This window comes from Apis laboriosa, unplaced genomic scaffold (assembly GCF_014066325.1).
Source record: "Apis laboriosa isolate Shangri-la unplaced genomic scaffold, ASM1406632v1 scaffold19_cov150, whole genome shotgun sequence".
Lineage (NCBI taxonomy): Eukaryota > Metazoa > Arthropoda > Insecta > Hymenoptera > Apidae > Apis > Apis laboriosa.
Genome location: NW_025222278.1, coordinates 976476 through 1119108, shown reverse-complemented (window position 1 = coordinate 1119108; position 142633 = coordinate 976476). Strand labels below are relative to the sequence as shown.

General features: G+C 33.2%; 13 protein-coding genes and 1 long non-coding RNA gene across 35 annotated transcripts in view; 8 read left to right on the top strand and 6 right to left on the bottom strand.

Annotated features, from left to right (window-relative positions):
* The window catches only part of LOC122712118, a 53760-nt gene extending 42673 nt beyond the window's left edge, over positions 1-11087 (top strand). Inside the window, exons 2-5 of the mRNA XM_043931494.1 lie at positions 4113-4345; positions 7369-7529; positions 9987-10883; positions 11033-11087. Coding sequence (XP_043787429.1) covers positions 4113-4345; positions 7369-7529; positions 9987-10840 — 1248 coding nt within the window. The 3' untranslated portion in view covers positions 10841-10883; positions 11033-11087. The remainder of the gene's footprint in view (positions 1-4112; positions 4346-7368; positions 7530-9986; positions 10884-11032) is intronic.
* Positions 11088-23066: 11979 nt separating this feature from the next.
* LOC122712125 (arrestin domain-containing protein 17-like) lies at positions 23067-29618 on the top strand. Of its 2 annotated transcripts, none has more exons than XM_043931508.1 (8): positions 23067-23621; positions 23700-23815; positions 25617-25736; positions 25823-26037; positions 26367-26540; positions 26918-27091; positions 27850-28096; positions 28829-29618. In XM_043931508.1, exons 1-8 carry the CDS (start codon positions 23566-23568, stop codon positions 28984-28986), a joined length of 1260 nt encoding a protein of 419 aa, XP_043787443.1. In that variant the 5' UTR covers positions 23067-23565; the 3' UTR covers positions 28987-29618. The 2 variants fall into 2 exon arrangements, with proteins under 2 accessions (XP_043787443.1, XP_043787442.1); XM_043931507.1 differs by having other exon boundaries at positions 28826-29618.
* Positions 29619-38700: 9082 nt separating this feature from the next.
* Positions 38701-41966, top strand: LOC122712136 (rac GTPase-activating protein 1). 2 transcript variants are annotated; one of them, XM_043931537.1, is made up of 11 exons: positions 38705-38803; positions 38896-38998; positions 39412-39614; positions 39683-39837; positions 39919-40330; positions 40405-40574; positions 40685-40811; positions 40881-41113; positions 41185-41482; positions 41567-41742; positions 41818-41966. In XM_043931537.1, exons 2-11 carry the CDS (start codon positions 38914-38916, stop codon positions 41879-41881), a joined length of 1923 nt encoding a protein of 640 aa, XP_043787472.1. In that variant the 5' UTR covers positions 38705-38803; positions 38896-38913; the 3' UTR covers positions 41882-41966. The 2 variants fall into 2 exon arrangements, with proteins under 2 accessions (XP_043787471.1, XP_043787472.1); XM_043931536.1 differs by having other exon boundaries at positions 38701-38998.
* Positions 41967-42431: 465 nt separating this feature from the next.
* Positions 42432-53475, bottom strand: LOC122712129 (GATOR complex protein Iml1). 9 transcript variants are annotated; one of them, XM_043931523.1, is made up of 26 exons: positions 53316-53374; positions 52811-53219; positions 52608-52733; positions 52311-52542; positions 52071-52187; positions 51804-52000; positions 51447-51730; positions 51120-51349; positions 50813-51025; positions 50595-50741; positions 50377-50523; positions 49719-49727; positions 48553-48770; positions 48255-48460; positions 48019-48193; positions 47740-47940; positions 46938-47033; positions 46359-46432; positions 44655-44762; positions 44366-44573; positions 44180-44288; positions 43887-44108; positions 43638-43798; positions 43387-43555; positions 42969-43285; positions 42432-42909 (listed from the first exon to the last, which is right to left on the bottom strand). In XM_043931523.1, the coding sequence occupies exons 2-26, from the start codon at positions 53159-53161 to the stop codon at positions 42712-42714; spliced, it is 4515 nt and encodes a 1504-aa protein (XP_043787458.1). In that variant the 5' UTR covers positions 53162-53219; positions 53316-53374; the 3' UTR covers positions 42432-42711. The 9 variants fall into 9 exon arrangements, with proteins under 9 accessions (XP_043787458.1, XP_043787451.1, XP_043787450.1 ...); XM_043931516.1 differs by lacking the exon at positions 53316-53374 and adding an exon at positions 53462-53475 and having other exon boundaries at positions 52071-52542; positions 52811-53174; XM_043931515.1 differs by having other exon boundaries at positions 52071-52542.
* Positions 53476-54209: 734 nt separating this feature from the next.
* Positions 54210-55944, top strand: LOC122712160. Its single transcript, XM_043931571.1, has 4 exons — positions 54210-54618; positions 54719-55081; positions 55168-55471; positions 55565-55944. The coding sequence occupies exons 1-4, from the start codon at positions 54484-54486 to the stop codon at positions 55822-55824; spliced, it is 1062 nt and encodes a 353-aa protein (XP_043787506.1). The 5' UTR covers positions 54210-54483; the 3' UTR covers positions 55825-55944.
* A 127-nt stretch (positions 55945-56071) lies between these two features.
* LOC122712159 (inner centromere protein) lies at positions 56072-65149 on the top strand. 2 transcript variants are annotated; one of them, XM_043931569.1, is made up of 6 exons: positions 56072-57249; positions 57417-57835; positions 57909-58049; positions 58135-58263; positions 64852-64922; positions 65020-65149. In XM_043931569.1, exons 1-6 carry the CDS (start codon positions 56621-56623, stop codon positions 65032-65034), a joined length of 1404 nt encoding a protein of 467 aa, XP_043787504.1. In that variant the 5' UTR covers positions 56072-56620; the 3' UTR covers positions 65035-65149. The 2 variants fall into 2 exon arrangements, with proteins under 2 accessions (XP_043787504.1, XP_043787505.1); XM_043931570.1 differs by lacking the exons at positions 64852-64922; positions 65020-65149 and having other exon boundaries at positions 58135-59330.
* On the bottom strand, positions 59114-76060 carry LOC122712158. 9 transcript variants are annotated; one of them, XM_043931561.1, is made up of 21 exons: positions 74212-76060; positions 72194-72352; positions 71891-72100; positions 70340-70541; positions 67888-68048; positions 67677-67805; positions 67404-67583; positions 67056-67298; positions 66331-66873; positions 65009-65221; positions 64575-64738; positions 64124-64271; positions 63861-63975; positions 60816-60872; positions 60606-60733; positions 60403-60543; positions 60128-60332; positions 59825-59973; positions 59533-59748; positions 59327-59428; positions 59114-59253 (listed from the first exon to the last, which is right to left on the bottom strand). In XM_043931561.1, the coding sequence occupies exons 2-21, from the start codon at positions 72344-72346 to the stop codon at positions 59173-59175; spliced, it is 3540 nt and encodes a 1179-aa protein (XP_043787496.1). In that variant the 5' UTR covers positions 72347-72352; positions 74212-76060; the 3' UTR covers positions 59114-59172. The 9 variants fall into 9 exon arrangements, with proteins under 9 accessions (XP_043787496.1, XP_043787494.1, XP_043787495.1 ...); XM_043931559.1 differs by having other exon boundaries at positions 75770-76060; XM_043931560.1 differs by having other exon boundaries at positions 65009-65218; positions 75770-76060.
* Positions 76061-76396: 336 nt separating this feature from the next.
* LOC122712163 lies at positions 76397-77576 on the top strand. The gene is made up of 4 exons (XM_043931576.1): positions 76397-76703; positions 76788-76930; positions 77118-77243; positions 77328-77576. The coding sequence occupies exons 1-4, from the start codon at positions 76640-76642 to the stop codon at positions 77457-77459; spliced, it is 465 nt and encodes a 154-aa protein (XP_043787511.1). The 5' UTR covers positions 76397-76639; the 3' UTR covers positions 77460-77576.
* LOC122712162 (peptidoglycan-recognition protein SC2-like) lies at positions 77281-79898 on the bottom strand. Its single transcript, XM_043931575.1, has 5 exons — positions 79748-79898; positions 78570-78733; positions 78091-78253; positions 77421-77802; positions 77281-77328 (listed from the first exon to the last, which is right to left on the bottom strand). Exons 1-4 carry the CDS (start codon positions 79821-79823, stop codon positions 77621-77623), a joined length of 585 nt encoding a protein of 194 aa, XP_043787510.1. The 5' UTR covers positions 79824-79898; the 3' UTR covers positions 77281-77328; positions 77421-77620.
* A 1627-nt stretch (positions 79899-81525) lies between these two features.
* Positions 81526-83258, bottom strand: LOC122712161 (peptidoglycan-recognition protein LB-like). 2 transcript variants are annotated; one of them, XM_043931573.1, is made up of 3 exons: positions 83004-83258; positions 82164-82490; positions 81526-81789 (listed from the first exon to the last, which is right to left on the bottom strand). In XM_043931573.1, the coding sequence occupies exons 1-3, from the start codon at positions 83113-83115 to the stop codon at positions 81581-81583; spliced, it is 648 nt and encodes a 215-aa protein (XP_043787508.1). In that variant the 5' UTR covers positions 83116-83258; the 3' UTR covers positions 81526-81580. The 2 variants fall into 2 exon arrangements, with proteins under 2 accessions (XP_043787508.1, XP_043787509.1); XM_043931574.1 differs by having other exon boundaries at positions 82164-82538; positions 83004-83139.
* Positions 83259-83924: 666 nt separating this feature from the next.
* Positions 83925-85444, top strand: LOC122712194 (histidine protein methyltransferase 1 homolog). Of its 2 annotated transcripts, none has more exons than XM_043931633.1 (6): positions 83925-84072; positions 84375-84494; positions 84583-84743; positions 84816-85060; positions 85140-85255; positions 85318-85444. In XM_043931633.1, the coding sequence occupies exons 1-6, from the start codon at positions 84033-84035 to the stop codon at positions 85353-85355; spliced, it is 720 nt and encodes a 239-aa protein (XP_043787568.1). In that variant the 5' UTR covers positions 83925-84032; the 3' UTR covers positions 85356-85444. The 2 variants fall into 2 exon arrangements, with proteins under 2 accessions (XP_043787568.1, XP_043787567.1); XM_043931632.1 differs by having other exon boundaries at positions 84249-84494.
* On the bottom strand, positions 85361-87689 carry LOC122712197 (pyridoxine/pyridoxamine 5'-phosphate oxidase-like). Its single transcript, XM_043931635.1, has 6 exons — positions 87409-87689; positions 86467-86623; positions 86254-86353; positions 86144-86197; positions 85710-85909; positions 85361-85611 (listed from the first exon to the last, which is right to left on the bottom strand). The coding sequence occupies exons 1-6, from the start codon at positions 87455-87457 to the stop codon at positions 85446-85448; spliced, it is 726 nt and encodes a 241-aa protein (XP_043787570.1). The 5' UTR covers positions 87458-87689; the 3' UTR covers positions 85361-85445.
* An 879-nt stretch (positions 87690-88568) lies between these two features.
* On the top strand, positions 88569-90273 carry LOC122712198. The gene is made up of 3 exons (XR_006346280.1): positions 88569-88784; positions 89535-89743; positions 89837-90273. It is a non-coding gene; the product is annotated as an uncharacterized LOC122712198 (long non-coding RNA).
* On the bottom strand, positions 89111-90820 carry LOC122712195 (signal recognition particle receptor subunit beta). The gene is made up of 4 exons (XM_043931634.1): positions 90622-90820; positions 89799-89965; positions 89567-89706; positions 89111-89498 (listed from the first exon to the last, which is right to left on the bottom strand). Exons 1-4 carry the CDS (start codon positions 90713-90715, stop codon positions 89165-89167), a joined length of 735 nt encoding a protein of 244 aa, XP_043787569.1. The 5' UTR covers positions 90716-90820; the 3' UTR covers positions 89111-89164.
* Positions 90821-142633: the final 51813 nt, after the last annotated feature.

Genomic DNA, 142633 nt, shown 5'->3' with positions numbered 1-142633 from the left:
TACGAGGTAAAATATGCAAATAATGCTTATATAATGTATCAATATCAAGCATATTTTATCGGATTAATACTTAATTTGTTCAATAAATTGAATAATATTCTGATTATATTGGTGATTCGGTTAATAACTCTTTAGAATACGAAAATACATTTTCATAGCGCAATGTATTATTAAATTTATTCGGTAAATAAAATTTTAATACGACGAATGGATTTGTATCGATATCAAACGTAATTATTTATTCATCTATTTTCGGCTCGTTTCGTCCGATAATTCTATTATCATCTTTTCTTAAATTCATACTTTTCTTTAACAAAAATAATACAATAAACAGCGTTCACGAAAGATTATGAAAAATTAATCTTCTACGGGATAGAATTAACATTTTAATCACGATTTAAAATTCTATAACATTAAATCAAACTCTAATATCATAGAATAGAAAAATGAAAAGATACGAATATTTCAATCTCCTCTTCCTGTCTTTAATTCTTAATCTACGTCTATTATGTCGAACAGATCAGACTTAATCATCAAAATTTCGCTGATAATTCGTATCTCTCTAACGTGCATACAAAATGAATAGAATTATGTAATGCCTGACCTTGTTCCTTCGGCCAGAAGCTCATCCTGCACTGGCATGGTTGCTATTAATCTTGCCGATAAACCAATTACCATCGCGAAAACCGGTTGAACTATAAGCCGCTTAAATATGTACATGTTCGTACGTGGCACCGGAAGAGCTTCCGAAATATTAACGCCTCGTGTCCTCCATCGGCCAATATTAACGCGATTCTCATCGAATTGAAAGCGTTCGGTTTAAGCCTTTCGCATCGTGAGACATCTCGCGATTCGATATCAGTTACGCGATGTTGCCTGTATTTACGAGATATTTTGTATGCAAATAATTACAAATATAAAAAAAGAACAAAAAATATAATATGAATTTATTTTTTTCATAATAATTTTTATTATTATTACACTTTGTTATTCTATGCTTAATTCAATAACTGTTTGCAAGCTTTATTCGTTATAAAAATTTTGTTATACAATTCTTTGTCTATAACATAATAATGAAAATAAATTTAATCAATTTCGATTCAAAAGAAATTCAATAATCTCACCATTAAATTATCTATTTCTTGCAAAAATTCAATCTCCCCTACTAAGCAAAATTAGTAATAAAGCATATAAAAAGATTGTTAGCGATGAAAATTAAATTGAAATGAATACACGTTTCGTTCGTATTGTCGCGTAATCAATATCATGTCGCAGATTCGTTAAATACATGGTTATCCAACAGTCACACGCTCGTATCATGTGACGGGCTTGGGATAGAAAAAAAAAGAGAGGAGAGGAAGAATAAGAGGAAGACGAGCTGTCGAGTGTCCCGGGGCGGTTAGCAAACCGCGTAACCGTGACGAAAGAAATCGAGCCATTACGAGCGAGCCGTTCCGCAGATTTAAATTCTAATTCGAGGTCGGTAATGGTAGGGCTCGGTTAAGGTGGCCAGCCGAGGCGAACTAATGCCCCCCGCCACCGCGAACACCCCCAAGGAATTTGTAAATTCGACGCCGCAAGTTTTAATCGTCCATCAGGGAAGAAACGAGGGGCACGAACTTTTCGCATAATAATTCTTTCCTACCCTCGCCGCGACGCGTCCACTCTCGAAAAATCTCCACTCTCTCGTGGAAAATGAACGATTCTACGTAGCCGAATTAATATCCCTTCTTTTCAACTTGGCCTTGATGAAATAAACTTGGGAGATGCCGCTCTTTTCCTTCTTTTTTTTTTTTGGAATCGTGTCTTGTAACTGAGACGTTTATCAAGATCTTGGGATTTATTTATGGGCGCAGAAGAAAAAAGAGAATGAATGTTTTGGTGAATTATTTTTTAACATCGAAGATGAATGTTTTGGTGAATTATTTTTTAACATCGAAGATGTAGCACTTGTGTATATTTTATTTTTTAAAAGAAGAGAGAGAAGAATAAAAGTTAAGATGAGGAGATATACGAAGAATTGAAAATCTTGATCTGTTGAATGGTATTAAAGCTATTGATATATATATATATTTTAATTTTTAACGAGAAAGTATGGAGATGTTTGTTGTAAATACCTTTTTTCCTTTTTTTAAATAAAAGATACAATGATACTCGTGAGATGTATATAGGACTCAAAATTCAAAAGTTTCTTACGAAATCGTTGCTCTTTTCACTCTCTTGATTCCCTGAAGAATTTATAATGAAATATTTATTTGATCTGTGAATTATAAATGTTTCACGATCGAACAGAATAATTAATAACTTATGTAACGATTTTGTATGCAGGGATCTTTCGAAAAGCAGTAAAAGGTTTTTGTACGGGAATCCCAAGGGTCTGAAACAACTCTCAAAGTTGTGGAGGATATATTCCTAAGAGATACGAGGCGGTTTTAACTCTAAAATATAGCCGAGGAATATCATTACGTTTTATTATATTATAAGTTACAACTTTATCACTTAATATTCTTTTGTTAAAAATTATAAGCTTTTCCTAACGTTTCTGTATTTCCAGTACTTTTACATAATTTAATTACTCTTCTCGTTTAAAAAATTAGATTAATTTTTGTATAAAATTTCTCTTTGAATCGTATTTACTGTAACATTTAAATAATAATTAATTAGAAATATTTGACAACGCTAAAAAAGAATCTAAGAAATATCCAGATTTATAATTTTTTCAAATGAGAAATTTGGAGATTTAAATTAGTGGATAATAATTTCGAAATGAAATTATACGCGAAATATCACAACAGACGATAACAATTCGATAAAGATTTGAGTTATACAGTGATAAGGAAGCGTGAAACAAGCGGAAACTGGGAATAAATAAATATGCAACAATGATATCGAATTCCTAGTGAACCAAGTAAATTCTGCAAAGCGTATGTACATCTGTACTTGTTTCCAGATATTGTAAACTCACTTGGGAAATCAGACGTTTCTCCTTAGCTACTTGATAAACGCTATGTGGAAAGATCTCGACATAATTGTGTTACATCGATTCGGGGAAAAAAGTCTCTAAAATCGATAGGAGATATTTCTAGAAATTTTTTCAATTTAATTCTTTTATTTTTCAATCATTCACATTGTCATAAAATTGTTAAAACAAATTCTATTCTACTAATCCTATTAACAATATTAATTCAAATATCTTCAATTCAATATCTTTTTGTCCTAACACTTAGTGATATTATTCATCAATTTTCTACGCTAATTCTTTCATTTTTCAATCATTTCACATTGTCATAAAATTATAAAAACAAATTCTATACTACTAATCCTATTATACAATACAATATTAATTTAAATATTTTCAATTTAATATATTTTTTTCCTAATACTTAGTGATATTATTCATCTCTTTTTCTCCACTAATTCTTTCAATCATTCTCATTGTTAAAACAAATTCTATCCTACTAATTCTATTAACAATATTAATTCAAATATCTTCAATTCAATTTTTTTTTTCCTAGTACTTAGTGATATTATTCATCTCTTTTTCTCACTAATTCTTTCAATTATTCAATCATTCACATTATTATAAAATTGTGAAAACAAATTCTATCCTACTAATTCTATTAACAATATTAATTCAAATATCTTCAATTCAATTTTTTTTTTCCTAGTACTTAGTGATATTATTCATCTCTTTTTCTCACTAATTCTTTCAATTATTTAATCATTCACATTGTCATAAATTTGTAAAAACAAATTCTATCTTACTAATCCTATTAATAATATTAATTCAAATATCTTCAATTCAATATCTTTTTTTCCTAACACTTAATGATATTATTCATTAATTTTCTGCACTAATTCTTTCATTTTTCAATCATTCACATTGTTATAAAATTGTGAAAACAAATTCTATCCTACTAATCCTATTAACAATATTAATTCAAATATCTTTAATTCAATATTTTTCTTTTCTTTTTCCTAATTTTCCTAACTCTTTTAGTGATATTATTCATCAATTTTCTGTTCTAATTCAAATTAAAAAGCGAGAGCACCAGCAAACTCCACTAAACTTTAAGAAAATAAATTTAAACTGTGGAAAATGATTGTTCAAGGCAGTGTCCAGCATCGATCAAGAACAAGATCGCCAACAACGGCGTATATTTCACAAGACTTGCGCAATTCTAAGTCGCCACGCAAGTGTACGTTGTGTACCTAGGAAAGCTAGCTCGGGGTCCAGTTTTTACGAGGTGGATACATCTTCGCGACTCGTATCGCATCTTCGTGGAGTATTTGACTCTCGAGGTCGTGGGTTCAGTGGCCGGTTGCAGGATTCTCTTGGCCAGAAGTATTTCTCTCAAGATCGGGCAGTTCACTTTTTACGAGGAGCTTAGTTACAACCCACGATGCACCAACCGCGATATAATCGTCCAGATACATCCAACAGTGAAACTCGGTCTTGTTCGACCAGTAGTTATTTTATGGGATCCTGTCTCATTGCACTCTAATTGAGAAAATTTGCGGCGTTCACAGTGCTGATTTAACATACTAGAAGTGTGGGAATCTTTGATTCTATTTCCAAGAATTTTGTATTGGAGTAATAGCAAACACGCGAAATACTATTTTCTTAGACACAGGATTCTTATTCCTTCGATTTATCGAACAATTTTTAAAACAATTTACATTGAATGGAAGATCCAAAAGTTTCCAAAAGTTTTGCAATAACTTTTGCAATACTTTCTATATTCAAATTTATATTATCTCTGTTATAATAATTTCCATTCACGTATACATGTAATTTATATCATATTTATAGATACAAGTGAATCTAATATTAATCTATCTTAAATCTAAATGTAAAATTTCCACACTGGATCAATCTGTACAAGATTTTTTAATTTTTCTAAATGAATTATTCATATATATATCGAAAAAAATAAAATATATCCTGCGAAATAATTTGAAGTTAAAATCATTTCAAAAAGATGGTTCAACTTTTTCCTTCTTTTATTTCAATCATTCTTGATGACGTTCTAAATCGTTAACGAGAGCTACATATTTAAAGAGCGATAAAATTAAATTGAATTCGTTTACGATTCGTAAGGGAATAGACTTTTAAGACGTTCGTAAGCGCGGTGCATAGACTGGGGGCCATTGTGCACGTCTGCAATTAACGCTGATTATTATTCGAACGTCGCGCTGCCCTATCGAAATTCGCTCTGTAAAGCTTCTTGGCCGATAGGTTACCGCTTAAAATGCATAGCGTCTCCTGACCGAACGACACTGAAAGTGTTTCGGGAATGTACATTGCCGATACATCGAACATTCAATGTTATCGAAATGCAAATAGAAACTTGCCGCTCTGCCGTTTCCTTGTGTAAGCAAATTTGCTTATTTCGCTTTCTTATTTCATACGGGGAAAATTTGGAAAATTTTTCTACGCTTAATCCCGTCAAAGTTACGTACCTGCAATATAGTAATTTAATTAATAATGAGTGATTAATTATTTTTTGGGAGGGAAGGGGAAATAAACCTGAATTTTTAACAGGTTATATCTTTTTCTTTCTTTCTTTCTTTCTTTTTTTTTTTTATAAAAACATCGCGAGAAGATGTGTTTCTATGAGAATTTTGCTGTCATCGTTTAAAAAATTTGGCCCTAAGGGGTTAATATCCATTCTCTAAGTTAAATATATCGTAATCTTCTTTAATCTTTTTATACACGAAGACTTTTTTTTAATACAATTTTTAACACGTCTGCTCTTTATTTCCATGGGTGTAAAAAATTCATAGAAATTTTCATGAATAAAAGATATCATTAAATTTTAATAAAAAGAAGAAAATTAAAATTAAAATTAAAATTGTAACTAAAATTCCGAAAAACTCCATTTCAGGTTATATTGTATGGATTAATCCATGCAAGAGGCAAACTCCAAGAGGAGAAACTCGCTCGTTGAAAATTGAAAAATTGAGAATTAATTTTTTGTTTGAATAATTGATCTCTTACGATCGATAATTCAACTCCAATTACTCCATATTTATTAAATTAACCTCGAAATCGAAAAGATAATCGATGATAAAAATGAAGAGACAGATTAAATAAAAAATTCCGGTAGATCGTCAGATCCCCATTTGTTATTCCTTAATTTTTCGAACGAAGACACGTTGTTAAAGAAAAGACTCGCGATAATTTATATTGGTCGAAGTCAAAACAAAGTGCGATGAACACAAAGGGGACGGATGGATTAGAGGATACCGCCTTTTGACCGAGCGTTCGGCATCGATACTGACAAATGATCCTTCCCTTTGAAGTTTCCTAGCGCCGCTTCAGTTCGTCATTGGTAAGTGTCCCGAAAGCATCGTTAAAGTTTCGAGTGTCAAACAAGGCAACAAATACTCGCGATTTCTCCTTATTTTATTTATTTTCCATTATAAATAATGAGAATCAGCAAAGAGATCGACATGTGAGAATTCTCATTTTATTAATTATTATTATCGTCCTTTTGTTAAACATATTTCGATAAAATGTTCAGTGTTGTTCGCTCGATCGTTTCAATTTGAGTATATTTCGAATTTTTTCATTGTCATTCGATCATACGATGTGATTACGCGCGTGCAAATTATATCGTGGTGGTTTTTTTTAGTGTTTCGTATTGTTTTTTGTACGATTAATCGATAATTGACTGCGTACGTGGTACCGGTTCTTTGTCACGTGGTAATGGAGTCGATGACGTTCTAACGGATTTTTGCTCGAAAGTTTCCAGGACTTGTAACAACATCGATGCACGTGTTGAAAATCGATCGTGTCAACGAAGAAAATTATTTTCCTTTTTTTTTGATTTTAAATAAACTCTCGGATCTAGTGTTTGCTATTTATTTGTATTTTCTTGCACGATGAAAGTGTTATTGATGCGAAGTTTTCGAAGTGTCTTTCGTGACACTTTTTCTGGTTTTCTTTAATTTTTGTTAAATTCCTCAGCTTATTGCAAAATGTCATTATAGTACAATTTATTTGTAGCGTTTTTCCATTAATTTATAATGGAAACGAAGGAAATAATTGTCTTATTTCTCTTTTATTTTACTCGAAAATTCGATCTATTTTCCTTTATCTTTTGTGTCGTTTCGTGAAATTATGTTACACGTTCTGGAATTTTCTATGACAATTTTCCTATTTTCTTTTTTTTCTATCACCTATTTATCGTATCGTGTGAACTTCAAAAAATTGTATTTGTAAATTTCAAAAAATCCTATCCTCCGTGATTTACAATAAATTTCTTTTAAAATAACTTTTACTCAAATTGACGAATCAATTCTTTTCTCTCATCATTGCGAAATTCTTCGGATTTTCTGATGACAATTAATATGAAATTCCAGTTATCAAAACAGAGATGTTGTCTCGACACGAAAAGGACGTAACAAAAAAGAGAAGACGATGTACACTTGCAGTGGTTGCAAATACGAAAGCCCTCGACAATACAACGTGCAAAGGCACAACGAAAGGATTCATTTGAGGCAAAAATTAAACATTTGTTGCGGTAATTATACACTTGTCAAAATTATTCATCTCATTCTGTCACCTATATTAGAAGTGATATTCTAATTACTAAGAATTGTTTCAAAAGAATTGTTGTTGAAAACAGATTGATTTCATAAAAATTGATCTTGAGTTTGACTTTTAAAATATCCGAGACGAGTAATTTTTCATTAATTCGATTATGCTATAATATAATTCTCAATTTATAATTAATCATCTTATCTTCATTATTTTCATTATCATCATTATCTTCAATAATGTCAAAAGTTTAAATCAGTCACCTGTTCTGAATTCCTCATAATTTATTAACTGGATTAAAAAATTTATTTACCTCTCCTCTTATCAAATTTTCTTAATCTCAAAATGACTTCTATTATAAGTGTCACTAAATATTATACCATTGGTGATATCGCTATGGCTCAACACTCTATATAATCTTGTAAATACTAGAGAATACATTGTGCACGCGTAAAATAGCAAAAGTATCGAGCAGACGAAAGCTCGGTGGAAAGTCGAGAGAAGGGATCGTTTAATATACACAATCTTCGTCTCTTATTTCCAAGATCGGTTCTTATTATCTCGCTACGCTCTAAATAAACCGAACCTATCCTCGATCCTCGATCCGAAGACACCATATTGCCACGCGTTCTTTGTTGTTTGTCAGATAAACGCGCCACCCTTATATTTCTGGAGCACTCTCTAATAACAATCCGAATCTCCTGGTTTCAATTACGTTTTCACGATTTCTGGTTTTGGCCGTATTGGTGGCGGGCCTTTATTATCACCTACGACCTCACACAACGATGCACTGCACAAAAGTTGGCACGACAAAGAGTCGATACGCGAATTTATTTCGCCTACAGATAGTGTTTAGGGGTAGGAATTCGTTCATCTGCTCCTTTGTTGACTTTTAATTTTAAATCGATTCGAATTTCTTCGATCGGAATATAAATTTAATCGGATATCGGACTCCAAAAATATTATTTTTTTTAAAACATATCAATAGTAGTTGTTCTTCTTTTTCGAAAAAAAATTCTCTTTGAGAAAATAATCAATGTGGATACGACACAAGTCGGGATTATTTTGATCCATCGTTGGTGAAGATATTTAGAAAAATAGATAGAACCGATTCACTTCGATGTAAAGTATTTCTTACATTTCTATAAAAATATTTTGAAAAAAATTATATATTAAAACGTACATTGAGTCCATATTATTTTAAGTTTATCCCACCTTTATTTTAAATTTAAATATTTTTAAATAATGGCAGTTTGAATAATGAATCGAAACGATGCAGGTTGTACGAGAATTTTCTTTTTCAAAAAAATTTTAAAGACATATCACGGTTTGTTTCGAGTCACTCTATTCAATTTCCATAAATTATAAATTACCTTCGTGCCAGATAACGATTCTTCGTTCGAAAAAGAAATAAAATCCTTCACTTCCTGCTGCAACTTTAAATATACATACGTATATGTATATATATATATATATATATGTATATATATATTGACCAGGATTAAAATTACAAATATATCTTGCTAATTAAATAATTACTCCAATTTAATCTATTATTCAAAAACGAGGAATTTACAACTGCACGAGATTACAACTTATAACAACGCAAGATCGAACGATACACATTTTACATTTTATTCTTCCATTAATCATTTTATTTATAATTATTTTACACTTATTTGCCCTTCATTTAACAGGATCTTCAAACCCTTTAGGATCAAATTATAACAATTATAAAATTACATTTCATCCATACTTTTCAATTAAAGATTTATTAGGATTTTATCTAATTTTATTAATTTTTATATTAATTAACCTTCAATATCCATATTATTTAGGTGATCCGGATAACTTCAAAATTGCAAATCCTATAAATACTCCAACTCACATTAAACCTGAATGATATTTTTTATTTGCATATTCAATTTTACGAGCAATTCCAAATAAATTAGGAGGAGTAATTGGATTAGTAATATCAATTTTAATTTTATATATTACTATTCTTTATAAAAATAATTTAATAAACAATAAATTTAATCTATTAAATAAAATTTATTATTGATTTTTTTTTAATAACTTTATTATATTAACATGATTAGGAAAACAATTAATTGAATATCCATTTACAAATATTAACATAATTTTTACAACAACCTATTTTTTATATTTCTTCTTAATATTTTATTCAAGAAAAATATGAGATAATCTAATTTGAAATTCCTATAAATAAATACTCTAAATTTTAAAGTTAATGAACTTGAACAAGTATATATCTTGAAAATATATTATAGAAATCTAAATTTTCTATTAACTTACTAATTTAATATTAACTCTTTTATTAAATATAAATATATTATATATAATATAATTAATATTAATATTTCTGTTCAACATATATATATTAACGGTGAAGAAATTGATTGAAATCCCCTACTTACAGGCGAGACTTTCTTCACGAAAGGAGACTATTACGTCCACTGCGAGCTGTGCCATCCAGAGTCGCGAACTCACGCGATCACATCGAGGACCAAGTACAAAATCGTGAACAACGACGCGTTGCCGGCCGATCAACACTGTTCCAAGTGGCCGAGGCAAATAATGGGGAAATCGTACAACATGAGATTGAGATCGTCGAACAGTATCCGTAAGAACGATCACGTAGAGGAGTTGAGAACGAAAGTAAGCTACGAGTATTCGGTGAGTTGCAGAGAGTTCGATATAGAGAACATACCTTTGATAAGTTTCATCACCGATCCACGATTGAAGTCCCGATGGTTGGGGCGTTTGTCCACCGCCTCGAGCGCGATCGACAGAGCGATGCCCGAGAAGGGCGAGGCGAGTGAAACGGTGAAGATCGAGATCTCGTCCGAGCAAAACATCGAAAAGACCGTGTCCACGAACGAGGAAGAGAACGTGAAACGGACGAAAGTTTCCGACTCCACTGTTTCGTCCTTCTCGCTCGAGTTGCCCGCGAAGAAGCTTATATTGCACCGGTTCAGATCGAGCGTGCGCGAATTCGAGATACCTTTGCGAGAACAGAACAATAATAATAATAACGGTCAAAGGGAATTGGCGGAGAGAACGGTTAAAAGTGTCATCCCCTCCGCGCGGCAGAGAAGGGATAGGAGGTGCAAACGCGAGGGTAGCAATAAGGAGAATCTGTCGAATTTTTCCTTCAGTATGGAGCAACAGTTAAATATTAAGTTGGACACGGGGATCACGGTGCCGATGGCCACTCAAGCGCACAGAGATTTCCTGGCAGCCATCGATTTTGACAAATTTAAGATATTTTGAGAATTTTTTGAGAGGGGGGGATTGGAGAATGTAAAGACCAAAGGTAAATTTCTTTTTTTTTATATAAGATAATTTCGTTCGAAAATTAAGAATCTCTTTTCGAAAAATGGTGAATAATTTTCGAGGAAATTAAAAAAGGTTAAAAAGTTTTTTTTGGCGAATCTAAATCTATTCGTTCTATTTCTTTTTCAGATGTTTTCAAAAAACATATTTATTTTTATACCAAAGAGAATGAAGTAAGATTAGTATTGAAATGGATGTGATACAATTATGTATATCTAATAAACAATAATTAATAAGTTATATTATAAGATATAAATAATATAAATATAAGTAAATATATATATATATATATACATATATTTTTTTTTATAAGTCTCGTTCGAAGCAATAAATGGATGGATCTTTTTCAATGATAAATGTAATCTTTCAAATGGTTTCTATTCACGAATCACGTAACTCCGTTCTACGGAGTTATTATTTTAATAAAGTGCACTTTAAGACTGAAATTATGCAGCGAAACGCTTGTCTTGCATAAACCCACACTTGATATCTCCCTCCTCATCCTTGAACGTTCCCTGCCTTCAGGATAGTAGTACGTCACTTTCTCAACGCGTCAGCATTTTGTTTAATACCGGCCATTTTAAACTCTTTATAACCTTTCCCGGGCAAACGAAGTTTCGAAACTTCCCCTTTTGAACGCTCTCTTGAAGAAAAACGTTTCACCGTAATGCAGATTCATTTGCATGGTATATTTCATTTTTGCGATGTAGTTTAGGAATTCAGTTCACGGAGTGACCCGGAATTTTCTTGTTCAAGATGGCTCGCTCGTTCGGGTGAAATTAAACACGGAAAATAGAGATGTCGGGTATTTAAATATATCTCGAAGAAAATTGCTCGAGAAATATAAAATGCCAGGATAATAATATTCTTGGATATAATAATAATAATAGTAACAGCTCAGTTTAATTTTTAACAAATTGCACATTTCGTATCATTTATTCGATATAATTTACGTACTTTATGTACTGAATTCATTAAGGATTCGCAGAAAGTTCGAATCGAGCAGGTTAAAGAATTTTATCTCCTATTTAAAAACATTTTGAAATATTTAATCAATTGCTATATTATACACTAAGATACATTCGTTCTTCCAATTGTTACGAAACTTAATTTCTAAAAAGAAAAAAAAGATCAAGATGTTAAATGTGTTGTAATTTTATCTTCATTTAATCTTTAACCATTTAATCTTCATTTCTTTTAAAAAAAAGAAGAAAAAATTGTTAGAAATAATTGATAAGATAAATCGATAAATCGTTTTATAAATTTTATAAATTTATTTTACTTGCATCGAAAACGTGCCTGTATTATTTAAATATCGTTCAAAGGATAGTAAACAATTTCTCTCTAAAAATATACGTTTACCAATGAAATCAAACATCGTACTCTTGTAATCGAGCGATGAATCACGAAACAAACAAGGAAGTAATCCGTTGTTGCGCGGGGTATAATATATCTCAGACATGGCGTGATATGAAATTTTCCAAAACTTTGGAACTACTTTGGTGAATAGAGATAGTTTCATAAACAACACACTTTCCAATTCTGTATCGCGTGGATTCTCTACGGGGGTTACCCGTGGTGTACCCTGTGGGCGAAACAAGCGTTTCGCAAATGCCCCGGTCAGATTTTCATTAGACTTTCCAGAGGAATTTCACTGGAAATCGGATTAACCAATTTTAGTTTCGACGAGGAGATACAAGAGATTTTAATTAGCAATAGGGACAGATATGACGGATTACGAGTTTACGTATCTGAATCGTTCATTAGGGATTCGCAGAAAGTTCGAATCGAGCAGGTTCAAGAATTTTATCTCCTATTTAAAAACACTTTGAAATATTTAAACAATCGCTAGATTATACACTAAGATGCATTCGTTCTTCCAATTGTTACGAATTAATAATACCTTAATTTCTAAAAAAAAAAAAAAAAAAAGGCGAAGATCAAGATGGAACATTTTTAAAAAAAGAAGAAAAAATTGTTGCAAAGAGGTATTCTTCCCTCGTTTCGTATTTCCATTATACATTAAAAATTTGAAATGTGAAACAGAAAGAAATTTGTCTTTCCTTTAATTTTTTAAAGTTTAGAATAAAAAATTCTTATATCTATATATAAAATTATGAGTCAATTCTTAATTGAAGAAATTTCCTCATAATTAAAAAAAATACAATCTTAATAGAACATCACGATGTAACGAAATTACCGTTCGAAGGATAAATATTCGAAGAAGATGTATCCATTGTATATGGATATTACGTGGTTGTCGATGCTTTTGTTCATCGATGCAATAATAGTCGATAGCTTCGTTTTGAAAACAGTTTTTGAAAACTATATATTCACGTTGCCGTGAAATACGTAATATCGAAAGCGCGACGGGACAAAGAAACGCGAAGAATCGTTACGTTAAACGGAATTTGACAAAGGAGCGACGCAATGTCCAAAATCCAGTCGCGCGGGGGATCCGAAATGCACTTGCTAATTATTTGGTTGTTGAGTATCTAACGAACCGTGACTACTCATTGTCCGGTTCGTTAACACCCCAACCTCGCGTACACCCTTGCTCCTCGCTGGCACACGAACGGAACCAGATAATTACTCGGTCCAATTGTAACGTGCATGACATCCTACCTATTCTTCCGTTTGGAAAATAATACCGTTCCTCGATCCGTTTCACGACGTGTTGCTTTGTTGGAGAGGTGATGCGGACGAATCTGAGATCTGCGTACGATTAATTCGACATCTTCTTCGAATATTTATCCTTCGAACGGTAATTTCGTTATATCGTGATGTTCTATTAAGATTGTATTTTTTTTAATTATGAGGAAATTTCTTCAATTAAGAATTGACTCATAATTTTATATATAGATATAAGAATTTTTTATTCTAAACTTTAAAAAATTAAAGGAAAGACAAATTTCTTTCTGTTTTACATTTCAAATTTTTAATGTATAATTTGCCGGATTAAATACGTATTATTAATTTTCACATAAATTATGAATGAAATTTGAAAATTATTCTATATCAAAAGGATTGTGTTTCTTCAATTAAGAATGCAATTGACTCATAATTATATATAGATATAAGAATTTTTATTTCTACCTTAAACTTTAAAAAATTAAAGGAAAGACAAATTACTTTCTGTTTCACATTTCAAAATTTCGCGTATTTCTTCAATTAAGAATTATACAATTGACTCATAATCATATATAGATATAAGAATTTTTATTTCTACTTTAAACTTTAAAAAATTAAAGGAAAGACAAATTTCTTTCTGTTTCACGTTTCAAATTTTTAATGTATAATTTACCGGATTAAATTATTATTAATTTTCACATCAATTATGAATGAAATTTGAAAATTATTCTATATCAAAATTTCGTATTTCTTCAATTAAGAATGCAATTGACTCATAATTATATATAGATATAAGAATTCTTTATTCTATCTTAAATTTTAAAAAATTAAAGGAAAGACAAATTACTTTCTGTTTAACATTTCAAAATTTCGCATATTTCTTCAATTAAGAATTATACAATTGACTCATAATTATATATAGATATAAGAATTCTTTATTCTATCTTAAACTTTAAAAAATGAAAAGAAAGACAAATTTCTTTCTGTTTCACATTTCAAAATTTCGCGTATTTCTTCAATTAAGAATTATGCAATTAACTCATAATTATATATAGATATAAGAATTTTTATTTCTACTTTAAACTTTAAAAAATTAAAGGAAAGACAAATTTCTTTCTGTTTTACATTTTTCAAATTTTTAATGTATAATTTGCCGGATTAAATATGTATTATTAATTTTCACATCAATTATGAATGAAATTTGAAAATTATTCTATATCAAAATTTCGTATTTCTTCAATTAAGAATGCAATTGACTCATAATTATATATAGATATAAGAATTCTTTATTCTATCTTAAATTTTAAAAAATTAAAGGAAAGACAAATTACTTTCTGTTTAACATTTCAAAATTTCGCATATTTCTTCAATTAAGAATTATACAGTTGACTCATAATTATATATAGATATAAGAATTCTTTATTCTATCTTAAACTTTAAAAAATTAAAGGAAAGACAAATTTCTTTCTGTTTTACATTTCAAATTTTTAATGTATAATTTGCCGGATTAAATAATTATTAATTTTCACATCGAATTTTTATTACAATCTCGATAAGAAGTATGCTGCAAATTAAAATACTCTCAAATAAGAAAAACTCATCAACGACAGGTTCAAAAGAAACTCAATAAAATATAAAAAAAAAAACAAGCAAATCCAAGTATATATATATATATATCCTTGATCTAACCTATATCTATCCATCTACCATTTTTCACCTAGAAGATTCCTACGTCACGACGTAAAAAAAAAAGGAATCCACCATTTGTCTCTATTAATTCACGCTACATTTATCGCCCGAAAGCTTTATTATCGCGCGATAAACGCGTTCCGATTTTATTCCCCTAGAAGGATTCGAAAAAAAATTGTTCCATCGTGGAAGGATACCCCGACGAAAATTAAACGAAGCGGGCGATCAAGGCCGAAAAATGAAGAACGGGTGGTTGCGCGAAAACGCTGCCGTTGCGACTCTGTTGTGGATATTCGGGAGAGGGGGGGCGGGGGAGGAGGAGAATATTACGAGAAAGGGAGCAACGTGGAGGAACCTAAACGAGTCTAAAGTACCCACTTCTCTCCTACTCAAACTCGTTTCACAACGCGAGCGTAACCGAGTGTTTTCCTCGATGCTCCTTGACCGAGTTTCTGATGGTTTCGTTGTGGACACAGAGACACGTATATACACGGTGGATCCCCTAAACGCGACACGGTTTCACGGATACACGTAGAGTGTGAGCCCCTGTGAAGTAAGGAGGCCGCTGCAACTTTGTATCCCCTGCGAAATTTATTTGGTCGGCTGGCTTTTGTCAAATTTCGAACGCGACACGAATGCGCGAATTTGTCGGCTTGTTTGCTTTAATAATTTTGAGAAAATTATATATATATATATATATATCGAATATATCGATAGAAATATAGAGATACGATAAACTTTTTATCAATGTAAATGAAGAAACGAGGGAGAGGGGGGAACGAATTTATAAATTGATGAAAAGAAAAAAAAATATCTCGCGATATAAAGCGAAATATAAATAAATTTTCCCAATTGAAATAAAATAAAAATGGAAAATTTTTGAAAAGTAAGACGAATCATTTAATTTTATTATTCTTCCTAGCCATTCTATCTGAGGAGGGCACGGTATTGTATATGTAAAATTCGCGTCGCGTGGCTGAACGACGTATATTCGTACAGCTAACGTACGTTGTTACGGGACTCGTACTTCGATCTTTAGTTTAATCAGGTAATGCAGTTTGCCGGGGCAACCGATGCACCGTGGAATATTACTGACAGTCACCTCGCACACCCTTGCACGGGTGATGTATTATTAATTATGCCAACATGGAGCTATTAGACCAAGACAATAGCCTCTAATCTCCATGTACTGAGGTAATAGCACATTCAGAAACGTACGTAGGGTATTCTTCGCCGAACAATGATACCCACCGTGCGCCATTCAACGAGTTCATCGAACAATCTTAGCAAAAGAAAACCTGTTGAAATGTTCTCCGATTATCCTTCATCCACTCTCCTTTCAATGAGGATTGAACAATATTAAGGGAATGAAAATTTTCTTCGTTCCTCGCCCCCCATCTTCGTTGATTAATTTAATTAATTTAATTAATGAATTATATTTTGATCAATATATTATATAATACATATTGATCGATCGATCGAACAGATTGTACGTGCATATTTTACGGCAATTTGTAAAGTGCAGCAACGGAGCTTTATTAATTTATAAATTCACCCAATATGTATTCATTCGAGGTTACGACATGTTACGTTGCAGACAATGCTGCTGGAATATATTAATGAATAACGTTGTTGTTCTACGCACTATGTACTGTTCTACATGCTACTCTTTGTTTTCAACCTGGGTTTGCTTAACCTTTCTTGGCAGGGTTATATTTTACTTGCAAATTGTTTCATCCGTTAGAACTGTTATGTCAATTGGAAATTATTATTTAACGAATTGCTTTCAATATGAATTGAACGTATTATATTAATCGTAAAGAAATCAGAAATTCATAAATCCCGCGAAAAATACTCGCGGATAAATTTTTTTATTCCGTAAATTGTAGAGGCTAATTTTAAAATTGCTTACAAAAATTCAAATAATCACAAATATTTCCTAGATTTCGTTAAAATTATTTTGCGAATATTTTTTTTTTTTTGCAATTTTAATATTTAAAATATTAATTAATTCATCTATAACGCGATAATTACCGTATTCAATCTCGAGTATTCGAATCTGTTATTAATACGGAAATACGTTTCCCAACTGGTTGGCCCTTTATCTCAAGAATTCGACACACATTCGCCAATATATTTCCGCTCGTGAATTAACAAGGCGGCACAATTTCTGACGGACTCAGAAGTGGCACTTAGATGCAATTTCCAGACGATCGTTGCACTCGGCTGGTGCAACGCTTTATCTCCGTCTAACGAAGCTGTGGTCCGAGATTGCGGCACGTGGAACATCAGGAACTCGTTAGTGCGTGAAGCATCCAGGTATTCCGGAAACTAACTCCATTTACCACCGGTACCACGAGCCACGGTGCAGATCAGAGAGGCCTGACCGAATTAGAACGTTTCGTCCCTTCGAAACGTAATTTACGTTTCCACCGGAACGAATTGATTTGCTGCGCCGATTTAACCGTTAGGTATCCATAGGTGGAACCATTGGTCGTAAAATAATCGCGAGGAAATCTTCCGGGCTTGTTGAAATTCGTTCGTTTATTCGTTCGTTTCCTTCCCCTCTTTCTTTCTTTCTTTCTTTCTTTCTTTTTTTCATTTTGTCATTTTGCTCGTTTTCGTAAACAAGAGGTATCGATCGATCGACACGGTACAAAGTTTTCTTTGCAAATTAGTTTGCATCGATTTAAATTGGCTTTCATCGACGAGCGTGAAACGCACAGAGGCCCACGTTTGTTTTCTGGAACTCCGCTCGAGTAAATATGGCCGCTATTTGTACGGAAACTTTTGTAACAATAAATAAATCGCTCGAATTTACTTGTTTGCCCAACTAAAACTGTTGACCCTTCGTTCGTCACTCAGTTTTTTAATAAAATTTCTATTCGTTACACGGACGACGCTCGTTAAAAGTAAAGTATAAATGGTATCAATCCCTCTCGACCTCGTTTAATCCCTTCTTCGAGTATTTCAGCTAGAGAGCATTTTTAGATCTAGATGATTTTATATTAATACCTTTGTCCTTTGAGTCTGTTCTTAATTAAACGATCTGAAAGTTCTTTGAGAAATTCTATAAGATAGATAGAACTTCTGAGATAACGAAATTCGAAATAACAGCAATGACAATGACAATGTTTCAAATGACAATTTGCTTCAAAATATTTTATTCTACATATCAACATAAGAATTAACTTAGATTTTCCATTTTTGAAATAGTTGTAAAGACGTTAACCTATCATCTTAACTTAACCTCAAATATATTAACGTAACTTAACCTCAAATATGTTAACAATTTGTATTGAATTTCTGAAACAATTAAGAATTAGAAAATGTGAAATTTACTTCGTAAAACTTTCTTCATTCAGAAGTTTGGATGTTTCGAGGAGAGTGATGACAAAAATATTAAAATTTCCTAGAAATTATGCGTATTATAATTCCCTAGCTTCCTTTAAATCACTTTCAGTTCACTTCACAAGTCTGTACCAAAGTTCAAATCGAATCTATCCTTATCACACTTTAATAGAATCCATTCCATCTCCTCATCCGCGTCAAATATTCCAATATTCGAACCATTTATTTTTCTCTACATCGATCATTTGCTCCAGCAGAAGCATCGTCGTGGCGCAACGATCGCAAAGAGGACGAATATCTCTTTCGAGACACATCGGCTCGCGCAGGCAAAAATTATACAATGGTTGCGTCGGAGGGTAAGCTCGTAAGGGTTGGCAGAGAAAAGAGGGGTAAAGAGACGCGGTAATTATTATCATTGGAATTTATGGTGACACCGGGATTACCCTTTCTCCGTGTTCACTGCCGTGCAACTGCAAGAAACTATTATTACCCTCGCTCGTGTTTCTTGTTTTGCCATACCCCCTGTCCCGAAGGACACACTCGTCCTTAGGTAAAAGTCATAAATCAGCCTCTGCTGCCCTGGCTGCGCACGCTCGTCGTGTCCGGGTAGAATTCTGCCGCGATAAAAAGAAGAAAAAAAAAAAAAAAACGGGAATCGAACGATACAAGTGGACACGATAAGAGAATCGAAGTGTCCGCGATACGATCTAGATAAGATTTCGCTTTTACTTGTCTCCGTGAAAAATAGAATGGAACAAGGAAACATCGTTTCAAATCGAAATTCGATTGATAGGCATCGAAATGAATTGGTTTTATTCATTGATCGCGAGTAATGGATTATAATTAACGTGTATGACAACAAAAGATAGAAATTTTATAAATCAAAATTCCCTATCATACCGATAATTCAAAAAAGTAAATAAATAATTCGTTTTTAATTCGATATACAATATACAAGAAATTCCAAGTTTATCGGTACTTCAACCGTCATATTGGTATTAATAATATTAATAATATGGGTTTTATCTTCCGACTGAAATATCTGTTGCGACGGAGCTACGTATTATTAGCCAGGATTAACATCAACTTTCCCTATAACACCTGATAAGGGACATTTGAAAGGATTCGAATACAAAGCGAATATATAACGAACACTGACATCAAAGAGATTTTTGCCATCAGGGGAAAAAAGATACGATACCTTTCAACGAGTATTAGGATGAATAAAAGATATCGAAACATATATATATATACATAGACCATTAATCGTAAAATTCTATATTATTCTTTTCGAATATTATCTTTAAAAAAATAATCGTTTTAAATTATTTTGTGAATTATTTTTATTTATGTGAAACTGTATAGCTCAACACATTAATAGAAAATGGCGGATCTTTCAATAAATAACAAGAAACAGAAAAATCGTAAAAGAAAAATGCAACGAAATCCAAAATGCACACTTGTCTTCAAAAGAAAAATATTCGAGAAAATTCTCTTTTATTACTTGGAAAATCTTTATGACACACGCTATATAGAATCCTCTATAGAAATCTTTATGATATACGTAACTTACTTTCGCATCATTCGCATCAAGAGTTATATTAAGAGTTAATAACGCCAAACGAGATAACCTGTACAATGAATATCTTCTAAATTCGTGGTCGCGCGAATTAAATCACCGTGCGCCACGGCTGAAATATCCCTGGGTTGAAATTCGATACAGAATTCAAGGCTCGTTGAAGTGCATTCGTTCGCCACGAAGTTTCTTTAACGCTTGAGCCAGAGCGGAAAGTGGGAAGAATTATTGCGTTGTGTACGGATAGCGCCGTAGGGGGCGCTCCCACCGTAGCTCTTTACGATCCGTTCAGACGATAGGCGAAGGATCGATAGCCGAGCATTATTGTGAAATTTTCTTATTACGTGTAAAACGGGGAGCCGCGCGTGATTTACTATCTTTGAAAAGAACGGACAAGAACCAGATCGCTAATTAAAGTCGTCTGTATTACCATAGCTATACTACCGGTCTGGTGAGCGTGTGTAATTAATTCTCCGCAATATCTGGTTACCGTGCTACGCGGATACAAGAGTATAGATAAGTATAGGATGGAGTGGGCGCAAGAAGGAGCGCGATAGAGTTATACTCGATTATTCGTGGCGAATTTACGTCCTCTCTCGGAACGGTTGCTTCTTCTCCTTTTGCGATTCCTGATACGATTTTTACATTTCGTATATCCTTACTTCTGACACGATCGGAATTGCCACTTTAATAACGTTGCAATTGTGATATATCGTCGTAATGTGTATTATATATAACTCGAAGATTGCAATAAAAACTCGAAGGAAGGAAGGAAGATAGGAGAAGGGAAACAGAAGACGATCTCGTTTCCTCGAAAGCGAATGGGAAATCGTAATAAAGTTCTCTCGAGAAAGGAAATACGCGATTTTTGCTACCTTGTCTGAAAACTGAATATTAATTTTCATTCGATTTCGCAATTCTAATTATCTTTCTTTAAGATATATATATATATATATTTAAATATTATAATAATATTATATTATATATTTAAATATTATATTAATATATATATATATGGATTAAGAATTTACCAATAAATGTATCACAGAAATGATACAGTAAAAAAAATAGAACCGGAAGATTCGCGTTAAATTTGCATTGTGGCCGGGTTGGTCGTGATCCGTCTAACGTAAAACCGAGCTATAATTCGCGTAACAGGCGTCAGTTGGTAGCCGCAAAAAAAAAAAAAAAAAAAAAAAAGGGAAAAAAGGAAAAAAAAAGGAAATTTCACGCCGTAGAGCCGTTGTGAACACTGGTTCACCGCAAGTGTAAACCGATAATTATACAACGCGTACAGCGGGTCCATGCATGTCGCAATTAACAGCCCCACGACGTTTCGAACTCGCCGCTTAATTTCCTGTATAAAGTACACGGTCAATTATGTAAACGTCGCTCTCGTTACTTTCCCAGACGAAAGTGAACATCCGGTACGAGTGTGTTACGTCAAATCACGTTCGTTTAACGCGCGGCCGTGGACGTTCATTAGGGGAATTATTGGTAAAATGGATGTCACGCGAGTGTGTGAAATCCATCAATCATCGATATAGAAGGGAACCTTGTTGCGTTGATTGAATTGTCTCGCCTTTTATAAAAAAAATAAAGAACTATATTCGAAGTTCAATTTATAAAAAGGAATTCTATTGTGTCATTTAAGTATATTTTCAATTCTTTAAAAAAAAGTAAAAAGGAATTGCGATGTTTAAAGTCGGTCAAAATAATGAAAATTTTGTGATAAAATTTTATTACGAGTTTCAGAGATCGAAGGGATTTCTTCTTTTTTTTTTTTTTTGAAGAAAGTCCAATCATTATTCCGATCAAAATTGATCGTTCGTGATCTAATTTTTTGATAATTGAGTAATATTGGATTTATGTTATAATGGATAATAATGCGTGTAATATTACATTAGGAAAACGATCTTAAATCCCTTCAATGTTTCATGGAGACTCGTGTTTTTGGAAGAAAACGTTAGCGAAGATCTTTTGGCCAGTTTCTTGAATTTTGAATATGTCGCAGTTCAAATTCGCTGCATTCGGCATGCAGGTATGCACTGCGGTGCAGAGATGTTGCATACGTTTCTTAATACCACTCGAAATTCAGTAGTTTCAACGTGAAGTTAGTTTCGTGAATTCGTAATGGACTACTGATTTACTATTAGAAAGAGCGTGAAAGTCGAGAAAATTGTATAAATTGTATGTTGAAAAATCCGAATTAATAATACAATGATGAATTGAATTTTTCAAACGAGAAGGAAGAGGGAAATCTTTAACCTCGAAAATAGCAAACGGGTCACTATCATAAAATTCAGATCACGTCGCAATTCTTAACAAGATCCTTAAACATGTCTTTATCTTAACTTGCACACCATCCTTCAATATGCATATATGACCCGTTTAAAATCCCCAAACGTTGATTCTTTTTTTCTTTTTTTATTAATCCAAAATTTTTTAATCATTAAAGAATTAAGTGTATATGTACACTTAATATAGAGAGAAAAGAAAGAAAAGAAAAATAATACCCGTTCACAAAGCCTAATCCATCTAAATTTGTCAAAAGAGATCACGAGATGTTCACGACTCAGAGTTGGAAAGAATTAATCTCTCCCTCAAAGATATTTTCAAGGTGGGGATCGGCAATGGCGCATCAATGTGGCAGAAAAGTGGCAGCGATGCGGCAGAATTTAAACACTGCAAGTCACCCCGATTCTCAGGTGATCCTGAAAATGGTCGATACGGGTGCCCCTATTACGCGGCCCGCCCTTAATTCAGAGTTACGCCACTGCGGCGTGCATCTACCTGTGAGGAAGAGCTTCCACACCGATGAGAGTCCTTCGATTATCCGGGCCAGAGGAGGCGAAAGAGCAAAGGTTGTTCTCGCAGTACGCGACGGAATGTCGCCGTTATATTGGCGAGCCAAAAGACGCATGCGTCACCGTTCGAGGACTCGCCTGCTGCAATTTTGGAATCTTGTCAACAAACATCTCACTGCTGCCTTAACCGGTTACCTAGTCCAACCTTCCTCGCGTCCGCGCCTTTCGTTTCTTTTTCTTTTTTTTTTTCCCCACCGATCGAAGGTTGACAGTGTGGGCTCCAGCCGCGATATAGATCTCGTTCCGGAAACGTTTAACGTCGGCATTAATCGAAAGATTTATCGGTGTACATCACGCGGCGTATATATACAGCACGAAGAGGAATGTTATTCCATCCGATGAACAATTGGCCAAAGTGATTCTTTTTAAGGAGAAAAATCCTTTTTTCTTTTTTTTTTTTTTTTTTTGCGAACGGGAACATTTGTGATACAGTGAGAAAGTGTCTTTGAATATTGAATAAAAAAAAAAAAAGAAAGAAAGAAAGGAAAAAAAGATTGATGAGTTGAGAAAGGGGTCGAAAGGGGTTGTACACACGCACGTGTCAGAGAATGGAGGACGAGGAGACTGAGACCGATCGGTCGATCGCCGAGACTCTCTCCAAAAGGTAGAACAAAAAGATTAATTAACCATAGTGGAATGAGTTCTGTTATACTGAATCTGTTTCTCTATCTCTGTGGTGTAGTATCGGATTCCGGCGAATCGATATTGTCCTCGATCATCCTCAAAAGGTCTATTACAGCGGACATCGGATCTCGGGGAACGTCCACTTGGAGCTGGACGAGCCGACCAACGCTTTGGGTAGGTAAGCCTCGTCCTCGAGGGCAATTTAAAAAAAAAAAAAAAAAAAAAAAAAAAAAAAGAACGGGGAACAGAATTTAATCAAGAACTATCGCCTTTAAAAGAACGCCTCGAAAAATAAGAGAATTTCGATCAAGCTTGAGCTACGATGCTCAAAGTATCAAAGCAAAACGATTCGGGGCAAGCTTTCTCCACGGTGGATATCGGAGAAAGTTGTTTCTCGACGAGCGTTGTTTGTCAGACTGCGAACTGTTAAAATTTATCAGATATTCGTGAACGGAAAGTAGATAGACATCTCTTAGATATCTTTTTTTTCGAAGAGGACGTCGCAATTAATCTTTGAAAAATATGATGTGTCGCAAATAAATTTGTGTCGCGGAATAAGAGTTATTATAAGAGTTATATAGTTTCAAGCCTCTCTCTCTCTCTCTTTCTCTCTAGTTTTGATGAAAACTTTCTTTTCCATCTCGGAAATATGTCGAAAACGGGTTAGTATGGATAGGCGGAGGGAAGATATTCGATTGGCTGGTTGTAACGAGGCACGATCAACTTGATATTTATTCTCGTGATGTTTACCCGTGTTGTTCGCAATCAAAAAAAATTTTCTTCTCTGCCGGAGTCGAATGCGTGCCAAACGTGCCATCGATCGAGTTGCATAACGGGTGACCTAAAAGACTTTGCCACGCTGAATACGCGTCACCGGAGACGATGTACCACGTGATTCTGGTATTGCAGGAACGCTTTTAGAATGGATAGAGCGGAGAAAAGAGTCTTTGCTATACGTAGAGTATACATTCACGAGGTGAACCTTTTCTAAGTTTAGATGGATCGTTAAACAGTGTCTAATATGGTGTTGCTAGTTAAATATGTACATGCGTTTTGCACGTGCCCTTTGCTTACTAAGATCTCAGCCTTTCGAAATCTTGCTAAATCTAGATCTTGTTTTTCTCCTCACACTTGTCCAACATTTCAATAAATTTTTTTATTTGAATCTCCGTTTTTCAATTAGACGATAGAATTATATATATATCCGGTAAAGTTTATTAATAGATTAGAGATACGTTGTTTTTAATTAATCGTAATTCTTAAATTTTTTTCTATTCAATCTAGATTAGGTCTTAGCATAACATATTGCATCATGTTGCGTAAGATATGTTCTGGCATTTTCTAAACAAAAAATTATTTTTTAAACATTTTATATAAATTATAAACTATTCCACAAATTATATATCGATGTATTGAAGAATTATAATCGATATTTCAATGAAACGTAAAAATATCATTGTATAGAAAATACTTGTGCATATATGTGTATTCGAATAGAATATCTTAGTGCGAGTAGAAATCATATCACGAAAACGAAGTTTTAATTAATATCCAATTAAACGAAACTCCTGCCAATAGAATTTCTAAACGCGAATTCCTGTTATCCGAACGAAAAATCAGATATTGATGAACTCCATTTGTACAAACTGTTTCTCCTTTTAACGGATTCGGATAAATGGAGTTGTACTAGTAGAATAACTTTAACTTTACGCGGGCAACCTGAGTCATTTACATTACTTTTTTTCTTTCTTTTCTCAACGTTATTCAAGAACAAGAAAGATCTAAGAAAGTATCTTATCGAAGTATTCGAAGTTATACGATCGTTGTACGCGTTTTTGAAAAATTTATTTATTTTAATTTTCAACAAAAAGAAACTTTCACAAATGACCCAGATTGGCCAACGAGGGTTGAAGATAAACTATTTATTTATTTTTTTTTTTTCATAACACTCCTTCACCTTCACCTTTCCACGCAGGAATTAGGCTAAAATGCAAGGGGGAGGCTCAAGTGTATTTCACCGATCGATCAGCTGGCATTCGACGTAAGTTTTCAGCGTTCGAGAATTATCTCCACGTGGAAACGTATGTTGTCGGCGGTAAGTAAAAAGACAAGCGGATAGGCGAAGAACGAGATACACGAGACGGGAGATGTCGGATTCTAACAGATTCTCGTCACGAGTAGATGGTAAAGAAAAATCTGTGATAACTGGAGGCGTCTACCCGTTCAGCCTAACGCTCCCAGAGAAGTTGCCGTGCAGCTTCGAGGGCCGATACGGACGAGTACGATACTCGATTAGGGCATTGTTGGACGTAACGACCATTTATCGGTTTTCCACCAATATTATTCCATTCACGGTGGCTCCTATTCTTGACCTTAATCGAGATCCTCTCGCTCCCGTGAGTAGAAATCTAACAACCACTGATATTACCCTCGAGATGTGATTTCATTTCGTGGGATGCCAATGCTCTTTCGAATTAAACGCTCGATCATTGCGCTTTCTCAACTTTGTTTCTTTCTAAATTCTTCGATCTTTTGTTTTCTTTTCTTTTTTTTTTATCGCGATTTGTTTCGTACAAAATTTCTTTCCACGAAATCTCATTGAAAAAGAAAAAAATGAAAAGTCTTTAATTTATTCTAGTAATAATAATTTGATTAAATTGCGCAAAGATTGAACTGCAATCGATATTTAAATGATAACGAGAACAATGTGAAACGATCTTTTCAGTTGCCTATAAATATCAAACAATCGAAGATGTACATCGGCCAAACAGAATCCCTCACCGTGTCCATGTCTCTTCCGGTTCGAGGTTACGTCCCTGGCCAAGCTATACCGATCACGATACTCATGACGAACCTCTCTACAGTTGTGGTTACCAAAATTAGAATCGTTTTTAAAAAAGTAACCCTGTCTCCTCATAAGTATCTTATAATCATATATAAACAAATTATGAATATATAATTTGCTCTTTTTTGCTTTCTTTCTTTTTTTTTTATCGTATGCCGCGTAATCTTTTTCGTTTCTTTAGTCTATATTTTTAAAAATATATATTACAGTAGTAAAATAAATAAAAGTAGTCGTAACGTATATTACATTAACAGCTGTAGAAATGCACAGGAATTTATCTATCTGTAGATAGAATTTTGCTTGAGAACAGCACATTTCGACGCGGCGTACATTGCAGTAAAAGTTATCTGGGTCATGGCCCGTGATATATTTTCTTTTATTAGATATCCATCCCAGCATCAGGTTGTTCTAAACGGTGCATATTTTCATAGGTGGTGTCTTATCACTCGACGGAAAAGTCGCGTAAGCACAAAGAAATCATAGTAGAAGTAGAACAGCCCGTTAATAAAGACTCCGATACGTACGACGTCACGTTTGACGTTCCTGCAGTACCACCTACCGGGATGATCCACTGCAACATCATCGACGTTCTGTACACGCTTAAAGTGAGACCGCCTCGTATTTACCACGATAAAATCGGAATCAACCGATATTGCAACTTCTCCGGGAATCTAATTTACATATTAATTGCTATTTTGTGTCGCCGAGAGAAAGTAACAAATTATATAAGAATTGTCTCAAAAATTCTTTTTCCCTTTTTTTCACTTCTTTGCTCTTCTCGATTTTTCCACATTCCAGATCAATGATTTCTGGATTGATTATACTTGTATCTATACTCAGATCCCCATTCTATCTTGGAATATAATATAATATTCTATCTAGAATATTAATCTGACTAGATAAATTGAATATAAATTTTGCAAAAGATTTAATAAAAGAATTTTTGGAACAATCTAATATCTGTTATTAATTCCTAATTTAAATCCAACCTTTTCATATTATTCTCTTATTCTCTCAATAATTAATTAATCGAGTCATGCCACTTAAATTATCGTCCCAATTATTCATAGATATGATTAAAAATCGTGTAACATATATATATATATATTTTTTACATTTGGTTACGCGGCCCCTCGTTAACAAAAAACGTTAAACGACCATTGTCACTTTCCACGAGACATAAGATCTCAACGAATTGGACGAAGTAAAAAGAATTCTCGTTAAAATTAATCGGATCGTTAAACGTAGCTTGAATATATATATATATATATATATATATATATATATATACACACGCTTTCTGCCAATAGTAAAACGAATATCTTTCCTTTCTTCCTTCTTTCTTTCTCTTTTTCATCGAAAGGTCGAGGCCTGCGTAGACGTGAGCGAGTGGTACTACAGAATGTTTCAGAAGAACTTGAAACTGCGAACAAATATAGTGGTCGGCACTGTACCGCTTCAAAATTACGAGACCCCGCAAAAAACGACGGACGTGACGGAGGATTTTTCGCTTCATCCCCAATGTACCACGGCCACGGAAGAATACGCGGACGACACGCAGCCGTTGAAAAACTCAGAGAGGGTGGAGAGGGGGAGGTCGAGTTTGTCTCGTACGTATCCACTCTGCCACGCTATATATAACACGTACACACCTGCTACGTGTTAATTACAGGTATTTGCGGGAAACTACAGGTCCACGGTTTACATTATTCTCCTTTTCGAGAAGTGTAAATATTCGTGGACAGTCGGAAAGCTCCCACTTTGCACCGCTTAATTAAAAATTTCTCCGTGAAATTTCTATTGGAACTGTTGTGTTCAGCGCATCGAACTACAAATAATTATATTTTGTATTAGTAAAATTTGTTTGGAAATATTATTATGCGCGGAAGAAAAGAAAGGAGAAGAACGTGTTTTCCTTTTAACGTTTAAAATTAATTACAAATTTTTATTTGAGAACTTTATAACGCTTTGCATAATTATTAATTATGAATTGTGAAATCTTTAAAGAATCATCCTTATATTTTAAGACATATTAAATAAATAATATCATAAAAAAAAAAAATAAACTATTATTTAAATTAACGAAGAAGATGTTAAGATTATAGTTTAAAGAAAATTCTTTACCCTTTATATTTAACGAAAAAAATCTATCTCTATTTAATTTTCAAAATAGATATATTTCCATTCAAACAATATAGAATTCTATTCAACAAATATTTCAATCCAATGTCACTTAAATGAAACTAATTCATTGTTGGGTTCATCCCCGACAAACCCCGCCATTTACAAACTAATACTACCACCAGTAACAGGAAACCTAACCTCGATATTTCTTCCAGCAGCAGTACCGTTATACGAGAAAAGTCAAATATATCGATCCTCGAAACCGGACAAGGACGATCCCACGGGAGACGATGGTGACAGCGATGGAGAAGTCAAGCCGTATTCACCTATGTATCGCGTGTACAAATTCAAATCATCTCTGAAAAAAGCTCGTTAGACGCGTGCTTCGATACGCGTAGAGGAGAAAGAGAGACGGAGAGAGAAAGTGAGAGAGAGAGAGAAACACAGCATCGTTCGATTAATCGTTGAAATCGTTTCAACGTTTACAGTGTCCGCAACGGATATTCGCGAGAAGAGAAGAGAAGAGAAGAGAAGAGAAGAGAAGAGAAGAGAAGAGAGGAGAGGAGAAGAGAAGAATAAAAAATTGTGATGATTCATTGAAAGTAAAAGAGAATTGCCGTTTCCTGAAAAAAATTTTATACATTTTAAGAGTACGTGGAAAAATATGTACGCGAACGAATTTTACGTCCAATTTAACGCTGTATCGATCGACCGGTTGCCTTCGAATTCTTGCCTTTAGTTTCTTATTTTCTTAAAAAAGAGGGAAAAAGAAAATAGCGGGGGAAAGGATTATTAGAACGAGGAGAAGCACAGAGTGAGATATTAAAATCCGTTGGGACCAACCTGTGCAGCTAATTAAATTCCGTAATCACGCGAGCAACTCGCGAAAGCAAAGTTATTCTATAATAATTGTTCGAACCGTGCGAGCTCCCGATACCATCGAAACGAAGTTTATGAAAACACTTAACAACATGTATTGCTTTAAATGTTCAATAAAAATATTCTCGAGTTGAACGAATTTTTTCCTCTCCCCTTCTCCTGTTTGTTATTTATTCTCCCCTTCCCCTGATAATACAATTAAAAAAAAGGGTCAGTTATCAGGTTGTTCGTATCGATATCTGATACGATGTGTGGATACATATTTTATTGGACTCGATTAAGAAAGATAGTTGTTGTAAAAAAGAGATCGCGTTTATTATGGATTATATCGTTAAAAAAAAAAATAATACGTTAAATGAAAATTTAATACATGAAAATTTAATCAAAGCTCTTGAAATATGAATCAACCGTAAATAGCAATATGAATATTCATAATAATAGATTAATCAGTGGAAATATACGGTCAAGAATTAAAAATTAACAGACACGATAGGTAATACTTAATATTGATCAAAATGCAAATTTACTAATCCATTCCCATTAAAAAAAATATCATCCTTCAAAATGTTCACGAAAAAACGTATCTAAAGGTTTCTCTTTTTTTTAAAAACAACGATTATGCAAAAATTATTTGCATATATGTATATTAATTAATTATATCCAAGTACATTTTGTGATCTTTAAATCATTCTGATCCTCTGATGTAATCTCTATTGTTACATGATTATAAGAATTTGATATTATAAAAATGAAATTTAGATTTTGACATGAAACACTTCATCGAAATATTTTAATCGTATAATTCTAAACGATCCAAAAAAAAGAAGAAGATTAGATTAAAGATCGAAAAATACATTTCAATGTGTTATTCATATCGATCATTAAAAAACCTGTTCCAACTTGGCATTTCATAATTTTCTCAACGCGTGCACCAGGGAAATGTGCATCTCGTTCGTGTTGCACGTTTGAATTAATGATGTCGTTGATACGCGTATCGATCTCGTCTTGAAAACGCAATTACAGAGAATGACAGTCGAATCAAATGGCAGAGTAATCGGTGTACAAGAATCTATGAATGAAAAAGTCAAAAGAGAAGATTGGATCTGGTTACCGTGCCACGAGACTTCCGGTGATCGTAACCCACCATTCAATGGAAGAAATAAAAATGCGTTCGATACGGCGGAATTGTAAACTGCCATCGGTTATTTGGCAAACAGTGAACGTCACGAACAGTGTTTCCTGCCGCTTCTTTTTCATTCAATATTTTCCATTCAAACTTTTATATTTTGGATTTAAAATCACAGGGACATTCTCAAGCACCGAGAACAGCTTTGCTCGATTCAATCGATAATTCCACCATTTATATGGTCGTATACCGTGTAATTCCCTGTCCAAAGATAATATTTCGACGTTTGCCAATGTTTTAATCACCGTCGCGTCGAAATGCATCGAAATGCATATAAAGTTAAACGTCGCGCAATACTTGGCTTACTTTTACTTGGCTACTGTTTTTGACCCGACTTGAGATCGAATTCTTGATTTTGAGATCGGTAGCGGACGATGGAAAGCCGAGGAGGGTGGCTCCAACTTTGAAGGCTTTCGATATCGCAACGATGGATCTTTGATTACGGTAGCCGTCTAGCAAATGCTTCCTGTCCTCCTCTGTTCTCCTACGACGCCGTTACATCTTTCTCCAACCTTGCGTTTACATCTACTTTGAAAGACCACATCATAGGTGGCCGAGTTTGGAGGTTTGGCTTAATCACGACCCTGCACCAGGAGGTTATCCTAATTTCGTAGCGATTAAACGTTCCGGGGCTGGTAGCATCAACCAAGGGACGCAAAATTCACGAAAATTGAAACTTTCTTGCAAATCAACTGATCCTTACTCGAAATTTCTCTAAAATTAATCCTTATTGTAATAAGGTGTAGTCTTATTGTAATATTGAATTTCATTTTTTTTTTGTTGGATATAAATAAAAATTAACAAATTGTACTTTATAAGAATTCTTTCTTCTTATATACTTTAAACGTATTTTAAACATAATATTGAAAATAGCCAATACTATATTGTATAGCTTGCAAGAAGAAGTTAGAATTGTGCATTATTCGTGGCCGACACGCATCTAAATTCTATTCAGACAAACGAAGGAACGAGAGCTCGTTGTACGGCGACGAATCGATCTTTCACCGAGGTCAGGTCACTTCGATATACCTTTACGTCGAAGCCACGGCGTCAAAGTGTGCACCTAATTAAAAGTTCGTACTACTTTTGTGGAAACTGGTGCGGTTCGGTGTTACAAGCATCGGCTGTCAACCGAGAACGAGCTTCGACAAAGAAACTGTCGCTTGCATTTCGAATCTCTCTCGTATCGTAATTGAGAAAATTCTTCTCTTCTCTCCTTCTCGCAAACAGCGAACTTTTTCGTTGCGCTGATAAAACGTTTGATTAAACAAAAAAAAAAAAAAGAAAGAACAATGAAAAAATAAAGAGAAGAGTTAAAAATATTACGAGGACAAATAATTTTACCTTGCTCGATACAAATCTTTGAACTTTATTCGTATACGAGATTTTATACAATTCTGTCGTACACTCTCTTGTTTCATCCAATTATCCTGAATTGAATTATTTATAAATAACTTTTTCGTCATAATTTGCAATCTTGCGGAATTTTTAAAAATATCAATGCAACGAAAGATATCAATTTGAGTTCTTCAAGATCATATAGAATATATTTAAAGAATCCAAGTAAAATATTAATTCATGTTATTGCACGTACGCTGCAACATGGAAAATGTCATAGCTATTCTCATTGGTAACTACGTGCCGCGTGTGTACGTAACAAACTCTGATTGGAGCAAATCCACGTAAACTCGTCTCCTGCCAGGGGCGGTGCGGGAAATTCAGAGGAAACTTTATCCTTCGGTTGGCAAGTGCCAACATTGCACGCTACCTTGAAAGCACCTCATTGTATTGCAAACCCGATTTTCAGAGTCTACAGACCCGAAGAAAAGAGTAAGCAGTCGGTGGGGGGATTGAGTGCATTGGTTCCTTACCTCATAAAGTATTACCCTTCGATTTTTCCAAACAATAAGTACACTCTCCCCCACTCACCCCCGAGTCCGACTTTCGAATATCGAATTCGTTTATTTCTCGTATTATTTTAATTCGAAGAGCCCAACACGAACAAACGAAAAATTAATTCTTCTTAATATTCTTATAAATTCTTCTTATAAATTCTTATAAATATTTTAAATTCTTATAAATATCTTATAAATTCTTCTTCCCATATGATATTTAATATTTAAGATATTATATTTAATTAATCAATATTTAAGATTGTACATAACCTAACTTGTTCTGACTTACGCTCGAAAGCTTCGTTCGTTTCAAGACAAGATTAACTTTTTCGTACATTCGGTTGCAAATATTTGATTAAACATTGTCGATCAACCTATATAATAATCTATATATTTCTAGTTTTCGAGATTCAATTTTTCTCCGAATATAAAATTATATATCGTCATTAAATATCGTCGAACTTCCAGAATTAAAAGTTCTGGAAGAAGAACTTGAAATGAAAGTTGGTAATGCTCGCCAGGAACGACGCGAGGACTTGTACCCCCTCACCCTCGGGGATTTTCCTTTGAATTTCACCGGTCTCGATCCTTCGAGAATCGCAAACGTTTCCGCGAAGACCAAGTACCGCGACCGACGGTTTTTCATTTTCCTGTGGGAGAATCATCCGTTCACCACGTCGAATTTAAATCCCGTTCGTCCCTCCTATCTTTCTTCTCCTCTCCCTCCCCAAAAGGAATCGTCCTTTTATCCATAATATTCTCTGAAGACGCATGAAAACGCAGTAAGGGAAAACTCAGAAGCAAAAAGGAATCGCAGCGTGTGATTAAAACGTTTGTACTCACTGGCAACAATTGCCAAGCTAAATCACTTTCGACCTTATTATTACCCTTAGCATTTTCCATCATGAAGAAGGTACGAGATTGCTATCGTTTCTCGTCCTCTTGTTCAATTCCTCGACCTCGTTTCACAGTTATGCTACTACTTTGGCTTTGAGGAATCGATGGTTCCTTGCCACTCCTTCAAAGTATCTTCGCTTTTAAGCCGTTTCTAATGAACGTTAAATGCTGCCACTTAACTCGAACTACTTCGATATAGGGTATAATTTTGATATTTGAACCTGTGAACCATCTTTGTGAAATTTGTTTAATAAGAAGAACGTTCTTTCTCTATGTTTAATTCAACTAATTCGTTTGCTCGAAGTTCGAGATGCAAAAATGAAGAAGAAGGTATGTTCATCGGTAAAATTGAATTGTTGAAAATAATTTTTGAAAAAATGCAAATTTCTGTTACATCTTCTGTCATATGTAGAATTTAAGATAAATCTTAATCCTATAATTGATGAAAGATACTTTTAGAATTTGTTCGTTTTTAAATAAAATTATTCTATTCTTAATTCCTATTCAGTTTTCATTAGCTTCTTCGTTAGCAGTTGTATCTAATTTAAGGTAAATTATTTAATAGGTCAATTCAGAGTTGAATTTATTTTTTTTTTTTTTTTTTTTGCTCTCAAACATTTTCCAATTTTTATTCCCAAAATTGTCGAGTGTTATCGCTCGGTTCGTTAAAACCGTGATTGTGTCACGGCCTCCGTAGGTAAATCCAGGACTTATTGAGCCGCGTAGTTAAGTACGGACGGTTAAAACAATTAGCTGCCCTCGGCGCGGCTGCACTAGCCTCGGTGTAAACAGCCCTCCACCAGTAATTCTGTTATCGGCGCTGGGCGAGCATTCATAGGCTTAACGGGGCTTATTTCTACCTCTCTTCCTCTTCTGTCCACTTACTCCACTTTCTCTTTCCAACCTACCCTCGAGTAGGTTGAATTAATAGTCAACTTTATCATAGCCAGAGTGCATCAATTTCGAACGACATCGGCGATCAAGTCAGCTTTCGGACGCTCCAACTTCCTCGATAAAGAGGATTTATTATTGTTTCTCCGTTTGATTTATCAAAAATACGTAGTGACGATATAGTGCATATATCGTCATGTATTCTCCCTTTTTTTGTATTTTTGATTTCGACTTCTTTCAGACTTTGTTTTCAAAATCGACGACAATATGACGAGTTGCATGTAATTGCATGATTGTAATAATTAGAATCTAACAAATATTTCTCTTCGTATTGATAAATAGATTTTAAATATGTTTATTTTCTATACAATTAATATACATTGAATAATGTATATTAATTTATTATATATCGTTGTTGATAATAAATTGGAAGAATAAGAATCGTGATAAATTGAAAAATGTCATCCACGTATCAAAAGGTATATTTTATCGTTGGGCGATAAAAAGAAAATTAAAATAATCGTTGATATTCGCATATCATCGACAGGATTAAATTATCGAAATTATTTCCCGGATTCTCGATTTATTTCGCAAAGCAACGGTATCACTAGACTATAAAAATCATCCGATCTGGTATTCCAACGTTTTTCAGTTAGATTGTCTCAGATTTATAATTATAATAACACACGAATAAATGTCCCATTTATCGTTTCATCCTATCTGTATATTTTAGATTTCAAACGTTAATGGCAAAATAATCGTAATTCGTTTCATTATCATCCATGATCCTATCGATCAAAGATAACGAGAAAAAGGATGCATAAATCGTTTGAAACGATATATTGCAATGGACGAAAGGTGTTATACAATTTCACAGACGATCGTTTATTCATTCGCAAATGCACAAATCATTGTACATTCAATTCTGATATCTCTGTACACGCGTATTATACGATAGCTGGACGCTTTAGATAACGATAGACAATAGAATTTTGATATCTGAATAAGTGTATATATTCGATAAGTGTATATATTCTTGTATTAAAATTCTAAAATATTCTTTTCCAATTCTTATACAAGTTGGACAAAATTTATATACGAAATATCATGAAAAAAAAAAAAAAAGAAATATCGACGATGAAAATGTCGACAAATTTATAACGTCCAAATATACAATTGCCAATTGTATGGAACATTTTTCGAATGGCATGATGGACTATGGTTGTTAAAATAGATTAAAATAGAATGATTCGCGAATAGAGGTGAAAGCTCGAATTTAGAAAATTCGGGACATCGTGATAACCAAGGGAAATGAGGAGTCATGCTCGCGAAAATTACTTTAAAAATCGCGAAAATTAAAAGTCCACGATAAAACGTTCCACCATATTTTCAAACGTGGAACGGTAAAACGAAATGCAACGGCGTAAAATATTTTTATCGCTTAGTCTGGTACTACGGTTATATTCATCAGCGTGACGTTTTTTAGCGGATATGCTCGTAGATTAGAGGGAATCGACTTTTTTTTATCATGCAGATCTATTGTTAACGTAAAAATATACAATCATCCGTATCTACCATAGAATTGATTTTAGTACGAGAACTGCTATTAATTTTTCAACGTTGGTTTCAATTTCTTTTTCTTTTTTTTCTTTTTTTTTTACAGTTCTTTTTTAATTTTGTACTGAAGAAACTAAAAATAACTAACTAAAAAACCGGATACGAAAGAAATTTCTTGGAAGAAACGTCACAAAGATACAAAGGATAGTGATAACAATAGATTAGAATTCATTTCCGCAATACTATTCATGACAAGATTATAAGAGGTTATGTTTGATTTTAATTTTGTATTAAATAAAAAAATTATTATATTTTATAAAATTTAAGTTATAAAAATTATTAAATTATTAAGTTATTAAAAGAATTGTAAAGAAACTCATGTTGGAGATTCTAAATCTTATCATTATATAATTATTTTTTAAAATTCATCTATAAGTTTATTAAACTTCAGAGAAGATTGATAATTGATTTATAATTTTCCAAAAGATAGGTAAAATTTTTAAAAAATTATTAAAGTTTAGATAGATTTTGTTATATATATTGAATAAAATTATTCTAAAATAATAAAATAATATTCAAGAAAATTACTAAATATTACATTGTTTCATAAACTATTTATTTTCCTATGTTGTTTTAATAAAAACTTATATATATATAAGTTAAACTTATATAATAAAAAAAAGTATGACAATAAAATATGTAAAAGTAACATTATTATCATTTCCTGTCAATGAATAAAGCTTTCTGTATTTATTGGTAAGAATGACTGAGTTTCTCAAAATTCGGCGAAGTATAGCATTCAATATTCATGCATGGATAAAGAATCTTCTGACTACGCAATTTCTGCAAGCTTCCTCAATCCTATAAGTACCTCTCTTTTCTTCTCTTTCTTCTTCTCTCGTTTCGTCGGTATAAAATACATTCACGGATCATTGATTCGATTTTTCATGGAAATATTACATTGTAACTTTGTTTCGTTGCCACTTTTTAAACTTTTTTCTTCAATTTTTTAAAATTTGCATTTTTCTAACCTTGGTATTTTTAAACAATATTCAATCACGAAAATAAATAAATTATATTCAACTTTTGCACGTGATATATAAAAAAAAACCTTTCATATATAGTTCAAAATTGAATGTGTTACCTTCATCTCAGAATTCGAAGAGGCAAAAGCGGAAGAACGCAAAAGGTAAGCGCAATTTTAAAGTCATTCGTACGTTAAAAGATATAGTGTAAAGGCACGATGCTTTGAAAAAATCTAATTGATATTAATAATAATATTTAACTACTCACCCTCGCGATCTCTTGTTCTATGTTGTCTTGTTCTATGTTGTCTTGATTTAATTCCTCTGAGTCTTGATATCCTTGATGTCAGGATTTGTCTCGGGAATAATGAAGACAATTTGTATCGATTGAATGAGTAATTGAATGTTTGGATATGAATCTGAAATATTTTAAATATGAATGATTAATAATTTAGAAAAATAATATTTTATTACATAATTTATTCTAAATCTTTAATAAAAGAAAATCTTTAATAAAAGAAATAATGTTTTTTTTAATTTAACAAATTTCATTAAAATTATTGTTTGTATTTAATTATTTTGTTGTCATTTCTAATAATTATAAATAAAAAAAACTACACTAAATTAATAAAATTTGAATTGTAAAAAGTATATTTTAAAAAAATGAATATTCGACAAGGAAATAATTAAATTAAAATAATTAAAATTAGAAATAGTTTCATTTATATTTGACAAGGCTATAAGAATTAACATATATGGAATAATATTTCAGGAAGTCACTATTTCCTTATCAATGAAATAAATCTTTTGTGTAGGAAGTTTATCCTCTCATGTTATCTCTTTTTTTTTTCTCTAATTGATTGTCGAAAAACATTAATGATTATTGGATCATTTCTAATAATTAGATTTTAATTCATCTATTTGAATATATTCGATGAAAGTTTAATTAAATCTTTAAATCTGCCGAAAAGGAAATCGATATTATCGCGTTAAAAAAAAATAAAATGTTCGAAACCATAAAAAATTCAATTAATTTTCAAATAAATCTTACGAATTTCATATATTTTTCCATATTTATATTAACTCTTAATTTTTTACAAAAGCTTAAAGAATAATTCATATTCGTACAATAATTTTATTTAATAATATTTATTTAATTCATTATATTTAAAATTTAAATATACATATATAAGATTTCAGCATAAAAAATTGAAAAATATTTGCAAACCATATTTTATTTCTTTTTAAAACTTCTTGACTTGTTTTTTTTATAAGAAAAAAAATTTAAATGATACTATTTAAATCCTATTTCAAAAAAAAATGGACGATTCCATTTTCAATATTATAGTTTTCATAGAAAAGTTCAAGAGAAAAAAATTCTACTTATGAATTTATAAAATTTATCAAATATATGTATAACTCATGTTTGTGTGAAATAGTTATATTATATATGAATAGTTATACTTTTGTACTTACTTTTTTTGAAGTTATTTGTTGAAAATTTTACTTTAAATCACAAAAATATTAATTTTATAATAAATAAGATCGGAATGCACTACAACCATGTATAAACTGACTTCCCGCCGTGATGAAACTAGGTAGCCACCTGGCGGAAAACTAAAAAAGTAATCGAAGAAATATTTCTGTGATTGGTTGAATTTAAACCGCTGTAAAAAGCGGTTGTTGTGTGTTCAACGTATAATGTCAACGGCTTCGTGACACGGTAGTGGTATATATTCGTCGAAGAAATAATTTTTCGATAATATCAGTGAAAATCTGTGATAGAAATGTATAACATGCATCGTATTATCGGATTAATAATTAAAAATCTAATAAATTGATATTTATAACGATATAAGAATTGTAAGAACGAAATAATCGATAGAAAATCGTTACAAATTAAGCTGCGTGGTTTGTACACATATGACAAAATATCTTAATTTCTTTTAAACAAGTTCTACAACAATTTGAAGATGACTGCGTCGTTATCGTTGCTGGCAAGCCACGATGAAGTGGTTCGCTGTACAAATGTACTCGTAAATGGAGCTTGTGAAGAAGGTTTGATTTTCACATAGTTATTCTATATAATGTTTTACTAATTAATTTGTATTAATATCTCTTTTAATATTAAGTCATAATCATAATTTATTACTAATACTAATTTAATTATTAATTTATTTCTTTAAAATCATATAAAAATACTAGGAAATGCATATAAATAATATAAATATTATTATGTTTCATATATATGTTTTATATCAAATGTTTTATCATTCGTTATATGAAAATTTTTATCATTTTTAATTTATGTAATATTTTTTTATATTTGTATTTACGCTGTAATAAATTGAAGAAATTTTAATATGTAAATATATAAAATATGAATATAAGAAAATGTAATCGTCATTTTATTCCTGAAATATAATTTTAAGTAACATATTAAATTGAAAAAACATTTTATTTTCCTATAGAATTTTTAAAATTTGCTATAAATCAAGAAGAAATGAGACAAAAATGGTTAGCATCTATACAGGAATGTCAACGTCTTCATACAGCTTTAGAAAAAGCTCATCAAGAGGCAGCTGATTTAGATAGAAAATTAAGTCATGCTAGAAGACTTCTAGATGAAGAGAAAAAAAGAAGACGTACTGTTGAAGAACAAAGAAATTCATTGGTAAATATATTTAATTTATAATTTTCAAGCATTTAAAGAGAAATATTTTTTTAATCATATATATTTAGGAAAGACAAATTGCTATGGTTAGAGATCTTTTATTTAATGATGGTGGAAGAAATTTAAATGATGAAACTCGTGAAAAATTACAATTTTTAAATAATACTACATTAAATGGTCGACATAGTAATATACACATTAAAGATGTTCATCAAAATGAAAAGTGAGTTTCTTTTTATGAAAAATATATTTGATATTTAAATATTTGATTGATATTTTAAAATTCAATAATTATTATTTTCAGATTAAATACTATAGCGGAGCTGGACTCCACTGGCTCTATTTTAAGTGATTTAAGTTGTTTTTCAAAATCAGAAGATGATTTAGATATTAGTGCAATCATTCAACAAAATCAAAAGAAACGTGAATGGAAAGAACACAGACCTAGTGGTGAATATTCCGCAAAAAAGCGACGTAGCGGAACACAAAAAACCACAGAATTAACTTCATCTGATAGAATAGTAGCCACAACTACAGTAGTGATGCCAAAAGATGGCAATATCACTGCATCTTCTGTAATTGAAGCTATACCTGGAGATGAGAATCTAGATCCACAGGGTCCTTTACATAATTCACCTAAAAGACGTAAAAGTGGTGATCGTAGTAGATCAAAGTTAACACCTCTTAATACAAATGAAATACAAATTGATACTGCTGTAAATAATTTTATTTAAAAGAAATATTTTTTTCATATTTTTATTCTAATTTTAATATTAAAATTATATTATAGCCATCTGCACCAAAAATAGAAGCTCTTACATCAGGATCAGATTCTGAAGGTATCTTTAAACCTAGTCCAAATATTGGAGGATATACTTTAAATACAAAATCAGCTAGAGGACATAGTTTTATAGCAAAGACAGTAATTAAACCAGAAGTTTGTACACCCTGTGATAAAAGGTAAAATATGGAAGAATATTTATAAAAAGAGATAATAAAATAAAAATTATAAAAACAATTTTAATTAATTTAACATAGAAGTATTGTAAACATTACATTTAATATTTCAGGATTCGTTTTGGAAAAATAGCCTTGAAATGTAAAGATTGTAGAGCTACAGCTCATACAGAATGTAAAGATTTAGTGCCATTGCCATGTATACCTACTGGAAATACACCTACATTACGTGGTACATCAGTGAGTATTTTAAATTTAGAAAATATTTATTAATTTATTAATAATAAAATCGTAACAAATTATTTTTAGGGAACAATAGCAGATTATACACCTATGATTCCACCAATGGTACCATCATTAGTTGTTCATTGTATTAATGAGATAGAATTAAGAGGAATGAGTGAACAAGGATTATATAGAGTAAATGGTGGTTCAGCAGAAGTAAAATATCTAAAAGAAAAATTCCTTAAAGGCAAAGGTGCCCCTAATCTTTCCGACGTTGATATTCCTACCATATGTTCTACCCTTAAAGATTTTCTTAGGTACATTATTAAAATAATTCATAGAAAGAAAGAAATTAATCAACTTATAAAATTTCTTTTATTACTTTTAGATCATTACGGGAACCGTTAATTACTGTCGGATTATGGGCAGACTTTGTTCGTGCAACTACTATTACTGATAAACAAGATGCTGATGCTGCTTTATACCAAGCAATTTCAGAATTACCTCAACCTAATAGAGATACACTTGCCTTTTTAATTTTGCACTTACAAAGAGTATCAAGCAGCCCAGAGTGTAAAATGCCAATAAGTAATTTAGCTAAAGTTTTTGGACCTACTTTGGTGGGTTATAGTTCTCAGAAACCATCACCTACTTCTCTTCTTTCCGAGACGAATAATCAAGTTGCTGTTAGTATAAAAAATGAAAAATTGAAAATATTAATTAATGTTTAACTTGGTTTTTTAAAAATATAAGATTTTTATCTTTTATAGATCGTAGAAAGTTTATTGAAAATTCCCTCAGATTATTGGGCAAATTTCGTCAATCCTGAAAACATACATAATATTGGTACTCATAAAACTGGTGAATTACAACATACACCATCTCAGGAATCATTACTTAAACGTAGTATTTCCCGTGGTTTCTTTAATACTCCACTTGCTTCTAGGTTTGTATCTCCATTTTTTTTTCTTTTTTAACTTAACTATAATGAGATGATACTCATACTGAGATATTCTTACAGTCGATCATTTATGAGAAAAAATAAAAAATACTTTGGGACATCTCCCTCTAGAGTAGCCTTCTAATGGTATGTACTTACATATTATGTTTTCATCGACACATCAACACAGTACAAATAATTCGTAAATAATTATTTACTGTTTGATTAGTATTTTTTCATGTGCAACATGATATTTCTACAGTTTATTCAAAATTTTGTAATATTTTGATTAAAATATGTAATGTATGTAATGTATGGTATAGAATATTGTTAAAATATTGAAAAAGTACAATAATAGAGATTCGTAAAAATGAAATAATAATATATTATGTTAAGTATTTTCTATAATAATCTGAAATATATGAAAAATGTGCTGATATTGATATAGTTTCAACATTTTTCTAAATTGATTAATAGATTAATATAATATAAAAATGAAATGTTACGTATAGAAAAATAAATAAATGTCATATTTTTGTTAGTTTATATCATCTTTAAAAATGTAAAAATACGAATTTTTTTCTTTCTTTCTCAATGTGGCTTTACTTTCTTTTCTTATAAGTATATCAGTACACATATTAGTAACAAAAATTATAAATTTATTATCATCATTAATTTCGTAAACAAATATCTTATGCAAACTAAGTAAACTTGAAATATGTATTATAAACATTGCTTTTCAGTTCTTTTACATTGTTTTTTAAACACTAAAATATATTATTAATTTTTGTACATACTTTCGTTTTCATAAGAATAATCGTATCACAAGTACATAGTACAGTTTAAATTATTTCTTAACTATTTAAATGAGATACTTATTTTAATAGTAGTGAAATTAAATTCCTTAAATATTATAATTAAGATGTTAACTTATAAAACAATATATATGTTATATATTTGATATTACTTGATATTTTAGTTCGTTTTCGTACATGATTTTTCTTTTATTTCCCAACAAGATTCCCAAAATTGTTTTAATCTGTTGTCCCCATTTGAACAAAAATGTCTAAAGTCTTGAATAAGTTTTTTTTGAAATAATTCATCGCCGATTAATGTAGATGATGATCTCCATTTTCGACTAATCATATGATTCCATGACCAAAGAAATCCAATCTAAATAAACAAAAATTAATTTCTCTTACTACTAAAAAAAAGAAATTACAAACACTTACCCTTTTATCTTTATTATAATCATCTTTATTTTTCCCGCTAACATGTCTTGTAATATATGCTTCATGAGGACTAGGTTGATCAGAATGAATTGGATATCCTTTCTGTCCCGTATTTCGTCTTACAATATTGGTAGCAGTTCGAGGACGAGCTTTTGTGTTTATTGTAGAAGGAATTAATATAAATGCATTGCCAGTCATGTGAACATATTGATGATCATTTTCAGTACTTTCTATTAAACATGGAACAAAACCAAATCTTTGTATGATTGTTTCTTGAAACAGAAAGAATCTTTGTGCGTAAGTTTCTTCTCGAAATTCTGAAATCGATGATATGAATGCAATCTCTTTCATTTTTTATTGTATATTTAATTATATAAAATAAAATTTGTATTAATTCGTATTATTATCTAAATCAAACCTTCAAAAAGATGCCGTTTGTTTGCCATGAGACATTCAGTATTTAATGGTATAAAAATAGGTCCCCTTAAAGGATCACTTCTTAAAGTGAATGGTAATGCTAGCAAATCACTGGGAATAGGAACCATTTGAATTCCACATGTTTGAGCCTTACGTTGGCACACAAATATCTTTCCAAATTAAGATTCAAGTATAACAATTATATTTCAAAATATAATTTTGACTTATATAATATGAAGAAAATCTACTTACAAGATCAGCGACTATACTACCAGATGATGCAACCCATTGTACTACTAGTTCATAAGAATGATCCACTTTATATATAGATTGATATCTTAAATGTCCCCATTCAATCCTATCACTTTTATTGTTTATATCTATATCTAAATGAGTGTGTTTATATAATGGAACTAAAAAAAAATTCCCAATTAATATTATCATTTCTTTAGAATTAGTAAGAGATAACAAAAAAATAATATATTTAAAATATAAAAATACCTTGCCACTCTGCCTCATCTGCAATGTCTGATATGTCTAAATCATCTTTAAGAAATGATACTACATTTGATTCATCTACGGTATCGCAACTAGGTATAGTCATCGGAGGAAATGATCCTGTCGAGGGAGGTTCGCACCAACCTTTGGGTGCTTTTATTTCAACTTCTACCCATTCATTTTCAAAACTTTGCAAATCTCCTAGAGGTGAAAAATAGTCTCCAGCTTAAAAATAAAAATTATTAAAAAATAAATATCAAATTTTTATATAATTAATAAATATTAAATTATCTTACCTCTTTGATTTTCTTTATCTTGTACTATGTGGTATAAATAAAATCCTAGAATGAATGGTTTTGAAAAATCTCCAGATGCATGACATATTAACTTATCCTGTATCATACCCTAAATGAAAATATATCATTAAAATATGATCAGCATAATTTCTTTATATATATATAAAAAAAAAAAAATTAATTTACATTCATTATATTAATAGCATTCTCTACTGTCACTCCTCCTTCTATATGATTATTTAACCATTGTACTGCATCTGCACTGACAAATGTTTGGCTTGGAAGAGATGGATGTTGTGTAAGAAATCCCACTCCATTTTGCGAATGTTTCATTACCTCTAGAATTTCATTATTTGATGCAGTATTTTTTAACTTCGTCAATTCCATGCTTGAACTGTTGACGACATTCAAATATTAATAAGATATCGATAAAAGTTTATATGATATATAAACTTGATGAAATTATATATTTTACCTATCTTCATTAGAATCAAAATGATCTTGCTGTTGCTCAAGTGAAAGAGGTAACACAGCTTCACTAGCGGGTGAGATTCGTCCTCTATCCATCACTTTGGAACCTGATCTAACAAAGATAACTAAAATAATCAAGTAATACTTATAATGGAACATAGAAAAGAAACACAGAGCGATTGAAAAATTAAGCAATGTCTAAGATTGCAATATGGAAAGCAACAAAATTTATTTACATATGCATAATACCGTTTGCATCTTTTTTCATACGATAATATAATATAGAATATCTTCAATTAATATGTATGTATATAAAAAAATATAAAATTGATTTTTTAATATTCAATTATAAAGTATAAAAATAGTTTTATTATACTGTTTTCAAAATTATAACTATGTTACTAATTATAATTATATTTATTATTATTTAACTAATTATAATTAATTATAATTAATTATGTTTCAATAATAACATATAAGATATACATACATATCTTTCCTTAATTGGAAAATATTTATATTTAAAGTTGAATTGAAAAAAGAATAAAACCAACCTGTTTGGCACGTGGCGAGGAGTGTCGAGGCACGTGCGGGCAGCCGCAGCGGTATTCACTACATGCCTCTCCTGTACAGAGAACCCCGTCACTCCCTCACTCACTACCAATATTTTCTACCATACAGAGTATTTGTACAATTTTAATTTCTTGACAATTTTTTATAATATTTTATTATTAACTATATATAATATATGGTACAAATACTCTATATATTATTTTTACTAAATGATGTAAAGAAGGATGAAAGCAGCTGAAAAGTATAGAATGGGCAATATATACAAAGATTGTTCTTAAACATTTACAAATACAATCTTTTCTATTCTGCACGCCCTTTCCAGAAATAGAACACATTAAAAATATTCATCACCTTTAAATTCATCACCAGAGTAGAAGCATGTAATATTTTTAAGCAAATAACAAAATATTAATTGAATAATTTTGAATTTTAAACTGACTTCCTTTTTAATACTATATCATAATACCTAATACTTGTTGTATAAAGCATATATGCAAATCATTATTATTTTACTAATTTTATTTTATAAAACATGCAAATGTGCAGTCTATCAAGAGTTTTGTGCAATATTTTTTTTACTATGCATTCTTTCATTAAAAAAAATATCTGTTTATGAAGCTAAATAAATAAAGCTATATATATATTTGATATAAAATCAATATATTTAATATAATTTTTATGTTTTTTTATGTTCTATATTATAAATAATATTAAAAGTAATATTAAAAATAATATTAAAAATAATATTAAAAATAATATTAAAATAAATGATATATATATATATATATAATTATTATGTATAAGAAAAAAATACCTTCTAATTAATAAAATATAGATGTAAATAATATAGATGTATAAATATAGATGTTTCCTGAAAACATTTGTGCGTGATTTTTTTTCAATCAAAAATATATAGTTATTTGCATTAAATATTTCGAAAAAATATAAGCACAATTAAAAACTGTTCTATTTAGTAATTAAACATATGCAGTACAGAAGCAAACAAGCCAAATAAAAAACCATCAAACATCAAACTTCCGTGGACCCTTCACTGCAAGATGAATAGGTTGCAAGCTATACCATTACATTTGCTAAAGCAATAATGCCGAAATCATCAATCTAAGCTTGTTCAAACCTTGGTCTCGGTTTCTCTGGTAGACGATTGCTTCCGAGTCGCTCCCTGAAGGGAGAACTGCCGACTAGATTGGTCTGAAAAGCATGATGAAAAGTATGGGTAATTGTAAATGTATGAATAAGCTCATGATCATGAAGAAGTATATCTCTGGTTTGTTTAACTGTAATGTATTGTTAACATCGTATTCAGAGAGCATTATTACATCGATGAAAAGAAAAGAAGATAAATAAAACGTCTGCGTTTTGCATTACACAAAAGCTTGCTAAAAATTATGTGCGCATTCAAGGCAGATATCAAGCATAGTTGCATTCATTGTATAATACTGTGTAAGCTGTCTGAATGTTCTAACTAATTTTATTAATTATCTATTAATTAAATCTAATTATTTATTAAAATCTAATATTAATATTATCGAAAGTAATTGATGTACAATAAAGATTAAAAAAAGAACATCAAGATTTCATAGGTGGTTTTTATTGCCAAATGAGGCAAAATATATTGAAATTAATGGATTGACATGATAATGATTTCATCGACATCTGGATCATCATATCGAGGCTACAGGATACGAGGATATACCTGGTTAGTGAGGACAATCAGGCTCGTGCTGTGCCTGCGCCTGGTCAAGTGAGAGGCGGGATCTCTCTGGGAAACACCACCTAGAGTTGAAGGGTTCTGAAACATATCATGCTAAAATACCCTCTCCTAACATTCTACTGGCCTATTTCTATCTACAATTATGTGTATCTTTCATATAATTGTGTAATCTCGCCATTGATACTTGTAGCTACAATACTAATTTAAAGATGTTATTTGAAAATAATTAGTTTATATATATAAAAATATTGACGTATTCGAAAATGTTATAGCCACTATAAGTGATTTATCGAGTGCCAAATAAGCTTGTGAAAAAATCGTGCCATTTTTTCGAAATTTAAATTAACCCTTGTTATTATTTGTTATAATCCTAAATATCTAATACACCAGAGAAACGCACTATACTATATTACAATGGCACTGCATGAAAAATTTTGCAAAATAAATCAAAATTACGATTTTTAATATCAAATAAAATAATAAATATTTAAAATCAACGAAAGCACCGAAATAAATTGCGTTACTTAGGCATACATTAGGCATGCGACATTCAATTTTATAGTGCAAAAGAATATAATACAAAACGAACCGTTAAACTCGTGTACTGTTCAAATTTAAAAAAAAAAAGAAAAAAGTAACAGCAAAATATTTTCTAATCTAATTTTTTTCTATCTTTCTTTTTGATAATTTCAATTTATAAAATGTTTATTTTATATATTTTTTAATTCCTGAAAAAAATAATTTATATATTATGTTTTAATTATTTTTATGCAAAAATTTTTACCCAATTTTTATTTGGATTCGGACGTCGTATTTTATTGGGCCATAGCTCAATGAATCGTAAAAATCCATCCAAGAGAGAAACTTGTTCAGAAGTAGTGAGAGGCGTGTATATGTCACATCTTGATGATCCTTCTGAAAATTTTCGAGTCGCAGAATTATGTAAAGGAAGTAAAAATACACGAAATCTCCAATATTTAAGTGCCTAGAAAATTTTAATTATTTTTAAAAAATTGAAATTAAATATAAATATATATTTTTTTTTATATGCTACAAATTTTACCTCTACTAAAGCAAAGTCGGTATGACCTCTAGTACAAATATAATGGTCTAAATAATTCCAATTATAATTTTCTAATTTTTCTGTTGTAAAAGATATCCATGATACTTCATAAGTATCGTGATGTGGTGCATGAAATCGATAAAGATAATGAATATTAAATGGAGGATATGGATGTCTGTAAAAATACATATAATTAATTTTTCTTTATTTATTCATTTATAACTCAAAATGTTTACCTTGGCCGATATCTTGTTACTGTTATACAATTATCAAATAAAGATATTTTATGAAATATTCTACCAATACTTAGCAAATATTCTTCTTTAGGTTCTGATTCTGTTTGCCGTCCTCGCATTACAGAACTTATTGCAGGAACAGTAGTACTACCAGGTGTATTGCTTTGATTTTTATTATTTTGTGCTAAGATAATTAATTGAAAACCCTTAATTATAAAAAAAATAATATACACGTTAATTATATGTATGAATTGTATATATACATGAACAAATCTTATTAATATGATTAATACGATACCTGCGCTAATCTTTGCGATACAAGTTCTTTAAATACTTCGGCAGTTGTTAAAGGCTTTTTATATATAGCTCGTTGTTGAGCAAAATCTGTATTAACATCATCAGGTAGAAGATTATAATCTGATACCACATAGTCATTTTGTAAGCTTCTTTTGTCAGGAAAATAATCTGTAGTAATAGGCAAACATGCAGGAATTGTCAATGATTTCCAATCAACACCTAAAAAATAACACATAAAATATATATGAGAAATGCAATTTGCATTTTAGATTATTTGAAATAAATAAAAATGATTTATTTAATATATAATGTTAATTTCATAACTACATAAGTACTAAATCTAAGTATTTGTTACGCAGTTAATACAAAAATACATAGATGTAGTATACAGAAGAAATTTTTTTCACAAAATTACTATATAATGCAAGTATGTATTATATAAATAGTATTATATATATCAAAGATAGTAATATATTAGTGTTACGATATGTATTACCAGTATATGAAATCCAAGATGATCATGACTAAATACTAAAGCATGCAATGCAAAATATATTACTTAATGTAATTATATGAATGTTCAAAATAATTTGTCATAAAATTTCCAAATTTGTGAAAATGATATGAAAAGTATACATATATCTATATATAATTGATAAATATTTTAATAAATTTATATAAAATTAAATACTAAATATTAGTTTACCAATATTATTATATACTATTAATGATACTATTCATTATTAAGAAATTAGTAATTAAAGCAAAATGATAGAATGAAAGGATTATGGAATAGATGAGAAAATGTTTGAAGAATATTTGAACCACAAATAGTGATTTCTTAAGTGATAGAATATATGGAGAATCATTAAGAAAAAAATTAGAATTTTGAACAGTGCAAACATTTTATAAAAATAAATAAAGATAAGAGATAACGAAAAAATTATATGTAGGTGTATAAATGATTCTAATAATAACAAAATAGATTATTGTTTGTAGAAATTTTTTGGAAATTAGAATTACACTTTTTTTGCAATAGAAAACATACATGCATAGAAGAATTATAAAAACTAGAGCTATGAAGAACAAAAGTTGCTACAAATTTAATTTCCTAAAAATAAATGTGTACCATAACCGAATCAACCCCCAATAACGTATAGCGCTAACCTATGATTGCTGTTTAATGTGACATCATAGTTGTACATCACACACGCGTCAATGCGTCCAGCGTTGCATCCCAATAAGACGTACCATAGCATGGAAATAAATGTAATAATATTATTCATATAAATGATCGATGAATTTCAAAAATAAATATGAACATGTCCAAGAATGAAAATACTTCTTATGCATGATGATTGTGTGATTGTGTATCAAATTTTCATTCATTTCTACTTGGAAAACAATATTTTTTTTTTAAATACATATGTTTAACTATTTTCATTCTTTAAGGAATTATGTTTTAAAATATTTCTATTAATCCTTCTTGGTATGAGTATGAATGAAATGTTTTATCAATATATGCATCAGTTGAATAATTTACATTACACCTACATTTTATTTATGTCTTTATTGTTTTTAAAGCTGCCAAGAAGCATTATATTTCTGCAATTAATTGTCCAATATTTTCTCCTATAAAAATTAGTTGTTTGTTTAATAGAAAATTCTTTCAAAATTCTTTCTTCAAACTGTAAACTCATTTTATAATATTTCGTGAATAATAACATGGCTAATATTGTTATTTGGATATGTTATAAAATATTATTTGCCAGTAGTTATATAGTATATTTGTGTTGTAAATTACTTTATTAAAATATATGCAAACCTGTTGTAAGTGCTGGTGTCCATTCCTGTTCACCAGTAGCACCCCATAATAATGTTAAAGATTTATTTCCTGTAGAAGATATTGGATTCCCACTTTTATCAGCATTTGATAATGAAAGATTTAATCTTTGTGGTTTATTTTTTGTATCTATGAAAAACATAGATGCAATTCTATATTATGATAATGCAGAACTTATGTATTTTATATAAAATACTAACGATCTTGAATATTATTTGAATTAGAGATGTCATTATGTTCCATAGAGGAACCACTTATAGTAGAAGTAATATCAGATTGTGATTCTGAACACATTTGTGTTGGTACAGCTTGATAATGATGTTGCTGTATAAGCACACCTGTTGGTCCTAAAATGTTTAATTAATTAAATTTAAATAATTATGGAATTTTCTATCATTATATCTTTATTAATAATTACCTTTAGGAAAAATATGCGTCCATCTCCGTCTGTTACTAGTTAATTTAATTGTAACATGAGATGGATCAAATGGATTTATAAGTGCTCTACTTGGTCTAATATTTGTAGGTTGAGATATTGTATTTGTGGGACTTCCAGCACTACCAACAACTGGCCTAAATGGTGGTGATATTTCTGAATCAGTTAAATCGCTTTTTACTGATATTCTTGATTCTATAACATATAATTATTAAATATTTTTTAATATTTTATTGGTACATGTTATAAATAATGATAAGGATAATATGAAAATAATTAAAATAAATACCATTAACTTCTCCATTAGATTCATTATTAGTTATATCATCTATTCTGGAAGGTATTAAAATTGCTGCACTTCTTGTAGCAGCTGGAGGTGAGTGAGATTCAGGTGGTGGATGATGTATATCAGGATCTGACATTTTTCTTTTTAAAAGTTTTAATATATGTGCATTATTATGTGTTTCCATACTTGTAACACTTGTTTTTTTAGTTCTTGTTGTAACCCGTTGCAAACTACTTATATAAAATTTTAAATTAGAATCTTTAATTTCAAAATTTTAATTAAATTTTAATAATTGCATTCAAATTTTAATATTAATTTAATTAAATTTACCTTGATGTGTGAACTGAAGGTAACTGAAAAACTTGTGCATCATATGCATCATAATCAAATAAAGTATTATGTAAACATTCTCTTGGATCTTCTTGCAAAAGTTTATTTTTACATTGCAATTTTCCGTTTTCCATTGATTGTTTTGATATCCTTTGAGGAAGTTTTATACGAGGTATAAATGTTGAATAGGGAATTTTTTTATTTGTTGAATAAAAACTGAGATTAATCCAATGTGGCATACTATAATCATCAGGTGCATTAATAGATGTATCTTTATTATGAAACTAAAATCATATCAAAATTTTAATATTCTTATATTATTAACATTACTATTTAATATTTTTTTCTATATAATACCTTTAACAGAGGTACTGCATGTAATGGCTGCTCACCAACACATACCAAATCACTACCAACTCCATTATCAATAATTCTTTGTTTTGTAACATTTGTTAATTCTCTATCAACTTCAAAAACACCTACACCAGGTGTAATCACTACAGATAATTGACCAGTTCTATCAAAACTACGATCCAGATAATGTTTCTCAAATACTATAAATAAATTAAATTGAAAAATATATCTCATAATAAATTTTATCACATATTTTTAATATTATATTACCATTTAAAGACATATTTAAAACTTCTAAAAAATTGCCTTGGGCAGCTGTTGAATTAACTGCTTTTGGTATAGAAACACCTGGTTTTTGATGATATTCTAATACAATTTTTTGATAGTCTGTGAATAGTTTACGTAATTGTACCAATACATTACTCCAATCTTCAAATCTTTCATTTTGAACTACTACTCTATAGAAATCTTCATAAAATCTTCCCCTATAATCATGTTGCAAACACTCACGCATATGATTTGGAAATTCTTCTAGACTGTTAGCATTATAAAATGTTCTTGAAAATAGAACTATTGTTACTTCATGATTACTGCCATTCTTTTTCCATTTTTGAAATAAATCAGCTAAAAATCCATTAACAGCTTTTTCAAAATATAAATCACCATGAATATCAAAATCCCACATTTCTGAACTCATTTGAATAAAAAGATATACCATGCTTGTTGAAGAACGAAACACAACCTAAAAAACAAATTTTTAAAAAACAATTTTATATATATTTTATTTCATTATATTTAAATTTGAACCTTAGTATCATTGTTTATAACACCACAAGCAACTCTGTCACCTTGAGACCACATTTCGTATACTTGGCATCTTATACTGCCTCCACAAAATTCAATTTTTTTGTTCATATATACACAAGTATTTACCTGATAAAAATTTATATAAAATAGAAATAAAAAATAAATATTTAATTATATATACAAATATAAATAATCTATTCTACCAAGCTATTTTTTAGTCTCCACATTTCACTCCGACCCAAATATTGATCTTTAAAAGTAAGCTCAACAGAATCCAAAGCTACATCATCTGGATTAACAACATTCATATATACATCTGTAAATGTTCTTAATTGAAACATTGTGGCTACATTATTTTCCACACTAATTGTTTCACGTCCTTGTAAATCTTCTTTAAATGATGTAACTTGAAGAAGTAAACGACTAAATTCAACTTCTGGATGATAAATTTCAACAACATCTCCAGTTTTTATATTAGGATGATCTTTTGGATTAATTATTAAATCTTCCTCACTAAAGGTTTTTTGATGTACTATCAGCTTATACAGCTTCATTTTTAACCCATTACTTCTTTAATGATAAATTTAATTGCAATATATAGAGAATTAAATTCTATAATATTGTATAATATTTATATATATATATATATATTTCTGTACATATTAATTAATTAAAAAAATTTACATATAAAATAAACAAATAACTCACTATTTATTTTCAATTCAGAATAAAAAATTATTTGAAAATATTTGAAATAAATATTATTTTTAAAATATAATATTTAGATATATTGTCAACAATATATCAATAAACATTAATTAGGAATAATAAATATATCAATATTATTGTTTTACACAAATTCCAAAATTCTTTCTTCTTTTAATATTATCCTGTACTGGTAGTACTGATATAAAATTTATTCACATTATTTTAATCCAAATCTCAAAGAATAAAAAATGTTAATACTCATATACAGGGAATAAGAATTAATATCAAACTCAACAATTATATTTTTATATTTTATTCTGTAAAGTCTTAGTAACACATTTGTTTCATACAAAAATGTTACTAGCCATAGTTTTTATTATACGATCAATATTTTTTAATTTATGCATTAATCATATATGTATTTTCATAAATTGTATATAAAAATTTAATAAAGAACATGAAGTGAATTAAAAATATATATTATAGATAAAAAATATAATTGTTTTAAAAATTATATCAATTTTTAAATTTTACAATCAAACAAAAATTGTTATAAGTAAATCTATATTTTAATTATAAATAAATTAATTTAAAAATGTTGAAAATTGCAGACATCTCAAAATATTTCAATATTAGATAATCTTATCTAATTATTTAAAACATTGTAATAGTAAAATCTATTCTATATATCTATCAATTTTGTCCAATATATATTGTATATGACATAAGTTCAATAAATATAAATTATGATCAAATTAAATAAATAAAAAATAAAATTATATTCTATAAAAAAAATTTACAACAACTTATTTTATTTAAATTTTATAAAATATTTCGAAATGCAGTTACATAATTGCGATGACATTATATAGGGCTTCTATTAAATCAAAAAGTTCCTAAAAATGCGGCGTCTGCTAAAGCACTGACAGTGTTTTGTTATAAAAAAAAAACGTAATTTAATCTAATTTGTTGAAAGATTTTTATTATCGTTTCTACGAAATGGACTTATTAATAATACTTCCTGATATTTGTATGATAATTATCTATTTCCATTAAAATCATAGCTATTTATAAAGATCAATCATGTTATGGATATTGTATAACCTATGTAATGTATTTATCTAATTGTTGTTAAAAATTGGAAATATATTTGATTAAATGATGAGAGATGCGTACCAAAGGCCTGCTATTGTTGCTTATGTGCATAGCAGGGAGCAGCATCGTTTTTATTGCTTTCAGCAATCAACGACCTTCCATTCAAACTCTGGTTACAGAGACACACAAGCAATTACGAAACTTCCAAGTAATTATTTCCATGACAATTAATTTTTAACTTCTACTTATTATTTATAATATATATATATATTAAAATAATTATTAATTTTTCATTATAATTTTTACAGGAAAATTTAAAAGATGTTGAAGAAAAGCGTTTAGTAACAGATTCCAAATATCTTGCAATGCTTGGTCTTGATGGACAAGCAAGCACAACACCTTTTAGTCTTAAATCTCAAAATGTGACTGTTGTTTCTCTTATTAGGCCTGGAAATGAACAACATATTTATGGCTTTGTGAGAAATATCAGTCATTTTTTGCCAAATAACAGTATTGTCATTTATAGTGTTGGATTAAATGATGATTCTTTGCAAAGTATTAGAACAGCTTGTAATTCTACGAAATGTAACGTGATTCATTTCGATATAAGTCTATTTCCAACTCATGTTGAGGATGATAGATTACATGTTTATAGACCTTTAGTTATTCAAGTAATTATATCTTTATAAATACTTAAATACATAATAATTAAAAATAAAAAATTATACTATTTAATTTTTTTTGTTATGTATTACAGACAGCTTTAAATACTTTAGGAAATATATTATATATGGATTCAAATGTGCGTTTAAATTCTTCAGATATTTCAAAGTATTTTTTACCAAAATCTGGAATTTTAACTTGGCCTACAAGGCATGCAATTAGTTCTTTAACGCACCCAAAGATGTATGAATATTTTCACGTGTCTGCAGAAAGTTTCTTTTTTCTTCCATTAATAAGAGCATCGCACTTAGTAATTAGAAATATCAAAGAAATTAGAGAAAAAGTAATGTTGCCATGGATTCAATGTGCATTAACAAGAGATTGTATTTGTCCCATTGGTATATATGTCAAAAATAATTTTTGTATATTAAAAACTTGTGCATTGAAACAATTGATTTTAATATGTAAATAACTTGAATTTATTATTACAGGAGCTCAATCAGCAGGATGCCGATTTAATAAGAAACCACAATACCGATATTCCGGTTGTCATGCGTACGACGCTTCTGCATTGAATATCGTTCTTGGATTGCACTTTAATTTTGACGACACATACTATGTACATCAAGAACGAGAAACGTACTTTAATAAAATAGAACCTGAAGAAATTACGGAAGAGTATGAAATGATTACAAAACAAAACAATGTAACTGAATCAAATTTAAGAAATATCATATCAAATGAACGCTAATTTCTTGAAGATCGTGATTAATTTAAAAAAAAGATAATTAAGTGATATGTCGATCAAGCACAAGTAATATAAGGATACATAATAAGTTAAGAAACAAATAAAGACTTTAGTGAACATAAACTATATTTGTGTATCATTACCTTCAAAAAATAATTCAGCTTTCGCACTTTGTTTCTAACTTCTGAATTATTTTTGAAAGTAAGTTAAAACATAAAATTAACAAATATGAAAAAAAAAAATTTTATTTTATTATGTTTTCTTTTCTAAATTTTTTAATTATCATTATCATTTTTATTTGAAAGCAAATGAAATTAAATATAGATGTAATTAAATCCGTACATAATATATCGAAAAGCATCGAGTGTGATCTGTTTTTCTTGTTGGTCGATTACTAGAATAATCTACGGTATCAATCAAGACACTAACGAATCTCAATTAGTGTCATCAGGAATCGCTTAATGGAAGGTGTTCCTCTTGAGGTGGCACCTCCGTCAAACTCGAAATCGTAACGCGATACCCCACGAACATATTTTGTATTAATTTATGGTAAATTTCACGTTGAAGTATACAGTCGCTAACAGGGGATTCGTCATTGTTTGTATAAACGAAAAGTACAACATCGCGCGCGGAACATGGACGAATATGCGTACGTGAGTTCCATTGGGACTCCTAAGGATTAATCGTAAGACACCACCGGAAGCCAACGATATGTGACGAGTTGTTAAATTTCGATATACTTTTGTCTGTTGTAACCTTCATCGCATATTGCCTGATCAGGATTTAAGGTCACTTGACGATGTTTGAAAGCGACATTGACAACTGGTATGATTGGAAGAAAGATGATGATGTTGTTAATGAGATACACGCCGTAAAAAATGCCGAGACTATAAACGGTGTATGTATGATAAATTCCGATCGTTCGAAAAATTTCATGCCTAATGATGGCCAAGGAAAAACCTCTCGAAGCAACGGGATGATTCGCTGTGGTGCAATTCCTACTAGTTCCAGATCTGGTACCGAAGTTCGATTCATCAATCCGGCAATTTATGCAGAGACCTTAAATAACGAGGATGTAGAACACGAAGTTGAAATTCAAGTGAGAGTCAATTCGAAAAACGATGGACGGCACGTACCTAATTGCGGTGATTCCGCGGAAATGAACGATATGATGTCCACGCTGTCTATTAACAATGGTTTGGCCACTTCGTTTATGAATCATGCCGGTGATCAAGGTTCAGCTCAAGAAACGTATCGTTGTTATTCCTTAAATTCACCGACCACATCCGCATCCTTACAGTCCGATATCGCTCGTTCCAAGTCTGTGACTTCATATACACCTTTAAATCGAATCGAGAGACGATGTAGGATTCCTGATGAAGCGGACGATAAGTACGAACTTCGGCAAGTCGAATCGGAAGTGCAAAGGTATTTTAATAATCTCATCAATTAAACGAATATTGATGTATTTCAATTATTTCCTTTAATTATTTTTTTCTATGGGATTTTTTAGAAGTTTCACTCGATATTTAACAATGTTGAAGAATAATATATCAAATTTTGAGACCAACAAAATATCGTTTCTCGTCATGTAGATACACATTTAATGGACATAGGATCGTACAAGTTTCTACCTCATCGGTATCCAGTATCAGAATATCGGAGAAAAAATCGAACGAATCGTATCTTGCCAAGAAAATCACTTACAGCGAGTGGATACGAAGAAAGCAAGAAATGGCGCGGCGAAAAAAGGAGGAGGAAGAACAGGCTCAGAGACAGAAGCAAATAGAGGCGGAAAAACTGGCTCGTGAAAAGGAAGAAAGAGAATTCCGAGAGAAAGAAAATTTCTTAAAATGGTCCGAGAAGAAGAAAAAAGAAGAGGAGAAGAAGAAAGCTGTTATTGAGAAAGAATTGACGTTACAAAAACAACTAAAAGAGGTTGAGGATAAAGCTGCTGTTGTGAAAACTCTATATCTTCGTCAATGGGCACGTAAAAAGAAGGAAGAAGAAAAAGGTAAAGAAATATTTTTCAATTAATTTCCATTATTTTATCGATAATTCCTCTTATCTCTGATATTCATCTGTAGCACGTCAAAAGAAAGAGGAAATGAAACGAAAACAACTCGAAGAAGAGAGGAAAAAGAGATTAGAGGAGAGCACGAAAGCTTATGAAAATTGGCGCAAGATGGCGAAGAATAAACCGAAGCCTGCCACGCAAGGACTTTTACGTTAGTTGTTTTATTTTCTTATATAAAAAAGTATAATTTAACGATAAAAATTTACTTGAGATTATAAATTTCCACTTACTATTAGCTCATCAAAAAGCTAAACCAGCATACGTGAATCCTACGCCATGGCAGCGAATCATCGACGACACCGAGGACGTCGAGGAAGATGCATTCAATGTTGGTAGAAAAACACAGAGTCAGCTGAAGATTAGCAGTAAGAGAAATGCAACATCTTTTCAGTGATTAAAATCGTCGTATAATTGGAACTTGGGAAATTTGTATGATTTGAAGAATGATCATATGGTTAAATACTTCTATTGCCTCGAAGTAAAATAGAATTATAGAGAAGTAATGGACGAAACAAAGAATATCATTATACTTACTTTGGATCGCAGATTCGTGTACGTTCGTAGGATATCCTTGTGCAGGATATACCGTACAATTGGAATGATATTATACGCATTACGGCATAGTAGATATTCTGATAAAAAATAATTATATTTTCTAGCAAATATTCTTTGATACATACACATTTTCACGTTCGTCTTCTATGATGAATATTAACAATGAATATTAACATATATATCTGAAGCTAATCGCGAACAGCGTTCTTCGACCAATATTTAGATGCATTAAGACAACGAAGGAGAAAATTATCTCCTTTGCCTTCATTTTTATCTACTCGAAGATTTGTAGATAGTAAAAAAAATAAAAAAAAAAGAAAAAAAGAAAAAATATGGAAGCAAAATAAGGAGAATTTGCGTGATGATAATTAAAAGAAATGTATACGGAAAAACTGAATATTTTTATTATTTGTATTATTAATACTGTAATGTATATTACATGACCTAGATTCATTATATAATCATAATTTTTACACGGGATCAGAAGAGTGCTTCTATTCATTCGTTACATTAGACATACCTTGAGAAAAAGGATATCAAAGATTGATCAAATAGGATAATTCCAGTACACAAGAGGACGTAGAAAGTGGCACATGTAATTATTTTATCTCCTGCTGAATGTACACTTTATTCTTTCTCAATGTATGTCATATTTCATACACATAAATATTTAAAAGTGTAAATGAAGAATTACACGGTATTAGCATCGTCCAATGGATCTATTTGATCATATTTTCTTCTTCTTGAAGTCTCTCTATGTCTGATTTGTTCATGAAATAATAGGAAGGTTGCCGTGATTTCTAAAATTTCAAAATATTATAGATTATTATTATTGAATTGTTAGCTACTTGTTAGAATATAAAAATTTCTTACTAAATCCTTCACTATACGTTTTGCACCCGCTTTGATAAGAATATTACTTAATTCTTCAACAGTTAGTAAACCCATTGCATAATGTAAAGCTGTTCTTTCCAACTGAAATGGAGTGTTAAAAATCTTATATCTTTTTTTTTCTTTTTTTTTTTTTTTTTTTTTTACAACTGAATCGAAAATAAATGATTTATTAAATTAATTTTTACATTGTCACCGATACGTAAAGTTTCTGGATACGTTCTCGCAATGTATTGGACCAGTTCTATATTTTCACGAAGTACTGCAATGTGAAGGGCGCATCTACTCATTGAATTCTTTCCCATCGCCAATAGTTTTCCTCCACCGTTATTTTTATTTAATAATTCCTTCACTTTTGATACATTGCCTGTTCTGATTTCATGATGTACTTCTTCACGTTGTGTCTATGAAAAAATAATATTTCTTAGATATATTAATCTTCGATATTTCTTAAAAATATAATAAACTTTTTTATTTTACCACATAATTTGGAATAGATTGTAAAAATTGTACGGTTGCTTCTCGTCCTCGTTCCTCAGCAATGTCTACAATATTCACACCTTCATCTTCTACATCCAAAATATGATCGTATCCTTCTAATAATAATTCTACTAATTTTTCTGTTTCACCTATACAAATATTACAAGTTAAATAACATTTGTCACATAATCCTTTTGATTCGAATTTCTTTTCTTTTCTTTTTTTTTTTTTTATGATTTATATTAAAAAAAATTTTTTGAATTTATTTATATAGTATTTTCTATAAAATTAAATCTTGCTAACCTCTTGCTGCTAAATAAGCCACGTAACGATCAATTTCGTCGATATTTTCTCTAATATTTGCCAATTCAGCTACATCTCTAGCCGTCCTGTACAATTCGTCTCTGAAACCAACGTTAACTTGACTTTCTTGAAGTAGGTGGAACAAACCGTCCTTTGGATAAGATCTAATGGCAGCGAAATGAATAACGCTTTGTCCATGCTCATCCTGAATTCATTTCATTAATTATGTATTGATATCTTTAATATTATATACTAGTTACTAATTAAAATCATACTCTATTAGGATTGCTAAAAGCTGATTCTGGTACATCGGAACTCGGACTTTGCGGATAACCAGCATCCTCATCTCCATTCTCATTTTCGATATTCTCTATGTTTTCTTCGGGACGATCAGGAATGATCAATACATTAGATTCCTAAAGATATATACGCGTATTCATATTTATTGTTTCAAAATTATATTTAAAATTTTGTTTACCTGTTCCTGCGGGCTGCTATTGCTTTTATTGGCAAAATTGTACAAATAAGTAGCCAGATAAGTAACTGGATCTTTTGGACGATTATTGGCAACTTCTGTCAGACCTCTGATCAATGGATCACCGAGTGCTATAGAAATTTTATATTTTTAATTCACTTTTACACAAATTAATGAAATTTTTGTTCAATCGTTCATTTAAAATCGTCTTACACGATGCTAAGTAGCGACCCTCTTCTTCTCTAAATATCGATATGTCCACTTTGTCGTCTGAAATACGAATTTTTATTATTATCAAACGAATGCATAAAATACTTAGAAATTACCTATTGCACTTATTTTATGTAACGATTATTTCTACTGTTTCCACTTATATCGATACAAGTGCAGTTTACGTTTATGACATCTTAATTATTCTTCGTTTTTCAAAAACGATAAAAATGCAAATCTTCCACAAACAAAAAGTGCATCACGAGCACAAGGTGCATCACTCCACTCTGAAATTCGTGTTGCACGAATATAAATCGCAAACAAATTTTACAGCGTATAAATATAAAATTGAAATATGTAAAAGCACGTTTACACAAAATTGCGAGAATTTAACAATAAAAAAAAAAAAAAAAAATCACATTTGATAAAAGTGAGAGGTGAGGGATTTCGTTTATGTATAATCATTTACGTACAATAGCCATTATACAAAATATACAATTTATCTTAAAATTGAGTACATCGAGTTGGAAAGACATGTGCTACGCCATTTCTGTTTCGTGTGAACATCGAACTCGTGCATGACACATAAAGAAGCTCTTAAATTCCCGCCATTTTCTATTTTTATTCTTCCAATCTTCTAGAACATTTTATATGTAACGAATATCCCTGTAAATTTCCGTTTCAGGTACATTTATACACATTTTCACGTAAGCATGGTGTCGTGCGACAACATGTCAAAGCGTACTGTTCATGTACCAATAACTGTTCGTTCTACTAACCTAATGAATAATCCAGTTGTTCCTCTAGTAGTTAATCATTTAAGTATCATATTCATATTCGTCGCACGAGAAATAGAATAACGTTCACACACATCTTTCCAACGTCTCTCTTGTCTCTTTCATTCTCAACATACATATCTCCCCTATATATATATATATATATATATATATTGTCTCAGTCTGATGGGAGATAATAAGACAGTCAAACGTGTTGGCTCGTGAATTATCACAGAAGGATTCCATGTATAAGCGTATTGTTCCGTTATTTTATGAAAAAAAAAAAAAAAAAAAAAAAGAAGAAAGAGAAGAAGGAGAAGAAGATACAAATATAATAATTATAAAGAGTTGATGAAAAATAAAGACTTTCGTTTATCGATTTTCCTCCCTCTCTTCAATTCTGAAAACGCTGTTTGACGCTGTTTCGTTTACGAAAAAGTCCCGCGATCAAGGTGGCAATTTTCAACGAACTGTTTATCGACAATTCCTTCTCCAACGCTAGAACATTGAGCACGGCCCTCGAGAAATCTTGAAGGGTCTGCAATTCGGTGATGCTCAACGACTGTTGATTACCGATTCGTACCGTGTCCCTTTTCGCCGTCTCCCGTATACTTAGCCCTCGAACGACGCACAGATGCTTCAAATGATCAAATTCCTTCGACAATTCGGGGAATTTGATTATCACGTTAAATCTAAGAGTATTGCCAATTGCGTAGGGACGTGCACTTAGGAAGCCCAGCTTCTTGTCCCTCTTGAATTTCAATTTCGAATCGAACACCATCATCAATTTCGCCACTCTCGCGTAGGCGTGGCCGATCAAGCCAGGCCTTGTGTCACTTGTCCGAGAAACGATCCTCAGATGATCCTGAACATTAACCCAAATAGCCAGGTCGCCGGCAGAAGCCACGTACACACCTCGACCGTAAGGCCAATGCTTCCCGTGGAGACGTTTATCGTCGTGGATAACCTCGAAGTCGGTGATCGGCAAAAGTAGACCAGCTGCAGCCAGCTGGGCTCTAATAGGACTCGGCTGGTCCAGGATCTCGTTGAGGGTGAAGTAAGATCCGGCCTCGTCCTCGCTGCTACCCTCGGCTATCATCGTCGAGATCTCTTGGCTCATCAGTCGGTTGGTGATCTCTTGTTCCACCTCCTCGAGCTGGTTCACCGTCAGCGTCAACGGAAGAGTATAATTCTCCAGATTTCTACAACACTCTATCACACCGGCTTGAACGTATTTGGCCAGAGGATCGAGATCGTACGCATTGATCGAGGACACGGTCACTTCGTCCAGTGTATCGTGACTCTCCTCGCCCTCTTCGTCCTCGTAGAAGAATCTCGGCAGAGGGTGATCGGGCAGATCACCGCTGGCTGTCACGCAATGCAGGTCTCTGATTAAAGGGTCGAAGAACTCGGCGAACACGATGTAACTCTCGTAATCCGGCGCGACCACGGACAACGACTCGTCCTCGTCCGTGATGTTGCTGATCACGGAATAAGCGCTGCTCGCGTTGCTGTTGTAATTCGAGTTATCGTATTTCTTAAAAGCAGGCCAGATCACATCAAAGAGATTGTGGTCCATGCGTGTCACACGGTGCTTGATACGATCGAATGTAGGCCGTTTCAGGCAACGACCGATCAATGTACCGGAGTTCCCAGCCGATTTTGGTGTCGTACCGTGTCTCGCGCCGATCAGAAGACGGAAACATCTCTCCAGGGTAGCTAGGGTCTCCGGTTCGTTTAAGTCTCGGCGCGAGGAATAGACGTCGCCTCCAGAAACTTCGTTTTTCGGCCATTGAGAGCGAGGACGTCCGGGTGGAAACAGCCGCGGAGATAAATCAATGAGGAAATTTTTTAACAGGATGGATCGTTAACAGCAATGGTTTTATGCCAATTAATTTGATATTGATTTAGTTGATTTTAGAGGATCTTGGAAAATTTTAGAACCTTTTGGATTTAGCATTTAGTTTCTTATTAAATTGTGATTGCTTGTAGGACAAATAATTTCAATTATTATATATTATAGAAAATTATATAAATTTGTGATCATTAATTATTCGTGATTGATTTGAGACGATGGTAACACGTATGAGAAAGCAAGGTGATTGAAACATAACTAAATAAATCAGTGATCGTACTATTGGATAATGAGACGTTTGTAGTTTAGATTTTCTATATTCAAAAGAAAGTACGTATAGTGCCTTAAACTATCGTAGTACAGATTCATTAGGAGTGATCGATGGTGCTCGTAAGTGCCCTCGTTCGAATGAAATACCTTTATCCGTCAATATCTCGTCGGCCAACTTCTCATTAGCTCCGAAATCGCGGAGGAGTGATTTGTGAGAGAATTCGGACTGGTCTTGTTTGTAATAATCCGCTTTTTGTCCGAACTATGCGAACAATAATGATAAAGAGAAAAATATATCGACATCAACGAAACGAATGAGAGAGTATTATATCATAGAGAATATAATTTTTCGTAAATCATGCCGATTTCTATTGGAAACAATGGATCATCATTATTAAGATTGCACTCACGTTGTCTTGAACTAAAGGATTGGCACCCAGGTGAAGTAGAAGGTTATAATAATGGCCGTTGTCCGCTAGAGTAGCTGCATAGTGCAAAGGTGTTCGGCCATCGAGATCGATTGCATGAGTAGTTTCTGGAAACCTGCCTGCTAGATATCTAATGAAAACATAAAAGATTAAACAAGTCGAATAAAGAAATCGATAATCCACGATGAACGAAGAAGACAATTCATTTTATTCTTGCGCTTTTAATCTTCTGTGAAACGTTACGATACAATTTTTCAATATAATTTCATTATCGTTTCATTGTCTCTCTTGTTATGAAAAATTATTCCAATCAAATTGTTCCATTTCATAAATGTTAATGTAATTGATAAGAAAAATTGAAAATACACGTAACGAAAATTAATATGGCATTTATATTGATGAAACGTAGATGTATTATTTGTTTTTAATTTACCTAATAATAGTAGTGTTTCCAAATATCACTGCAACGTGAAGAGGCGTTGCCCCACGTGGCGATGATTCATCTCTTGCAACTGCAAATTTGCGACGATCTAAGGCGCTTTGTAGATCCCTCAGGTTCCCTTCTCGCGCTGCCATGTGCACAGCATGAATTTTCCCCTATTGATAGACGATACTCTATCACTTGTTATTTGAGGCGAAAAATCGATTATTTACTTCATTAATCTTCGATAAATTTATGTAATGCAAAATTTATTACACCAACCATACAGAAACCACAACCACAAGTCATAAACAGTCTACATCTACAAGCTATCTCATGGATGGACAAGTTAAAAAACCGGTTTGTATCGAATCATTCTTGCTTCTAATAAGATATATATGTTTATAGAAACGAAACGAGGCGAGCAATATTTTTTTTTATATTACCATGTAAGAAGGGACACGATCGATGAACGTCTGCAGCTCGGTATTCCCTGAATGCCTACCAACCAATCTTCTACCTTCGCCATTGAGCACCAGCGCGGCTAATTGCTCCATGTTGCCGGTCTCCAGCAGCTTCTCGATTTCGGGATCGGCCGTCATCGTGCCCTCGTTCAAGTCTGCTTCCGGAAGCTCCTCGTGTTCGCCGACGATCACCTGCTGATCATTTCCAAGTGCAAAACCATGCGCACGAACGTCATAACCCGACGATCGATACAGCAAAATATTAATCTCACGTGACAATCTAAATACGGTAAATCGATAATTCTCGCCTACTTTGCGTTTCGTCGTGCGTGTGCACGCTTTAGTGTGAAATGCGATCGAAACTAGTTGTTTCTTTGGCATTCATATTTTTCACACAAGTTTATTTTGGAATAGTATTAATGTGGAGCAATAAAATTGTTTCGATTCGTTTTTTTGATTTGTTACGTGAATCATATTAATTATTTTGAAGATAGGTTTTGGTTTCTTATATTTTATAGAATGGAAATTTTAATGTGGTTTGTATTTGTAGAATGGAAAAGTAATATATAAAAAAAGTGATGTTAGATAGGATAGAAAAATAAAATTCTATTGGGAGTACTTTTATATTTAAATAAGATAAGATAGTATCTCGTAAACAGTGAATAATGGCGTGACAACAATTTTATTGAAATAAAAAAGATATTTAATTTTTTTTAAAGTAGAAAGAATATTTTATAAAATATATATTTTATGAATATATATTTCATAAATTTGTTAAAAAGATTAGATATTTAAAAAAATGGAAAACAATTTGTATATCTTTTACTATGTCAAATAAAATTAAATAAAAAAACAAAAAAATAAATTTATGGGTCTGTGCATAAGTTATAAGAGAAGTTCCTTGTTCAGTCATTTATTTATTATTATATATTTGTGCGTGACAAAGAACATATAATAATCTCCATATCGATCATTTCTTATTTTCAATATACATGATATACTCTAATTATATCCTGTCATCTACAATCGCAAATGTATATTCCTCGTTATATCTACAAGCTGGCTGACTAAACATGAACAAACAATCAAAAGAGTCAATTATATTTTTTTAATCTTTAATAATCTTTCACTTATATAATTAACTATTTGAAGTTGAAGTTCGTTTAAATTATAATATTACTTATTTCATATCTTACTTCTCGCTCAACGATACAAGGTTGATGATGTAATTTCTGTTTTGTGCTAAGAAATTCGTAAAAATTCGACTCGTCTAGTGTTATGATGACTATTTATGATGACTGTACCTGGTCTTCCTCGTTTCCGGGATCATCGACACCAGAATCACCAGTACTGGGCTCTTTTCTTTCTTCTTGCTCCGTCTTATTCTCCTCCTCCTGTTCGTTCCCCTCTTCCTCTTTCTGCGATTCCTCTGCTTCCTCTTTATCCTCTTCGGTTTTATCCTCACCTTCCGGTTCCTCCGCTCTCTCCTCCTCATCCTCGTTCTCCGGATTCTTTGGATTCTCCTCCGTTTCTTGCATCTCTGCACCTGTCACCACGTCGTCATCCGACGACTTCTCTTCCGTTTCTTCGACCTTTGCTCCCTGTTCCTCGTTATCCTCTTCCGCGGTTTCCGGCTCTGGATTCTCCGCCACCTCAGCCTCTTCCGTTTCTTCCATCTTCTCCGCGTTTTCCACATCTTCCCCGTTTTCCGCATCTTCCGCATCATTTTCTTCGTTTTTGGTATCCTCCGGATTTTCAGCAGATTCCGCGTTTTCCTCGTTCTTTGCATCCTCCGCGTCTTCCGCGTTTTCCTCTTCGTCTTTTTGATCTTCCTCGACGTTTTTTATCTGCTCAATAAAATGATCGAAACATCTGATTCTTTAAGAATTCTTTGTTCAGTCTTTGTTCAATCTGAATGTTTTCTGTTCTTTTTTTTTTTTTTTTTTTTTTAGAAAATTAATTCAAGAAATTTTCGAGTAAAGTAAATTTCGCCATTGAAAGAAATTATTAACAATTATATTAAAACTACCTGTTCCATGGATCTGCTGAGATTTTTCGGTGCTGATTCCGCGCTGCCAAATGCACTATCGATATCCGCGCTGTTAACCTTCTTCATTCCTCTAAGTATAAATTCCTCCGCGTCCAAAATCCTCCAGTCCCAATGTTTAGGATACGACGTCCCTGCAACTCGAGGCGCTTCCGGTATCACGTTTAACAGTGATTGGTCTATGTCCGATGGTCGATTTTTGTAAAATGCTGGCGCCTTTAATCTCTGGTTACAAAATTTCACCAATAAATTTCGTAATTTCGTAATAAAAATGAAACGTTTAATCATATTTTTATAAATTATCGAAAAATTCACGCATGGAGTACTCACGTTATCTAGTTTACTTTCATCAGCTCCGTATTCGACTAACAAATTATACAAAGTTCCATCATCCTTGGCTGCAGCCGCGTAATGCAATGGAGTCTTTCCATCATTCTCCTGAGCTTCCACAACGGAAGGGCATTTCGCGAGGATATTTCTTGCGATTTCCGTGTACCCCAAGCCACAAGCCTGTTGATTATCGAATCATATCAAATATTTATCGTAACATTTAAAAGAAAAAGAATTAATAAATTTAAAGTAATAAAATTGTTACGTTCGTACCTTATGCAAGACGTTCAAACCGTTGCCATCTTTGCCGTAAAGAACGATTGGGGACGTGGCCTCTATTTTATTCTCGAGCTCCTCTAAATCGTTATTTATTACGAATGTGTGAACATCTTTCACGGTCCCCTGTAACACAGATATTTTATATTAATGAGAAATATTTTTAAAAATGGATAAAGAATCGATAAAGAAGAAATATTGGACAAACCATAATGAACGGTACAGCTTCTAAAAATCTCTTCACTCGAGTGTTGTTGCTGGTCTCCATACGTAATTTGTTCCCATGACCCTCCCACAAAACCTGCTGCAGTTTTCCTATGTCTCGATTGTGAATCCATATTCTTATATTCGAAGGCTTGAAGTCTAAGCCTAAGGAATAATGTTTGGAGTAATATTTTGCTCGAAAATATAATAAAGTGATTTTCAAAATTGATCGAAAAATTCTCAAATTTGATTTAAATTGAAAAATTTTTCATTTAAATTGTCCTCTTTCGAAGGAAAATCGATAATAAAAATATTTTATGTCTTTTTAATATAAATTTACAATTTATAATGGTAATCAGATGACACATTCTGTGTATTTTATATTTTTATTATTTATTGTATTGTTTAATTCATTAAAGAATAATGTTTGATCGATAATTTAATTCAACATGTTTCAAGTATAAAAATTTCATTGAAAGTGCATGAGTGGCATTTTCAAATAAACTGGAATATTAAATTTCGAAAACAAAAGGTGACTTAAAAATGTCACTTAAAAATAAGTATGAAAGGAAAATAAGTACCAAAGTATGAGTTTTAATGATATGACCTTTTCCTATTTGAGATATGACTTCATTAAACATTTATAAGTGACAAGATTTGTAAAGTGTACATCGCGTGTTGAGGAAACGTGATAAATATTTTAGATACTCGGGGATTTCTTTTAGCAGCAAACATCGATTTCATGTTCAACATTGTTTCCTTATTGAAACTTGGAATCAAAAACTTATGAGATTTGTAACTTTTCTCTCTTAATATCAATTATTAATCGATAATTTATTATATATATCTCTTTGTTTCTTCTCTTGATCAGAATTAATAAAAAAAATTGAAATTGTAAAATGTGTTGCAATTAAATAGATATCTTTACGACATACAATACTATCAATGAATCATTTATTTTTTTGCGTAACTTTAACTTTAATAACGACGCTGGGGAAATTAAACGAGATATCTTGTGTTGACATTTTTAACGAAAAATTGCGCGTCAATAATCGCGCAATGTCTTTTTTACGTGTTAAAAGCACTTATGACTCGAGTCATATGGTTAATTATCGAGTGCTCAATTGTTTCTGAGAAAAAAAAAAAAANAAAAAAAAAAAAAAAAATAAAACAAAACAGAAAGAAAAAATTAATAATAAAATTTCATGAAAATATATTTGCTTCGATAATAATAATCAATAATTCGTAAAATTAATCGTAAAATAGGATAGAAGATAAAAATTATTTAAACAATATTATAAGAAATTATAAATAATCAATTTAATTTAGAGGGAAAAATTTGAAATGTAAATAATTCGATTTAATTAAAATTACATACGCGCATGCTTTGTCTTTTAATCGACTTAGATTGCGTGTTCTATCGGTGAATTAATAAATTTTTGATAAGTTAACCGAGTGCACGGACCTCGTCACTCACTGACACGTTTGCAGTATTCCCTGTTTCCTTAATAAATAGATCAATCAATGTTGGCAGAAATGTCAGTATACGTTGTACGTATTACACTCATTGTAAAGTTGAATTCATACGAGTTATCACGTAGAATAAATTATTCGTTTGTAATAGGTGAACGTCTATCTACCAAGATCTATCGATTTAATTATAATCTTATATCGTTAGCCTTAATAATACAACGAGTTGGGTTATTCACGATTCCGTGCGACAAGTTCAATGAAGTTATTTCGTCGCAAGCATTGAATCATTCGAAAATTATAAAATTTTTATAAAATTGATTGCTTTTTTTACCAAGAAAATTCAATTTCAACTTTGTCCAATCATTTATCGCATTTTCCTCGAACAATTTACCATTCAAAATCTAATGGAGGAATAAAAATTTTTCAGGAAATACCTCGCTTGTCGATTCTCAAAGGAAATATATTTACAACACGCGATAGCTTGTAATTTTCCTTTATATAACGTCTTACTAGAATTTCACTCGTGAACATGGAACAGAATTATTACCGAATGAATATAAGAAGAATAGAATTAGAAATTCGCATCTTAATAATTTTCGACGCATTTAGTAAACTTTTGAAGATTCCTAAATAATTCGTTGGTCAATCGATTAACAATTATGAGAATGTGTCTCATCCTATCGATCGAAACAGTTTTCCTTGCTTTATAAATTTAAGTTTTATTGATTCTTTCGAGTCATTACCGAGAAGAATCCATAGGGTATAAGTCAAGGAATGTATAACCATTAAAAGTGGGAAATGAACGAAGTGAAGTTTTGCAAGGTTGTCAGTGATCTATTTTAATTGTTGTTGTTCGATAAAATAAACTTATTAAAGATTTTTGTCTGTGTATGTCTTTGAAAATATTTTTTTTCTTTACTTACTTTATCAGTATGAAATCAATATGAATTCTAAAAAGCATAAAAATAATCGAAATCGCTCACATTCTTTGCCAGAGTTGGTCTTCCGGCGCGACATGTTCTCCACTTCCGGTAGCTCAATTTCCGAGCTATGCTCCAAATAATAAGCCGCAGGATTACCCCTTTTGTCGATGATACTCGCGTCACAATCGTTTTCTATGAGAACATCCCAAATTGCTTCAGGATCCTTGCAATTGGCACAGTAATGCAATGCTGTTCTCCCTTCCTAGAAATCAAAATCAAGCAAAATTTCAATTTCAATTTCAATTTGAAATCTATCTATAACAAACAACATATTAATTTGATCATATTTTTTGAGACGCCATTTCATCTATGAAACTTAATTATTAATAAATTTCTACTCGAAGAAACTTAAACTATAATGTTTATAAAAATTATAAAATTTATAATTTCCCAAACTACTATTGAAATTAAGAAAAGAATCATAGAAAATTCTTATTCCACATTCATGTTTTTTAAATTATCGACAGCTTATAATTAAGTTGACCATATTGATCAGACGCGAGAATAGAATAAATTCAAATTTAATATTTACTTAACTTATTGTTCAATTCATAAACGTTTTGTTCGAAATAATTTCACCGAGAGACAATTGTCGATGATAAAAAACGCGACATTATAGTGGAATTAATATCCCAGGGGAACGGCGGAGTAAAACGCGAAGTCGGCGACGGTTAAACGGCGAGTAATAAAGGTTGAATCGAGATCAAAGGGGTGGATAAAAAGGGTGAGAAGCTAGCGGTTGGCATATTCAAGGCGCTGCGTGCGCCTGGACGCGAAGCCGGATGGCTGCAGGGAAGAACAGGTGGTTTACACTTTGCCATTAGCCGTGTCACGCGATCCAGAAAAGACGACCGTCCTTACGAAAAACTGCCTTTTCGATTATTCACCGTTTGGATATCTCGGATGAAGCGTAAACACCATCGTCACGACAGCCTTGAGAACGATCTTGCAATAAATGGATAAGCAAATTAACTTAATTCATTCATCGAGATTCACGTTTTAACGATCGATAAAGCAAATGTTGTAAATGTTGCGAGAATAATTGATGATGCTTATTAAAAATAATTATCTAATGTATCTCTGTTTATTTCTTATTTATATAGGGTATAATGTAAATATAAAGTGGAGAAGATAATTTTAATGTGAGAATTATTATAATCTCTGTTGAGAATAAAAATTAGGTGAAATAAATTAGATCTCATCTCTTATCTTTTTCTTTTTTATAGTATATTATTTTACGATTTGTACACAAATGTGAATTAAAAATGTGATAAATAGAAAGAAAAAAGAAGAGATAGATACTTGAGTACATAATTTTTAGATATGATAAGAGAAAAATATTACGATGCTTTGAATTTACTTGAATCATTGACAAATAAAACATCTTTTAAATTGAAAATTATTTAAAAATTGTAAAATATTAATAAAAAAAAAATATTTCAAACTGTATATGAAATTATGATAAAAAGATATTGAAAAATTTTAAAAGACATGCAATAAAAAAAGTCAAACAGAAATTGAAAATTCATAGAAATTTATAATAAAAATTACTCTGTCTTTCTGTTGAATGGTAATAGGATAATTTTGCACAAGCCACTCAACGATATCTTGATGATCGTGATATACTGCTTTGTGCAGCAAAGGAGTACCAGCTGGATCTTTGGCAATGGCCAATTTCTTTTTAGGCTCTTCGAATATAAGTTTTTGCGCTTCTATCAAAGATCCACGTGAAACTGCATCATGCATGTGAGATATTTTTGTCTGTGAAAAGAAAGAAACGATATATAAAAATTAGATGACTTCATAAAAATTAAATTTTTATTAAATTAATTAGAAAAAAAATATACGCCATACCAAATAATTTGGGAGTCCTTTTAGGAAGACTCTAGTTCTAAGATCTGGGGAAACTTCACCCAACAATCGTGCTCCACGTCCTTCTAGGACAACATGTTCCAATTTCTCAAATTCTCCTCGTAGTAGCCAAGACTTTAATATTGTTGCATTCATTTGTATCTGAAAATTAAATTAATATTAATGTAAATGGTTTTTAAAAATTTACAAAAATTAAATTAAATTTTAATTGTTATAAATTAATTTAATTGTTTTAAATTAAAGAAAAACAATTAAATGTTAAAACTTGAATGGAATTTTTGTTGAAAATATTGAATTTGTTGGAATTCATGAAAATGGAAAATGAAAAATTTGTTAAATAAAATTTTAACAATTTCATAAATTAATGATTGTGCGTATGTTTGTGGAAAATAATTAAATTTTGAAACCTTTTATCTAGAAAGTAATAATCTACCCATTAATACGTGACCATGAATCAATTCTTGAAATGCTCACTATTGATTCTCCATCAAGCTTATCCAATCGAAACTCTGTGTGACCAAGCATATCGAATCACAGATTATTAGACACGATACGATTCGTTTATAAAAATTTTCCATAATGCATTAACAAGATAAAATTATCAATGAACAATTTTAAGATTCATGAATAAATTGCAAATATTATTTTTATATATGGATTATTATCGATATTTTAAAGAATTTATAACAATTTTTTCTTAATTTTATATATTTTATATATACGCATTTTTATTTAATAATATATTCTAATTTTTATATAGAATAATATTTAAAAAAATAGAAATTCTTCTTTACTTTTCTTTAAAATTCCAAAGATAAAAGTTCTTGATTCATATGATGAAAGTCATACATAAATTGAAGTTGAGAAAAATTTGTAAAATTTGTATTCTTTTTATCTTTAATAAATATAGATATGTTTATTCTATGATCACGATTAATAAGATATAATATTTAATAAAGAATAGGAAATTGTATACAAAATGCAAAAACAAAGATTTTCAATAACACAATTTTTTAAAATTATCAAAATATTATTATTTTTTCACAATTTATTATATTAAAATTTATTATTTCAATATATTTTTTTCAATATTTTATCTCTCATCAATTAACAAAGAAAAAAAAGTATTTTTAACAACATATTATCAACAAATAAAAGATGAAAATTTGTGACAAAGTTTAAAGATGTTGCAGCATTTATAATTCTTTTTACATTCAATTTTTAACTATTGCTTATAAAATTATTTCCAAAAAAGAATATTACTTGCATAAAAAATAATATGTCAAAGTAATTTCGTTTCCAATTTCGTTTTTCCTGTTACAACTACTACTACTTCATTGGTCGCGTGTGAAATCAAATGTAACACAAATATCTAATGTAACGTTATCGTAACGCAAATTGCATGTTTCATTTGCATTACAAAATTCGCAAGAATACAAAAGATATGTTTCGTATATTTTGCTAAATAGTACATGTGGATGATACATTACGTTTATGTAAATCAATTCAAAGAAACATCATTTTAATATTTTTTAAAAATGATAATTCTTGCAATATTTCATTCTTTGGACATTTCACTTTAATAATAAATCCAGACTTAGAAGATTTATCTAAGAACTTAGAAGATTAATCTTTCAAACACGAGTCATACTTTTGTATCATTCGTTATTATTTATTAAAATAAAATACAAGGAAATCTCTCGTCTCAACGTGTTAAGTTAGTCATAAAACAAAGTGAAGCCATACTGAAATGAGTAATCAAATAATTATCCTGAAAAATACATTTCAACTATTATACTTCTCAACGTATAAGAATTTTAATTTAAAAAAAGGAATAAAAAAAAAAAAAAGAATGGAATACAAAGTAAAAGTGCATAGATCAAAACGACAATGTGTGCAAAGATATCATCTAACTGTAAACAAAATCGCGAACAAATGTGTGCATCATGCATTATCATCTTTATTTTTGTCGATCATTCACCGATGAATCGAGGAATTACCTGATCGACTTCATAGAATTGTCATGTCGAGATTATATATTCGCGGCATGGCGCAACACAAGGAAAAGCTTCACAGTGATACGAAACAGTGAATTGAATCGCGGCAGAGTTAGAAAAGAGAACGTGCGCGATACGAGGAAGAGTCGCGAATGAAGTCGATTCAGGGCGTCGCGACGCCACCTGTGAACACGTTTCCATAGAATTCACCGGGTCATCCAGACTGGACATTCGCTAGATGTTATTGGAAAAAAATAACGAGGAAGTGGAACATTATTTTTTTCTTTCTTTTTTTTTTTTTCTTCGCTAAGACAATAATTATGATATAGGTCGTAATTAGATTATAATTAGAGGAAGTTTCAGAAGATCGATTTTAAGTTGAAAAGATATATTTAGATGATAAATGAGAAGAAAATTTGTATAGGTTAATTTATGTAATATAAATAATGAAAATATGATCGATTCGTTAATCGTCGATTGAAAAATTCAGAAGAAAAATTTATAAAGGATGTTTTTGAAGATCGTAATATATTTCTCTCTGTATATGAATGTTTCATCTTATTCAATCTGCCGAACATATTTCATCAATTTGATGCTCTTTATATCTATTTATTTTATTATTAATTTGCTTTCCTCTTTTAAATCTAGTGAATCCCCTTACTTAATTCATCAAATAATTAAATAAATATGTTAATAGCTAAAGAAAACAAAACGGTGATCCTTGAATACTCGTCACTCCGGCTGATAAAACTGAACAAGGCCAACAACTTGTTCGGTAATTCCCCTTTCGGATCGAATTATTTTTAGAAACCGAACACTTGTAAATTAGTCGATAATTCTTAATCGTTTCAACTGCAAAAACCATTACACACAGTGTAAAAATCATTATGTAAAAATTCCTTTATAAAAAAAAGAAACAAACTCTGAAAAAAGAAAATAATTCAATATCTACAAGTTGAATAATTAAACAAACTGATTCACATTTAAGCGTATACTTTACATAAAACTTGCTTTATAAATATTTATCAATCGTGTTTTTCGAATTACAATTCTCTTCAATAAAAAAAAAAACAAAAGAACGGGACACATATTTTTTATTTATCAACCTTTCAATCTATCTTGGAACAATCCAGATTTAACGATTATCGTCTATAACATTCAAGATAAATTTAATGTTTTGTCCATTTCCTTATCGTTTACCTCGTTTACTTATTTAGCTTGCAACTCGACCAGAATCGATCCTCTGGAGCAATGACATATCGATCATGTACGTTGCATGAATCTTGTCCAGTGACCGTTGATGAGATATGCGATTATTAAATAGGTGTGATTGTCTTGGAAAATATTTATTTATTATTATAATTTATTATTTATTATTATAATTAATTAATATCGAAGTTTCATTCGATTTCGAAACACTATTAAATATAATTTTTATAATTTCACATCGCACTAATAAATTAGCAATTTCACAGAAAAATAATATAAAGTATGAATGTGGATGAAGCGAAAAAAAGATGAAATTGCGAAAAATATATTTCAACAAATCACGTCAACAAACCATTTTTATGTCCTCTGCGTTACGTCATTTTAATAAAAATTTTTGCAACCAAATTCTTATGCAAGTGATCTTTTAACGAGAAATCTTTTCAATGGTTTATAATTTACATTTCACTGTAATAATGAGAACTTGTTATGAAAATTTTCACGATAAAACACATACGAATGCTAAAGTGTCTGTTGGTCGACTAGCAACCAGTAGTTTTCCACGTGTCCCAGTCAAACACGGTTTTTATTATTCAGAAAGAATATAGTAGTTGTACGATGTTATAATGAAGAGGATAATGAAGTTTTGTGATCAATGTTTTAACATGTTTAATTATATACTTCTTAAAGCATACTATATTCTATATTTAAAGGAAAAAAAAAAAAAGAAATAAAAAATATATAATTTAAAAATTTGAAAAAAAATATATAATTTACACACAGAATCTTTTTATAGTACTTTATATTTAATACAATAATGAAATAATAAAATAAAGATGAATAAACAAATATATTTGTTAAAGATTTTGAATTTAAAATTTTTTCTTTTATGTTTATATGCATTGTTGCTGATTTTGTCACAATAATCAATTAATCTTTCATTATATGAATAAATATATACTTTCGATGTAACATACATTGAAAAATAACTTAAATTATAAAAAATTTAATGGATCTATATTTTTATTTTATTTATAATTGTAAATTTAAAGTTAATCGTATACGATGTTTCTTCTTTCGATTTTTGAAAGATTGACAAATTCCAATGGTTGACACATCAGCTTACACAGTATGTTTTATAAATCGTAGCGACAGACCCAGTTATTACATCGATGTGCTGTACTGCCAATCTTGGGATATAAAGTTGTGACTTGCTATTGACAGAATGGAAAAACAGATATTAATTTTTTCCTTCACAGTGCTCCTTGTTTCATCCATTTTTGCTAGTGGTAATTATAAAACAATAAATTTTTTTAAATATAAATTTTCATTCGTGTTTTATATATTTTTCTGATAGAGTTAATTCATATTAGAAAAATGCTTGAGTAAAACAGATCTCGAGTGTACTGGTCGTGTTCATTATAATGTGACACTGACAGCTTATTATCCTGTATTTGATAGTGACAACGAATCAGATTATTTGGATGTTAAGATGAAGAAATTGAGAACTCTGCAGGTTTGATTTAATTTTGCTAATAAGGAAAAAAAAATTTATTCATATTATATAAATAAGATACTTTATATATTATATTATATTATATTATATTAAATAAGATATTTTATTGTTATAATTACTAAAAAAATCATTACTAAAAAGTTATTACTATACATTACTAAAAAAAAATATTAATATTAAATCATAGGATTTTCTTGATGGGCGCACAGAATTCGTAACCGTTTCAATGGATCTCGATTCAGGGATACCATATGGCACAAAATTGTGTATTCCAGAATTAAATGCAAAATTTCTGCGACAGATTCCACTTCAGGTATCATTGAGTTAAATTAAACTTAAATGCTTTTTTATTTTCTTTTTTTCTTTTTTTGCAACATAATCACACTTTATTTCTTAGGCTAGAGACAGAAGTCATTACAACGATGTTAAAACGAATTCACCCGATTTTTCTCACATAGATATTTGCGTAAGAACAGAGGAAGATACTTACGATAATTCAGTGAATGGCATAGTGACTCTCTATGTATAAATTATTTAAAAGAATACTTCATTGATATTTTTATAATAATATACAAAATTAAAATAATTTAATTATCTTCTCTTTTAAATTTTCCATTAAAAAATATATATGTATTATATATATTATATAAAATAAATTATATAACAATATTTTGGGATGGAATTTAATATTTAAATCGGGGACCAGTGTGGCCATGTTTTTATCAATTCGTATAGACTATTGCCTGGACAAGAAGTGTGCGTTGTTTGTCGATGGCCAAGTAACGTATAATTGCTTTGTATCTTCCCAATTGCTACACCATATGAGATCAAATTTTTAGTTGCCTCTATAGCTGCTGCATTTGGTACATGGCCTAAATAAACAAATAAAATAAACAAAAATTGATTAAATTTAAAAAAAAGAAGAAATAAAATGAGACTAAATTCATATAAGAACTTTTTAAGAAATTTCTTGTAATATTTATTTCACATATTTCACTTCAAGTTATATGCTATTTTAAGTAAATTTTATTAAAAATATATAACAGATTTAATTTTAGATTATATTTTTGATAATAATTTTGATAATAGCGTATACTTAAATAATTAAGTTTTAAATATTAATTAGTGTCTTTTTATATTCCACTATACAATTTACTTACCAACGAAATTACCAATTATGCAAATTCCAATGCTCTTCGAGTTATAAGGTATCGAATGTGCACCATGTTTGTCCCATCCTCTTCCTTCATAAATGTTTCCATCCTCTCCAACTAAGAATTGATAGCCTATTTCACCCCAACCCTTCTCATCTATGTGATAATTCTAAATATGATAATTAAAAAAAAGTAAAAAACTTTGAGTATTTTTTATGTATTCTTTAATATTCTTGAAATTTGAAATGAAAAATGAAATAGTAAAAAGACGAAACTATTACACATTCATTTTAGCAACTTAATCTTTTCAAGAGAATTCGTTATATAATAGAATTAATTTACACAATATTGATTTATTGATCGATTTTAAAGATCTTTTTATTTATTTTCGATCTTTTGAATTTAATATTATATAACATTATAATATTAATTGCTTGTTTGAATTTTGTATTCAATAAATGGAAAAGATTTGTGAACTAATTTACCTGAAAGCTTCTCACTCTTGCATTACAAATTGCTTGAGTGATGCAACTATCTGTCGCCGAATGATGAATTATAACAAATGGCGCAGGATTTTGTGCAAGTGCTCGTATAGTTGTCGTCGGTTTTCTGGCGCCCCATTCTGATCTCGATATTATCTTTGGGCGTACTAAGTTAACAAAAAAATTAACAAATTAATAATAATATAATTTTATAAAAAAAAAATTTTTTATTAAAAAATCTTCACTTTTTCTACTCTGGAAGTTATTTTGCCATGTTTTTTCTTTATCTCTTTCTCATTTTAACATTGAAAATAATTACACGTGATAATAATTAAAATAATGATTTCCTGTGAAAGATCAAATCTCGTTATTTATAATTACGGTAAATTATTTTTGATTTTAATGGGTGAATAACATCAATATAATTGTCATTGTCATATTTTCATACTTTTTAAAAGTTAATTTAGTTTTTTAATCGATTATGCAAAAAATAATAATATCAAGCAAACTGATTATTAATTAAAATACTTTGTATCGATATATATCAATTAAATAATAACGATAATAGGACAATAAATAAATATTATTGACATTACGAATCAATCAGTGAAATCTTTTCTTGAATATTTTGTACAATTTGTTGTATAAACAAAAAAAAAAATAGATCGATGATGACATAAATGAGAATGAATATCATTCTATATTTTTTTAAACAATTATAATTTTAATCAGAATTTCATTACTAGTAAAATTTTTTAAATTAGATGCAAATTTGAATTATTGAACTATTTTAAAAATTTACAAAAAAATCTTTAGAATTGTATTGAATACGATAGTGTCAAATAATTGAACTCTTAATGAAATAACAATGAAAAATTTTTTAAGAATTAAAAAAGATAAAGAAAAAGAAATTGATTATATCATGCATCTATTAATATATATTTATATAACAATATTTATAATCCATGCAATAGAATCATTTCATTAGAAAAAATTGGTGAAGAAAAAAGCAAGCAGCGATAGCTGATTTATAATGATTGAATTTTATAGAATCTAGTTTAAAGCTTCGCTAATTCGAAACACTGAAATTATTATTGAAAAAAGTATCGAAATACTTGCACATTTAATACAACTCGATATTCGTTGCTTCAATAGTACTAAAGATTTTTAAGATTTATTACCAGGTGTCTCATGAACAGTGCAAAACAGTACTTGACAGTTTACAAATAGAAAAAGCAGCACTATTAACTTCGTCATCTTCGTTCACAAAGATCTGTACTGGCATTGTGTTAAATTGTACCAAGTATATAAACTGGCTGGTTAATTTAATTTCTTGATCTTTGACCGTGCTAGATAAAGTGGGATTTCTACTCTATCTTCATTGCATTTAAGATTTCATATTACATTAATTTGTTTAAAAAAACTTTTAAGATTTTTAAGATTTATCTCTATCAATTTCGAAATAATGTACATAAATGGTACATAGGTAAAGAACCGCAGTCAAGAATATAAAGATGCGTCATTGCTAACAATAAGTGATCATGGCCTTTGAAATCGATAGATATTTTGAATGAAGAAATATATCTTGAATAATCATGAATTTCAAGATCAATAATTTATTGATGCGATGGTATTTTACTTGTCACAAGAATAGAAAGTTTGAATAGAAATTTAATAATCTGACTATCTATTTAAAAAATGATATAAAAAACTCATTATTAATTTATAAATTATTTTTATGTCTCATTTCTCAAGTTTGATACCATTCTTTTCTTTAGAGAACAATAAAAGATTTATGTTAGAGAATTTTTTCCAACAATATGATAAATATTAAATATAATAAATCTTTTCTTTCTGAATATGAATAATAGATTGTTGTTTTACAATTATGATACCAATATGGGTCAATAAATGGTGAAATAATAAAATATTTACTTACTACTTCATTTGAAATATGAATATTTTTACAAACAATATCATTTTAATGGAAAAATCTTTTAGACTGTTCCAACGTTACAACATACTTACGATTTAATAAAAAAAAATTATATTTCGTCAATTAAGGTCAAATTCTTGACATATATATCGATTCGAATATAAAATCATTTTTTTTTACATTTCATAAGATGAAAGTTTATGTTTACTTTTTTCTTTTTAGAGGAAACCTAATGCTTTAGTTTTCGATATAATAATCTTTTTAATTTCATTAATCTCAATGAGTTCGATTAATCTTTTTTTTTTTATGTTCGTATCAATAACGACAATTACATGAGCTTCAATTTTTATATTTTTTAGATATGCGAAAATATATCACGAAAAAACAAAAAATAAATATTTTATCGAATATAATAATCAATACTAAGTCATAATTATATATAACTTATTATATATTACTTAAAATTTCTTCATTTATTTATTTCAATAAATAAAATGCATTTTTCTTTCATTTTCATATTGTTTTAAGGAAATCAGAATATAAATTACTAATGATCTTATTTCTAAAAATATTCGTTTCAAATATGAAACCATATTCAATCTTTTAATCACATCCGCGTAATACGTAATTATTTACATACTTGACTTATCTTATCGAAGAAATAAAATAAACAAAAAGAAAAAGAAATAAATTGCAACTAATTTTTATATTTAATTATCGCTAATTGTATTTTTTTATCAATACGATACAAATACTGTAAATTTCCTTACATAATAAAGACTAAATAAATAATAAATAAATAAATTTCCAACATAATAAAGACTATTTTTTAATCTTTTTATTTATTGTTAAATTGCAATTAAATTTGTAATTTTAATTATTATAATAATAATTATTATAATAATTAAATTATTATAATAATTATTATTTATAAGTATTTCAATATATTATCTATTGTCTATTGTTTGATATTATATATTATATTATCTATATATTATCTATTATATTGTAAAATATATTAAGTTTATCATTATTCATCGATATATTTTCATTTCTCCAACAATGGTCATTTACATGATCATGATGTTGTCGAATTTTTTGGTACTGGTCTAGCCGTCCATCGTGCTAATTTTTGAACGTATTCATAAAATTTGTCGCCTGGACAAAGAGTATTTTTAGTTTGCCGATGTCCTATAATATGGTAATCTTGACTGATTTTGCCAAGGGACACTCCGTATTTGATCAAAGCTTCTAATGTCTTCAGAGCTGCATTGTTGGGAAGTCTATCTACAAGAAAAAATAGATTTAATTAGACTTATTATTAGAATAGATTAATTAGACTTAATAGATTTTATTTTCATCTGAATGATAGAATTTGTAACAAGAATTTGTATAATAATGTCTTAGAATCTATAATGCACTATTTATCGGAAAATTTAAAGGAAATTAAAAAAAAAAATTTAAATGCTCTAAAATTAATAAAATTCAGAATTTTGATATCTTTGATATCGTAAAAATTGGATAAAAATATATTTTTCCATCGTTAATCGTAATTAGAATTAAATTTCGATTCAATTCAATTACATTTAACATGTCACTAATTCACTTTTCATTGTTAAATTTCACATGAAATTTTGTTAGTCAATTCACAAAATATTTACTACTGAAGTCACCGATGATGCATATTCCAATGCTCTGCGTGTTATAACCAGGTGCATGCGCTCCAACGTAATCCCAGCCTCGACCCTCGTAAGCATTTCCATCTTCGCCTATAACGAAACTGTAACCAATGTCGTACCAGCCTCGTTCGTCCAAATGCAAGTTTTGGTATTCTCTTACGATCGCTGAGCACGTTTTCACATCGTAACAGTAGTGAGTTATCCCTCCGTGATGAATGACCACGTAAGGTTTTGGCGTTTTGTCCATTAACTCTCGGGCAATCGGTGGTCTAGCTTGCCATTCCTTTCTGCTCACGATATTAGGAATCTCTGATCGAGATGATATTCTTTTTAATTCTTTTTATTCTTCTAAATTTTCTGAGTAATAGTAAAAAATTGGGAAAAAAATGTGAACACAAAAAAACGAAGTGACTTGATAGTACGATGTTTCTTAAATTATTATATTAATTAAAAAATTATTATAATTAACTGTCAGTGAATATTTTCCTGAATATATTAAATTTTATATACAATACTCGTTATACTCTTTTCATTCAAGTTTATATGGTGATAAAAAAAGTGAAAAGTGAAATAATCGACAAATCTTTTGAATTATATATTTATATATAATTATATATATAATTATATATTTATATATTTATATATTTATATATATATAATTATATATTTATATTATATTATATATTATATTATATATACTGTGAAAATAGAAAATGAAAAGAAAAAAAAGATTTTAATTAATAAAAATGAAAATTTATTTTTATATCTATTTTTTCACTTACTAAACCTATTTTTAATAATTTTAAGCTAAAATAATTTTACCAGTTTTATTTTCAAAGTTGATACAGGAAATTGATAACGTAAATATATTTTCGATCGACACGAATAAAATCAAAACGTATACTGTAAGAGTTAAAAAATTTTTTGATTCCATGATATTCGAGATCGTTTTAGCTCGTGGTTAAAGATATAATTAAATAAGAATTATGAAATGAAGCTGGTTTTTAAACAAAAAATTGAACGCGCCTGGGAAGTCCCTCAGAAACATATTAAGGCTTTTATTAACTCCCTTCCCTTTTCATTGTACCGCAAAAACAAGTTAAAATGAATTCACTGTTTTTCGATAAATATCTTTCTTCCACAGAATATTAAAAAAAAAAAGATTGATATGTAATCAATGATAAGTGAAAATACCTAAAAGATAGGACGATACAATATATAAAATATTATTATGATAAGATTGATAATTGCGTTTTATTTGATAATTAAATAATTGCATGATTTTTTTCATTAATAATATAAATTTATTATCAGTAATATGAAAAGTTTAGACATTTTAGAGACTAAAAGTTAAAAATTATTAAATCAAACATTTCAATTTAATATATATATTATATATTATATATTATATAATTTTATAATATATATATATTAATCTAAAATGTTTGATTTAGTAATTTTTATCTTAATATATACATATATATATTTACATATATATTATTATATTATTATATTACATATATATTATTATATTATTGCAATTATATTATAAATAAATAAAATTGTTTATGTAATTTTAATTCAATATGCTTTTATGTATGTTATTTATAATTTAAATTTCTAAATTATACTATTCATAAACATTGCAAACATGTTTAATATTGTTAATATAATAATTTTACATTATTAAAATATAATAATCATATATGCCTTACTATTGACGAATAAGTTTAATTCTAGTATATCTCATTCGTATTGATTCTGATATGATTTTTGATTTCAATTATTTTATTTTTATTAGTTTATATTAGTTTCTTGCAAATAATTGTGAAAACATAACTATTAAATGCAATGTTTAAATTCGGCTTTTCAAATAACAAGAAAGATGAAGGTATTTTTGTTATATTTTCTATAAAACTAGTTCTTAGCGTAAGAAATTATTTTGAGGTTATATTTGTTATACTACATCCACGGTTAATTTTTAAAAAGAATTCTTATTTTTGTTGATTATAAATTAATATTTGAAGAAATAATTTTATAAAAAAAATTTTAATGGAATTATTTTAGAAAAAAATGACGATACGAAAAAATCGACAATTAATTGGATTCCTGCTTCAAAAGTGGAGATTTCGGAATTGCAAATCGAAAAATACTACGAATCGAATGATTATACAGAATATTTAATATTTTCAGATTGTAAATTAAAATTAATTAGATTTGAAAAGGCTTTGCATGATTTGCAAAAAGAAAATTGCAGTAATATTATAGAAGCAGAGATACAACATTCTGATCTTATTCCCGCTAAATACGAAGGTAGACTACTTAACTTAAAAAAAAATCTTATATTTTTTTTTTATATTAATTATGTTTCTCAATCATCCATATCTATATTTTTAAAAAGGTGGCTTAAAAATTTGGGAATGCAGTTATGATTTAGGACAATATTTATCAGAAAACAACATAGAATTCCAAAATAAATTTGTTTTGGATTTGGGATGTGGTACTGGTATAATTGGTCTAATTGCTCTTCTTAAAAATTCGACTGTACATTTTCAAGATTATGTTCGTATTTATTATTTAATGTAATCTTTATGTTCGTCATAAAATGAACTGTATAGTTAAATAATTTCACAGAATATAGAAATAATTAAAACTGTAACCATTCCAAATGTTATGTTAAATTTTGAAGATCGAAAAAGTATATTAAAGAAATGTCAATTTTTTTGTGGCGATTGGGAATCATTTACGAAATTGTGTAATGATGAGAACGAATTTGTAGGATATGATCTGATTTTTACAAGCGAAACAATTTATAATCCCAATAATCATAAAAAACTGTATGAAGTTTTTAAACAAAAACTCAATCAAAATGGTGTTGGGCAAGTATAGTAATTAATGTATAAACTTCAGAGTTTTTATGATAATAAAATATAATATTAAACCACATAATATTCTTAGGTTTATTGCTGGTAAAAGTTATTATTTTGGTGTTGGAGGAGGAATGAGACAATTCGAAAACTTAATAATAGAAGATGGTATTTTTGATGTTAAAATAGTATGGAAAAGTAAAGAGGGTAAATATATATTTTACAATTTTTTTACAACAAGCAACAATTATATATATATATATTTTTAGGATTACAAAGAGAAATTTTAAAAATTAAAAGAAAATAGTATTATTTAAGTAGTTTACCTAAGTAGAATTTATTACTAAGAAAATATTGTCTTTTCTGCATTTGTAATAAATAATTTTTTCAATATTGTTTATGGAGATAGTCTTTCATAAACCCATCCATTATCTCCTTGATGAACAAGTACATTGTCGATTTTTTCGTTTGGTTTCAATCGTCTAAAATGAATTCTATCGTGTAAGCGATCGCTTTGACCTTGCCAAAACTCTATGGAATGTGGAATAATAATATATCCTCCCCTGAAAATCAAATTAATCTATTATCATTGTATATCATATCATATATTTTTCATAATTTACTTTCTATATAATAATATATAATAATTTATATTAATTACCACCAATCTGGTTTTTTAATTTTTCCTTCTGGAAATTGAGCTAACAATTCTCTTTCTTTTATTATAAGCGTATTTCTACTTGCGATTACACTACTTTGTTTACTAGCCATTGATCCTATTTGACTTGCATATGGTCGGCTTTGAAAATAATGTTCTGAATCTTCTAAAGAAGTTTTCTTTATTATACCTGCTATACGTACCTAATTTTTAATAATTATATAGAATGAAAATTTAACATGATAATAATTTATAATGATAATTTAAATATGAATATTATTTGAAAATAATTATTTAAGAAAAAAGACTCTATTAAAGTATCTCTATTAATTAAATTAATATAAATAAATGGAAAATAAAATGCTATTGCTGATTTAATATTATTTTTAAAAAATAATTCTTATATATTATATATATATCGATTTATCGATTCTTACACTTCGATGTAACGGTTGCCAATAAAAATTCACCTCCACGTTTGGATTTTCAGCCTAAAAATCATATAGATATATATAATATTTAGAAAATATGAATATAATGTACTTACTATTTCGCGAGCTTTTCTACTTTCATAATTAGTATAAAATTTGAAACCATCTTCTCCATAATCTTTGAGTAATACTGGTCGCACGGACGGAATTCCATTTCTGTAAAGATCGATATTTTTATAAAACAATAATTTTTAATTTACAATAAAAAAAATTTGTTTTTTAATATATATTTTTTAATATATATTAAAATTTAATTTATTTAATATTACTTGGTAGCTGTAGCAAGAAACATAGTATTCGCTTCAAAAATTTGCGGAATTTTGCATGCTTCGTCGAACCAGGCTTTAAATTGACCAATTGGTTCTTTACTTACAAGATGATTTTCTGTAAAAGTTTCGTTTTTGTCCTTGTATGCAATTCGCATATCTATAAAAAAATATAAAAATTGATTATTTTTTTTTTATCTGATTTTAATTAATCTTTAATTTTATAAAAAATTTTTTAAAATTTATAGTTGAATATATAAGTTTAAGTTATATTATTAAAATTGAAATATTACTTTACCATTTTAAAATATTATAACTTTATTATAATCACATAATAAATTTTTAAAATAAATTCTTAACTTAAAAATTATGTTTTCAAATTATGTTGTAAATAACTTATAAGATTTTAATATCAATAATATTAAAATCAAATTTCATTGTATTCTTGTATATATACATACATATATTATGATGGATATTTAATAGTTTAATTATTATGTTGTGACGATAAATATTCAAGACATATTGTTTTATTTCAAAAGTCGAAATTTTGTTGCATATTTTTATGATATTCATTTTTTTCAATTTTGTAAATTTAAAATTGATTTATTTAATACATTAAACTCTTTTTTTTGAAAATTTAAAAGTTAATAATGAAGAAATATTTTAAAATATTGATCTAAAATATAATAATTATTATTAAATTAAATCTGTTTAATTAAATCTGTTCAGAATTAAGTAAGTCAAATCTAAAGTATGTATTTATATACAATTGTATATTTTAGACACTTTTTCAATTTTTAAAAATTAATTTTCAATTTTTAAAGTCAATTAATTGGATATATTTAATGTATAAATATATATAAATATTTGGTTTATAACTATAATATTAATAGTAATAAAAAAAACTTTTTATAAAAAAAATTATTAAAAAAATGAAATTACCTCCAATATTAACATTATAGTTTTTATTCTGAGACGTGGAATGAGACATAATATAATAAATATGTTCGAAATTATCTCTTTTAACAATTAATCTTAAAACAACTTTCCGAATGTAGAAAAAGATTGAATGTTATTCATAAAATATGTAATATTCAGTAAAAATATGGCCGAACAATGATCGAAATATGCAAAACAATTTGTTTTATCTTATCTACATTATCTAAAATAATATTTTATAAATAAACACATGATTGATATTCGAGGTTATATTCCTTCTTCTTTATAATTTCAAGTGTTTTTAATTCAAAATGGCGTACAATGGCGCATAATGTGAAACAGATTTCGTTCTGATTTATTAATCAATAATTTTTAATTATTTTGAATAAGTTTAACATATTTAGAACTTAAATCTTTGATTCATTTATAAAGATTTTTTATTATAAGATGCAATTTTAAATAAAATATAGTTAATATTTTTTTATACATGTAAGTTATAATTTTAATTTGAAAAATACGTATTTAACAATAATATCTGATTTTATTGTGATGTTAATAATCTTAAGATATTCAGTTTTTAATTGCATAATTAGTTAGTTATTTATTCTTGCGTTGCATATTGTATCATAAATATATTGCAATTATATTTTATAGAAACATTATTTAATTTGTTTTATTTAGGTTTTTTGTTAAACTATAAGCTTAATTCAACAATTATTCTTTTATAATATTTTGAAAACTTAATCCAATTTATAAAAAATTTTGTTGCATATTTTTATGATATCCATTTTTTTCAATTTTGTAAATTTAAAATTGATTTATTTAATAATTAAATTCTTTTTTTTTTTTGAAAATTTAATAATGAAGAAATATTTTAAAATATTGATCTAAAATATAATAATTATTATCAAATTAAATTAAATAATTATTATAACGATAATATATAGTTGATATAAGTAGAATATTATATTTATATTCGTGTATCATCTGAAAACAGAAGAATTTAAATATTTTTTAACTATTTTTTAATTGTTATTATATATATATAAAAAAAAATATTTTTTATAATTAATTATATATATATAATAAATATAATACATATAATAATATATATATATATTGAAATATTTGAAAAATGATATTTCGATATATCTCGCGCAAAATTTAATCTTCTTTATTTTTTTGTTAGTTGTTAATAATAACAATTATTTATTTAATGGAAAAAAGAAAAAAATATTTAAATAAAACGCCACTTGCTATCTATATTAACTAAGCATTTACATTTCGTGCAGTTGCATCGATTATCTGATCATCGGAACAATGTTTTTAAAGTGAAAGAAAAATTCTACTATTTGTATCATTTATGTTTAATATTAGACGTAAGCAAAAATATTTTAAAATTTTAATACTTGTTTTGAAGTATATGAGAAATATGAACAAATTTTATGCTATACTTGATCAAGTAGAAAACATCGTTAGGTTAGAACAAAATTATAATAGATTTTAAGTTATATTAAGTAAAAGCTACAAAATTTAATTATATGTAACATAAATTTGATGTAAGACAATTATTTTTAATGTGTAAATGTTGAGAATTGTATTGTCAAATGATAAAATTGAAAAATAATAAATTTTGTTATTAAAAAAATATATGAAAGTTAATTATGTTAAAATTATAAATTAAACAATTATAAAAAACAATTTAAAAAGTTACAAACAAATAATTTATTTGGAAAAATGAAAAGACATTTTAACATTTTTATATAATTTTTTTTAACCAATTGTTTAGTTGCTCCATATCTGCAGAAGTTTCAGAATCCTTGTTATATGCACTACATTCTCCAAATTCAATATTTATATCTAGATGGGAAAAGTCAAAATCTTTCTCCTGCTTGCCAAGAAAAATATTTGTTGCTGATGCATCTGTAGCTTCCAGCTGACTTGTTTTTGTCATACGTAATAAATTCATTTCTTTTTCTAATAAAGTCTTTATAACAACTGAACCTTTTGCCATAGTTTGATCTTGTTTATTACATAATATTAGTACAGGTTTTTTTTGTATAACAGAATCGGAAAGTAAATTATATAAATATCTAAAAGTGAAAGATTATTTATTATTAATATTGCAGGATGTGATGACTTACCTCTTGTGTGTACTTACTCTGCTACATCTCGAATATCTTTTTGGAAAGTTACTGAATCAATCACATAGACAAGTCCTTTTGCGGATAATTTGAATTGATCAAAAAATTTATAACGCAGACGTTCATGTCCAGGTATATCAACAATTTTCAGAGAACGCTAAATACACCAACAACTTTAGAAACCTATGTTTTTGGTATGTCAAGATTTATTTTATAAGAACTAATAAAAATATATTAATATAAACTTACATTATTGATTATGATGTCTCCTATATTTTCTTTTACAGATGTATGTGTTTTAACAAATTTGGAACAAAGTAGATGTGCATATATCAATGTTTTACCAGCATCACTAAGACCAGTTAACAATATACTATTTCCTATAGATCTTCTTTTATGCCATATGGCAAATAATACTATGTAAAAAAAATGAACAGAAACTTATAAAAAAGGTAGTAATGTTTAAAATTGAGCTATTACTACCAAACAAATGGCTTTACAAACTTAATCTTATAAATATTAGGATAAAAACCTAAAAAATTTTTACACAAAAATGTACCTATTTTTATATTATGTATACAACTATAATATTATGTTTGTTTCATTACTTGCAGCTATATTTATAATGTTTATTAATTACTGTGGCTATAATGATATACATTTTTTTTAAAAAAATAAATGTGGTATTTATAGAATGTTACAACTGAAACTATGAGACTGTGAATATTATTTATAAATATTAGTAAAAAATATAAAAAAAATTGAATATATGTACGCTTCAAAAAAAAAAAACATCCTATTATTACTCTAATAATGATGTAAATTTCATGTTGTATATATAATTTACAATAATTTATATGAAAAGTTTTTAAGTGAATATATTTTTAATTTTATTTGCTACATGAAAGAAAACTGCAATGTTGTTTTAAATAATGTAATAATAAAAATCACAAAATTTATCATTCGTGTAAATTATTATTAAGTTTGCTTTAATTTTTAATACATGATAATTAAAAATTAACATATATAAAATATAAGAAATTTATAACCTATGTATATTGCATTTAATTACCTATAGTTATAATAATCACGATTACTGCAGCTATTATAGCCATGAATTGAGAATCTACATTGTTATCTGTTAATGGTTTTATATGTTTTTCCATTGTAAAAAATTTTTTCTATGTTTATCGTGGATTACCTTGGTGGATATATTATTTTATGAAATATGTCAGCAATTGCATATAATATATAAATTAATTTGTTCTATACACTAGATTAAATTGAGAAAGCGCCATCTACTACATGAGATAATCATATATGATACTATATCAGTGTTCATAAAATGATATTAAAAAGTCATGAAATAAATTGAATATAAATTTAAATATAAAATACAATTTGAATTTTAAAGATTTTTCTAAAATAAAAATTCTTTTATGAATAAATATTTATCATGAATGTGTGATTAAATTCTCTTTATGCATATTTTTATACAACTTTAAAATAATAATATAATAAAATATATAAATATGTTTTAATTTTAATTTAAATATAGCATAACATTAATTTAATTGCAAGTATAAATTCATTTCAATATTTAATATAAAAATACGAAAATATGTGTCCAGATCAAAGGAGAACTTTGATTCATTCTACAATAAGAGTGCGCTGCAGTAGTTTCAGAATATATGTCATAAAATTATACATTTATGAACCTTTATAGCGGCAAGTTAACGAACAAGTATCCATTTGAAATCACGTTTTAAATATCATTCTTTGTTAATTGTGAGTTATTTGAAAAATAACAATGGAAATAAATTGGCAATTATGGAGCAATTTAATTTAAAGGTAAGCAATAATATAATAATAGTTTTTTTTTGAAAATGTTATGTTATTAATTAAATAACGAACAAATAAATTTGATACAATTTGAAACAAATTTTTGATAGAATAGTTCAAAATTTTATTGTTAAGTTTTCGTTTATTTCTCACTCATTTCAAATTTCATCACTCATACTAAGCGATTCATGTCAAAATATGTCATTTATCATGATATAATATAATATAATGATGTATGTAGTATGTTTTATAAGATTATCGTATAATATAAAATTAAGAATATAATATTTATATTTTTTTTACATTAAAAATTAAAATAGTAAAGTAGATAAAGATTAAAGTTTTAAAAAATGAAATGATGAAAATGCGTTCAATTAATATGTACTTTATAATCATGTGCAAAGAGCAAGCATAGATCGTATAAGGAGCGTAAATAAGAGATAGATTATGAAATTATGAAATCAATGCCATTTCTAATAAATTTCTAATAATTTGAAAAATAAAAATTTCATAAATAAAATTCAAATATAGATAAGTAGAGTGAGTAATAAGAGAAAATAAAATTGATCACTAGCGCCATCTCGTAACTATACAAGATATCTTTTCGAAATTAGGATAAAATAGAATAAGAATTAAATATTATCGCCATCTCTTGAGTATTTTTAGAAAAATGTTTTTAATTTATCTTTATCTTTTTCTTACTATTTGTTTTCTTTGTCTCATATGTTTCATTTAAACATTCTAAAGGTGGCGCTGATTTCACAATTTTTACTCTATTCCCATCCTCTACTATTTATTCTCTCTTTATATTTGTGCTGCAAAATTTATTAATTATTAAAACGCTCAAGAAAGAACTTTAATGTTTAATTAATAAAATATAAAATAAATATCTAATTATTTGCGAATATCTCGGAAACTAAGATTGATAGTCTATCAAATGTAAAGAAAAAAGTCATTCGATTTTTTACAATATATTTAAAAATTATCGAAATCGATGAAGACACAAGTTTTCCTCAAATTTTTCTTATGATAATTACTTCGATTTAAATGTACATGAAAAGAAAGCTGAAAAAAAAAAAAATAATAACTCTTTATAACAAAAATCTTTGTATAAAAAAAAGACATTCAATATTATACTCAGAGATAAATTTGAAATACTTTCGATTGTTGTAACATTGCAACAATAAAAACTAAAGAGTTAAACAATTCAGAACAGATGATATAGAAACAAAAGAAATCGATATTATACTTGAAAATTGATTTTTCCACGGTTGTTCCACGATTTAATCGAATTCTTGGCGCAAGATACACGGATATTCGAATCGTTTCAGCGAAGGGTCGTGCGTTTCCATATTCGGTATGGGCGAAAAGAAGGGTTTTGCGCACGGGCAAGTTTCGCCGCTATCAGATCCTTCTGTCGGCGACGTATCCGCGAATTTATTGCTCGACTTCTCGGCAGAGGCGGGAGAGCCACGATCTCCCTTTAGGTATTCCCTTTAAGATAGCGCCTTGTCTGTCAATTCCTCGCTATGGTCAGGACACTTGGTCCCCCTCATCGATTATCTGTTCTCCTTCGAGGTTTCCATGCAACCAGAACACTTCTCTGTTCGCAATCTTTTTATCCTTCTCGAATTCTTCGGTAACTCTTTTATCTCTTATCGATAACATCCTATGATTGATTTCAATTTTCAAAAAGTATAACGATAAACATTTATGGCAAATTTTAATAATGCACGTTTTAAAAAACAAAACCTTAAATATCATATAATTATCAATCATTTGTGAACATTTAATGCAAATTTAATTTAGATAAAAGTTGTTTGTTGCACATTCGGAATATTATAATTTTGTACGTGTTATATTAATTATGCACGTTCCATAAATTTTTATATCAAATGATCCATAAATAAGTAAACGTTTGCAATCTGGCTGGGTTAGGTTTTTGATACACGCATCTTATAAATCTAGTTCCTTGTAATTTTTCACACCAATACCAGTCCGATGTGATCCGATCGAAATAATCCGGATCGAACGTAATTCAATCTAAAGGTGGCTTCGGCCACTCGTTTCCCACCCAATCGTTAACGACGAGTTTACATATCTCAAGCCGGGACGTCTTGACGTTAATAGCATGTTCCAGGGGGTGGGGGGGGGGGAGGGAGGGAAGGAGAAGGATCTTGATAAATTTGCGTGCATGCTCTTAATTACTTTGCGCGGATCGTTCGTTATTAAGTGTGCATCAATTATCATCAGCTCGATCGGGTCTCGTGAACGGTGAGAAGATGATAGGTTCCATCACTTAAATACATCTTGCTCCAATTACACGAAGGGAAGATATGTCATCTTCACTGAATAAGGTCCTTAATTAGCGTAATGTTAGACGGTCGTGATTTGAAACACTTCTCTCTCTCTCTCTATCTATCTATCTTTATCTATCTCTATCTCTTTCCCTTTCTCTGTATATCAGATCACGTCAATTCGCGTTCGCCCTTCGTACGATATACCCTCGTTAACATACTGACAGCCGTTCAATGTGCAAATTTGTTTCAATGTTGGGATGTGATCGAGTTTGCAAATCGTTCGATAAGATATTGAGAAATGGTTTGGGAAAGGATAAGGAGAAGAGTAACGAGAGTTGGAGATAATTGATAAAATTTTAATTGACGGGCTCACGATCGAGAATGGAGAATGAAGGAAGCTTGTATTTTTCCTTAAACGAGATAATTATGGATAAGATGCGATTCTTTATGTATTACAATTATAAATTTCTGATATTTAATTTACTTACATAATATGTTTTATTATTTGGATTAAATTGTTAAGCTTTCTCCAATTTTTTTTTTTTATTATTAAAAATAATTTTACTTAAGATTACTTTCGAACGAATAAACATTTGATTCGATGTAACAATTAACTGAATTTATTCGAAAATATTCATAAAAGCAATTGCAATGTATATTGCAAATCTTTTAAATCTTTACATTGACACTTTTATAATGGTCAATCCTCTCGTTAAGAATTTAATTAGGTGCATACTTGACGCATCGTTTCATTCCTTATATTACTTTAAAGTGGTAACTTTTTCTCTTCTTGCAATATAATTACGATAAAAAAGCGAATCGAGTATTCGAAATGCAACTTCGAACATTAAACTGCTTCGATGGATGCTCGTAAAAGTTTTTACGGCGCATCCTGACGCGCCAAATCGAACGATAATTACATCGAGACTCGAAAATCGTTCGACTCGATATAAAAATCCATATCGACACTCATTATCGTCGCTTGTCGTCGATTCTATAACTTTATAACTCACGGTTAAACCCTATTGTACGCGAGTATAATTCCTCCTTCTGTTTCAACGATTGAAGTTGAACGATCAACAGACCCCAAATGTCTCGATAGCAATCCAAAACCCACGATTCCTTACACAATACCTGCTATAAATTCTCGATACTCTTGCTATAAATTCTGTTGTGAAATATTAGATACCTTGCGATGAAGTGAAAAGATATCGACATTCCGAATTGCAATTGTTCGAAAACTCTTTCCATCATTGCGTAAATGATAGAAATCGCATAGTTAGACTTCTTATCTTTCGTAAAATATACGGAGTTGGTGTCGCAGTTGTTTGTATCGCAGTTGCACTGGATATGAAACTGTTGAAGAATATAAGTTACGTATCGTTGTAAAATTCGTACGAAAAGTAGAAGAAATCAGAGAAAACTTTTCACGAGTTTGGACAAGAATCATAAGAATTGCAATTAGAATTATAGAGAAAACATATACTCGATACCCAATATTTCCAATGTAATTAACCAAGCAAACAAAGTATACTAGTAAAGAAATACCAATGGGTATATCGCGATATTCGACGAACACCGTTGAAAACCAATGAAGGCGAAAGTAGCCAACCTCGAAGACTCGTAAATCCAGATTCGCCTCGGTCGATCTTATCCCCCATCCCGAAGGATCATTCAGCTCGCGGCGGAATAAAGAGTTTAGCGATCGATTGGCTTTTTATCGTGCGAATCGAGCGTTGGTCCCGGATAAAGCAGGCGGTGGTTGCTCGTGCGAGAGAGCGAGCCGGCCGACCGACGATTTATGCCCCCAGACTTATTTGGCAGCATTGTTTACGGGCCAGGAAGCAGTTTGTCCCGAACACTCGCCTCCTTTTTTGCGATATAATTGCAGATTCTGCGCGTCCACGCAGCCAGGGCGGTCCTTTTTTGCGGCGGATCTTTCTGTCCCACCGAGCCATAAGAAACTCACCAGGCCGCGATCGTGGCTCCCTCTCGCCCACCCCGTTCGCCTCCATCTTGGCCCTCCGCGCCACCACGTTCTGCTTCTCTTCTCTCTCTCTCTCTCTTTCTCTCTCTCTCCTCTTGTCTCTTCTTGCCCGCACTTTATCACGACACTCTCCTTTTTCAACTAACTTGTTCCTCCCGTGCACGGCTCTCTCAGCTTTTACGGTAGTCCCATCCGACGACGTGTCCATCCGATTTTTTCCACGTTTCTTTCTTCTTCTCATGTCTCTCTCTCTCTCTCTCTCTCTCTCTCTCTCTCTCTCTTTTATTCTCTCTTTCTTTTTTAAAGCAGATCTTTCTACCCCTTTCACTCAGGATCGATCGAATCTGTTGAGATAAAGCTGTTGGAAAAAGTATATACGTTGAGAGAGGATCGTGATTCTTCGATTCCTCTTAAGTGCAGATGTGCGGTAATAAAGAATTGGAGTTGATTACGGGGATTTAAAGAATTCGGAACGATTGATTATGAATGGGTCGCGATTTTATCGTAAAAGGATTGTATTTGGAATAAAATTTATTTCGCTTCTTCATAATTGATCGTGATCTTTGAAATCTGTTGAATTGTTGGTTGTGTAATCTCGATTTTGATCATAAATTTTACATTTCCTTTCAGCAAATGAAATTATATAATATTTATTTCAAAATAGGTTTATAATAAAATTTTCTTCCATCATAATTTTAATCATTTTTCACGTTTATTATCATTACATATATCTCTTCAATCATTTTTATTTAGAAATTTTTACTTTTTTCAAAATTATAATAATTTTCCACGGATCTTTTTCGATCTTTTCTTTGTATCAGCCTCGGACGATTCGAATCTCTCCATCCTTTAATATCCTCCTTCCAATCGAAGGTCGAGGGCAAACTCAACGCGAGAGCTTATTAACTCCAACTTTCGGCTGTCGTAAATTAACATTTTATCTTCCCTCGTACGCCGATCTCGATGCGAAGAAACAAGTGTGAGACTATTTTAATGCTCGCTCGATTGAAATATAGTGTTCGATAGCTAATAGCGTGGCCACGCGATAATGAAAGGAGGATACCTAATTAATCTGGCGTATCGTGAACTTCGTATCCACGAGTTCAAGTTTTAAAAGGGAGAGGCGAGAGAAAAGAAAGAAAGAAAGAGAAAAAAGGAGATAAAAGGAGGATGGACGCCCATTCCGTTCGCGAATCCGCCCGCTCGGCTGTGGAAGCTGTGGCTACGTTAACGCTTACGTGGATAATTATAATGGGCCGGTTAATCTGATGGGATTAATTTTTTTTCTCGAGAAAGGTTTGACTGGAGGCTAGCTGTCCAGGCCTCGATTATCAGCATTGAACGATGCTCGCACCTGGTTAACGCGCTAATGAATTCCCAGCATCGCGTAATTATGGGTTAAAGTGCGAAATCTCGCGCTCATCCTCGCTGCCTTCCTCAGGATCTTCTCCCTGTTTTATATTTGCTTTCTTCTTTTTTTTATTCCGTTTCTTCTTTATTTCGACGCTTTCGATACATTCATCTTCGTTCGATGCATTTACGCTTGCCTTCTTATGGAGAATTTAAATTAAAATTAAAATGAAAATGCGTAGAGTGTACATCTATAATCTAATGACACGATAGACTCTTCGTAAGACTCTTCTTCAGAATATAAGTTGCACTGCTATTTTGGATTCAGATTTAATTCTTTTTCAAAAAATTATTCATCGTAAGTGAGTTATGGGCAGGAATGCAAATCCAATTCTTTCACGTCGAAAGAAAATAATTACATCGATATTCGGTTCCGACTTGACAAAAACATCCTCTCTCCTTGCTGTGTGTATACATAGTGGTGCGGCTTTATCATAAATTATTGCCCACGAAAAAAGAATTCCTTCCTGCGATCGAACTTTACGATCGAGGCGGCCGCTTATTGAGACGCTGCTTTGGCAAACGTTAACAAGGATGCAACGAAACGAGGCTTGGTGGAGGCAGCCCGTTAAACGTTTAGGCCTGCCGCCCTGCCCTCTCGCGGTGAAAAAACTGCTGCTAATTAGAGGTTTTTTCTACGTGTTAAGCCTCTCGCGAACTCAATAAATTTGGAGATAGGCGGCGGTGTGTAATCACGAAAGTCGTGACGTGGATGGCTCGATGATATTTTTCGGGCTGATTAAGGGAATATTCTTCGCGTGAGAGCTCGTTCGTTCGAGAAAATTAAGTGTCGACACGGTGCCCTGTAACTTAACAGGCTTCCTCGTTCGAAAAGGTATAATTTTTTAAATAAACTCGTTGAATGCATATTGTCTTTTTTTTCAATTGTTCGATAATATTTTCAAATCTGTTTTCAAAATCTCCAAGTTCAGCTTTCGTTTCTAACCTCGATCGATCGATGTGCACATAAATATTTCGCAAACCAGGTATCAGAGTATCGCACGAGCCGAAGAAGAGCAACCATAACCTCGAAAAATCTTGCAGCTTCGATATCCCCTCGTTCTCGCGCGCATAATACGCCTTCAATTTCCAAGCAAGGCCTTATTTTCACTTTAATCGTTGGGACGTGCCCGGCCGATAATTGAAACAGCGCACAGTCACCCGTAACGCTATAAAATTTAAGTAGATCATCGGCCATTAACTCGCGTCGGCGTTTAAACGGGTCCATTGACGATCTCCATAGAGGTTGGGCGCCCGATCGTTAACGTAACGTCGCCGCAGATGGAAACGGGTCGTTAATCAGATAAGGGCGGCGAGAACGGTGTATATTCGTAATATCTCATCAACCCGGTCACGTACATCGAAAAACGAAAATGGTGTCGATCGACTCCTCCAAACCCAACCCCTGTTTCGGCTGATTTACGAAGGCGCGAATTAACCCGTAATTGCCTCTAAACGGATCGCGCATTAATATATATCGAAGTGTATCCTCTCTCTCGGCCTGTACGACTTTATCGCACGTAAATCGGCCGTTAACCACGTTCCTCTTTCTCCCTTCTTCTTTGCCTTTGTCCACGCCCTCGTATACATCTTTTCGAAGATAGAAGATAGGTGGAATCGGGCGAGATCACCGGCAATGGCGCGTAACTGATTGTAGCTAGGTTAGGTTAGGGGCAACGAGAGAATTTCTGAAAGTCTTCCCCGGAGAATGAGAGCGAGGGAGAGAAGTAGGGTTATTACGGTATTATATGGTGGTCGTTGAACAAGTTGCAGATAAATATAGCGTTGTACGGAGACGTTTAATTGTAGATTCGGGCAGTTTTGATGTTGATCGGTGCTCATTAGCGAGAGTCCGCATTTCTGAAATGTCAATTAAGAATGTTGCAAAGGATAATCCAGAGAAAATAAAGTTCGCCTTGTTTGTTCGCAGGCATGTGAAATTGGTGTATGAAATACGAGTCAGTTTTTTCCTAAAATTTTTTTCCTGCCATTCAAGACAGTTTTATTGCAAATACTTTAGCGATTTTTATGTTGGAAATGTTTGCTCTATCAGGGATGTAGATATTTCCGATCATCATTTAATTGCATAATTTGATCAGTTCCTTAAAGAACAAGTAGAATTTCTGTATTGAAATACTTAATTTATCGATACGATTGAAATACTTGGAGTTTAGATTTAAATCACTTGCAATCATTCGTTGAATATCGAATGAGCAAAAAATAAATAGCGAATCATTCAAATTATCAATTAACTAATTTAAATTATCAATTAATTTAACTTATTCTAAAACCTAAACAAAAAGAACAAGAAACGAACTGCGAAATTTATTAAATCAGTCTAACTCTAATACTTTTAGTATTCTTTTAAGCATCCTCTGTCACATAACCTCAATTTCTAACCCGATCCCAATAACAAAAAAGAAACGAGTGCAATTTTTTCCTCTTAGGCCAAATTCATTTCTTAAAAGGGTTCAGCATCTTCGCCTCCTCTCCTTCGTCTTTGTGACGAAGAAGTCGGCATAAAGAACTTTGTAACAGAACCGATCATAAAAGTAACGTCCCCGGTACATCCTTCCTCTCGCATCGGGTATAAATCTCCGCGGATGAATACAACCGGTAGGGCATAACCGCCTAACAGGGCCCCCATCAGAACAAAGTCTGGGCCATTAAAACGTTCTCTCGTCTACAAAGTAGCTCTGCCAGAGAAAGGAAAGCCAAACTCACTCTCCACACTTCGTGGACATTGACGCCGGGTTGGCTAATAAAATGTTACAAATTCGTCGCACGGAGGGTAGTTTATGGCTCGTGTGAGGCCTTCATCGAATACACCGGCTTTTGCGAACAGCCTTTATTACCTACGCGGCCGTATTATTCTCTTTGTGGAATTTTATGACGTACGTACGTACGGAGGTCCTTGAGCAGCTTTGTTCATTCGGCGACTTATGTGTGGGCTAAATCGATTTAATTCGTAACCGGGTTGAGAATCGAGATCCGTGGCAGGTCCCTTGGTTTACGAGATGGAAATATATGATAGTTCAATGCGCGTGCAATACGGTTTCGTTCTTTCCTTCCTTGGATATTGCTGTTCGAAGCTGTAAATCACCAAGTTACTACTACGTTGAACGCGTCTCTTTGGAACCGCCGCCTTTCAAACTATCAATTTCAGTAGTAAAAGTGTCTCGAAGTTGGCGGTCGAATCGGGTTTTTAAGATTTGATTTTTTCGAGTTATGTCGCGGAAGATGTCGGTGAATTACTTCCACGGATTTTATCTTGGATGGATCTTTTGGAATTCGTCGCGGTGGTTAGGTTGTCGAGTTGAGGTTATGTTGGTCGAAGGTTATATCGTGTGTCTAATGTTATTTTCTATATATTCAATATTCTTCCTATACAATTAGGAAGGAAAGCGTCAAATCAATTACATTTTCCAATTTACTTTTATTAATTTAAAATTCTTGTTGCCAGAATCTCGTCGTTCACTAGATTCCTGATTGTTTTTAATGAAACAGTGTGTCCAATTAACCGCGTCGAGAACGTTTACGTTCGGTTTATTCATCGGCTCGTGCAAGTGGAATGTTTCTTCCACGCGGTTCACCCTGACACGCGTTATCCAAGATCGTGGACTCGATGGTAATTGCCTTATGCGATTTGATCGCGTCGTGGATATCGCTCGGCCGGTACAGCTCGTATATTTTGACGGTTACGGCGGCTGTTAACGATTAAATTAATTTTTATTGCGACGTCGTTGAACGGAACCTCCTATGGGTGTTTGGAACAGAATTTCGTGCCGCTTTTATAGAGGTCTCTTTAGAACATCGACGATTCGCAAGGCTTTTTACTTCGTCGTTTTGCATGTTTTAAGTATCGTTCAACAACAAAATTATATATCTACATTTTGTGGGAAAAATTTCACAAAATAATAGGAAATTTCAAATCAATATTTAGAGCATCCCCTCTTGAAAAAAAAATATACAATTTTTCTTTTATAGAAATATGATATTTTTGTATTTTCATCATAATCAATTTCGTCTACAATTTCTTGATAAGGGTTGATCTCATAAGGCAGATGGTGATATTCCCGTGAACGCGTGAGAAAGTTCGTCGTAACGCCGATCTGTGTTCACGAAAACTTCCTTTGCAGGTGGCGTCCGGGATAAAGTCTAGCTAACCGACCCTTTATTTCATCAAGAGAAAAGCAACGAACCCTTAAGGAACTCCCTCCCCCAATCTTGATTCTCCTTTCTCGCGAGGAATCCAGATTTCTGGAAATTCTATATTATCCGCCTCGTCAATACCGCTTTGTGCGATACGGAGTGACACACGGGGGTTCGGACGGAGAGACGGCATTGTCGTGTTCTCGAAAGGATTTCTCCCTTTCTCGGCCCGGCTCTCTGGAAAATAGGGTTGGAAAGTTGAGCTCCCTCGTCTCGGTTAACCGATTATTTGGAAATATTGATCTGTTGTTTGATCTAAGATCGGTCTAAATATTGATTCGCTTTTGATGGGATTGCTCGAAATGATTTTAATTAGTTCCTTTTTTATAATGAATTTTGGAAAAAAAGAATTTTACTTATTAACGAATGAGATAGAGATTTTTATTTTGACGCAAGAGAAAATTAATAATATATTAAGATTTTAAGATCGATTAGAAAGAATTGGAGCAATGGGACGATTTTTTGATCGTAATTATATTTTATAGATAGAATTTTTACAACTTGATTTCTCGAGAGATTCTCAAAGATTTTGATCGTCAATGGAAAATCAACTTTCTTTTTACATGTTCACGCTCGAGAAACTCGTTTCGCTATCCTTTTCCGCCTCCGCAATCCCCGTATCTAACGTAAACCCCCAATTTTCGCACAATAGATCATCTCGAGAGTCCTTATAAAAATTCGACGTACAATAAGGCTTTTGTTGCCAGACTTATCCCATCCGTGTTCGATCGAACCGGCCAGTTTTTTTTCCTCTTCCTTTCCCTCAACGATCCTTACACGATGCACCGATTCCTCTTAAAACGTCCGAAAATCGGACACACGGGTGAAGAGGTTAAATCTTTTGTCCGGGAATCATCGTACGAGCCATTCAAGAAAACCTTTTTTTCCATTTTTTTTTTCTTCCTCTCCAAACTGTACCTCATTTTCGCCAGTGAAGAATGAAGGAACGTTACTTTTTCACTACACTTTTATGATAGCTTGGAATCTTTCGGATTTAATAAAAAAAGAAAATAATCTTTTTCCTTTTTCTTTTTTTTTATTTTAATCAGTAGTCGAAAAAAAATCCTTGACATTTAAAAAATTTTTAAAATTTAAAGAAACATTGATTTGAAACGAAATAATTAATTGATTTTAATAATTTTTGATACTTGAATTTTTTATAGAAAAAATTATTCCACACAATAATACTAATATTCAAATATCACTCGATTCAGTTGGTTTAAACGTTAATAATATTCGAATAATTAATAATATTATACATCGATACTTAATTCAATTCTATCAATGCTATAAAGATATAAAGTGAAATCTAACAATTTGTTCGATTGCTCCGTTAAAAGATGTTTCATTCAACGAGTCTTCGACTAAATTCTTTCGTAATTAGCCTTTAATTTACTCGACTTCTCACGATTCCGTGGCTCGTAACGGGCGTTTATGGGAACACGTACGGTGAATTGAGTCGCGATTCGCTTCAGTTGAAAGAGGGGAACGCATAGGTAGGCGGAGAAATCGATGATCCCGGCCGAGTTCGGCTAATGGATCCTGTCGCTCCATACGGTTGAAACATCCGTGCATAATTCGAGTAATTGAATCTATCGGGATGTTTAATTCCAATTGGCAAGAAGGTAAGATCCGCGTGGCAAAAACGTTCCTTATGGAAGCCATTTTCTGCCAGTCATCCACCATTTTCAGTTTCTTCGCTTTTGTTTTCCGTGTTGCAATTTAGCTTGGGTGTTAAGAGGTAGCATACAATGTACACTTTTCAGTTTTAACGCTGGAGGAGGTCAAATAATTTTATTGCTGTTGACGGTTTGAAAGGATGATTGACGATCGTATTGTACAATTTCTTTTTTTCCAAATTTTTTTCCTTCCAACGTATAACGCTTTTTATTTAACACGGACACGAGAAACAAATGGCTCTCCAACACGAATACACGAATCACTTTTTACTAATTTTCATTGAAACTCTATAAATTTCATCAATATCGTATTAATATACAACAAGATGGTATCTCGCGAGATGAAAATTCTCTTTAAAACTTTAAAAAAATTTCTCATCCACACTTATTACAAAACGCGATCAAATTTATCTATTTTCACCTTTTCTTGTTACTATCTTTCTTATATTATCATATACCGATAAAAAAAAAAACAATCCAATGAATCAAAATTCTTTCTCCGATTCAGCCCAAATTATTCGATATCTAAAATCTATCCCTAAAAAATTCCCTACTAAATCTAAATCCAACCAAAATCCAAGCAGGGTAAAAAAAAAAAAAAAAAAAAGAAACTTGGAGTAAAAGAGAAAAAAAGGAAGAATATTAGGGGAAATTTTTGCGGCAAAGTGTCGAGCGACACAGATCACAGACAGGAAACGGCGATAGCCGCGCGTGCGCGAGGATTCCATCGAGTTCTTACCCGCCACCAACTTTATAACATTTCACGAACCGGAAATGCAATATGGCCGGCGCACGTGGGCAGCCGTGTACACGTAGCAGAAGATAGGAGGCGAGCCGTGGTGGCGTAAAAGCGGCGGCCGATGTTTCGCTTCCACACCGTGAAATGAATAAAAGATACTGAACCCCGGCCAGCATCGCTTACTCATTAACGTTCCGGTGCCCGCGCCAGGTTGGAATTTAAGCGGTAACGCGAGACACCTAGGGGAAAAAAAGAGGAGGAGGAGAAGAGGAGGGGAGAGTGAGAGAGATGAGAGGGAAGGGGAGGTTGGTACGCGTGGGCGACTCGATGCGAGCAGCCGCATAAATGCGAATGCATAATTCTCTGCAAGTGTGCACCGGCTACGTGAAACGAGGATCTCTGTATGGGGCTCGTTTAGGGTAATGAGGCTTAACGAGAGGGTGATTCGATCGGCGTTGATGGATTCTTTGAGGGATTAGATATTAGAGGTTTTTGGATTTGGAATTAATAAATGAGAGATTTTTGAGGTTATGAGAATAAGTATTTGGTATATAATTTCAAGGAATCGATTTTGTTGGAACAATCGATAATTTTGTAAATAATTTTTGACAATGTTATTCTAATTTTGCTTGGTATATAGTTAAACATATCTGAGTATATTTAACTTTTGGATAAATGTATTATTATTTATTGATATATATAACAAAATATAGAATACCAGAACAGAATAATAGAATCATTATTTTGTTATATATAAGATATATAATTAAATATATCTGAAAATACTTAAATTCTGAATAAATATATTATTATTTATTGGAAGATGTAAAATATAGAATACTAGAATAATAGAATAATAGAATAATTATAATTATTTTATTATATATAAGATATATAATTAAATATATCTTAGAATATTTAAAGTCTGGATAAATGTATTATTATTGATTGGAAGATGTATATAACAAAGTATAGAATACCAGAACAGAACAATAGAATCATTATTTTGTTATATATAAGATATATAGTTAAATATATCTGAAAATACTTAAATTCTGGATAAATATATTATTATTTATTTGGAAGATGTAAAATATAGAATACTAGAATAATAGAATAATAATAGAATAATTATAATTATTTTATTATATGTAAGATATATAATTAAATATATCTTAAAATATTTAAGTTCTGGATAAATGTATTATTATTGATTGGAAGATGTATATAACAAAGTATAGAATACCAGAACAGAATAATAGAATCATTATTTTGTTATATATAAGATATATAGTTAAACATATCTGAGAATACTTAAGTTCTGGATAAATGCATTATTATTTATTGAAAGATGTAAAATATAGAATACTAGAACAGAATAATAGAATCATTATTTTCCAATAAATAATATTACATTTATTCAGAATTTAAGTATTCTCAGATATATTTAATTATATACCAAGCAAAATTAGAATAACATTGCCAAAAATTATTAACAAAATCATACTTGATTATATCATTTAATTATGCGTAAATATTTTAAAAATTTCGAGTATGGCAAGATTCAAGTCAAGATTCACCGAAAATGGAATTAAACTATAGTTTTGCCCGGCGATAGAAAGCACGATAAGACAGCAAGAATTCGAATCCATTGTCATCGATTCCGTTCTCGGATACGATTTGAAAGCGAGAGAGGCAAGACACGAGGCTTCAAATGTGAGGTCGATCGATAAGAGGACGTCAATGCGCGAAGCGTAGAATCGAAAGTGTACCTTTGTCCAGTCGACTAAAAGGACTCGGAATCGAAGGCAACTCTTGTGCGCGCGGCGAAAACGAATCCATTAAATATACGGATGATCTTATCTATATCCCACTGTTTCTTACTTGGAAGTATCCAACCATTTCATCGATCGTTCTCGTTAATTTTTCCTCTCCGCGTTGAAATTTCTTTTTTCAAAATAATTTAAAGATATTGCTCACAGAGTTTAACGATCGACAAAACAAACTTTAACGCGATTCGAAATGTTTTTCAAATTTCAAATTTTTGATTTTTAAATTATCTTTGAAATCTGTTTCGAATCGACAATTTCTCGGCGGATCGTTTAAATTTGGCGAGGGAAGCGAAGGAGGAAGTGTAAGCGCGTAAAATAAAGGCTCGAGTGTCGCCGAAAGGGCATAAATCCCGGTTTACAATGGTTGGAGTGGAAGGCACACGTGTCCGCGCGAGTGAAGTTCGCCGCTTGGATGAATGAAACTCTTTGACGAACACGTTCTGCCCGGCAGGCCGGCTTCCCGTTCTCTCTGTTATCGTGTGCTGCTGCCAGTTGTCGTCGTTGGTGTTCTACGTCTCGTAGCTTGGGAAAGTCGGTGGACTCGAAACGGCCCCAATAGGGCCGATTATTAAGACGCTTTACGCCGAGAAACGCGACCAACATTGCTTCGTTTCCCTCTTTCTTTCTCTCTCAGTTTCCTTCTTTACATCCGTCAGACACGTTAGCTTCTTCTTCGCCTGAGAAAAATGAGAGAACTGGAACGAAATTATTCATATATACAAATATATCTCCTTTTATCGTTGATCCTCGATACGAGCTAATTTTATTTCTTTGCATAAATACATTTTATTTTGTAATATAAATTTTTACAAATATCTCCTACAATATGAATAGGTTAAATATTTGTATTAAAATTCTAAATTCGACCGTTCAAAATTACAATAGAAACTTATTTCATAGAATAATTGCTAAAAATTCGTTGCTGAATTTGAACAACAAGAAGAAATCACTCAAACCAAATATCAATCTTAATCAATCTTAATTAATTTCACCCAACCCAAAAATTCCCTTATCTCGACCTTCTTATCTCGATTCCCCTTGATCTCGGCCTAACTTCGTCATCTTGTTCGTGATAAAAAAACGGTAGAAGGGATCGATCGGATATGGAAGTTTCACAATCCCTAAGATCGTTAGACAGGGGGGAAGGAGAGGTCGCGTGGGCGATCTACTTAGCGCCGACAGCTTCTGTATTTCCTGGCGCGGTGGCATCGCGCCATTTACGGCCTAAAGAATAAATGACGGTGGCCGATCGTTGCCCGATCTCGCCTCTGCTATCTTAGATATCTCACTTCGCCGCGCCTTGTCGCACGAGGCTTGCGAGCTCGGCCCTCTCGAGAAGCGTAGCGTGGGCGTACGAACGAGTATCGAGTAGCCTGGTCACGGCCGTTTATTCCGCGTTACTAGGCGCATTGCATTAAGAGCAGTTTAATAAATTCAACCGCGGACGACGTGCGACAGACCGAGGCCTCCTCGGCTGAGTTACGAGCGTATTTCGGTTCGTTTCTGCAACCGGAAGCTCGCCTCTTCAGATACCGCTCTATGGCTCAATTGAACCGTGCTGAGATCTCTTTCTTCGTCGCCTTCGAGATGACACAGATTCGTATGACGCGATTTTTTTGGGAATTTAATTTTTTCTTTTTCTTTCCTGAATATTCTTCTTTCTTTTTTTTTTTTGCTCTCTTGTTTTATCTGTTTCAAATGATTTCTAGGGGAGAATGAGGATTAAGGTTAGAAGATGATCGAGATTATGTGGTCTCGTAATTGTGGATAGAGTAGATTGATTTTTCTTTTCGTGAAATTTTATTAAAATTTGGAATATAATAATTAGTATTAATATTTTAATATAATTTGTGGAAAGTTAAATATCGATCCTGCATTTCGGTGTACTAAAGGAGATAAATAATTCTTCAGAAAGCAAAAGAAGAAGAAGAAGAAGAAGAAGAAAAAAAAGATTCTATCGAAGCTTGACTCGAGATGATTAAGTCGATCCTCGATTTCATCTTCGAAATCATAGCACTCGAAGAGTGACGCGTGTGGCGCATCAGGATTGGACGGTGTGCCTCGATATTTCGAGGTGGGCTTTCCAAACAGCAGGTGATATCTCACTGATAGTTGGTAAAAAAGGGGTTCTCGATACCGAGGGGTATCGAAGTTAAAGAAAGCGTTGGCCATCTTCACGTCCATCAAACGCATATCGAATCACAAGGGAGAACGATGAGGATCCATTGTTGCCAGACCTTTGAGAGACCTCTCTTTCGCCGCACACTCGAGAAAGAGGCATAGTCTCGATTATTCGTTAAATGGATCCTTTTCAAGTGGATGCTACTTCGCTCGAAAGAAAATGTTTGTTATCTCTTTGCTTTGCACAGTAACGCGTCGCCTGCCGTCCCTCTCTATGTATCCGATAAATAGATTTCTTTATTAGAAGCATTTGCCGCGAGAATTTTCACTATACGAAAGCGGAAAATTCGACGCACGATATTTTTCGGTATATATCATTTTTTGGAAAAGAAAATTGAAGACATATGGGATGGAACAGATGTCGCGTTAGGTAATTAGGGTTAAACGAAACATTCTGTTCGATACTGGTAGTCAAAATGGAATTACTAGAGTTATTTTGGAACGAAATAGTGTGGACTATAAATTTTCATATCGTTTATTTCCGTGTTGAAACAACGCACACATTTCCCCCCTTATCTTTAATGTTGATAATGTTAAAATATTTCTACAACTTGAAAACAAATAATTACATATTTCTTTATTTTAAATGAAATCCTTTGACGTAAACAATATCCCCAATTTGTCTGATACGCAAGAAATTCAATAGTGACAATAGCGAAACGTGTAAAACTGATAAGAAAAAGAAAGAAACAAAAAGGAGGAGAGAACCACTGGTTGGGTGAAACCCGTCTCTCTATCATTGTCTTCCCGATCAAACGTTTCGAACAATGACAGTCGCGATGAATTCCATCACGAATCTTATTCCCAAGCGGTCCGTGTGTGTGAACAATAGGCAAGCAGCAGGAGCCAGCAGCAACCTCGAAAGGACGTTCGACATCTCGCCATAGTACTCGCGGGACGTATGACAATCACGTAACTCATTTCCTACACGATAACGTCACCGTGGAATTTCATTATTGAAGAATCGATTGAGGGATCGCAGGAGCCGCGAATCTTTCTGTCGGGGAAACATGAACGGCGGCCATCAAAGAAACGATGATTCACATCGTATATACGCGCGATCGCGTGCAAATTAATGTGCAACGATGCACGTTTTTCACTTCGATTCGTCATCGTCGATTTTTACCGTATCGCTTTTACGATTCCCACACATCATCACTTTTCAACCATTCATTGTTTGTCGTCTCGGTTCTTTCATTTTGCGACCAGTTCTCAAACAGGGATCCCGTTGGGAATATTATTATCCCCTGAATTTACGCGTGAATTTTCCAAAGATAATTTTAAAACAATCGTAGAAACGGAAGAGGGTACGGTAGGAATCTATGTTTTCTGCATAGAGGAGAGGAAAATCAATTTCACATCGTATCTTCCGTAAGTTCGAAAATCTAATCGATACGAGATATTCATGGATTCGAAATGAATGGACGGTGCTTCATCCCCTGGCATCTCCGCATATAAAGTATCACCGTAGTCGAAAAACGCGGTCAGTAATTACATAACTCGAATTCCGTGGATCCGTAAATCGTCGACAGAGGCCCCCATCGTCGACAGTGGCCTCTCTCGAGCATCTCTCATAAATGGAAACATCAAGTCCTTGGAGGCCAGCTAGGGCGGTCTTTGGATAATACGCGTAACTTCCCTTCCCTTCGGAGGCGAAACAAGATAAAACAAGAAGACGAAGTGGCGAAGTAAGGGCAACGATGCAAGGGCAAACGATGGAAGAAAAGAAGGGAGAACGGGCGAGAATATTTCATCACGCGACATCTGCATATTCCTATATCAACTAAAGGTTGGTCTCGAGAAAGAGAGAAAAAGAGACGAGAGAGAGAGAGAGAGAGAGAGAGAGAGGGAGAGAGAGAGAGAGAGAGAGATTGTAAAGGAAACGCAAAGCAAACGTCGAAAAGCATCGGGAGTGGGGCATAAAGTATCCGTGGAACGATCGTAAAGCATGTGATATCATCTTCGTGGCCGACCGCCAGTTGGGGGCTTTGTCTCTTTGTGAGTTGTGTCGTTGCATTGTCTTCCGCCCGTTCTTTATGGGCCCCGAATCTTGGGCTGTGCGCCAATAGCGCAAGAAATCGAAGGGCATCGGAAGCGTGTGTGCCCATTTCTACGTTTGTGGTCGCGTGGACCCGGCCCTCCGCCTCTCCTGTCCTCGATGGGGGCTCTTCATTTTCTTGGCTTTCGTCCAATGCAAATCGAGTTCGCTTCGTTACTTCTTCGATGGAGCACGTATGTTGAGTAACCGTGGATACGTATTTTAGGAGATTTTTCAGGGATCGAGAGGGGAAGGGGGGAGGGAGGGGGAGTTTCAATGGAAATTTTTCCTGATTGGAATAATTTATGACGGGGAATGATCGTTCTTATTCGGTTGAATGGAATATTTTTATGCTACACGATGTCGTACGTGCGTTTCAATAATTGTAAGAAATTTATTCGCGGTTGTTCTTTTACTTTCGTTATCCACCTTATCTACCTATTCTATCTAATATCTCGATAAAAGATATAATACAATAATAATAAGAAAAAATTTTTCAATCGCGATATTTACGCTTTCAAATTTTCTCAATTTCAAAAATTCCCACGTTCGCGAAGCGTAAACGAAAAATTTTTCAAAAATTTAATATTAAAAATGTAATATCTCGATAGAAGATATAATACAATAATAATAAGAAAAAATTTTTCATCGCGATATTTACGCTTTCAAATTTTCTCAATTTCAAAAATTCCCACGTTCGCATCGACGCGAAGCGTAAACGAAAAATTTTTCAAAAATTTAATATTAAAAATTTAATATCTCGATAGAAGATATAATACAATAATAATAAGAAAAAATTTTTCATCGCGATATTTACGCTTTCAAATTTTCTCAATTTCAAAATTCCCACGTTCGCATCGACGCGAAGCGAAAACGAAAAATTTTGCAAAAATTTCTCCTCCCCCCCATCAAAGTTTTTCACGGTGATTAATTCTCCGCTTATCGAGCACCAAGATCACGGAAATTCGCATTTCAAGCGGAAATTATGCACTCTCGAAAATCCGGGGTTCGCTGTGCGCATGTCGCCGTGGCGCGTTTGATCGGGCGGCCCATTTGAAAGTTAAATAGCCCTGCGGGAACGGGAATTTCTTGCCATTCTGTGTTCCACCTCGGCCTGCTCTACGTCCAACGTTCACGCGCGCGTTGCATTCGCGAACCACGTTGCTCATCCACCTCCTTTCCTGCATTTCCATCAATCCGCCTTGACATGCAAATAATTTCGTGGAAAAAATCGAGCGACCGATGCGGCGACCACGGACGTTACAATTAATCACGTGACCGTGCCACTGCCGCCACACCGCGTCCGGCTACCGAAGTCACAATTTGTTATGGCTGACAGGGTCCGCGGCGTCCCGGCAACGCATCGACGATGCACGCTTTTTCTACCGATCCTTTCCCTCGATCGGCCCCGAACCGCGTCTTCTCCTTCCCTTCCACCCTTGATTTTCAAACATCTCGTTGAATTCCCAAGGGGCCGCCGCCGATACGCAGTGGCGTACGCGCAACAGAATCCTTCTCGTGCACGCGTTCCCCGGGACGGACGACGATCGACTGCGAAATTTCAATGTTATTCCGTTCGATTTCGGTCGAAAAACAAAATATCATTGTGTATTTACATTTCGAAAGTGGATTGTTTCGAGCGTTTATTATTGCGAAACCGAGGTTAAGGGGATATAATTTAATGTATTGATAATTTATAATTTCTGTTTGATCGAAACGAACGTTCGTAAAGATTTTTTAATACGGTTTTTTTTAGAAAAAAAATTATCCTCGCGATATTTTTACTACACGAGAATCCATTCGATATATGCTACTATATTCTAACCTCGCACAATGCTGCTGCATTCTAACTCCTCCGCTCTGGGTCCGCGCATAAAAATTCGGGGTCAAAAAAGAAAAAAGCGAATTAAAGAAACGCAGGGTGGAATCCCTGTATTCTAACATCTCGCGAGATATCCACTTTCTCGAATCCTCGGGGGAATCGTTGATGTGCATGCACGTGCAAAGCTGCACATTCCAGCTTGGCAATAACCGCGATATAATAATGGCGGTGGTAGTGATCTACAAATGGGCAAATTTTCCCGTGCATATACTCCGGCGAGCGAGGGCAGCTCGCCGATGCATACATGTGCATCGACGTGCATCCGTTGCATCCAATGCAACATTGACCCGGACATGGCCCTCGCTTGCTACCACGTAACATGCCCGCTGCATGCATGCTGGCTGCCACTCGAACTACGCTTCTAACTTTCTCGTGGTCGGTTGGGTCGCAAAAAAGAAAGAAAGAAAAAGAAAAAAGAAATAAAAAGAAAAAGAAAGAAAGAAAGAAAGAAAGAGGGAAAGAAAGAAAATAAAAAAGAAAGAGAGGAGGGAAAAAAAGTCGTTCGACTATACGTCTATAAACGGTGAGGGCGATCGCCGTGGGTTTGTGCAGACGATAAAGTTCCGTGTTCAACTTCGTCTGCGGAACGGTCGCGGATATACGAGCACGAAAGGTGTGCGCGCGCACGAGACTCGTAGGACGGTGTACTTCTCAGAATATTGTCGCGAACGTTGTGTGCCGAACGATTGTCTTTCAACGGCGTTAAGATCGTGCTCTGACACTTGGAAATATTCGCGTGGGCGGGCTTATAGAAATATTCCGTTGTCTGGTGAGACAACAGAAGACTGACTGGGTGATCTGAAATGCGATTATGGGAGGAGGCTTGATCGGTTCGGCGGGCGAGATTGCGATTGTTGTCTCTTCTGGATGAAGCAACGTGGACGCTCGAGAAATTTTTGATTGTAACATTTCTTGAAAAAAGAAACTCGAAAACTTACTCGTCTCTCTAAAGATATTTTAATTTATCTCTTCATATGTTAAGTTTTCTCTTGAGTGCAAGTCCACCTCGTTACTTTTAGTTACTTCTAGTTTTAGTTTCGGAGTTTATACATTTATTATTTTTTTCGGAGTATATACATTTATTATTACATTCGATTATTTTATTAAAATATTCCTCGAAAAAGAAATTCGAAGAAACACGAATTATGCGGAATCTCTTTCCATAGATGGAAACCAAAGATTTTCTACGATAGATTGAGATCCTTCATTAATCAAGCGACCACGATCAATAGGAATAATTTGATTAAGAGATTTCAATTCACTTCGTTCACACGTTAAGTTTCGTCTCATTAAATCGAATCGTGGCGTGCAAGTCTCGTTACTTCTAGTTACTTCTAGTTACTTTTAGTTTTTCTCCACCTCGGAGTTTATCCGATGCGTTCCTCGATTATTTTATTAAATTATTCCTCGAAGAAGTTCAAAGAGATCTCTTTCCAAGGATAGATGGAAACGAAAGATTTTCCATTAATCAAGCGACCGATCAATAGAAATAGTTTGATTAAGAGATTTCAATTCACACGTTAAGTTTCGTCTCATTAAATCGATTCGTGGCGTGCAAGTCCATCTCGTTACTTCTAGTTACTTCTAGTTACTTTTAGTTTTTCTCCACCTCGGAATTTATCCGATATGTTTCTCGATTATTTTATTAAAATATTCCTCGAAAAAGTTCAAAGAGATACGAATTATAAGGGATCTCTTTTCAAAGATAAATGGAAACGAAAGATTTTCCATTAATTAAACGACCACGATCAATAGAAATAGTTTGATTAAGAGATTTCAATTCACACGTTAAGTTTCGTCTCATTAAATCGATTCGTGGCGTGCAAGTCCATCTCGTTACTTCTAGTTACTTCTAGTTACTTTTAGTTTTTCTCCACCTCGGAGTTTATCCGATGCGTTTCTCGATTATTTTATTAAATTATTTAAATTATTCCTCGAAGAAGAAGTTCGAAGAGCTACGAATTATACGGGATCCGTTTCCACGGATAGATGGAAACGAAAGATTTTCCATTAATCAAGCGACCGCGATCAATAGGAATAATTTAAATATTGACCGAGCCTCTACGTACGGCAATACGCGGAATGAATACACGTGCGTGCGCGGAACGGTGCATGCTCGAGGGCTCGCCGATCAAGATTAATGCATTTATATGCATCGATAGCGCGCGATCGGCGCCTTAGACCGCTCCACGCTGTACGTGAATGCACGCGGGGATGAAGATAAATATTTGTACTGACGAGTCAAAACTCGTGGTAACCCGCAATCAGACGTCTATTAGTTTGCGATCACCTCGAAACCTCCGCTTCTCCCCCTCCCCCTCCCCCTTCTTTTTTCTTCTCCTCGCCTCGCCCCTTTATCTGTCCCCAACCCCGATTCGTTTTCCCCTTCCTCTCGCCCAACCACCTTATTCAAATGTAAATCACTGTCACCTATAGAGGCTCCATAGAATATCGGTGTCGATCTTTCACGATACGCGTGCGTCCTCTTCCTCGTCAATGCAAAGCAGAAGCGGTATTTATACCGTTTGGACGAGGATAAAAACGGTGAGACGTGTCTGTTGATCCACGTGGCGACGCTCTAGATCCCTGTCGACCGTCTCGACAGATTCGACCGGACGATTCCTCCGTCCGTAGATCTTGTCGATCCTCCTGGATCGTTTGCTATTCGTATTTGTCTTTGATCGATCCTTGCTCGTTCGCTGAAAGTTAATATAAGGGACGATTTCGATCGGAAATTGATTGAAGGCCCGATGATTTATTCGAACGCTCCCGTTCATCTAAACGATGATTATTCCTTTATCCAAGTTTTGATAAGTAGTTTATGGTTTGATTTATGGTTTTATTGTATACGTATTCGAATCATTACGATTCGAATTCCGTCCGCAAAATTTCTTTCTTATTTTTTATTAATCCCAATATCTTTGATTCATATATTTTCAAACAATTTTTACACCTTGATTAAAATAAGTAATTACCTTTGTTTCAAGGTGTGAGTTAAAATTCGATTATATAAGATTCAATCCTCTAGTTCCTTCCTAATTTCGGTTAATGAACGTTCGTATCGCAAATGCCGAGCACAGCTCGCGTTGCGTGTCTCTTGGCTCGAACAGTTTCTCGTCGTCCCGATTCGAATCGATTAGAGCCACAAATAAAGGATTTATCCCGTGTCTTCTTCCCACGGCTCGTATAATATTGATAGATGAGCCGCAGCCTCCTCGGTGCCACGAAAAAGGGGGATCTAACGTTCGAATTTATCAAAATCATTTTGATACCTACTCGGCGCAGCATGACGTCACACGTCTCAGCAGTATATTCCGGCTGATCCGTCATTAAGAAATTTGCATACGCCAATCAGTCAGTGGCGGAAGGATTAGGATAGTCCTTTTATCCTTTTTCTTTCTTTTTTTTTTTTTTTCCCTTTCGAAAAAGGATTTACATATTTCCTTACCATCCGGTCTTTCTTCGCGTGGCCTGTTCATACACGGTGCCAAAGGGGTGAATGAATGCGAGATCCTCTCTTCATCGGGACGTAAATATTTTTTTCATAGTTCGTTATCGCTTTTCGAAACAGCGTGACTATGATTGATTCAAAATTTATTATTATTCTTATATATATATATATATATATATTTTATTCATTAGAAATGTACAACGTTTTAACGTTCCACAAAATGGCGGTTCTTCCTTTAAATCCAATATTCGAAACAATTTTCACGATAATTCGAATATAAAATATTCTTTCGATTTTCGTACTCTTTTCCACGATATTTCTAACGCTTAAATTTAAATATTGGACGTGAAATATCGAGCACGGGATAAAATATGAAAGTCGAAGGAGAGTTCGGGCGAAATCGTGCGAGACGTTTGTCGCGCGATTCGAAGAATATTAAACTGTTTCATCTGTGGTTGCTCACGATTCGCGAGAAAGAGCGTTCGTGATCACCTACGTTTGCCCTTCTTCCCGTGTAATCGCGATGCCACGTGATCAGATGGGGCACGAGGCGGTGGGCGAAATGTGAAAAAATGTTCACGCGAACGGACTGTTAGGCCGGCGAACGGTGAACCGCAGAGATACGTGCCGAAAGAGACTGGCCTCAAACTGCCACTTCGCTTCTGCCTTATTATTAAACGGACAGTCCCACAGCCTCGTGGAAAGCGGCGGGTGTCACGCGTTGAATGATGATACGTACCACCTTTCCCTCTAGAGTAAAAAGTTTCCGGAAGAAGAAATATTTTTTTCGTTCCCTTTCCTTTTTTTTCTTTTTTTTTTTTTTTTTTCACGTGACTCGGCCCTAATTTAATTCCTCCTTATCGTGATCGTGCGTTGAAAGCGACGCAACGTTATGACAGGGATAAATTGAGCATGAATTATGGTTGTGAAATCTCTTTCTTCTTCTTCTTCTTTTTCTTTTCTTCTTTTTGGCCTCGATAGTTCGAATTTGTTTATTTAGAACGTGCGATTGTACGCGCGAAGAAAAAAGAGAGAAATTTATTCATTCGTTTTCGAGAAATTTGAGAATCGTACTTGAAAATATGGCCACGTGATTAATATTGGATACAGTTAACGTGTTATTTTAAACTCCGATTTTCTTGAAAACGAAGTGTCAAATAAAAAAAATTGTAATTTCCTTCTTTTCGACTTATTTTTCTACGTGGAAGAATTTGTTTTATTTAGATTTTATTTAATACCAATTTATATTATAAAATATGTAACACAATTAGAATTTAGACTTTAATTCTCTCGAAGTTAATCTTCGAATTCGTTCAAAAATTTTCCGTCATATTCGCGGCGCTTATGGCTCGTCGACACGGTTGTAATCGAATTGTAAACACACGGCAAAACGAGCAATTCGCGCGGCATCCGCTTGTACAGGCCCTCGTCGTGTCTCGACGTTCCATAAATATTTACGCGATTTCATTCATTCGTGCCGCGTCGAAGAGGAAGCCGCGTGTGAATGCACTCGGTTCTCGCGGTGCATCGATGCACCACGGCCCCCGGACCCACGCGACGGGAAGTATTAACGTCGTTTTGTTAGAGGCGGGACGTGTGCCTCGTTCTTTCACCGGAGAAAAACTGGAGAAATAGGCTGGCATGCATTCGAGTCACGAAAACCGGCTGTGCGTTCAATCCTCGACGATCAACGAACTACGTTCCACGGTGAATGGGTGTAAACGAGTCACGAGCTGTTTCTATAACGTGGTTGCTTCGAGGGGAGAGAACGTTTAACACTTTCCGCTTAATAAATGAGCATATAGAAATAACTCTATAATCTATTACTCTAAGAAACTGAGAGAATTTTAATTTTAATTTTAATTGGATTTCGCGCTTCTTTTGTTGTTCAAGTTCTTTTTTCTTCTTTTTTTTTCTCTTCTTCTCCATTCCAATCCATTCCATCCTATCTCCCTTTAATCGGATCCTCGAGTTTCACGCGAAAAGACAGGAAGCTCATTTATAGGAGCTCGCGAGAGAGCAAATCGGTTGTTGGAGCGCCAGCCACGTGATGACCGCGAGCCTAAGACGCCGCAAGATATTGCTCGGATGGATCATCTCCACGGGCACGCCGTCATTATTTCTGCCGACCTCTGCACCTGAACGCGATCCTTTCTGCATGAGAAAAGTACGTAATTTACGGGTCTCGCGTTTCTCGAACCACCACGGGGATTTACTGCGTTGGGTGCCCGAGGTCATCCCCTGGCGGGGGTTCCACGAACGCGCTCCTCTCTGTCAACCCCTCCCCTCTTCCTCCTCTTCTGATTTTCAACCGAGAAGAGGAGGAGGAGGAGGAGGAGGAGGAGGCTTGGAAACGGTCCTCCTGCCCATCCTCACGGACAACTTGTAACCGATGGAAGAGGAATGGAAGAATCGATGATGAGGAGGAAGATCGTTAGCAAGCCGAGATCTCCTGTCACGTCCTCGCGGATTATCGTCGTAGATGATTATCACCTGCGGTTGAACGGAGGGAAATTACCGGCACGAATTATCGGAGCGTTAAAGAATGGGCGTGTAATCGATGGATTCTCTTTCCGCAACGAGCTGAGCTCAGACCGCAGCTGCCTCTTTCATCTCGCATACAGGTATTAGCAAATTGATCGTTCGACTCGAGGGAGAGATGATCGCTGCCATTTCGATGGAACCTCTCTCGGATGAAATCGAGCTACCGAACGTGCCTTCGTAGACCGCTTTATCCCGCAACGATTCCGCGGTATGCTAGATCAGTGTGTATCAATACAGTTGGTGGGCCGTGATGGGTTGAGCACCGGAACGAAAAGGTAAATGCGTGATTGAGAAGCGGGAAATTAGAACGATGAAAGGGAGATGATTGTTGAGAGCGGGGATTTTTTCTTTTTCCTCTTTTTTCCCCCTCGATTTGCCAACTTGATTCCGTTCGAGGTTCGAGGTGTTAAGAATCCTTTTTTCCGTTCTTTTTTTCTCTTCGCGGAATTTTAATTGGACGGTAGAAATTCGACTCGGTTAGATCTTTTTTTTGAACGAGCAACGATTAATTTATATTTATATTTATATTTGTTATTAAATCGAGCAAATTTTCGTCGATAAAATTCTGATTCTTATCTTTGACAATCGTATTTCTCCAAATATTACATAAATTATCGTAGGAGCATGTAAAAATTTAAAATCGAACGATTTGAATTAACCATTCCTATAAATAACTCTCTCTTCTCTCGCTAAACAACCATCTAAACAAATCTCCTCTCGACCAACCTATCCACTTCCCTCTCCTCGCCCCAACTCCCCCGATCGGATCTCCCAATCGAACCCTCCCTCCCTTGTCCATCCGAATACTCTTTCGAGAGTCACGTGTTCCAATCTCGGGGACGTTCCTCGAGATTCCCGGCGGGCCGACAGAAATTCGTACCTCGTAATCATTCGCGAGGATCACCAAGCTCGAGAAGCATAACGCGAGAATGTTGTATAGCGGCGCGCTCGGCTGGAAAGGGGTCGGGGCCCCGTGGACTGTCCCCCCACCACCGCCGCTTCTCGAGCGGTGGAGGGGAGAGACGGAGAGAGAGAGAGAGAGAGAGAGAGAGAGAGAGAGAGAGAGAGAGAGAGAAGGAAGGATGACGGGCCCGTGAGCCGGCAGGTGGCCTCGTCTCACGGGGCCCCCATCTACACGCTACATCCACACGGCGAGGATGAGAATCTCGACGGACACGCGCGCGTCACGAGATGAAAACGTAGATTACGCGGCCTTTCTTCCTCTCTCTCTCTCTTCCTCGTCCTCTGTCTTCGTCCTCTTCTCGCGCATCCTCTCCTCCTTCGATGCTGCGTTGCGTCCCTCTCTTCCGTCAAGCATCCTGGGCCCCCTTTCTCCCTCTCCTGCTTCTGTTAATCTTAGTCCGCGTATCTTCTCGGTTTACAACCGAGGTGGACCCCGGGCGCGGAGGACTTTATTTATTAAGACTTGCATTACAAATTGGGAGGAGTAAGAAGATATCATTGAAAAAAATGTCAGTATATATATTCGTATGTACCGCGTGTATGTGCCCTGGGTACATATACGACCCCCTCCCCCCCTCCCTCCCTTCGGTGATAAAATCGTCCGGTTTTCTTGTTTTTCGGAGAGTTTGTGTACACGTACACGATTCTTCTTGTTCTTGTTCCCCTTTTCGTCTCTTTATTTCCTTTCTCTCGCTGTTTTGACTCCGTCTCTTGGTCTCTCTCTTTTTTTTTTTTTATTCCTTCTGATTCTCGTTTAAGCGGCTCTCGATCGCTCTCGCTCTAGCTCTTTTGCTCGGTCGCGGGTTACACGTTGTTGTTTCGCGGTATGTTAAATTCTTGCTCGCGTGCGCGGGATCGGGACCCCGCACGAGAGCAACCTGTTATTTATTAGGCGCTCGTAGTCGCCGCGCGTAGGAAGGCCTCGTTATTTTTCCATTACGTCTCCATTCGAAAAAAGCATGGGAAGCATGTTATGGAAGGGGGAAGGGAGAGGGGCCGCGACGGGATCCCACACGAGATGCGTGCAATCACACGGTTTTCCGCGCGTCGAGAATTGATGAATCGCTGGACGAATGAAGATCTCGATAAGAAGTTGAAAAGGGGTGACTTTTTCGGATGAAATCTCAATTGAATTTGTTCAACTCGGATGTTTATAGATGTCTGGTCCTTACCAACTTACATTTGTCAACGTGTTTTTAACCAGTTGGGTAAATGTCAAGCATCATATATATTTTCGTGAATTTTTTTATTTTTATTCTCACTCTTCGTAAACTCGCAACGCTTAGAGAAATTTATCATTATCATTCCAAGGAAATAATTTCCAAGTAATTAATTTCATATTTAATTTTGATAGATTTAATAAAGAAGTTTATTTATTTTTAATATATAGAAGAAATTTATCGTTTTTTAGAAATAATACTTATTTTCATATCATTTAATTTTAATAGATTTAAAGTAAAAGTTAATTCTTTAATGGAATTTTATATAATTCTAAAAAAGGAGAATATTTATAATTATATTTAAAGAAAATATAATTTAAACGTTTCGTTTGAAGATTTCGTCAAGAAGTATTATGCAATAATTTCGTGATAAATCAGAGTACGAATTTACAATTTCGGCTTAACAAATAACAAATAATAGGCAGCGTGCTCGCGCGAGAAGTAACGCGGGCCTTATTTTTCGAAGAGAGTTTGTCAAATTCTCCCTTGACTCGCGGCGACGTGACACTCTTTGAAACCATTCTCGCGGGGAGGATTCATTGCGATCGATGCTCGAGTTCGCGGCCGATCGTATATCTCGCGGTTTCGTGGGGGACCATGGCGGATAATGACTCTGGCCGCGCGTTCAACCCGTATCGTTACCGATCGTGTAACCATAATTTCGTGACTGTAAATCACGACAGGTGTCTACGTCTTTAGAGGGGTGTAATTCGAGCCTGGGAGCTGTCCCTCGCGACTTCCCCCCTTTTTTTACCCTCGAGACGTACACGCGACTATAATGACTATCCGACCCGTGAGCCGGTTTCTTGGAATAGGGGGGGGAGGGAAAAAGGAAATTTGTAAAAAGGGTGTTTCGTTCGTTCACGAAAGATTTCATCTTTGGACGAAAATTTATCTCTCGAAGGAGGGATTGAAGATGATATATTTATATATTTATTTATATTTATTTTTGGTTTTTTGTTATCCGTTCTTTTTTTTTTTTTGGAATAATCGAATGAAAATTTTGAGCGAGATTAAATATTCTTCTTAAAAATAAAAATAGCAGTCAGATCTTTTGTTTGATTGCATCAATAAAGATTTAATCTTTATTATATACTGCTATAATATTATAGTAACTGTTTATCTCTCTTAGTATGGTCGATAAATCGGAGTTTAAAGTATTCGCGCAAAATCGTGTGTGTGTTTAAAACGCTCGAGATGCCCGTTATTAATTTTTTTTCACGGGCGCGATGCATCGTTGCGCCCAGAACGTCAACAGCTCGTTTAGGGTCAATAAAGTCACCGAGATTCCAGAATCGCAATTAAACGAGGTCCTTCGGCCCATCGCGTCACCCCTTTATTGTCCAGTTCTGCGCCATAACGGTTTATGGTCCTCCATACGACTTTATGAGAGTCAACGTGATCTCGTACACACTCGCTCGAAAGTATTAAACACTTGGCGCTACGGGGAACGTAGTAAGTGCTGCTCGGATACGGGGGGGGCTAAGAAAATAAAATGTTCCGCGCACTTTTATCAGGAAGCGTAAAGTATTTATCGATGGTCGGCTCTAAGGGATGCCTAAATATGGGATAGAACAGGCACGTTTCGATAAAAAGCGGCCATCCTGTGTCGATTCAAACGACGGGCTGGCCCCGTGAGGATTCTTCTTTTGGAAATGAATTTCTCCGTGGAAGGGACGTTGGGAGATAATACCAAAAAAAAAAAAAAAAAAAGGCAAGAGATAAAAAGGAGAAGAGAAGAGAAACTTTTACGACGAATTTAAATGTAAACTTCGAAACTTGGAACCGATGATCGCGAAGGTTCGATCTGTCTCCATCTTCCTAGGTTAAATATACCTAAATAATACCTAAACGTTTGTTGTAGGATAATATGCATTTCCGTCGTTGACAGCGGCAACGACACTTATTATTGCCAATTGGATAAAGGGTCGACGCTTGACGAGACAGCGTCTAGACGTGGCTGACATCTTCAATTTCGCTTGCTCTTTCACCACGTCGTTTAAGAATGATACCGTCCCTACGTGACGTGACGTACGTACGATCCGATATGTTTATTTCGGATCGGGCCTCGCGCTAGAGGGTATCGCGTCAGGATCGAGATCTCTGAGCGATCAAGATCTCAAGAGCGAACGACGATCAGCTCCGTCCCCTAAATAAATGAACCTTCGAACGTAGTTTTGAAGCAATATATATATATATATATATTTATTGTATTTCATTTATCAAGAAAGAGAGCATACTGTCTTTTAAAATTGATCGGAGTACAATGTGAAGGAGTTGATAAAAAGAAAAGAAGATGAAACTAATGATAAAAGTACGTGTGCATCGATCGATGAGTCGGATGAAAGGAAAGGTTTCACCCTTACCTCGGCCGTTTATTTATTTATTTATTTATTTTTTTTTTTTTCACGTTTCACGTCTTTCGACCCGGTCGAAATCTTTGACGCGTAAAAGATGATCTCAATTAAACGGGTTTATCCAAATCGACGGGGGGTTATAACCGGTGGTACCGAGGGACAACGGCGTATCTGAATAAGAAATCAGGATAGGGCAGAGCGATCGCTTCACGATGTCGTGAGAAAGGACACGCACGGCCGTCATAGAATGTATGAATGTACGAAAGTGACGATGCTGAAGGTGTGAATGCCCCCTCTGACTGAATCTGACTTTCCAACCACCTGAGCTGTTGCAAGGGTAGAAACTGTCCGTTTCTCGTTACGTAGTGCATTCTCACGCATGATTTTTCCATCGTTTCGAAAACTTTAGATTTTTTTTACGTCAGGTCAGGTGTATTTGAACTTTGACGAAATTGAGTTTTGAATTTTCTTCTTTTTTAAGATCTTCGTGAGATTAAAATTTTTCCAAATTCGAATCGATTTCGTTTGTAATTCAAAAAAAAAAAAAGAAATGCAAAATTGGAGTATTATACAGTACTCTCTCCATACAGTGTTATTAAACCAAAATTACTACCTTGAAATAAATATATCTTGTCGTCCAATAATAAATTAAGATTCGCGAAAGGGAATTCACGTTATTTTAATTGGAAAATTGAATAGAGAAAGTACATAACCTAAAAAATCCGCACACGAGTCCGCATAACTTCTTCATTTCCTAACGCTTTATTATTTAGTTGGCAAATTATACGACGAGAGGGGCCAGATAATCAAAGCAAACACCGGGCAGCCCATAATTCAAATAACCACAGGCGATACCGCGTATCAGTCACACGGACACGCGCACACATACGCTTAGTAGCAATAAGCGTACCTCGCAAAAAAATGGGGTGTTTCGAATGTTCGTACAGTGAGCGTAGTTAGCGACTATCGTTTGGAAGACACGGTAGGAGGGTTGTAAAAGGAGCGGCACGGCTTGAATTGATGAGCAAAAACCAACGAAATCATGAGCGATTGCTCGGCCCTGCGCGGCAGCCCGCATCTTCTCTTCTCTCCTTTCGCCGCTGCGAAAGCAATTTTTTCTCGGTGTCGTCGACGCCGCCAGTCGTTAGCCGCTTTTTCCGAACTAATCTCGAAAGGGTATCCCCTCCAGCGTGCCGCTGTATTATAATGAGGTGTGGATTGTAAATGAAGCTTAATGACGCCGACGTCGCAGGGCCATTTTTCAGAGTTTCAGCCGTAAAGGAAGGGAGGATGTCTCTCCCTTCTCGATAGAACAAGCTTCGCGGTTATAATGTATAGTAGGATAGGATTTATATTTGCTCAACGATCTGCCTCAATTTTCAGTTTAAACCCGATGTAAATTTGTAAATTTGGGAAAAATTATGGAAATATTCATTAGATTATGAAAGTTGATTACGATTTTTGTTGAATTCCAACTTGAATCTGAAAAAAAAAGAGGAAATATTTTTAAGATTCTTGAAGTTTTTATTACGTGTAATTTTATTATTGAATAAATTACACAGGGAATCGGGTCAAACTTGATTAATGCGAAGATTGAATGGTTCCGTAAATCATTGAACTTTTTTTTTTCGAGTTAATGCTCGAAAGCGTGAAGAATAACTGTACGGATTTACGATGAAGTCAAAGTTTTTTTTATCATTCGTGCACGTGACACTTTCGACTAAAAGAACTCGTGGTCAATGTATTCGTCCGTCCGTTACACTTGTTGAAAAAAAAAAAAAAAAAAAAAAAAGAAAAGAGAAAAGAAAAAAGGGATGACGGTAAACAGCAGCCAGCTGGTTCAATTGGGGTTAAAATTATATTTGAATATACGGATCATTTATCAAACGTAAAATTACCTGGACGAAACTCGTTCTTCGAGTGGGGTAATCCTCTTTCACGAAACACGTGACAATTCTCAATTCGAAATTGTATTGCCAGCCAGTGTTATAAAAATATACGCCTTTTTTTCCAAACATAACCTCTCTTTCCATTAGAATGTTATAACAGTTCCACCATATTTATATAATTTTTAAATAATCTCCTCTAAATTTGAAATGAAAATTAGCATCTCTCCCTCAAATTCGACTGATTGTGCAACGAACTCAATTTGAAAATAATCGATCATCCAACTTTAACCACAAAGCAAAGCGATTATAGCTCATGATATATAGTTCATTCGCACGTTTGACAGAGTAAAAGTGAACTAGAGTACGTTTCGCATAATTCGTGCGTACATCGAATCCGTTGCTTACACTTGCTGTCGTAACTCAACGAGAGAAAAAGTATCGAGTCCCCCTAGTTGTCAATCCGTGCGCCACTTGGGCCGGGATGAGATAGGGGAGCTCGTTTCCGGACCAGTTTTCGAATCGCCTTGTTATGAAGTGTCGCCACTTAAGTATCGCATTTGTATACGAATTGCTCGCTTGCGGTTCTGGATTGGGACCCCCCCTTTCGTTCTTTCAACCTCGAGCTACATTATATCGTCGTTTAACTTGACGTATAGAAGAAGGGGAGTCTTGCGGAACGGGGAGTCTTCTAAGAAGAAACGGAATTGGAGAAATCGAACGAAAAACGAATTGGAGAGATGGATACGAATTTTTCGGAATTCGTATAAATAAGAGACGTGGCTGAAAGTGGATATTTGGAATGGGATCGTTAGCAATAATAATCGAAGGTTTCGTCGGTTGCGTTGATCAATGGCTGGGAATTTTGGTAAATTTTGTTGGGATATATCTATGGATTGACAGAGAAAAATCGTGTTGGGTGTAGAGTGATGGGTTCGAGTGTATCGCGAGAAAGATCAAAACTTGATCTTAATAAGAGGATATCGGAGGATATCGGGCATTAACCCGTTGAAAAAGTAACTAGTTAAAAATCTCGAATAAAGTTACTTTAAGTAATTATTTATTATAAAATGTTTAAGTAACATTTATTCGTAACTTCAGCTATTAAATTTTACCCATCACTGGACGATACACTTTCGAAGCATTTGTTCTCGATGATTTCTGATATAATTCTGATTTCATTTTTGTTTCATTTTATTCTGAAAATTGATGTTGCATTTTACTTTTGATTGACATAACTGTTTACATTTGGAAAATAAGTTTATCATCTTATTGGTAAGGGGTGAGAAGAATATCATTAAAAGGCATCGAATGCGGAGAATTCGAACTCATCGCTATTCGTGGTACGACGTAAAATTTGTTCCACCATTTCGATCTCAAGATACGATGCAGCTGCACGAATGATGTTGTCCAGGCGAATTCCGTAATATCAGCGAGGCCTGGGAAATATTTCTTCGTTCAGCGGTCTGGTTCCTCGACGAAAGGAGCCAAGAAGATCGGTTTTTGTGCGGTCGCCCGCGGACTCATCGAGAAGCGACCTATCGATTTACAATGAGCGATCGTCCACATCGGTGGAAGGCCTGGCCACCGTAAAAAGTAGTATTGGATTAACGCGCACACGGAGACCGTCGGTTTTTCGGCAAACCGGTCGACTCGCGAAGAAGAGATTGAAGTTTATAAAGATGTTCCGCTCTTGTAGACACATGTCAACCTTCATCGATTCTTATGGTTTCCTGCGAAAATTTATCTTCTTTGTCCTCCTTTTCTTTCTTCGACGGAATTCTGATCCAGTTTTAATATCGCTTTAATCGTTTCATAATTCTTCGATCGATCCCTTCAATCCCTTTATTCTTCGTTTCTTTTCTTTTTCTTTTTTTTAAATTTAAGCTTCAGATGACATGAAATTTTCTTTGTCCTCCGTTTTTTGGAATTTTAGTCGATTTTATGGAAAAAGTATCTTTCTACTATATTTTATTCTCCACGTCTTATAGTTCTAATTAATCCTTAAAAAAAAAAAAAAAAGGCTTCAAAAAATGTCAAGCAAAAACGTTTGCGTTCCAAAACTCGGCGAGAGAAGAAAAAGATCAGCAAATAACCAAATAACAATTACACAAGCCTCCAGCATGAACGGTGCTGCAACGCTTCCTTTCAAAACAGCTGATTGGTTCCGAAACGCTTGGCTTCTCTTCGGCGTTAAGGTCTTCATCAGTGGCCCGTCGAATCGTTTCCGTATCAATACCGACAGGTTGCGCTGGTTGGCCGGTTTCTAAGTGAGAAAATAAACGAGGCCTGTATCTCGTTAGCCAACGTCCAACGCTTTTATCTCGTCGAGGAGATGCACGTTGCGTTATACCGTGAAATGGAGTCTCGTAGATGGAAACGTTGTTGAATTTCACAACCCGCTCTTCCCATTCTTCGCCTCTCTACCTCGAGGCTTCTCCCTTCTCTCCCCCCTCTCTCTCTCCCCCCATCACGGCCACGTGATAAGTGGCTGCCGTTTGCACCGTGGGCGCCACAACCGTGGTTCGTCTTCCTTTTTACCGAAACTTCATTTGTACAAGTCATTAAGGGGACCTACCGGGGGTAGACGAGATCGAACGTGGCTCATCGGTAAACCCCCTCCCCTCATCTCATTTTGCTCCCTTTCGCCCGTCTCGATCCGAAACCCGACAACCCCCCCGTGGGAGGTGAGCGATGCGTTTTTGATTTAGAAAGGATGAAATTCTTAAGTTCGGTGAACGGGTTGAGGGAAAATAGATCGTGATGCGTTAAATTAGACGAGGTGAGGAAGGCAAAAGGGAGACTCAGGGAGGGGGACTGAAATGTTGATTGGTTTTGGATTAGAGGAGGGAATCGTGGATGGATACCCTATCCTTCTCGTGAATGAAATTGTGAAAAGTTTTATAAAATCCTAAAAATATTCTATTCAAAACTACTCCGTTTAATATTTTCCCTTCGTTTCTCCTCTCTTCATTTTTCTTTCTTTCTTTTTCTTTTTTTTTTTTTATCCCTTCTTTACGAAATCTCTCGAACCTCTTTTATCTCGTTCGGAGACCTCTCCTTTCCGGCCAAAGTCCATTTTTCGCTTTCGAAATCCATCGCTTCCCTTGCTCTTCCAACCCAGCCGGCACCGCGTATGCGCGCTGTGTTATCGCGCAATGCGAATGCATTTATCGGGCTGGTTCGAGGGGGGAGATGGAGCAGGCGGACGTATATCTTGGCGGGCATCTCCTCTCGGAGAATTCCGAATAATTTGCTCCGCTCGTTGGCAGGGATTTAGGCCCTATACAATACCGGGTGACTCGCCCGATGCCCCACGGATAATCGAGCGTGACACACGGAGGAGAGGATTCCGCGCGTCGGCAATTATTTTACGCGCACGAGTCACCGCCGATTAGGGCGACGGGACTAATCGGCCTCCTTAAACGGCCAGCCTGCGAATTCCTGCCGCCTGGAAGCGGGCAACCGGCGCGGACCCTTTCGAGAAAGAAATCGAGAAAAGGGAGAGGCTCGCTTGAAGGGTAAATTGTGATATATATCTCGGGGAGGGATGTTTTTGGAACGAGGAATTAGGATTGAAGAAATTTGAAATTGACGAAGGAGGAATTCGAGGTCGGTCAGGTTTCAAAATTAGATTTCAAGTATTTTAATTCGTTTCTTGTTGTTTCAAAAGCGAACTGAACGTAGAATCATATATAGGAGGTATTCTATTCCTTTACCTTTAAGATTAATTTATTTAATAAACGAATATTTATATCTGTCTTAAATATTCGTCCTTTAAGCGCTTTCAAGTATGCAGAGTAGAACGTGAGTTTTATTAAGCGAGATACGAGAACGATTAAGAAACGATGGTTAATTATTACTCGTGTGTATATATATATATTCTCACGAATACTTTTCAGGGACGATCGCATCGCGAACATTCGTCTCGAGGGCGAGCTTACATCAGTTTCGTTCCTCCACGTGGGCAAAAGAGCGGGCCGCGAGAGAGAAAGAAAGAAAAAGAGAAAGAGAGAGAGAGAGAGAGAGAGCCGGGACGATTTTTATCAGGTTCCACTTCTGCCCCAAAAATTCCAACGAGATTCGGCGAGTTTTTGGTTCCGAGCGATTAGGGCCGAAGATACGAGGCCGAAACAAACAAATAAGAACAAGCGTGGCCCTGGCTACCTACTATTCTCTACGTTCACCATGAATCCTGGTTGGCGTCCTGTTTGCCGGTCCGTGCCGCGGCCGGCAGGTGCACACCACCGTGGAATTACTCGAATGTGACAAATATGCCAAACATCTTCGCTTAGGGGAGTACCACGGAGAATAGAATTTTTTATTCACCCTGTTTTCTCGCCGCCTCGCTGAAATCGAGCCATTGTTTTCGCCGTTGCGATTCTTTCCTCCCTTTCAATGTTTTTTCTGTGCTCTTGGAAATGCTCTTGTGGGAGCATTTCTGTGGTTAGATATTATTTTAGATTATTTTAGATTCAAGATTTAATATTTAACCGTGGAAAATATATAAAATATTCTGTGTTGAATTGAATTTATTTTTGAATTTATTTGGAACAGGATAGAAATTTTGAATTTGTCAACTCTTATGAAAGAACGTTTTTTAGAATAATTTAAAAATATTTTAAAAATAATTTAAAAAGCGTAAAACAAACCAAGCGAGATTTGGTATGCAAAAATGTCGATATATGAGAATTTAGCATTAGTGAGAGCAAAGCGAGACTATCTCCGTAGAGTGAGATAGCGTTGACTTCGTTGCATCGCCACGGTGCGGCGCGCTGTTCGTTCTATCTCCGTCTTGTTTCATTTAACGTCCATCATTTATAACATAGTAAATTGACATTTTTGTATCAGGTTTTACATTTGTTTTTCGATCCTTCAAAGATATATTCCACGAATATATTAATAATCACTATATCGATAAATTTCTTCAGAATTTTTATTGGTTCCTAAATTGAAATTGAAGATTTACAGGTGATAAATGATTATTTTTTTTAAATTGTTTTTTATCGAGCCTCTTCAATGCTAGTACATCGTGTATTTTACGAGATGTATAGTAAACGACGATTTTAGCAGAGTCATATAGCCTTTGCATTGTCACAAAACTCAAAGTTGAGTGCACTCGAATTTCAGTGAAGTCGAGAAGGCGTTCCGGTTCCTCCCATTGTCACACTTTCAAATTGCTCGCCGCTACAAAAGACATTATGCCTCTTGGTTTTCCCTCTGCGCCCTTCTAAACCAGTGGTTCTCCTTTTGTATTTGCAAAAAGTTTTATTATTATCGTCTATTATCTTATTGTTTAAATTCACAAATATTTCTTTCAAGCAACGAGTTCATTTAAATTCATTTAGGATTTCATTTTTTTAAAATTTAAAATTCAGAAAAATGAAACCAATTCCAATGAATACAATTTAGCGAGAAAATTGAGGATCGTTTTGAATAGAATAAAGCAAGAGTCCTGAATGAAAAGTCATTCGGGATAAATCTTGCCCCCGGTTTTCGAGTTCATTGATGTTTAAAGTTCATTTTTGACAGATGGCCCATCTGCAGCCAACCATTTTGTAACGTTCTTGCTGCGAGCGAAATTCTCTTCCGTGACGGACATTATTGTACGACGATTCGAGGTGAATCGACACCCATCGTTCTTTTATTGGTTAAGTAATTGTCAAGCCTAGTATCCCGAGAATTGCTCCCCTTCCTTATTTTGCGGCTTTTCGAGAAATGGGTAAAGGTTATTGCTGTTTTCATTCACATCTATTGAATATGCTATTGAGAAGTCGAGTTTTCCTCTTCTAAAGATACTTCTGCTGATCTTATACTATATTTTAGAGTTCATTGAGAAGTTGATATACACGATCTTTGGAGAGAACTTGGAAGAAAAATGGTAAAAATTTAACCAAAAGTTTAAAATATTTATTCGAAGTAGAAATATTTTTAAAAAGTACGCTAGCAATTATTAAGAAATTATTATTCAATTTCCAATTATTTAAATTCTTTAAATTTCCAACCTTCGATTATTCCATTCCTTAAATTTTTTACAAAATATTTCAAAATATTTAAAGATTATTCAAACTTATCTCAAATCACATTTTCTCCTATTTTCTTATCGTTATCCATTCAAATGTTTATTATCTTTCCTTCGTAAACGTTTCAAAACTCTAGATTTTAAAAGTGGTTGCATCTGGATGTGACCGTGTATAATCGTTTCATCGTATCACCACCGTTCCTTCCAGCACGTTCCTTTCCTTGCATCTTCGCGAATCTTTTCTCGACCGTAGAAAAAAGCACGGTACCTCGAGTCGAGAAGAGAAACGCGAAATTCATTCAAGATCCAAGGAATCATCGTCAATGGATCGCTGCAAGGGACACTTGGGGCGAAGAAACGACTTTGTAGTGGCAATTCATTCACTATTTTCTGAAGATTTGACGCGCCTCGGTGCTCCTTTGCTCTCGAGGGTCACTTGTCTGAAAGAGGTGGATGGTCGATTCACTCAGACGGTCCGTTCCAAGTGACAAATAGAAGATAGCGAACAATAAATTCCTCGAGGAAGTAGTCGCGAGACTAGCGAATTCTTTTCAATTCTTCTTCTTTTGTATAGTTTCGCAAAAAAAAAAAAAAAAAAAAGAAAAAAAAATGATTAGAAGAGCGATACTAGAAAATAGGACAGACGTGTTAAATTTTCTTCTCTTCTCGCGTAAAAAAAAAAAAATTTTCCAACGCGAAATTCAACTCTCTTCTGTATCACTTTAAAATACATTTTAAATAACCACGTTGGAAGATGCAAATCGGACGCAATATAAGTAAATATCTCTCTACCTACACGGTGAGCGGATCTCACCTGCCACAGAATAAATAATTGAAAAGGTTTACGAACGCTTCCGTCCATACCCGCCCCCGCGTATTAAATTTCCAAACTTCCTCCGACACCAGCCATGTTCAATCGCTCAAAAGCGAAGCACCGTCTCTCCTACCCAACACGAGACGGGCGATACCCGCTAATTTCGCTGTTCTCGCGTCGAAAAGCGCTCGTTGCCTCGATCCACGCGCCCCCTTCGTCCTGCTTCTCTCTCCTCACGCTGACAGCCTAAACGTCGCTATATACGTACGCTCGTGTATCGTCGAAATTAAAAAAAAAGAAAAGAAAAGAAAAGAAAAAGAAAAAAGAGAAAGAAAGAGAGAAAAGAAAGAAGGGGAAAAAGTCAAATAGAGCTGGAGACGGCCGATACACCAGCTGCCCCGTCTTGGACGTATTTTCTCGCTTCTCGAGAAGGCACGTGGGTGGCGGCGTGGCACTTTGCCGGTTTTATGAGGCCCTTAAGAATCGTCCCAGGACCCGTACCCCCTCCCACCTCCACTCCCTCGTTCTCCCTCGGTCCAGAGTCTCGGGCTTTCTCTTTCCGTCCCTCTCGGTGTCCACGCGTGTTCTCCTCCGGTGCACAAGGGGTCGAAACTTTTTTTGTAGACTCGCCATTACTCGACAAAGTCCTTTGCCGTTTGGGACCCGTTGATGGATGCCCGTTGCGTGGGCTACGTCGTTCCGGTCTGCTCCTTCCCCACGAAAAGACACGCGTCCACCTTTGTAAATCGTCCACCCCTCACGGCCACGCGAGGCTGCCGCGAATTTACGAAAGGGAAAACGCAACAATAAGTTTTGTACTTTGTTTCGCGGTTGGGACCTCGTCAAATATTTTCTTCCTTTCTTTCTTTTGGATTGTTTCTTTTTCTTCCTTTCTTTTTCTTTTCTCTTTTGCTTTTTTTTTTTTTTTTTTGGTTTCGTTTCTCCTCTTCGTTCTGGGTTGATGCGCTCGGCTGTTTCTTCTGCTTCTGGCGGAGAGTCTGGCAGATATACGCACCCTGCGGGGACGTACCGCTCGCGGACACCTTTGGAGGAGGCTCGATAAAGAATCGGCAGAGGCGTAGTTATTATTTTATACGCAGTGGTTGCTGCGGCTAGTGGATTGAGAGAGCTGTGGGGGGTGAATAAAAACGAGTGATTTACGATTGAGCGGTAAAAATAGAGTGTTGCGCGAATACGGACGCGGAGAGGAGAAATTTATTATATATTCGTTCGAAGAAACGAAAAATTATTAAAATTATTATTAAAATAATCGCAAAAGAAAGAAGAGAAGAAAATCGAGCGAAGAAACATTTCTCCTTCTTTATTTCAACGGTTCAAGAAAAAAAAAGAATTTATCATTTAATAAAACGCATCCACGCCGATATATATATTTCCTTCCAACTTTCACGATTCAACCTTTGGAAATCGGATAGCACGAAGCTGCTAGCTTCGAGCCCGCGAGAAAGCAAAGCGATCGTCACACCTACGGGCCCTCGATTTCCTCGAAGCGATTATTGGATCAAGATCAGATCGATTCGTGGATCGTTACAGCTATTGGAATCGAATCCTCTAGAAGCCGTGTAAGAGGACGGTGCATTTGTTCGCGTGCGCGCGAATAGTTGTCAGGATGGCCGTGCTACGCCCACGCGACGATAATAAAGTCACGGCCGATTCGCTCCTGTCGGTTCGCCACGGATAAGGGGTTAAAATATCGCCGAGGCGACGATCTCTCGGCAGAAATTCGATCTTCGCCTCGATTTTTTCCCCCCCTCCTCACGGGGGGAGGGGGGAGGGGCGACGTTTCGCGCGCCGGAAGAGATATTACAATGTAATATGCAAAAGCGTGCGCGGCTCGGGAGAGTGGATCTCTCTCTTAAGTGATTCCTCAAGTTCGCGATCCGCTCGAGTGCAAATACGTGTCCGGATACGATAAACGTAACTACCCGTTGCGTCATCGAGTTTCTTGGAATAAAAAGTCGGCGCGTAACAGAGCTTGAGAATAATCTTGAGACAGTTTTTTTTTAAAAAGAGAAAAGAGATCGTGAATTTATTTATTTTTTTATTTTTTAGAAAGTTTCACAGAGTTTCGATCCATCTCCGTGTTTACGTTTGTGAAGGAAACCGGTAAAGAAAAAAAAGGAATAATATCGTTCACGAACAACAAAACAAATTTCCACAAAACTCGCAGCTGTTCCACGCGATCATCTTTGCAACGAGCTATTTGTACGCGAAACTTTTTTTTCCCAAGTGCAAAAACATTTCGTTTCGTGTCGAGCCATCCGTAGCGGTCCGGCAATTTGCTTGCGGAAAAAGAGCTTACAAGGAACTTATACCGAAACATCGAGCAACAACAAGATGATCTACGAATGTCCATAGGGCTAAGGAAATCGTGCTGCTTCTGAGAAAATCTGGAGTGGAGACCAGAGTCGATCCAGCGTGATGCATGTCGCAATTTCGTGTGTACGTGTGTGTGGGAAGGGGGTGGGAGAGGAGGGGAGGAGGATGAGCGAGGGGAGACGGGAGAGACGGGAAGAAAAAGTCGGATGGAAAAAAAGAAAAGTGGAGGGAGGTTGCGTTACGGAGAGAAGACTATGCACTGTTGCAAACAAATGGCCGGCAATTACGTGCAATTTGCCATATATACAGGCGCCGTGGCCTCCCTCTCGACAATAGCACGGCCGTTCCTCGTTTTCGTGGCTGTTTTCGAGGTCTTGGAGCCTCACCCCCGGGGGCCATACATCGATCGCCGGGTAATTGTCAGCGCTCAGCGCCCCGAACGCAGGTGTAGCAAAGGGTAACCGCCCGAGGGCGCTGCATAAGTGCGTTAATTTATATATTTCGACCGGAGGGCACCGTGAGGGGAAAAAGTGGCAAACCGAGGCTCGAGCGATATTGGCGGGAGTCGATTCAGGTTCCTTTAAGGAGATGATGTATGCGGCTTCGATACTGGTTTCGGTATAATGGAAATGGATTTCGAATAAGTGTTTCGAAAATTTCTCGGCTATCTTTGATTCGTGAATTTATTTGGAAATATTGCAAATTGCACGTATTTGGAAATAAGCAAATATTTCTTTACGTATATGGTATATATATGGTTTCGATTCTTGAATGGGGAAAAATAGAAAGAAATGGAAAGAAAGTTTCGAATAAATGTTTCGAGAATTTTTGAGATCTTTTCGTTAGCGAAAGATCATTATCTTCTTACAATTTTACAATTTAACAGTTAATTTAGTTATACTTATTTCTACTTACTATTTATTTTATTGAACGATATTCTGTGATTCGTGAATTTATTGTATTTGGAAATAAGCAAATATTTCTTTACGTATATGGTATGTATATGGTTTCGATTCTTGAATGGAGAAAAATAGAAAGAAATGGAAAGAAAGTTTCGAATAAATGTTTCGAGAATTTTTGAGATTTTTTCGTTAGCGAAAGATTATTATCTCCTTACAATTTTACAATTTAACAGTTAATTTAATTATACTTATTCACTCTCTACTTACTATTTATTTTATTGAACGATATTCTGTTTCGGGGAGCAGAGAGAGAAACACGACCGTTCCGCTCCGTGTCCGGAAAGCGACTTCGCGTAATCGATATTTCAATGACAACACCGGTGCTGCCGTTTCCTGTGTCGCGATTCACAGTTGCCCTTGACGTTCCACACCGTGGCTCTCCGTAACGAAATAATCGAATTATATGATCGATGTATATTTCGACAAAATGAGAGGAAAAACAATTAAATATTTTTTTTTTTTTTTTACAATAAACCAACTAACCATCACAAAATGAAAGGAACAGGAAATTTTACCAAGCAACACAATCTAACTATAATATCGATTGCGCAACTCTGCATACATTTTTAGCCCGGTTGAAAATATTCGTGGTCAGCCCCCTCTCCTCCTCTCCTCAGCCGGCTGTGCTCGTTCTCTCGTTTCAAGCCTCGAGATTCTCTCTCTCTCTCTCTCTCTTTTTTCTTTTTTTTTTTATAGCTCTCGTTGCACTTGCACGTGCGCCACGTGACGAGGACCGTCACAGCTGCCACATGCACAGCTCCTCCGGTTGTCGTCTCCCCTTCCCCAGCCCCCCTTTCTTCGCCAGCCCCCGAAGAAAAGGATCAACTCCTCTCGCCGCGCGAGAAGAGAGAATTCTTCTGGGTTAAAAAGAGGGGATAGGGTAAATAAAGGGTGATGAAAGGATGCGATGCCTCGTACACGAGGAAGTGTCTCGTGTGTCCCGATTCCTTTGCCTCTTTCTCCTCTTGCGCGGGTTATACAGGAAAGGAGAGGGGGAGGGGTGGGAGGGGGAGGACACTCGATATTCCGAGCGTGTATCGCGTGTGCCGCTTATAGGGGATCGTGGCTAATGGCCCGTAGATTGCACGCAACTTCTATGCACGGGGGGAGGAGAGGGGAGGGGAGGGGAGGGGGGTGTGACAGGTAAGGACGTCGGGACACCCGATACGCTCAATACGACAGCCTGATAACCGTAAGGCGTAATCCATTACACGAGGGGTAGGGAGGAATTAACCCATTAAGAGTGGTTCCTCTGATTTTTGGGATTGGATTGTTCCTTCTCTTCGAGGCTGGATAATTTCGGTTTTGAAAGATAGAAAGAATTGTATGTGGATTGTTTTTTATCTTCGTTGTAATAATTTTTAGAATGATTACGAAGAATTCATTAAGAATGGTTCCTTTGATTTTTGGCTGAGTTGTTTCTTTTCTTCGAGATAGGATAATTTTGAAAAATAGAAGGAATTGTCTGTAGATTGATGAATTTTTTTAGAGGGATGAAATAAGTAGGATGACTGATTACAAAAGTTAACTTATTAAAACTGCTTCCTTTGATTTTTGGTTGGGTTGTTTCTTTTCTTCGAATTAGGGAAGAAGATTTTGGGAAGAAGAAGAAATTGTCAATAAGTTGATGATTTTTTTTTTAATTTTTGTGTTACATATTTTTTTTATTTTTGATAAGTAATTATAAAAATTGATTAAGAGTGGTTCCTTTAACTTTTGGCTGAGTTGTTTCTTTTCTTCGAGATAGGATAATTTTGGTTTTGAAAAATAGAAGGAATACAAAAATTAACTTATTAAAAGCGGTTCGTTTGATTTTTGGCTTGTTTCTTTTCTTTGAGTTAAAGTGATTTTGGGAAAAAGAAGGAATTGTTTGTTTGTTTGAATATAATTGACGTAATTATTCGAAGGAATTATTCGATCAGGAATTAAACAATTTAAAAGTTTCTTTTTAGGATGGGATGATTTTGGATTTAAAGGAATTAATTGATCGTTTTCTTAGTCTAAATTAGATAATTTTAATAGAAAATTAGAGGAATAAATTTTAAAAATGTTCAGATGTATTGCATTTATGATATCCCTTATCCCTTTTGCTTTTTATCGACCACATGATTAGCCGTGTTTGAAGTTTCCTTTCCCATTCGAATAATTTACAACGGTACAGTGTACACACTGTGGTCGAGGATTAGAGACCAAGAACAGGGAAAACAAACGAGAAGTATAATAACGAGCGAGCAGACGCACGCTCCGAGTGTACGTACACGCAATTATCTATCGACAGATTTGCATTTCCTATTTCCAGAATGTTTGCACACCGCCAGGTGTTCCCTTTTACTTCCTGAACTCGGTTCCTACAACAAGGCGAATGTTTCAATAATCTACGACACTTTCTATCCGGATTATCTGCCGCGATTAGACTAAGCCTCCATCGAAAATGTTATGGAACGCTGAATCTGTTAGCTTTCCCGTGAATTTTCTGAAAATATTTGCTTGGAAACGAAAGGGAATCGAAAGAAACGAAAATGTGGAAATTTATCGTTTGTTGAAATATCTTTATTCGTATATAATATAATAAGAGAGGTAAATGAAATTATTTTAATATACGTCGATTTAATACGTCTTGATTAATCGAATTTGCTCGAGGATACGAGAATTTCTTTTTATTTTAATAATTGCTCGGTTCGAGCTCTTGAGATTTCTCTTCTATCTCGAGCTGACAGTGAAAAAGAAGCCGTTTACGGCCAGTTAAAATGCACTCGATCAATGCCCCTCCCTTCTAACAATAAGTTATACTGTTATATAAAGCAAGTTTGCCTCCGAGCAAAGAATGAAAAATTGCTTCCTTGTAACGATTCTGGAAATCGTTGATCTTGATCGTCATGAAATTTTTCTGCTTAAATCCATTTTATCATGATAAAATAGATTTTAAAAAATTATAACATGAATGTTTCAAAATTTATTAAAACGTAATAAAATTAGATTATACACGGTAGAGAGATTAATATAGTAATTTTAAATTGACTATAGATTACACTTGTTTCAATGTAAACTCACCGTTATAAAAATCGCGACATCTATAGTCGCAAATTTATGTAGAAATGACTGTCCACGCACTCTATTGTTTTTTTATTACAACATTCTATATCTTCTTCTTTCTATACCACATTCTGAATATATTCCAATATAAAAATCAACTCTAAAGAATAATTGAATCTGCTTAATTTATCACGCGTGAGTTAAATATTTTTCTTGATATAAGTAAGATATTCTAATTTCTCTTACTCACGTATTTTAAAAAAGATTAAAAGACGAAATTAGAATTCAGCGTGTTATTTTAAACCTAACCACAAGTGTTCACAGAAAATTTAAATCTTTAGACAATCACAGATCATCCAAATGAAATTTTCTCCCATGATTCATATTTGTCAGGTAAATTTGTGCCCTTAAACAAATTCTTAACAAAAAAAAAAAAAAAAAAAATAAAGATTCTCTATCTGGAGGCGAGCTTATTTGCAAAGCTTATCGAGCCTGGAAGGTATAGTTGTTCCAACAGGTGCGATCACGAAGCTCGTGCTGCAAATGCGGCCGCGTCACGAATTCGATTCGCCTTATCCAAAATAATTCGAGATAAACGTTCTCCCCGCTGCGTAATTAACGCACGATCGGCGATATAACGCGCACCGGTGAGTGCAATGCACTCGGCCAGTTCGGTGCACATCTGGATCTGCGAAGAGTTTCTCGCGAAAAGGGCGCGATATAGCGCCCCAGTCGTGCCCACGGGGATTTACTTAATTGCAATTAATGAGGAGAGATATTACGGCGTGGGGTCATGCCTGAGTTAAGGATTACTAATACGCCAATGGGATTAACGATGGTGAGTTATCGCGGCTACGTGAACGAGGAATCGAATCTTTCCGAGTAACCTCTGCCCTTGATTGCATTAATTATGCTGGAGAAAAAGGTTGCTCCTTATATCAGGCCACGTGTTGCGCCAATTTGATGACGATAGCGGAATGAGAAAATTACGGGGGAGAATTTTTTCAAAATAAACATACTCGAGAATACACGAAAGCCAATAAGATCAGATGGAATATGAGCAGGAGTTATTACAATCTTCCCTTTTATTAATCTTATTTCGAGGTTAGAGAGATGACTGCATCGAGATCATTGGAGATTAATGTCCTTTGGAGATTTCTCTCTCGTTGAAGAGTCTCGCCTTTGGAAATCTAGTCATCAGAGCTCGTGCTACAATCCAGGTCGTTTAAATGTCATTAAAATTATATTATCGATAATCAATTTTACTTAGACACTAATATAATAGATGCGTCATTCCTAGTCGAAATATCCACCATTTCCATTCAAACTTTCCATCGTGCGCTCTTATCTAACCGTGTGTTTCATTAGTACCACCGATAAAAGTAATCGGTTAAGTTAAATACTCGAAGACGCGCGCTCTCCGTTCCAGCATCACGCTGCGTATAGGCTTACCAAGATGGAGGCCCCGTGTAGAGCATCGATCCGCTGCCGAGATAAATAATCCCCGTTGCGAGGCCGGTTTCGCGTGGGAGTAGGAGTCGGTGCTCGCGTGGTTAGGTGCACGCACGTAATGTGGACCGACCTGTACACGAGTGGCCGCGCATAAGTAAAGCGGCTGCCACGTGTGCCACGGGGTGAAGAGGCGGCCGAGGAGCCGTGGGGAAACGGGGTGGCCAGGTCTTGGCGCGAGGCGGCTCGTCTGATTGGCTGAATTTATGGGCTCTACTTATCGCGTACTTACCGCGTTGTATATCAACAATGACACCCGCACCCGCGGGCGCCCCCCTGCGCCCCCGTCCCTTTTTACGCCCCTTTCCAACGAGCCCTGGCTGCCTCTCGCACCTTACCTCTCCCTCCCCCTCCTGTCTCCCCTTCCTGCCTCCCCCTCCCCGTCCCTCCACCATTCTTCTTCTCCCCGAGACGTTTACACCGGGTAAATGGCTGGCCGATATAGCTGGCCTCCGTGTCCGCCTCGAATGCCGCGAAGATGGTGGTAGGATAGGTTTCAAGGAGGCCGTTGCCACGGAGATTTATTGGAAGACGATAGGAAGTTGTAAAAGAATATTTATAACTAGGCCTCGATGGACTTTTGCCAATGGGGCATTGTTGGGGCTCGAGTTGGGCGCGGTTTACAGATGCTAAAAAAGGGGAATTTTGTTCGAAGAGGAATTTTTTACCGGGTTTGAGGAGGTTTGAGGAAGAAGAAAATGGACGAGTTTATATTTCGAATCGTTTTTGAGTGAAAAAATATGTATTTAATTATAGTTAATGAAGATTTATTTGCTGTATCAACTAGAAGCATTAATAATACGTAATATCTTACAACATCTGAATCATCTTCAGTTTGAGGAAGTTTGAGGAAGAAGAAAATAGAACATGTTGCACTTTGACTCGTTTTCAATGAAAAATACGTATTTAATTATAGTTAATGAAGATTTATTTATTGTACCAAATAGTAGCACTAGTAATACGTAATATCTTACTCAGTTTGAGAAAGTTTGAAGAAGAAGAAAATGGAAAAGTTGCATTTTGACTCGTTTTGGATGAAAAATACGTATTTAATTATGATTAATGAAGATTTATTTATTGTACCATGTAGTAGCACTAGCAGTACGTAATATCTTACTAAATTTGAGGAAGTTTGAAGAAGAAGAAAATGAAAGAGTTGCATTTTAATTCGTTTTGAATGAAAAATACGTATTTAATTATAGTTAATGAAGATTTATTTATTGTATCAAGTGGTATCACTATCAGTTCTTAATATCTTACTAAGTTTGAGAAAGTTTGAGAAGAAAATAGGACAAGTTGCACTTTGAATGAAAAATACGTGCTTGACTAAGATTATCGTTAACAAAGATTTATTTACTGTCCAACTAGTAGCACTAGTAGTACACAATACCTTACAACACCTAAATCATCTTCGATCTCGACTGTTCGCCCGAACCTCTCCCAAATCCTAAGAACCTACGTCGATGGACTTTCAATCAGCCGATTCTCGTTCATCTAAAATCCTGACATGTCGCGAGCGGTAGTCCAAACTGACTAGACCTCTGTAAAACACGACTTCCTGAAGCGTCGAATCTTCGTCACATCGCGTCGAGGAGGAGGGACACAAGTCGCCGCGCAATAAACCATTTATTAATGAATCGGTGACGGGGGCCAGGTTGCATACGAATCGGCCTGAAATCATCGTCGACGTCGAGACACGCGTCCCGCCGATATCTGGCCGGCTCCTGGACATCCTGGACACGGAGGCGTGGGATACGCGGTGTCGTGGGCGCCAGGAAGCACCCGTCACGTGTCAGGGTCGTGAATCACGGAAACAGGAAACCTCGCCCCCGTGACTTCAATCGAAATTATCGTGGCGAACGAGCGAGCGAGCGAGGACCCGGAACTCGGGGCCCAGGCGCCAAAAAATAGCTTGGTTTTTTTTTATTCCAACGCATAAATCATCTCCCTTGGTACTGTAAATCTTTGTCGCGGCTGTGTGTTGTGTTCCCTTTTTTTTTTTCTTTTTTTTTGCTTTATTTAGAATAGGGTTTCTTGATCTTTCTTAAGTCTTTGTCGTAGTTCGTTTTGGAAGAACTTTTGGGATTCTTGGGAGACGCGTGATCATGGAGATCTCGGTTTATTTAAATAATCAAGAATTATTCTAGAGAAAAGAATATATGTAATTTTCTGTACTGAAACTTTCTATTGAGATTAGCAAATTTTTGTAGGTTAAGTAGATTTATATATAGCTAGATAATCTTCTGGATTTTTAAATTTTCCTCGATTAAAATTATTCCAAATTGAATATTTCAAGATTGAGTTCCGTCCAAAGGTATCGATCCAAATTTTGTATATTTCAGTGTATACGATATCCTGATGGACTTTTCGATACTCATCGACGTATATAGAATATGGTACATTAATTTTCGAGAATTCGTCACGAAATACCGGGCTAGAAAAGGGCGCGAGTATATAACACGATCGGTCGGTAAACGTCAAAGCTTGTAATCCAATATTTTCCCGATGGGATTGTAAGGAAGCACTACTACCGGGTGGCTGTTCGCCTTCCAGGAGCGTAGGATCGAACAATGGAAACAGGAGACCGTAAACAGCTCGAATTGTTTCGGACGCGTTGTGTTAATGCGATTTGGCACTGAGAGTGCATTGACCTATAAAGACAATAACGAAAACTGTTAAATCAGGATTTTATATATGGCTAACTATGTAAATTACCGAGAATTAAAATTTATCATATTATCGAATTTAATGTTTCTCGTGTCAAGCAAATAAAGATCGTACTCTCTAATCTATTACGAAATTCAGAAATCTTTCTCAAAGTATTTCCAAATATTTTTACGAACGTCAAAATTCAATCGGATAATAATTATTGCAGAAACTTGAATGGGAATTGTTGAAAAATTAGATTGTTTCTCGTTGTGTTGGAGCGAATGTCGCGTAGTTCCTTCGAAAGGACAGACTGGTAAAGAATGCTCGTCGATCGTATTTTGGTGCTTCACTCCCTTTTTCGGAGCACAGTCGGGTTTCGAACGTAGGACGATGGGCGGAGGAGGATGAAAAAGTCTGGTCGTTTCGTGCGGGGCCATTTCCTGCACGAAATGCGTTAACATTAGTCACGTCTGGATTTCGTACAACGTTTTACGCTTCGGCTTGACTGTGTAATCGACCGAGCGAACGCATCGAAAGAAGCTTTATCTCGCAAAAAGCGATGTTCGACATCGACTTACGAGAGATGATTCATCTTCTTCCGCAAAAATATAAATCCTGCTTCACTCTTGCACCGCCGCGTTGGTTGATCACCGTGCTGCGAACGACGCGGTTCCAAAAGTACCGTCCAAAAGTCGTTTTAAAATTAAAATTATAAATGGGGAAAATATATAATTTAAAACTTTTTCTTTCTCGTGACTTAATGATAGACATTTTAACGTTTAACTGGAAAGATCTGACGATAACTTTTGACTAATCATCGTTCAAATCTTTTGCTTCGACGACACTAATCTTCCATTCTAAAGTTTGGTTTTTTTTTTTTTTCTTAAGAAGTTAATTCTTTAAAGATGCTTTAGAGACTTTCTAAAAGGCCTTTAATAAAGATTCTTATCTTTCATGTGCATAAATATATAAATTTCTTCTATTTTTTGAGATCTAAAAAAAAAAAAAAAAGAAAATTTCATTCAATACTTATATAATACTTATATTAATTTCTATATTATAGATTTAAATTATGAAAATAAATATCTATTTTCTGAACGATCAACATATTATATATGTGAAATTTTCCTTTCAATTTTTGCTAAAATTTCAATAAAATGATAGAGTTGTAATTATTTTTAGACTATTTACATTACTATTTACAAATATTTCTTCTAACCAAATATATCTTATCT

What these genes read in the sequence shown, in the direction of transcription:
- LOC122712158 (XM_043931559.1), bottom strand. An exon ending in TCAGCAGATCCATGGAACAG is followed by an intron (nt 66,874 to 67,055) that starts GTAGTTTTAATA and finishes TTTATTGAGCAG; the next exon opens with ATAAAAAACGTCGAGGAAGA. An exon ending in ATCGTGTCCCTTCTTACATG is followed by an intron (nt 64,739 to 65,008) that starts GTAATATAAAAA and finishes GTCTATCAATAG; the next exon opens with GGGAAAATTCATGCTGTGCA.
- LOC122712162 (XM_043931575.1), bottom strand. Translation starts at nt 79,823, where the DNA reads ATGACGAAGTTAATAGTGCTGCTTTTTCTATTTGTAAACTGTCAAGTA. An exon ending in CACTGTTCATGAGACACCTG is followed by an intron (nt 78,734 to 79,747) that starts GTAATAAATCTT and finishes TTGTTAACTTAG; the next exon opens with TACGCCCAAAGATAATATCG. An exon ending in CATAATTGGTAATTTCGTTG is followed by an intron (nt 77,803 to 78,090) that starts GTAAGTAAATTG and finishes TTGTTTATTTAG; the next exon opens with GCCATGTACCAAATGCAGCA.
- LOC122712129 (XM_043931516.1), bottom strand. Translation starts at nt 53,161, where the DNA reads ATGAAGCTGTATAAGCTGATAGTACATCAAAAAACCTTTAGTGAGGAA. An exon ending in ATGCAGTACCTCTGTTAAAG is followed by an intron (nt 51,731 to 51,803) that starts GTATTATATAGA and finishes ATATGATTTTAG; the next exon opens with TTTCATAATAAAGATACATC. An exon ending in CCTTCAGTTCACACATCAAG is followed by an intron (nt 51,350 to 51,446) that starts GTAAATTTAATT and finishes ATTTTATATAAG; the next exon opens with TAGTTTGCAACGGGTTACAA.
- LOC122712125 (XM_043931507.1), top strand. Translation starts at nt 23,566, where the DNA reads ATGGAGGACGAGGAGACTGAGACCGATCGGTCGATCGCCGAGACTCTC. An exon ending in GGAAACGTATGTTGTCGGCG is followed by an intron (nt 25,737 to 25,822) that starts GTAAGTAAAAAG and finishes CGTCACGAGTAG; the next exon opens with ATGGTAAAGAAAAATCTGTG. An exon ending in ATCGAGATCCTCTCGCTCCC is followed by an intron (nt 26,038 to 26,366) that starts GTGAGTAGAAAT and finishes CGATCTTTTCAG; the next exon opens with TTGCCTATAAATATCAAACA.
- LOC122712197 (XM_043931635.1), bottom strand. Translation starts at nt 87,457, where the DNA reads ATGTCTCATTCCACGTCTCAGAATAAAAACTATAATGTTAATATTGGA. An exon ending in CTATAATGTTAATATTGGAG is followed by an intron (nt 86,624 to 87,408) that starts GTAATTTCATTT and finishes ATTTTTTTATAG; the next exon opens with ATATGCGAATTGCATACAAG. An exon ending in ATTAAAAAACCAGATTGGTG is followed by an intron (nt 85,612 to 85,709) that starts GTAATTAATATA and finishes TTTGATTTTCAG; the next exon opens with GGGAGGATATATTATTATTC.
- LOC122712195 (XM_043931634.1), bottom strand. Translation starts at nt 90,715, where the DNA reads ATGGAAAAACATATAAAACCATTAACAGATAACAATGTAGATTCTCAA. An exon ending in GAGACATCATAATCAATAAT is followed by an intron (nt 89,707 to 89,798) that starts GTAAGTTTATAT and finishes TGGTGTATTTAG; the next exon opens with CGTTCTCTGAAAATTGTTGA. An exon ending in GATATTCGAGATGTAGCAGA is followed by an intron (nt 89,499 to 89,566) that starts GTAAGTACACAC and finishes TTTCACTTTTAG; the next exon opens with ATATTTATATAATTTACTTT.
- LOC122712159 (XM_043931569.1), top strand. Translation starts at nt 56,621, where the DNA reads ATGTTTGAAAGCGACATTGACAACTGGTATGATTGGAAGAAAGATGAT. An exon ending in AAAGAAGGAAGAAGAAAAAG is followed by an intron (nt 57,836 to 57,908) that starts GTAAAGAAATAT and finishes ATTCATCTGTAG; the next exon opens with CACGTCAAAAGAAAGAGGAA. An exon ending in GAGTCAGCTGAAGATTAGCA is followed by an intron (nt 58,264 to 64,851) that starts GTAAGAGAAATG and finishes CCAACCATACAG; the next exon opens with AAACCACAACCACAAGTCAT.
- LOC122712160 (XM_043931571.1), top strand. Translation starts at nt 54,484, where the DNA reads ATGCGTACCAAAGGCCTGCTATTGTTGCTTATGTGCATAGCAGGGAGC. An exon ending in AGCAATTACGAAACTTCCAA is followed by an intron (nt 54,619 to 54,718) that starts GTAATTATTTCC and finishes TAATTTTTACAG; the next exon opens with GAAAATTTAAAAGATGTTGA. An exon ending in ATAGACCTTTAGTTATTCAA is followed by an intron (nt 55,082 to 55,167) that starts GTAATTATATCT and finishes TATGTATTACAG; the next exon opens with ACAGCTTTAAATACTTTAGG.
- LOC122712136 (XM_043931536.1), top strand. Translation starts at nt 38,914, where the DNA reads ATGACTGCGTCGTTATCGTTGCTGGCAAGCCACGATGAAGTGGTTCGC. An exon ending in GATGTTCATCAAAATGAAAA is followed by an intron (nt 39,838 to 39,918) that starts GTGAGTTTCTTT and finishes TATTATTTTCAG; the next exon opens with ATTAAATACTATAGCGGAGC. An exon ending in AATACTCCACTTGCTTCTAG is followed by an intron (nt 41,743 to 41,817) that starts GTTTGTATCTCC and finishes ATATTCTTACAG; the next exon opens with TCGATCATTTATGAGAAAAA.
- LOC122712161 (XM_043931573.1), bottom strand. Translation starts at nt 83,115, where the DNA reads ATGGAATCAAAAAATTTTTTAACTCTTACAGTATACGTTTTGATTTTA. An exon ending in CAACTTTGAAAATAAAACTG is followed by an intron (nt 82,491 to 83,003) that starts GTAAAATTATTT and finishes CATCTCGATCAG; the next exon opens with AGATTCCTAATATCGTGAGC. An exon ending in CATCATCGGTGACTTCAGTA is followed by an intron (nt 81,790 to 82,163) that starts GTAAATATTTTG and finishes TTTTTCTTGTAG; the next exon opens with ATAGACTTCCCAACAATGCA.
- LOC122712194 (XM_043931632.1), top strand. Translation starts at nt 84,033, where the DNA reads ATGTTTAAATTCGGCTTTTCAAATAACAAGAAAGATGAAG. An exon ending in CTGTACATTTTCAAGATTAT is followed by an intron (nt 84,744 to 84,815) that starts GTTCGTATTTAT and finishes ATAATTTCACAG; the next exon opens with AATATAGAAATAATTAAAAC. An exon ending in AGTATGGAAAAGTAAAGAGG is followed by an intron (nt 85,256 to 85,317) that starts GTAAATATATAT and finishes ATATATTTTTAG; the next exon opens with GATTACAAAGAGAAATTTTA.
- LOC122712163 (XM_043931576.1), top strand. Translation starts at nt 76,640, where the DNA reads ATGGAAAAACAGATATTAATTTTTTCCTTCACAGTGCTCCTTGTTTCA. An exon ending in TTCATCCATTTTTGCTAGTG is followed by an intron (nt 76,704 to 76,787) that starts GTAATTATAAAA and finishes AATTCATATTAG; the next exon opens with AAAAATGCTTGAGTAAAACA. An exon ending in TGCGACAGATTCCACTTCAG is followed by an intron (nt 77,244 to 77,327) that starts GTATCATTGAGT and finishes TTTATTTCTTAG; the next exon opens with GCTAGAGACAGAAGTCATTA.